The 115,431-nt window shown below is 37.8% G+C and overlaps 12 protein-coding genes and 1 long non-coding RNA gene across 19 annotated transcripts; 6 read left to right on the top strand and 7 right to left on the bottom strand.

Moving 5' to 3' along the window:
• The first annotated feature begins 778 nt into the window (after positions 1 to 778).
• LOC113683005 (uncharacterized) lies at positions 779 to 7,468 on the top strand. The gene is made up of 8 exons (XM_089185294.1): positions 779 to 988; positions 1,094 to 1,311; positions 2,102 to 2,192; positions 2,767 to 2,919; positions 4,257 to 4,347; positions 4,996 to 5,228; positions 5,396 to 5,545; positions 5,677 to 7,468. Exons 1-8 carry the CDS (start codon positions 874 to 876, stop codon positions 6,207 to 6,209), a joined length of 1,584 nt encoding a protein of 527 aa, XP_089041420.1. The 5' UTR covers positions 779 to 873; the 3' UTR covers positions 6,210 to 7,468.
• Positions 7,469 to 12,164: 4,696 nt separating this feature from the next.
• Positions 12,165 to 19,301, top strand: LOC149039313 (uncharacterized). Its single transcript, XM_089185786.1, has 7 exons — positions 12,165 to 12,351; positions 12,458 to 12,675; positions 13,304 to 13,394; positions 13,969 to 14,216; positions 17,610 to 18,012; positions 18,181 to 18,330; positions 18,462 to 19,301. The coding sequence occupies exons 2-7, from the start codon at positions 12,529 to 12,531 to the stop codon at positions 18,992 to 18,994; spliced, it is 1,572 nt and encodes a 523-aa protein (XP_089041912.1). The 5' UTR covers positions 12,165 to 12,351; positions 12,458 to 12,528; the 3' UTR covers positions 18,995 to 19,301.
• Positions 15,902 to 17,416, bottom strand: LOC113664596 (uncharacterized). Its single transcript, XR_016180566.1, has 3 exons — positions 16,846 to 17,416; positions 16,345 to 16,435; positions 15,902 to 16,098 (listed from the first exon to the last, which is right to left on the bottom strand). It is a non-coding gene; the product is annotated as an uncharacterized LOC113664596 (long non-coding RNA).
• An 873-nt stretch (positions 19,302 to 20,174) lies between the features above and the next one.
• Positions 20,175 to 30,774, bottom strand: LOC113683004 (uncharacterized). 5 transcript variants are annotated; one of them, XM_089185276.1, is made up of 6 exons: positions 29,211 to 30,768; positions 27,801 to 28,313; positions 27,266 to 27,424; positions 26,875 to 27,000; positions 26,314 to 26,366; positions 20,175 to 20,488 (listed from the first exon to the last, which is right to left on the bottom strand). In XM_089185276.1, the coding sequence occupies exons 1-5, from the start codon at positions 30,466 to 30,468 to the stop codon at positions 26,359 to 26,361; spliced, it is 2,064 nt and encodes a 687-aa protein (XP_089041402.1). In that variant the 5' UTR covers positions 30,469 to 30,768; the 3' UTR covers positions 20,175 to 20,488; positions 26,314 to 26,358. The 5 variants fall into 5 exon arrangements, with proteins under 5 accessions (XP_089041402.1, XP_089041405.1, XP_089041406.1 ...); XM_089185279.1 differs by lacking the exon at positions 20,175 to 20,488 and adding an exon at positions 23,792 to 23,805; XM_089185280.1 differs by lacking the exon at positions 20,175 to 20,488 and adding an exon at positions 25,261 to 26,165 and having other exon boundaries at positions 29,211 to 30,774.
• An 8,997-nt stretch (positions 30,775 to 39,771) lies between these two features.
• On the bottom strand, positions 39,772 to 50,829 carry LOC113684587 (uncharacterized). The gene is made up of 7 exons (XM_089185785.1): positions 50,610 to 50,829; positions 49,831 to 49,880; positions 48,363 to 49,518; positions 45,018 to 45,140; positions 43,967 to 44,050; positions 43,526 to 43,614; positions 39,772 to 42,828 (listed from the first exon to the last, which is right to left on the bottom strand). Exons 2-7 carry the CDS (start codon positions 49,846 to 49,848, stop codon positions 39,772 to 39,774), a joined length of 4,527 nt encoding a protein of 1,508 aa, XP_089041911.1. The 5' UTR covers positions 49,849 to 49,880; positions 50,610 to 50,829.
• Positions 50,830 to 53,285: 2,456 nt separating this feature from the next.
• Positions 53,286 to 59,939, bottom strand: LOC113683003 (uncharacterized). Of its 2 annotated transcripts, XM_089185273.1 has the most exons (5): positions 58,283 to 59,939; positions 56,882 to 57,394; positions 56,344 to 56,502; positions 55,958 to 56,077; positions 53,286 to 55,210 (listed from the first exon to the last, which is right to left on the bottom strand). In XM_089185273.1, the coding sequence occupies exons 1-5, from the start codon at positions 59,526 to 59,528 to the stop codon at positions 54,270 to 54,272; spliced, it is 2,979 nt and encodes a 992-aa protein (XP_089041399.1). In that variant the 5' UTR covers positions 59,529 to 59,939; the 3' UTR covers positions 53,286 to 54,269. The 2 variants fall into 2 exon arrangements, with proteins under 2 accessions (XP_089041399.1, XP_089041398.1); XM_089185272.1 differs by lacking the exons at positions 55,958 to 56,077; positions 56,344 to 56,502.
• LOC113683007 (GATOR1 complex protein NPRL3) lies at positions 59,847 to 71,362 on the top strand. Its single transcript, XM_089185288.1, has 17 exons — positions 59,847 to 60,083; positions 60,342 to 60,396; positions 61,091 to 61,126; positions 61,369 to 61,507; positions 62,193 to 62,261; positions 62,623 to 62,705; positions 63,461 to 63,531; positions 64,170 to 64,245; positions 64,712 to 64,820; positions 66,077 to 66,111; positions 66,764 to 66,877; positions 67,364 to 67,406; positions 67,491 to 67,597; positions 67,740 to 67,869; positions 68,271 to 68,324; positions 69,259 to 69,539; positions 70,278 to 71,362. The coding sequence occupies exons 1-17, from the start codon at positions 59,969 to 59,971 to the stop codon at positions 70,435 to 70,437; spliced, it is 1,677 nt and encodes a 558-aa protein (XP_089041414.1). The 5' UTR covers positions 59,847 to 59,968; the 3' UTR covers positions 70,438 to 71,362.
• A 503-nt stretch (positions 71,363 to 71,865) lies between these two features.
• On the bottom strand, positions 71,866 to 78,359 carry LOC113683865 (BUB3-interacting and GLEBS motif-containing protein ZNF207). The gene is made up of 8 exons (XM_027201149.2): positions 78,204 to 78,359; positions 77,420 to 77,685; positions 76,314 to 76,478; positions 75,948 to 76,011; positions 75,580 to 75,724; positions 74,606 to 74,723; positions 74,314 to 74,426; positions 71,866 to 74,126 (listed from the first exon to the last, which is right to left on the bottom strand). The coding sequence occupies exons 1-8, from the start codon at positions 78,242 to 78,244 to the stop codon at positions 73,593 to 73,595; spliced, it is 1,446 nt and encodes a 481-aa protein (XP_027056950.1). The 5' UTR covers positions 78,245 to 78,359; the 3' UTR covers positions 71,866 to 73,592.
• Positions 78,360 to 78,381: 22 nt separating this feature from the next.
• LOC113683866 (centromere protein X) lies at positions 78,382 to 82,927 on the top strand. 2 transcript variants are annotated; one of them, XM_027201151.2, is made up of 6 exons: positions 78,385 to 78,505; positions 78,857 to 78,911; positions 80,010 to 80,063; positions 80,464 to 80,495; positions 81,027 to 81,083; positions 81,519 to 82,927. In XM_027201151.2, exons 1-6 carry the CDS (start codon positions 78,482 to 78,484, stop codon positions 81,531 to 81,533), a joined length of 237 nt encoding a protein of 78 aa, XP_027056952.2. In that variant the 5' UTR covers positions 78,385 to 78,481; the 3' UTR covers positions 81,534 to 82,927. The 2 variants fall into 2 exon arrangements, with proteins under 2 accessions (XP_027056951.2, XP_027056952.2); XM_027201150.2 differs by lacking the exon at positions 81,519 to 82,927 and having other exon boundaries at positions 78,382 to 78,505; positions 81,027 to 81,295.
• A 3,383-nt stretch (positions 82,928 to 86,310) lies between these two features.
• LOC113683868 (uncharacterized) lies at positions 86,311 to 95,330 on the top strand. Its single transcript, XM_027201155.2, has 9 exons — positions 86,311 to 86,430; positions 87,573 to 87,705; positions 87,995 to 88,037; positions 89,470 to 89,703; positions 90,326 to 91,824; positions 92,112 to 92,243; positions 92,630 to 92,761; positions 93,045 to 93,251; positions 93,847 to 95,330. Exons 2-9 carry the CDS (start codon positions 87,643 to 87,645, stop codon positions 94,204 to 94,206), a joined length of 2,670 nt encoding a protein of 889 aa, XP_027056956.2. The 5' UTR covers positions 86,311 to 86,430; positions 87,573 to 87,642; the 3' UTR covers positions 94,207 to 95,330.
• A 105-nt stretch (positions 95,331 to 95,435) lies between these two features.
• Positions 95,436 to 100,086, bottom strand: LOC113683870 (NADPH-dependent 3-demethoxyubiquinone 3-hydroxylase, mitochondrial). Its single transcript, XM_089185386.1, has 6 exons — positions 99,850 to 100,086; positions 98,889 to 99,003; positions 98,236 to 98,320; positions 97,651 to 97,708; positions 97,252 to 97,320; positions 95,436 to 96,962 (listed from the first exon to the last, which is right to left on the bottom strand). Exons 1-6 carry the CDS (start codon positions 100,039 to 100,041, stop codon positions 96,885 to 96,887), a joined length of 597 nt encoding a protein of 198 aa, XP_089041512.1. The 5' UTR covers positions 100,042 to 100,086; the 3' UTR covers positions 95,436 to 96,884.
• On the top strand, positions 100,067 to 106,205 carry LOC113683869 (gamma-glutamyl hydrolase). Its single transcript, XM_027201156.2, has 8 exons — positions 100,067 to 100,381; positions 100,786 to 100,897; positions 101,844 to 101,894; positions 102,589 to 102,815; positions 103,041 to 103,147; positions 103,899 to 103,992; positions 104,292 to 104,429; positions 104,879 to 106,205. Exons 1-8 carry the CDS (start codon positions 100,249 to 100,251, stop codon positions 104,998 to 105,000), a joined length of 984 nt encoding a protein of 327 aa, XP_027056957.2. The 5' UTR covers positions 100,067 to 100,248; the 3' UTR covers positions 105,001 to 106,205.
• A 6,230-nt stretch (positions 106,206 to 112,435) lies between these two features.
• On the bottom strand, positions 112,436 to 114,252 carry LOC113683871 (uncharacterized). Its single transcript, XM_027201158.2, has one exon. It carries the CDS (start codon positions 113,956 to 113,958, stop codon positions 113,308 to 113,310), a length of 651 nt encoding a protein of 216 aa, XP_027056959.1. The 5' UTR covers positions 113,959 to 114,252; the 3' UTR covers positions 112,436 to 113,307.
• Positions 114,253 to 115,431: the final 1,179 nt, after the last annotated feature.

The following is a 115,431-nucleotide window of genomic DNA, read 5'->3' as shown; positions in this document are numbered from 1 at the left end:
AGTGTTGACAAGAGTGTAAGGGTAACGTCAAATTTCCTTTTAAAAATCGCACATTAAGCGTCTAACAACGATCGATGGCAGAACAGGAAGAAAAGAGTTCACCATGGTCATAAATTATGGATTATCTACATATGTTGTCAAGTTGAATTTCTAACGAGTTATCAACTGAGGGGTCGCTCTAACATTTCCAATTGTACTCGAGTTAAAATCAGGGAGGCAGCTTTCAAATCTTCCCAATTGTCGCAAGTTCGGTCAATCTTGCTGCATTTTTTCATCCGCAAGTCTTTAGCTCTTTGTTTCGTAATTGTTTAACAAAAAAAGTGTACGTTTTCGTGAGCCAAAACTTGGCTGGATTCCATGCCACCGGACAAGAGACATTAAGTTTCGTAATTTTTAACTTTTAATTAAAAACGAACTATAAATTAGAGGATCTCTACTCCAAAAGCCAATTAAAATTGATATTATGGGTGAAGTTCACTTTGTGATTGACAGCTGTTTTCTCGATAGCCAATCAAATACTTTGGACTTTTCCAACCATTAAGGTTGTTTCAAAATGTGAAAATTTCGATAAGTGTGCTAACTCCTTCAAAGCTCACAATTTTATTTTATGGAAAAAAAGCCACCTTTTTTTAAAAAGAGAGAAAATAAGCCCTCAAAAGCAATTAAAGGACTTAAACTAAGATGAAAAACAGCTTTTAATAATAAATAATGTTTATTTTTAATTTAAATTGTCGTCAGATAAGGAGGGGCCCTATTTGTACAGGGAAACAAATTAAGACGAATCAAGGGAGGCTGATTTAAATGCAGAACATGTTTATCAAGTGAAGAAGTTCCGCTTGGATAAGAAGAGCGATAATACAGAAATAAAGTAGAATGACTGTTCTATGGCTGCTCCAGTTTTCCATTGTGACTCTTCAAATCGTCCTCGGAATCCTGTTTGCCCTGGCAAAAGGAGACTTTTGTGGAAGCGTTTTCGAAACTCAACTGGGTGAGTTAAAACTCAAACTGAACGATTACGACCTTCTTGATTATCAGGCGTTGTTTTACATATATTCAGGCGAAAAAGCATTAGTCCTTTTGCTTCGCCTTTCAGACCATGCATTAGCAGGTCATGTTGTGTATACGACTGTTGTTGTGGACGAGTTTGAATGTCAGTTAAAATGTATGGGAAACAACCGTTGCAAGTCGACCAATGTTCACCCCGGTGACAGCATTGGACAACGTATATGTGAGTTGAATAATAAAACGCGGCAGATGAAGCCAGAGGATTTGAGAAAAAGGAAAGGATCTACATACTATAGCTCTGCTCAGGTTGGTTCTAAGTTTTATGGTTACCGTATTTAATTGCCAAAATGCCGAAGATATTCGGTAAATTAATAGTTTTTAGCGTGATTGGAATGACAATTCTAGCCTCCTGAGTGCAAAAAAACATAGCTCTTTATTTCACACAGCCATTGAATTTGGCTGTTGAGGGCGAAACAAAAATGGGTCCCTTCATTTCTTCTTGCGGTTTTGAGCATAAAAACCTTCTCGATTATTTTTTTAGGTTACAAATCAGAGAAATTCAGAACTTTATTGTTTTTTTCATTCTCCTTATCTATCCGAGAGCTGAAAATAACAAGAGAGTATTTGCTTAATTTGTACAGACGTGACGTAGAACATAAGTTGAACATATGTGTTATATACCTATAACCGCTGTGTTTCTGCGAAGATAACTTGTTGAAGTACGAGTTGATGATGTCACCTGTCAATAATAACTTTGAAGCCTGATTCAAATTATTAGGTATCCTTCATCTCTTAGTTTTAGGTTGACAATGTTTTCGGTATGTTCCCGGCATTTGTATTAACGTCCTTACTAGTTCTTTAGTTTGAAAAAATATTTTATTTTGAACGGCTATTCTTCATCAAAAATACTTTCACGTTTATAACGTGACCAGAGCTAAATGGATGTAATCCACTTTGTACTGTATAAAGAGAACACAATTGAAAAAATTCTCCAAGAATGAGATGGATAAGCAAATTTTCTTTTTGTCTCGATGCAATGTCAATGAAGCAACGGGAAACAAATCAACTTTCCTTATTTTTGTATTAATTGTGTCAGGCTTCCTGCATGGATATTTCTCGTGAGCAAAGGCGACCCACTAAGAGCGCTCAGTGTCATCCGGGATACCAAGGAACACGGTGCCAAATGCGTAAGTGGTCAGAAGATTTTGCCTGTTACGTATTCACAGCTTTTTAGACAAATTAAACTGCATAATCATTACTGGTTGCCTCCTTTTGACAGCTCGAGGCTTAGGATAATGTTACTGACTTTGTTATAAATAAGTCATGACGTTAGCGGAACTTGTTGAGAACAAACTTAAACAAAACATAAAGTGGCGAGAGAACACATGCAGAATCTCACAAACGGAGGCGTATGTGAAGCATAAAACTGTTGTGTTGCGGTCCGGCCGGCTGGATGTTTAATTAAAGTATAACACATTTGCGACTCCAAAAGTATCCAAAATTAACTCTGTGACTAAAATATTTCACCTTTAGGCACAACATTTTTTTTCTCGGACATGCCCTTGTATCCGCCTAGATATAGAAATAAATATTATGAATAATACTGGGCGATAAAGTAACATTACAAACATTACTTCTACTCACTGTATGTTGCAGCAGAGTGAAACCAAGACTCCTGTTCTTTATAATAAGTTCATTTATATTTATGGTTGAAAAAAGGAAAATTAGCTTTCATTTTTGTTTCATGATTTTAATAATAAGCTCCCGTGGTGAGAGTATTCATCCGCAGCGAAGGTTGCGACGATCTGGAAATTACAGCAAACACTTGTGGCATTGCTTACATCAAAGTGAATGGAAAAGATTATTCTCCACACATCAGAGGCCATAACGTGGTTGTTATCAACGCTATGACAGGTATTATAATCAAGATCGGAGATAAAGCGCGCTGTCATTTGTTGAAAGAGCGCTCTCTCAGGGTACAAAAGACAGAGTTAAGTCACGCCATCCACTAATTTGTACTATGTTCCACCATTTCCCGTACTTTTCTCTTGCTTTTTTTCGGTAATTGAAGTGAAATTTTGGAACAAACGAGCCGCCAAGTAGCAACAGAGGAGCCAAGCAAAGGTTTGTAAACATGCCATGCCATGCCATGAAAAATTAACCAAATCGGCATATCTGTTACAATTCATACAAATCATGACGGTCTCAGAGCGATTGCGATCATGCTGAGGTCCATCGCAGCTAGCTTATCATGGCGATCTCCGATCATCGCAGTAAAGCAAGCCTCAGAAATTACATCAGCCCCTCTTCGAGTGAACAACTAAGAGCTTGCTCTGATATACTTTCCGATGCATTGAGTGGATGGCCACATCAGTCGCAGCAGCCGAGTTTAACTGCGCTGTCATCTCGAGCAATCTTCATGTTCCTGCGAATCAGTCGGCTGTCGTTCATACATAAAACACACGCCTTGAGCAGTTTGTTTTCTAATTGTCATGACAAGAAACTTGCGGGTTTTTATGAGCCACAATTCGGCCGGATTTCACTGAATATTTCACGTTCAGATTCCGTATTAAAACTGGAAACCTTTGGCGAAAGTGTTAAATTCGACCTGCCGAAATATTTCAGGTTATAAACTATTGCAGATTGTGAACTGAGAGGGTTTGACACTTTTGACGCCTTTAGTCTTGTTCAACCAATCAAATTATTTGAAACATTCTAACAAGAATTCTGATTGGCTTATTGTAGCATGCTTATGAGAGTATAGAGCATGCTGACGACATTGATGTTTGCTTTGAAATCAAGGTTTGTTTTGAAAATTGAAAGTAATGCGTGGGAAACTTAAAGGATTCTTTTGTATAAAACAAATAGCGAAGCCTTGACTGTACTCTATTCTGCTGTAAAGCACTTAGGAAGCAGCTGGAGCACTCCAAAATCATCATGAAGGGTTACTTATCTGGGGCGAAATAAAAGCAGGTAGTAAAACCTTACTTCTGACGACTTTCCTGAAAAAGGCAAACCGGTGTGGGCTTTTGTTTTCCGCGCATACGCCAGAAGGTAACACCGCTGTCTCCCTATCGACTCCATGGTCTTAATTTAATAGAACAATGTGCTTAGTTTAAAATCTGCCGGGTTAGCTCCAGCTCCAATAATCATAATCTCTTTAAGCTACCAGTCATCTGGAAGATGTACGTCTTCATTATAAGCTTGATTGTAGTGGAAGGGAAACGTTTGTTACCATTCTTCATTTGCAGGTACTGTACAAGGAGCCAAAGGATTTGACACTCATGCGAATAGTTCCGCTGGTATTCACCTGAGAGATTACCTTAACGAAATCAAAGGAGAGTATGTGCCATATTGACGTACTTTTATATATGTTCATAGAACAAAACAAAGCGAAAGCTGATATAAAACAAATGTAAAGGAAGGGAATGATCATCCAACCCTCTAAGGAGGAACTGGTCTTTTACGCTGTAATCTCACTACCATAAAATGTAGCATATGATAGTTCAGAGCACAAACATCATGGATCTCACATCATTTTAAGTACATCTGCCCCAGCTTATATATATATATATATATATATATATATATATATATATATATATATATAGGGTCTTTAATAAAGCGTTGAAAACGGAAGCACATTCTCCATTGTGCAAATTATATATATATATATATATATATATATATATATATATATAAAGAATTCATAATCTCTTAAAAGATTTATATTTTTCTCTTTCTAACGACCGTTCGGGATTGTTCCCAATGTCAAACGCATGAAAATTTGTCGCAATAACTCGTATCCGAAACTGAATCAGAAATATACTCACAAAACGAGATTCGGTTAATTCCGTGGGGAACTTATTTCAAAATATTAGCACATTAATGCCTCATAGAGGTTTTCGTTATTGCACTTTTTTCGTAATTTGCAATAAAATGCATTTGTTTGCCATTCTCACGGAAAAATCATGTTTGTTCCAATTGCAGAAAAATCGTTCTGGTCGCCATTCAAGATCAAGGCTCAACATACATATCACCAGCGATTGAGGCTCTAAAAAGAGTTGGCGCCACCGATGACCTACTCAATCTGACAGAGTTCAGAGGATCTTTTGCTTTGGTGGGATTCGCCGGTGTGAATAGACCATCTTGGATTGCACAACAAAATGCCAAGCGAGAAAGGGGACCCAGTGAGATATCTCTGACAATCCCATCACCAGAAGGTATATCTTCGTTCTATTGATACCCTATAGAGGAATTTCAGCTTTTAAATAAGTGAACGGGTCCATCATAACGAGCCAGCCACGCATTGACTAAGCATTTTCAGGCTCTCGTGCACTCATATCGGTGTGTGTTGATTAACAAGACAACAGCACATTTTCTCCTGTAGCTATCAAAGGCATATATTACAATCAGCCTGGCCATTCCTGCAAGGACATCCGGGATTCCGGATATTCCGTTGGAGATGGGGAGTACTGGATCGACCCTGAGAAGAACGGAAACCCTTTAAAGGTCTACTGTGACATGACAACTGACGGAGGTGAGATGCAAATGCTCGATCATCTTAAAAAAAGTAAAGGAACTGAATTGGATTTGAGTTTCTGAAATTCTACTTCATGATGTTTGAAACATTTAGTTCATGTTGGTTGATGTTGGCTTCGTTTTGCACAGGAGGCTGGCTTCTTGTTTCCAACGTTGTGGTAGACGACCCGTCCTCGCGACAGCTTTGGATTGCGTCATCATACCATGAAATCAGCAACTGCCACTGGAACAAAACGTTGTTCATCACAGAAAATGCCATGAAAGAACTGAGAACACACTTGTCTTTCACTCAGCTGAGATTCCACTGCAACAAACAAAAAGGACGAATGATCCACGTGACCACAGCTGCAAACAGCTCTGGTGAAGCTGTAGTTCAGTACTTCAGCGGTCAGAGGGATGGGCGACCTTTGGCGTGTGGCTCGTTTGATAGAATGAAAGATGATAACTCCAATATAACTGGAGTCTGTCACCAATGGAAAGACCAGCAGTGGGGTTACCCACCGTCGGCAAAAGAGACATTGACCGACCACGCCTTTTATGTCCCTAACAAATATCACTGGTTGTTGATTCCTGGAGATCAAAGATGGGAGTGTGACGACTATATTTCTGAAAGATTTTTTGCGTTGTCCTCTGGCGATTTCTGGAAAGTCTTTGTTCGTTAAGGCCTGAAAACACCTACATCCGCTTCCACTTTTTCTGTGAAACTTTTCTCTGCAAAGTAAGACGTTATTATCATCGGATAACTGTAACGAGCTTTCAAACTTTTTTTATTTGTTTTTTATCATTCGAACAATTTGCGAGGTTTTCGTTTTTATATTTCGTATGTTAGTTTGTGGCCTGAACGTCTTGGAGGAGTTGGTATTTCACCTCTTATTCAAATACTACAGAGCCTTAGGGGATAGGTAGATTGTGTTGTAAAATCCTCCGACCGACCTCTACCCCAGCCCCCCTCTCCCTTCTGGAGATAAGAAATGACTGGTACTACGGACAAGTGAGTCTTTACAACACTTGGAAGTACCTTTGCTTTGACGTTGAGTTAAGCCTCCTTAAAATTTCCTGGTACAATCATTCAGGGAGACTATTTCAATTTATCGCTCTGTTTTGATTTGCAGTTGGTTTGCTAGTTTGAGTTTGTTTTTACAACCGTTGCTTTTAGAAAAAATTGGTTGTTCAAGGTAATTTCATAACAATAGCTCACTTAGAAATGCAAATTTCATTAGGAAAACTTGGAATAGAAATGCTGAGACAAATTTGTTAGAAGATGTAGTGACATTATTAAAAAAAAACACATTACAGCAGGGTTGACGTAGCCATTTTACACACGAAATTTTAAAATAATAAATTTCAGTAGATTTTGATGTTTAAAAAGCTCAATGTAAAACTATTTCTAAAGTGATTTTGTAAATATTTGACATGTAGATGATTATGCGCGCAGACACACACAACCTTTTCATTCCCGTTCCGTTCCCAAACTTCATTAGTATGGGTACGGAACGACTTAACTAACTGAGTACGAATGGTCTTAGCTGGGTACGAAACCACTGGCATCCGCCCGTGGTTGTCGGTGAATTTCTTTAGGTTGTTGGCGAACTGGCTTAGCATGGGATGTCGGCAAGCTGGCCCAAGTTGTCAGCGAGGGCCTAAGTAATCGGCAAACTGGCCTTGGTTGTCGACACACTGGCCTAAATCGTCGGCAAACCGGCCTTGGACAAAGATACAAACACAACATCGACGAATATTTCAATAAATCGATAGAGTTTAAGCATATTACATAAGCATAATACATAATACTGTACTCATGATATTCTTTGCAGTGCTTATATTGCATTTTGGTTTTTACATAATCTCATTGTAATGGTTTCTGAAAAAACCATCATTGTACGAAGCCAATAAAGTTATTACTATTATTGTCATTATTATAGATCGAAAGTCTATCTGATTTGATTAACCATATACAACTGACTCGAGGTGACTAAAGAATGAATTATTTAAGTCAGCGCTGACTTTGATTGGTAAAAGTATGAAGACTTTGTAAAATTCAGTTTTGTGTCCGAGACATAATCAGCAAAATTATTCCAGTTAAACATGTTAGAGCTTACAATCAAACTGAACACCTTAGGTTTGATTTGATCAACCACACTGTCTTCAATTTTTCTTGCCTACTTTATCCCAGTGAGTCGCCTGCGGGGATACGCTTTGTGTGCGCCCCGAAGCGTCAGGCGACCGAGCAGTAAAAACGAGTAACAAAGCCGAGGACGATTGTGACGGGAAATAAGAAGCACACCAAAACTGCTGGTTGTCGGCTCTGTCGTGGGTGGGGAATATACGACCACTGCAGCACAAGGTGTACAGAGACCATGTTTGACGAGGGTGCAGCCAAACAATTGGTTGTATGTTATATCTTTAATAAAACAGTACATTGTTTAAACTTATGACTTTCCAATTAGTACATCGCTCAAGGTAAGTGACTTTTTTCCCCTTTGTTATTAAGGATTATAAGAAATCGACCTTACAAAAAAAAATTTTGTAAACATGCCAAGCGCCGTAATTTACTTTGTTATAACGCGAGTAGAGACAAAAGTCCTCAAAGAGAAACGAAATGGACAGTCTGAGTTTAGAAGGTTTTCACACTCAGTTAGATTGCAAGCTTACGTACGGTGATAAAAAACAAGCACAGCTAACACTCCTATACTGTACAAAGTTTTGTGTTCAAAACAAAACAGAACAAACAGGAACGATGAAAAATATAGCCAAACTGGCACAACTGTTATAATTCATACTAATCATGAAGGTGCCAGAGCGACTTCAATCATGCTGAGGTCCAAGAAGCCAACCTCCTGGAAAAAAACGAATGAAATCTGGACATTAGACGCGATGCCTGTTCCAATTTTTATTGCGGTATGTGCCTAACTCAACAACAACTTCATTGATTTCTTTTATTTTCCAAAGTATTTTTAACTCCGTCAGTTGTCATGTCATAGACCTTTAGTGGCTTTCCGTTCTTCTCAGGGTCGATCCAGTACTTCCCGTTTTTGAAAGAAACGTGAGTCTAGGATTTCCTTACAGGAATGACCAGGCTGATTGTAATATAAGCCTCTGGTAGCTGAAAAGGAAACGAGGTTTGATCATGATGGGTTTATTAATCTTCACACACCAAGTAATACGCTGAAAAAAGGGGAGAAGGCCATATGCAAACTTGAACACGACGGTCCACATTTATCTTCAGAAATGCGTTTTAAAAAGGAGTCCCCAATTGAAAATTTCCACCATCCTCATTGCACTTAATAGTTATGTATTTTGTTTGACAACGTCTACAATATAACTTTTCTATAAAAGTCCCATCACTTACGTGTTTCACAATGTTTTCCTTTGTATCCTGGATGACACTGGCAGCTTTTAGTTGTTTGTTTTCGCCCGCGAGAAACACTCATGCAGGAGGCCTGATTAGTAAAACAGAAAGGTGAACTTTTTTCTTCCCGTTCTGCCATCGATTGTTGTTCAGAGTAAACAAAGCTTGTTTTCTCGTTATCAGTATTCAGACGCTTAATGTGCGATTTTTAAAAGAAAATTTGACGTTACCCTTACACTCTTGTCAACACTCAGAACATGCTATACAAGCGGAAATGAAACCTTTTGGTTCGAAGGTTGTTGCAAAACAGGAATTGCAAAGTGATGGAGATAGTTAAGACTCGCTGGAAAAACGTTTGCCCGAGATTTTAAACTGCCTGATGTAAGCCAATAACAAATGGTTCTCTCAGTTTTCATTAGTATGTTGAAAATTGTTCTTCGCAGTAAACAAGACAGGAAAGTTATCAACAAACCTGCTTAACCCACAACCCACCTGAACAGAGCTATAATATTTAGATCCTTTTTTCTTTTGAAGATGACCTGGCTTCATCTGCCGTGTTTTATTATTCAACTCACAGCTGCGTTTTCCTCCAAAACAACCGCAAATTGTCATCAATGGAAAGACATGAAGTGGGGATCAGTAAAGTCGTACAGGAAAGTTTAAACGATTCTACTTTATATTTACCAGGCGCTTATCACTGGTATTTGGCAAATGGGGATCAAAGATGGGAGTGCGACGACTTCAAGAGGAACTCTCATACAGAATTTTTTTCGCTGTCCTCTGATGATTTTTGGAAAGTCTTTTTTCGCTAAGACCTAAAGCGACAGTCAGATACACCTACTTTCACAGCCTTGAAAAGCTCTAACAACACACGCAGAAAAATACGATATTTTTTCAGGTGTGTTTGATATAGCCAATCAGCTGCTGACACGTCAATCGCCTTTCACGTCTGTTGTTGATGAATGAACGGCGAGTCTTCACCATGGCTGCTAAAACACTGAAAAGTCCGTATCGTATCAGTGACATTCAAATTTTCCTAAAAGAGGAAGTAAACCAAAATACCAAAAGAAAAAACCGAAAGTTACGTATTCAGTGCCCTTGGTAATGGCATTTCTCACCACTGAGAACGAAAATCGATTGCTGGAAGACTTGTCAACTTTTGCTGTGTACCTGAAAGATTTCTTCAGTCGGTAAGGACAAGGTCAATAACTGAGAATTTTGTAAATTGAAAATTACACCCAATTTTGCTTTTAGAAAGATTCAACGCATTCTTTCATCTTGAGCTTTAGCGCCAACGCAATTTTCGATTTTTTCGAACTTTCTCGAATTAGGCAGCTAAAACTCTAAAAAATCCATACCGCTGACAGACAGTGAGGTTCAAACTTCCCTAGAAGAGGAAAAAAACCAATATACAAAAATAAAAACAGAAAGCTACGCATTCAGTGGCTTTGGTGTTAGCATTTTTCGCGGCTGACAATGAAAATCGACAACTGGAAGATTTACCACAGGCAGATTTTGGCCGTTAACCTGAAAGACTTCATCTGTCGGTAAGGACAAAGCCAATAAATGAGAATTTTTTTAAATTGAAATGACGACTATTGCAGTTTTTGTAACCATGATTCAACGCATTTTTCCATCTTAAGAGTTAGCGCCAACGCACTTTACAATTTTTATTGGGAGATTGTCAATTCTTTTATTTCCATTCGTTAATAAAGTCAACTTTTCTTGTCAGTAAAAAGCTATTGTGTTTATATGATAAACAAAATAATACATTGTTGCTTGTAGATATTGAATTTCTCTTCTCGTGTTGAACTCGACATCTCACTTGTTCGCCGCGCTTACTTGTGAGCTATCGAGTTGAACACTCGAAGAGAAACTCTACATCTACGCACTTATGTACTATTCGCTATATAACATTCATTTGAATTTTGATCCTCTTTTACTTTCAGTCAGTATGATTGTGTTTTAGGCACAGACTAACTCTATAGCTATAATTCCGGAATACTTATGAATTTGTGCCAGGGAAAATATGCACGTTGTACCTGAAACAGTACCACCAGCTCAGATAGTCTAAGTGGCTTTGAACCTGCACAGGCGGTGGTAAAATAGTTGACGCATTGGATTCCGGGCCGAGGGGTCTGGGCTTAAGAACTAGCCGGGTTATTGTTTTCTTTTCTTTGTGCCTATCTCCATCCAGGAGTAAAACAGGTAACAACGAACTGTCAGGGATGCCTCACCAAGTGAGGAGGGAGAAGGACAGAACAGAAACTGGGATAAGCTCCAGTCTGATTGGCTACATGACTCAAGTACAGACATTACCACTCTTTTTGAAAAAGCATTACAGATCAGAAAAACAGAGAGAAAAAGAAAAAAGTAGCCTTGCGGGAACATATATCTTGATACACTGAATTTGTCATCAGGCATAATTTTAAACACATTCACGTCGAAGCCTCACTGGTCCTGCACAAGATTGTCCTAACATTTTCTACTGCGAAATAATTGTTTTCACGGGAAGCCACATTTATCATTTGTGTTTGAACTTATTACAAAATAGCCAATATGTCATACCTAATGAATTTTATATCATGGTCATAAATTATGGATTATCTACATATGTTGTCAAGTTGAATTTCTAACGAGTTATCAACTGAAGGGTCGCTCTAACATTTCCTATTATACTCGAGTTAAAATCAGGGAGGCAGCTTTCAAATCTTCCCACTTGTCGCAAGTTCGGTCAATCTTGCTGCATTTTTCATCCGCAAGTCTTTAGCTCTTTGTTTCGTGATTGTTTACCAAAAAAGTGCACGAGCCAAAACTTGGCTGGATTCCATGACACCGGTCAAGAGGCATTAAGTTTCTTAATTTTTCACTTTTAAGTAAAAACTAACTATAAATTGGTGGATCTCCACTCCAAAAGCCAATTAAAATTGAAATTATGGATGAATTTCATTTTGTGATTGACAGCTGTTTTCTCGATAGCCAATCAAATACTTTGGACCTTTCCAACCATTAGGGTTGTTTCAAAATGTGAAAATTTCGATGTGTGCTAACTCCTTCAAAGCTCACAATTTTATTTTATGGAAAAAAAGCCACTTTTTTTAAAAAGAGAGAAAATAAGCCCTCAAAAGCAATTAAAGGACTTAAACTAAGATGAAAAACAGCTTTGAATTATAAACAATGTTTATTTCTAATTGAAATTGTCGTCCAATAAGGAGGGGCCCTATTTGTACAGGGAAACAAATTAGGACGAATGAAGGGAGGCTGATTTAAATGCAGATTATGTTTCTCAAGTGAAGAAGTTCGGCTTGGATAAGAAGAGCGATAATACAGAAATAGTAGAATTACTGTTTTATGGCTGCTCCAGTTTTCCATTGTGACTCTTCAAATCGTCCTCGGAATCCTGTTTGCCCTGGCAAAAGGAGACTTTTGTGGAAGCGTTTTCGAAACTCAACTGGGTGAGTTAAAACCTCAAACTGAACGATTAGGATCTTCTTGATTCTTAGGCTTTGTTTTACATATATTCAGGTGAAAAAGCATCAGTCCTTTTGCTTCACCTTTCAGATCATGCATTAGCAGGTCATGTTGTGTATACGACTGTTGCTGTGGACGAGTTTGAATGTCAGTTAAAATGTATGGGAAACAACCGTTGCAAGTCGATCAATGTTCACCCCGGTGACAGTATTGGACAACGTATCTGTGAGTTGAATAATAAAACGCGGCAGATGAAGCCAGAGGATTTGAGAAAAAGGAAAGGATCTACATACTATAGCTCTGCTCAGGTTGGTACTAAGTTTTATAGATACCGTATTTAATTGCCAAAATGCCGAAGATATTCGGTAAATTAATAGTTTTTAGCGTGATTGGCGTGACAATTCTAGCCTCCTGAGTGCAAAAAAACATAGCTCTTTATTTCACACAGCCATTGAATTTGGCTGTTGAGGGCGAAACAAAAATGGGTAGCTTCATTTCTTCGTAGAACATGAGTTGAACATATCTGTTATATACCTACAACCACTGTGTTTCTGCGAAGATAACTTGTTGAAGTACGAGTTGATGATGTCACCTGTCAATAATAACTTTGGAGCCTGATTCAAATTATTAGGTATCCTTCATCTCTTAGTCTTAGGTTGACAATGTTTTCGGTATTAACGTCCTTACTAGTTCTTTAGTTTGAAAAAAATATTTTATTTTCAACGGCTATTCTTCATCAAAAATACTTTCACGTTTATAACGTGACCAGAGCTAAATGGATGTAATCCACTTTGTACTACTGTATAAAGAGAACACAATTGAAAAAATTCTCCAAGAATGAGATGGATAAGCAAATTTTCTTTTTGTCTCGATGCAATGTCAATAAAGCAACGGGAAACAAATCAAATTTACTTATTTTTGTATTAATTGTATCAGGCTTCCTGCATGAATATTTCTCGTGAGCAAAGGCGACCCACTAAGAGCGCTCAGTGTCATCCGGGATACCAAGGAACACGGTGCCAAATGCGTAAGTGGTCAGAAGATTTTGCCTGTTACGTATTCACAGCTTTTTAGACAAATTAAACTGCATAATCATTACTGGTTGCCTCCTTTTGACAGCTCGAGGCTTAGGATAATGTTACTGACTTTGTTATAAATGAGTCATGACGTTAGCGGAACTTGTCGAGAACAAACTTAAACAAAACATAAAGTGGCGAGAGAACACATGCAGAATCTCACAAACGGAGGCGTATGTGAAGCATAAAACTGTTGTGTCCTGGTCCGGCCGGCTGGATGTTTAATTAAAGTATTACACATTTGCGACTCCAAAAGTATCCAAAATTAACTCTGTCACCAAAATATTTCACCTTTAGGCAAAACATTTTTTTTCTCGGACATGCCCTTATATCCACCTAGATATAGAAATAAATATTATGAATAATACTGGGCGATAAAGTAACATTACAAACATTACTTCTGATCACTGTATGTTGTAGCAGAGTGAAACCAAGACTCCTGTTCTTTATAATAAGTTCATTTATATTTATGGTTGAAAAAAGGAAAATTAGCTTTCATTTTTGTTTCATGATTTTAATAATAAGCTCCCGTGGTGAGAGTATTCATCCGCAGCGAAGGTTGCGACGATCTGGGAATTACAGCAAACACTTGTGGCGTTGCTTACATCAAAGTGAATGGAAAAGATTATTCTCCACACATCAAAGGCCATAACGTGGTTGTTATCAACGCTATGACAGGTATTATAATCAAGATCGGAGATAAAGCGCGCTGTCATTTGTTGAAAGAGCGCTCTATCAGGGTACAAAAGACAGAGTTGAGTCACGCCATCCACTAATTTGTACTATGTTCCACCATTTCCCGTACTTTTCTCTTGCTTTTTTTCGGTAATTGAAGTGAAATTTTGGAACAAACGAGCCGGCAAGTAGCAACAGAAGAGCCAAGCAAAGGTTTGTAAACATGCCAGGCGCTACAATTGACGTTATTTTAACGTCAGCAGAGACAAATCGTCAAAGAGAAAACGAAATCGGGACAGCCTGAGTTTTGAAGGTTTTCACGCTCAGTTAGATTATACGTTAGCTTATATATATATATATATTCGTTTTGTTTCTGCAAAGATAACATGTTGAAGCACAAGTTGGTACCGTAACTTGTTTACAAAAAGTTTGCAGCCTGATGCAAATTAGTAGGTTCGCTTTATCTTTAACTCCCAGGTTTATTACGTTTTATGTTCTCGGCATCTGTACCAACGTTCTCAGTAGTTCTTTATTTTAAACAGAGTATATTATTTTGAACGGCTATTAGTGATTATGAAAACTTTCACGCGGTATAAGGTTATCAGAGCTAAACGGATGTAATCCACTTGTTACTTAACTAAGCGAAAAAAAGTTATTCAAAGGATGAAATGGATGAGTTTTTGTCCTCTCGATTTCATGTCAACGAAAACAAAGTGAAAAAATCAATTTTCTTTTACTTTGTATAAATTATGTCATGCATCCTGTGTTGATGTTTCTCGTGAGCAAAGTCGACTCTTTAATTGCAAATTCCTCAAAACAAAAGTCACCCTGTTGATTTGGCGAATCAGATTATCAATGAGAATGATAAAAGTAGAAACAAACTCTTCTATTACTGCGACGAACAAAAGAAATTTTCGTGCAAACTGAAGAGCAATTAAAGCGATGAATAAAAAGGAATCATGAATTATAGATAAGAAATATTTCAATTGTGAGTCAATGACTCTCAGAGGAAGGCAAATATAAGAAAGCTGATATGCAACAAGAAAAACTAAGGAGCTCCACCTGGGAAAGATAAAACGACCAATTTCAGTATGGCTGACCCAGTTTGCCATTGTTAGCCTAAACATCCTTTTGGGAATTCTGTTTGTCCTTGCAAACAAGGACTTTTGTGGAAGCGTTTTTGAAACTCGAGTCGGTGAGTAAATACTTCTAAATAAAAAAAGAAAAGAGGAAAACACCGATTCTTATACTCTCTTTGTATAGCTAGTAGTTACTAGAAAGAACGTTTTTTTTCGTTACAGACCATGCCTTGGTGGGTCATGTTATTCAGACGACTCTTGTTGTGGACGAATTTGAATGCCAGTTAAAATGTATAGCAAATAACAGCTGTAAGTCGATCAATGTTCATCCTGGTGACAGCAATAGCCCAAGGGGCGGGAATCCGTCTTACCGCTGAAATACTGTACAACAGCTTCACCAGAGCTGTTAGCAACGGTAGTCACGTGGATTGTACCGGTCCTTTTTGTTTACTGCAATGAAATCTCAGCTGAGTGAAGGACAAGTGTGTTCTCAGTTATTTCCATGGCATCCTTCGTGATAAACAGCGTTTTATTTTCGTGACCGTCGCTGGTTGCTTCACGGTATGAAGATTTAATCCAAAGCTGTCGCGAGGACGGGTCGTCCACCAAAACGTTGGAAACAAGAAGCCAACCTCCTGGAAAAAACGAATGAAATCTGGACATTAGACGCGATGCCTGTTCCAATTTTTATTGCAGTATGTACCTAACCCAACAACAACTTCATTGATTGTCTTTTATTTTCCAAAGTATTTTTAACTCCGTCAGTTGTCATGTCATAGACCTTTAATGGCTTTCCGTTCTTCTCAGGGTCGATCCAGTACTTCCCGTTTTTGAAAGAAACGTGAGTCTCGGATGTCCTTACAGGAATGACCAGGTTGATTGTAATATGAGCCTCTGGTAGCTGAAAAGGAAATGAGGTTTGATCATGATGGGTTTATTAATCTTCACACACCAGGTAAGACGCTGAAAAAAGGGGAGAAAGCTATACGCAAACTTGAACACGACGGTCCACATTTATCTTCAGAAATGCGTTTTAAAAAGGAGTCCCCAATTGAAAATTTCCACCATCCTCATTGCACTTAATAGTCATGTTTTTTTTTTGACAACGTCTACAATATAACTTTCCTATAACAGTCTCATCACTTACGTGTTTCACAATGTTTTCCTTTGTATCCTGGATGACACTGGCCGTTTTTAGTTGTTTGTTTTTGCCCGCGAGAAACACTCATGCAGGAGGCCTGATTAGTAAAACAGAAAGGTGAACTTTTTTCTTCCCGTTCTGCCATCGATTGTTGTTCAGAGTAAACAAAGCTTGTTTTCTCGTTATCAGTATTCAGACGCTTAATGTGCGATTTTTAAAAGCAAATTTGACGTTACCTTTACACTCTTGTCAACACTCAGAACATGCTATACAAGCGGAAATGAAACCTTTTGGTTCGAAGGTTGTTGCAAAACAGGAATTGCAAAGTGATGGAGATAGACTCGCTGGAAAAACGTTTGCCCGAGATTTTTTAAACTGCCTGATGTAAGCCAATAACAAATGATTCTCTCAGTTTTCATTAGTATATAGCAGTAGTTCCGAAAAATTGTTCTTGGCAGTGAATATGATAGGAAAGTTATCAACAAACCTGCTTAACCCACAATCCACCTGAACAGAGCTATAATATTTAGATCCTTTCTTCTCTTGAAGATGACCTGGCTTCATCTGCCGTGTTTAATTATTCAACTCACAGCTGCGTTTTCCTCCAAAACAACCGCAAGTTGTCATTAATGGAAAGACATGAAGAGGGGATCAGTAAAAGTCGTACAGGAAAGGTTAAACGATTCTACTTTATATTTACCAGGTGCTAATCACTAGTATTTTCCAAATGGGGATCAAAGATGGGAGTGCGACGACTTCAAGAGGAACTCTCATACAGAATTTTTTTCGCTGTTATTTGATGATTTTTGGAAAGTCTTTGTTCGCTAAGACCTAAAAGCGACACTCAAATACACCTACTTTCATAGCCTTGAAAAGCTCTAACAACACACGCAGAAAAATACGATATTTTTTCAGGTGTGTTTGATATAGCCAATCAGCTGCTGACACGTCAATCGCCTTTCACGTCTGTTGTTGATGAATGAACGGCAAAGGAGAGGACAGAACAGAAACTGGGATAAGCTCCAGTCTGATTAGCTATATGACTCAAGTACAGACATTACCACTCTTTTTGAAAAAGATCATGGATGAAAAACATCATGGATCCCGCATCATTTTAAGTACATCTGCCCCAGCTCTTTTTTTTTTATATATAAAGAATTCATAATCTCTTAAAAGATACATATTTTTCTCTTTCTAACGACCGTTCGGGATTGTGTCCAATGTCAAACGCATGAAAATTTATCACAATAACTCCTATCCGAAACTGAATCAGAAATATACTCACAAAACGAGATTCGGTTAATTCCGTGGGAAACTTATTTCAAAATAATAGCACATTAATGCCTCATAGAGGTTTTCGTTCTTGCACTTTTTTCGTAATTCGTAATAAATGCATTTGTTTGCCATTCTCACAGAAAAATCGTGTTTGTTCCAATTGCAGAAAAATCGTTTTGGTCGCCATTCAAGATGAAGGCTCGACATACATATCACCAGCGATTGACGCTCTAAAAAGAGTTGGCGCCACCGATGACCTACTCAATCTGACAGAGTTTAGAGGATCTTTTGCTTTGGTGGGATTCGCCGGTGTGAATAGACCATCTTGGATTGCACAACAAAATGCCAAGCGAGAAAGGGGACCCAGTGAGATATCTCTGACAATCCCATCATCAGAAGGTATATCTTCGTTCTATTGATACCCTTTTAGAGGAATTTCAGCTTTTAAATAAGTGAAAGGGTCCATCATAACGAGCCAGCCACGCATTGACTAAGCATTTTCAGGCTCTCGTGTACTCATATCGGTGTGTGTTGATTAACAAGACAACACCACATTTTCTCCTGTAGCTATCAAAGGCATATATTACAATCAGCCTGGCCATTCCTGCAAGGACATCCGGGACTCCGGATATTCCGTTAGAGATGGGGAGTACTGGATCGACCCTGAGAAGAACGGAAACCCTTTAAAGGTCTACTGTGACATGACAACTGACGGAGGTGAGATGCAAATGCTCGATCATGTTAAAAAAAGTAAAGGAACTGAATTGGATTTGAGTTTCTGAAATTCTACTTCATGATGTTTGAAACATTTAGTTCATGTTGGTTGATGTTGGCTTCGTTTTGCACAGGAGGCTGGCTTCTTGTTTCCAACGTTGTGGTAGACGAGCCGTCCTCGCGACAGCTTTGGATTGCGTCATCATACCGTGAAATCACCAACTGCCACTGGAACAAAACGTTGTTCATCACAGAAAATGCCATGAAAGAACTGAGAACACACTTGTCTTTCACTCAGATGAGATTCCACTGCAACAAACAAAAAGGACGAATGATCCACGTGACTACAGCTGCAAACAGCTCTGGTGAAGCTGTAGTCCAGTACTTCAGCGGTCAGACGGATAGGCGACCTTTGGCGTGTGGCTCGTTTAATAGAATGAAAGATGATAACTCCAATATAACTGGAGTCTGTCACCAATGGCACGGCCAGCAGTGGGGTCACCCACCGTCGGCAAAAGGGACATTGACCAATCACGCCTTTTTTGTCCCTTACAAATATCACTGGTCGTTGGTTCCTGGAAATCAAAGATGGGAGTGTGACGACTATATTTCTGAAAGATTTTTTGCGTTGTCCTCTGGCGATTTCTGGAAAGTCTTTGTTCGTTAAGGCCTGGAAACACCTACATGCGCTTCCACTTTTCCTGTAAAAATTTTCTCTGCAAAGTAAGACGTCATGATCATCGGATAACTGTAACAAGCCTTCAACCTTTTTTTATTTTTTTTTTATCATTCGAACAATTTGCGAGGTTTTCGTTCTCATATTTCGTATGTTAGTTTGTGGCCTGAATGTCATGGAGGAGTCGGTATTTCACTTCTTAAATACCATAGTAGTGACTAACTTATAATTTCTCCATACAGTATCACCCTTGAATTAAATATTGAGTTCAGAGGAATAAAGGAAATGATCTCCAGCCTAGGAAGTCCATAACTGTCAAACAAATTCTCCTTGGCAGCACCATAGGAAATGTATAGAGAACAGAATGGTGAACATCCATACTGATGATAGGGTGTTAAGAGTTAAAACCTTTTCATCTTTCAAAGTAAACCCGACCCAAAAGTTTTGTTCATCTATCTGTTTTTTTTCCTTTACTTTTTTTCGGGAGGTCATTATTTTATTGCCGCGAAGGAGGAGGGGGGAAGGAGAGGGCGGGCGGGCGGGGCTGTTCAGAGGATTTTGGGGGGATCGCGTGGTTCTGGGCCAGACTGTAGACAATCGACTGCCAATGATGGGGGGGGGGGGGGAGAAATCATTCAAATACTACGGAGCCTTGAGGGATTAGGTGGATTGTGTTGTAAAATCCTCCGACCGACCTCTACCCCACCCCCCCCCCCCTTCCTCCTTCTGGAGATAAGAAATGACTGGTCCCTTAGTATGGACAAGTGAGTCTTTACACCACTTGGAAGTACCTTTGCTTTGACGTTGAGTTAAGCCTCCTTAAAATCTCCTACTACAATCATTCAGGGAGGACTTACAGACTATTTCAATTTATTTCTCGGTTTTAGTTTGCGGCTGGTTTGCTAGTTTGAGTTTGTTTTTACAACCGTTGCTTTTAGAAAAAAGTTGTTTAAGATAATTTCATAACAATAGTTCACTTGGAAATGCAAATTTCATTGGGAAGACTTGGAATGGAAATGCTGAGACAAATTTGTTAGAAGAAGTGGTAGCAATGTTAAAAAAGCACATGACAGCAGGGTTGACGTGGCCATTTCATACAATAAATTTTAAAACAATGAATTTCAGTACATTTTGATATTTAAAAAGCTCAATGTAAAAACTATTTCTAAAGTGATTTTAAATCAATTTATTTGTAAATACTTGACATGTAAATGATTATGCACACAGCCTTTTCATTCCCGTTCCGTACCCAAACTTCATTAGTATGGATACGGAACGACTTAACAAACTGAGTACGAATGGTCTTAGCTGGGTACGAAACGACTGGTATCCGCCCGAGGTTGTCGGTGAATTTCTTTGGGTTGTTGGCGAACTGGCCTAGCACGGGATGTCGGCAAGCTGGCCCAAGTTGTCAGCGAGCAGGCCTAAGTAATCGGCAAACTGGCCTAGGTTGTCGGCACTAGCCTAAATCGTCGGCAAACTGGCCTAGGACACAGACACAAACACAACATCGACGTATATTTCAATAAGTCGATAGAGTTTAAGCATATTACATAAGCATAATACATAATACTGTACTCATGATATTCTTTTCAGTGCTTATAATGCATTTTGGTTTTTACATAATCTCATTGTAATGGTTTCTCAAAAAACCATCAGTGTACGAAACCAATAAAGTTATTATTATTATTATTATTATTATTATTATTATTATTATTATTATCAGTATTATAGATCGAAAGTCTATCTGATTTGATTAACCACATACAGCTGATTCGAGGTGACTAAGAAGGAAGGATTTAAGTCAGCGCTGACTTTGGTTAGTAAAAGTAAGTTTCAGTTTTGTGTCCCGAGACTTAATCAGCGAAAATATTCCATTTAAACATGTTAAAGCTCACAATAAAATTGAACACCTTAGGTTTCACTTGATCAACCACATTGTCTTCAATTTTTGTTGCGTACTTTATCCCAGTGAGTCGCCTGCGGGGATGCGCTTTGTGTGCGCCCCGAAGCGTCTGGTGACCGAGCAGTAAAAACGAGTGACAAAGCCGAGGACGATTGTGACGGGAAGTATGACGCGCACTAAAACTGCTGGCTGTCTGCTGCGCCGTGGGTGGGGAATATACGACCACTGCAGCACAAGGTGTACAGAGACAGTGTTTGACGAGGGTGCAGCCAGACGATTGGTTGTATGTCATATCTTTAATAAAACAGTATATTATTCAAACTTATGACTTTCCAATTAATACCTCGCTCAAGGTAAGTGTGATACTTTAAACATGCTAAACATGGAAAACAAACTTCGTTAGTATGAGTATGGAACGACTTAACTGTGTACGAATGGTCTTAGCTGAGTAGGAAACGACTGGTATCCGCCCGAGGTTGTCGGTGAATTTCTTTGGGTTGTTGGCGAACTGGCCCTAGCATGGGATGTCGGCAAGCTGGCCCAAGTTGTCAGCGAGCGGGCCTAAGTAATCGGCAAACTGGCCTAGATTGTCGGCACACTGGCCTAAATTGTCTGCAAACTGGCCTAGGTTGTTGGGATAATGTATGTGAGTCTTCCAACCAAAACGTGATGTGGCAGCAATGGAAATGTACATTTCTAGCTGTTGCTGACAAACATGCCCCACTGAAAACGATGCGTGTTCGTTCTCGGAGTTCTCCATGGATTACCTCTGAATTGAAAGACTCTATGCATAATAGAGACATATTAAAAATCAAAGCTAGCAAGACAAATGATCCTAACGATTGGGCATTATTTAAGAAACAAAGAAATATAACCAATAAGCAAATACGCTCAGCTAAGCTAGTTTATTACCAAAATAGTTTTGATAAGCACACCAGCGACTCCCGAAAGACCTAGCAGACTATAAACGAGCTAATCTCTCGAAAATCTGGGAAAACGTCAGTGGCGTCACTAAAAGTGAACGGATTAACGATAACTAATCCGTTGGAGCTATCAAACGAATTCAATAACCACTTTGCTAATATTGGTCCAAAACTTGCCAGTGAGATAAATTGCGATAGTGGTGGCTATCAAAGATATCTTACCGCTACAGATAAACGGTTTAAGCTCCAACCCACCAATCCAAATAAAGTATTTTCACTTTTAAATAAACTAGACAAGTCAAAGGCAACGGGCCTTGACAAAATATCTGCTAAGTTGGTCAGGGAATGTGCTGATCTTATTTGAGTACCGATATGTGATATTTGCAATCAATCTATTAACCAAGGGACGTTCCCAGATGCTGGAAATATGCAAGGGTTTCCCCTCTTTATAAACAGGGTGACCGCGGTGATGTAAACAATTACCGCCCAATATCGGTGATTCCAATAGTGGCGAAGGCGTTTGAAAGGATAGTTTATGAACAGTTATATGCCTATTTGAAAGAGCACGATATTCTATGTCAAAATCAGTCAGGTTTTCGTGCTAATCATTCAACTGTAACAGCTTTGTTGGAAGCGACAGATTCTTGGGCATATGATATTGATAACGGGAAAATCAATGGAGTCATTTTTCTGGATTTGAAGAAGCTTTTGACACTGTTGATCATCAGATTCTTCTATCGAAACTAAACTCTTATGGTATACATGGAAAATCTTTCAAATGGTTTCAGTCATATCTAGAAAACCGCACACAAAAATGCTCTGTGAACGGGTCGCTTTCCAATAGCTACTCACTGTCATGCGGCGTCCCTCAAGGGACCATCCTCGGTCCATTATTGTTCTTATTATATATTAACGATCTTCCAAATTGCTTATCAACTTGTAAACCAAGAATGTACGCTGACGACACGCACCTTGCATATGCGGGCAGCAATCTAGAGAATGTTCAGTTTTGTCTAAATGAGGACCTAGCAAAGGTTTTCAACTGGCTACAAGCAAACAAACTTACATTGAACATGACCAAAACCGAATTCATGCTAATAGGGTCAAGGCAGAGACCGAATACTCTCACAGCTTCACCAACAATTACAATGAACAATACTCAAGTGAGCCAGGTTACAGCTACGAAATCGCTTGGTGTAATAATAGACGATAAACTCGATTGGCATAGTCACATCGAAAAATTAACCAAAAAGATCGCCTCTGGTATCGGGGCCCTAAAGCGAATTAGGCACCTGATCTCAGCGTCAACCTTACATCTCGTTTACCAAGCCTTAGTAAAAACTCACTTTGATTACTGTGACATTGTTTGGGGTAACTGTAGGAAAACGCCACGAGACAAACTGCAGAAATTACAGAATAGAGCAGCCCGTGTGTTGACATTCTCTAACTATGATGCTGATGCAACTGAGCTACTCGAGTTTTTAAGGTGAAAAAATCTTACACGCCAGCAGGAAATTCACAAAGCCACCATGATGTTTAGATGTCTGCACGGGCTAGCTTCAGAGTATCTGTGTTCAAAGTTTACGTGGCGTGACTCTGCTTATGACCTCAGGGACTCTGAAAATAAGCTCAATGTTCCATTAACGCGCACTAATTATTACCGAAAAAGCTTTAGCTACAATGGCGCCACATTTTGGAACAGTCTACCATGCGATATAAGGAACACAGAGTCTCTGGGGGTATTTAAACGTAAGATCAATGACATTCTTTACGTTTAACGCACGGCACTCACGGAAAACAGCTTTTAGTGTTATAGCATATAGTTTGAGTTTTAAATATTCTAGCGTATGTGATATGTATTTTTTAGGCTGATGAATTGACCGTGTTTAAATAAAAATAAAATGAAATGAAATGGTTGTCGGCAAACTGGCCAAGGTTGTTGGCAAACTGACCAAGGTTGTCGGCAAACTGGCCTAGCTTGTCGACGAACTGGCCAAGGTTGTCGACAAACAGTCCTAAGTTTTCGGCAAACATCCCTAAGTTGTCGGCGAACTGGCCTAATTTGACGACGAACAGGCCTAAGTTGTCGGCAAGCTGGCCTAAGTTGTCAGCGAGCGGGCCTAAGTTAAACGTCAACTGGCCTGGATTGTTAGTGAACTGGCTTGGGTTGTTAGTGAACTGGCTTGGATTGTTAGTGAACTGGCTTGGATTGTTGGCGATCTGGCTTGGATTGTTAGTGAAATGGCTTGGATTGTTGGTGATCTGGCTTGGATTGTTAGTGAACTGGCTTGGGTTGTTAGTGAACTGGCTTGGATTGTTAGTGAACTGGCTTGGATTGTTAGTGAACTGGCTTGAGTTGTTAGAGAACTGGCTTGGATTATTAGTGAACTGGCTTAGGTTGTGGGCAACTGGCCAAGGTTGTCTGCAAACAGGCTTAAGTTGTAAGCAAACTGGCCTGGGTTGTGGGCAAACTGGCTTAGGTTGTCGGCAAACTTGCCTAAGTTGTCAGCAAACTGGCTTATAATTGGGAAGAAATGGTCAAGAAATGGTCTATTGTTCCGGCTCAATTCTTACATTAAGTATTAAACATTAGTCCTTTTGTTATTTGTAGCGCTGAGGGACTTTGGCCGAAGCGACGCGAAAGAGTTCATGACTAATCGGAAAAATTATCGGTGTATTTAAACCTCTCTCTGCGTACTTTTTTCTTTATCAGACAGTTTGTTATCATGCTCGTGATAAACAAATCGGACTTCCGCTGCGCGGTCGTCCGATATTGTTATCACTCGTATGATTACAGACCGAATTGGACTCCACTTAGTCCTGTTACCATTACTTATTATGCACACAAAGAATTAAGTCTAACTTGCGTAGCGCACGCGAGATTTGAACTGCTCTCAAACTGTGAAAGATAAGTCTGAGTGCGGCGAAGTCGTGATTCGATAGTCCGTCGAGCGAGAAAGTGAAAGTTTCCCCCTCCAATTTTCTCCCCTCAAATGTTCTTTTTGCTGTCCTTCCTTCAGCCCTTCTGAGCGTTTAAATTTCCCGCTCGTATGCTAATAGGAAACTTCGAAATCCCTCATGTGTTTTGAAGCTGTTGCGCCATTGTTCAAAAATGGCCTTCTATGGTCATTATAACAAAGCCTATTGTTATCAATGTTGAGCGAGTTTCCTTGATACGTTAAAGGCCAACACGCTTGGATTGTTGGTGAACTGGCCTTGGTTGACAGCCTACTGGCTGAGATTGTAGCTGACCTTGCCCAAGTTGCCAGGGAACTTATCGAGGTCGTTGGCGATCTAGCATTAGTTGTAAGCGAACTCATCTAAAGCTGAAAAACCAATTTCAACGGGGCTTATCCCTTCGTGACAACTCTTTCTACTGCTTTACAAAACTTTTTTCTCTTGGCATATTCATCAGAAGCTGGGACCAGAATCATAAAATAAATTCTTTTGCTACTTTACTGATAGCTTATTGATAATGATTTTTTATCTTTACACAGTTTTTTTTTGGTGATAAAATAAATAGTAGTTTAGTGTGGTTCCTCGTTGACTCTATACGATATTTTCCTTTGTTCAGTTTGGTTGTTGTAATTACTTTGGTGTTGTTATTACGACACTTCATCGCAATGCGCTCTATTTCCATATTGCAAAAAATGGATTGTATCTGATTAAATGAACAATTAATGGTTTTTCTGATGGTCTAAATTCACTAATGATCGTAATCTCCGGCGCAGCCGTTCTTTGGGATGAGGAGAGCCTTGAAAGACGTCCTGAAGAATGGCTACGAAGGAGACTGTAACAATTGCTGTTCGCGACGTTTTGACTGCCACGAGGCCAGTCAATAAAACCTTTCCTTTCGATAACCAAAGTCAAAATAGTAAGACAAACAATTGGATGATCCCGTACCTATACCACTCTGATGAGAATTAAGAACATCTCAGTCTCCTGCAAGTAAAACATCGTATAATACAAGCGAAATGCGACTGGGCTGAGTTCTAAGCAGATTCCTCACTTTGTAGTTCAACGGAAAAGCTTAAGGCCTTCCATTTTCCAATCACTGCCAGTCTAGGCATGACACAAATACTTCATTCCTTGAACAGTTATACTTGAATTGCTTCTATGGTCTAAAATGCCTAGTTTGCAGTTGGTATCAGTCAGAGCATGACATAAGTAATTTATTTCTTTATCGTCAGCACGATTATTAACTCGCAGTTACCGCTAGTTAGGGCTTCACAAACGTGCGTGATTGCCACTGACATTAGGTCTGGTTAATTTCTTGCAATTTCTATACGTTATTGTCTTGGACAAGAGCTTGATTCCTTGTTTCGATAAACTACTGAAAGAGAAACTAAAACTACGTGAAACTAAATTTGATTTGAGAAAAATCTCAAAACTTTGGGGATTTTCCCAAATCAAATTCAATAAATTGAACTAAGAAAAATTTTCTTTTTCTAACATTAAAACATTACTCTTTAGAAACTTACCACCTTTCTCATCGTTGAGATCAGTGGTGGAAAATACCATAGAGGTTAGGTACCTAAGAGGAAAAGCACACAGACACATTAGCTGTAATCACCTTATTGTGAAAAAAAAAAAACACCTTTCCAAAACGTTACTGACATGTGCGCTTAACAACCTTCCACTTTCACACGCCTCACGGATCATCTCACAAAAAATGACTGGCAATAAGGCCTTACAAAATAAATCACCGTCTTGTGAATGCAGAGAGTCTCTTTTGTCCAGTACATCATCCATGAAAACAGGTACATGTAATGAAATTATTGCTGTTTAATCCGTTAATGATATTGGCAAATGAAGACTCCCTTCAAGAAGAATAAAATGAGGAAAAAACTGTGTAGAACACTCTGTGATGTTGTTTTCTCCAACAAATTACTGGAAAAAAATCGTTGAATACAGCTGCACTGAAAAGCTGAATCAACACTCCTTTATGAGGGATAGCAGGACAAAAAAAAAACTACACTGGAATTCCTCAGCAAAATAACACCTGACATAAGATCTGAAAGCACTTTCAGTTTTAAGTTTACCTTCTTCCCAAAGAAGTAAAATCTGATATTCTCCATATACTCTTTCTTCTTGCTGTTTCATTGATTTAAAAAGTTCTTGTTTTCTTTTAAAACCAGAGGTGGACAATGCAGCAGGGTACAGAGTATCTTAGGGCAAAAATGCACATAGAAAATTTAGCATTTAGTGCCCTAATTCAATAAGGCTTTTTAAAAGTAGTATCAACAAGTTGTATCATCAAGATCATTAAAATATTAGTGAACTGCCACAGTTTATTCTTGATACCTGGTAGAAATACAATAACTTTTCAAAGCAACTTTTCACTACAAGTAAACAGTTTCCAAGTAAACCAAAAAAAATTTTTTTTTGGTTTGCTTTCTCAATGATCAAGTTCTTTAAAGATTTGGTGTTCACCTTTAGATTTCTCTGGCTGCACAGTCTCTATCTCCTGCTCCCATCTCTTAAGCTCTTCTTGTTTTTGCCAACCTCCAGTGGTGGACCTTATCAAGTGGGGCTGAGAGACTGCAGCTTCCTCTCCAGGATTAGTGGTGGAAAATAAAGAGGAAGGAACAGCTACAAACAGATATATTAAGCATCATGCCTTGTTATAAATTTGACATTAACAACAGGGATGCTACCATGACACCTTTGACATCTATGTATTTATTGTGTCTGGAGGGCTCATCTCCCAGACAGGGACAGCAATCATTAGCTCCATCAAATATGAATATTTTTTTTCATACTTTGAATCAAATAAATATCATAGCACTAGGATGATTCTTCAAATGTTCATTGCATAAGTAGTTATTACTGCAACATGTAGTTTTATCTAAACTGGAGCCTTCAGTACATGATCTCTCTCTGCAAACCTGGTGGTGTTGTATGTTGGAGAGGAAACACTTTTTGCAAAAAATAAATGAAAGGACCAGGTTACTCTCTTATTACTAACCTCTGGGTGCATCCTTTTTAAAAAGTGCTCTGCATGCATTGTACTCTTCCTCATCTATTGTTGTTTTCAGCTTCAGCTCAGTTAGGTTCAGTTCCTTCAAGATCTTCTCAGTGACAAAACAATCCTGAACCATCTTGTCCAAACGGTTGCATAGGTAATCTTCCCACAATTTCTCCAAGCTCTGAGGAGAATGACACTCCACTCTTATCACCAAGCTTCCCATAGAAGCACCTGTGATGACAAACCCCATTTCTTTCAAGTATTCTTTAAATTCATTACGCTCATCTCTTGACTGTGGTGGTGTAGTCTGAAGGTAGTTTATAGCAATTAAACACAAGGCTTTCTCTTTAAGCGCTGGGAGATCATCTATTTCTGTATCAGATCTTCTTTTCCTACATGTGCCTGACTCTGTGGTTGCCCTCTGATGTAAAGCAGGCTCTGAAACTGTGCTGTGCATGTCTGGATCTGAAGTTTTCAGGTTTTTCACATCAACATTGATATTTAATTTTGCATCTGTTGATTTGGAACAAAAAGTTTAAGTTAAAGTTGTACTTCAAATTCACTTGTAACACACATTCAGCGCAAAGGATAGTTGATATTCAATATTGACCAAGGGTGAGGTCAAGATATCTGGACCCTCTTGGTCCATAAAAATGTAAAAAGAAGATGAGGTTAATAACCAGCCATCTTGACCAAACAAGCTTGGTCAATAAAAGACTTATCATACAGCAAAAAGATTGCACTTTGAGAAGAATATCAGAATCAAGAAGGACTAATTTATTTTTGAGTGCTAGGAAAGAAAGCCAATTGTGAAGGTACCTGATAGTTTTTCATCTGACAAATCAAAAATAAGGTAATTTGACAGTTTTACAATTACCAATATTAAACATTCTAATTTTCATAAAAATAACAAATGGTGGAAGTTTGTTACCCCAAATTTTTTATTTGCATGGGATCAAAGCTGACAATCCCTTCTTGCTTGCTTGTGTAGTCAATCAGAACACAAGATTCACCTTATCTTGCCAACGGGCACTGCCAGCTTTACAATAAGATAAGGTTTAACTTCAAACATATCAGCTGGCTGCGAATGGACAATCATAGATGTAATTTTTCTGGGTCAACAATTTTGTTTCCTAACAAATGAAGTTCAAAAGAGTTTTAAAAGTGAAAAAAAAAAACATTCTCAATGCAGGTAACATTTTGATTAAAATCATTAGCGAAATTTGATTCCAGTAACAACCAGACTTCCTTGTACTATCATCTACATGCATACACTTGTCCTCAACTTTGGCTCAAAGAACAGATTGCAGATGCTAGATCTTAACACCTTCTTGTGCACTACATAAAATGAAAAGCACAGTATTTACATCACATGAGCAAATTAAAGTAAAACCAAACAACATACAATACCATTTGAAGTTTTGACTATGTTCTTGATCATTTCTTTAAATCTATCACATTCTCCACTCCAAGAGTAAACCTTGCTGTAGTTCTCTCGAAGCTTCATTGCATTGGTTAGTCGCTCTTCTGGACTTTGATTGGACAACTCTTGAATCCTTTGTGCCCATTGAGCTGCATCATCATCTGATTCAATAACCACAGACTGTCCACCCTCTACTTTATACAAAGCCTCAGCTATTCCTGATTCGCCAGACATGAGAACAGGAACACCAGCAGAAATGGCCTCCAGGGCCACCAACCCAAAGCCCTCAGTACGGGAAGGCAGGGAAACCAAATCTGACTGATAGAACATCATCTTAAGTTCCTCTTGTTGGCTGCAGTAACTACGAATGGTTAGTTGGTTGCGCTTTATGCTGGTTTTTTCAAGAAACCACTGTTCCACTTTTTGGTGCTCACCAGGAGATGAACCGACAAAAGTCAGTTTGAACTTCCTACCAAGAGAACCAATGGCATTTGCAATTATATCGTAGCCTTTCAGGGAAAGATCCTCAAAGGTTGCTCGGCCAAACATAAACACATTGAAGTTCTTGACTACTGTTCTGTCTACAGCCAACTGTGATTTATTTGAAAACTTTTCAAAGATCCCAGGAGTAATAAGCTCCACTTTAACATTAACAAGACTTCTACTGTACAACTGTTGCAGACGTGAGCCAACAGCTACAACTGCATCCGCTGCTTTACACAACTCAATTTCCATCTTGTGCTTCCTCTCGTTCTCTTCGATTGTATCTTCTGCAGCCGTGGAAGATTCTTTATATTTCCCAAGGTTCTCACAGTAGACGTGTACAAATTGGATCCATTTACACTTTGTATTCTGAACAAGAGAATACGCTGGAATACCCAGCTTTCTTCCATGGCCTATCACCAGATGTGGGTTTGGGAGCTCTGAGGGTGAAAACTTCAAGCACTCGAGGGGATCGGCTGAACCAGGAACATTTCGAGCTGTGATTAAATTAACACCATGTTGTTTAGCTTCTTCTCTGTCCCGATCATCGCTATTAGAAACATAGCAGTGGATTTTCATGCTACCAGTCGTCGCTTGTGCCAAATTGATAGCAAATTCTCGGTTGAAAGTTGATAATCCACCTTTCGAAGATTTCCATTCGTCACAGAGAAACATGACATCAATAAGCTTTTGTTCTTTCTGCTTCTCTTCGCTACTTGTCGCAGTCCCAACTTCAGAGTGCGCCATTGTGTGTTTTTTCATCCGTGCTGTTAATGATCAATTTGTTTTATTCTGCTACTACAATAGCCATGAGGAAGCACTCTTGAAGCTATACCGCTGACAAGGAGCTAAACTGATAGTAAATGAGCGTGAGTAACCTCGCACGTTCTCATATGATGGCGCTTTGCCCAAAAATGAGGTACCCTAGCAGCTCCCTTATGCCTCTGAACTCTTTACGGTTTAATGTTCCACAAATATAATTTAAGTTCGTTTCTCATGGGATGAAAAGTTTAAAAGCAACCGATGTGGATAATTTAGATAGATGGAGCTAAGGTTCGATCGTGATCTGAGAACGAGTTGAGAGGTTCCATAGCTGTGGGCACTTAAACGTGTGGGAGACTGGGTCGATAGAATCAAACATGGCGGCAGACTAGACGCACAAGTAAAGGATTTTTTTTAAGGATTCAGGCAAATTTGAGGTTTTCTGCACACTAGAAATCATCGTCGAATGGATCTGTGAGATTCCTTTGGCATTATATTAGCGACAGCCAGTAGTAGAGGACAGAGTCTATTATTTCATTATCCATATTTACCGCCTTCCCGGACTGAAGGGAGAGAAAAAGGTGAGGTGCACAGTATAGAATGGCCATGTTGCAGACGCATCACAGCAGGCCTGGAGGAAATCTAGCGTGTATAGAGCCATTTCAATTTTTCGTGGAAAGAGCATGTGCACTTGTCTCATTCTCCAGCTTCAGACTGGTTCACTATTGTAAGTTCTTAAAATTCTTGCACTGTGCGTGCGAAACTTAACTTCAGTGCATCAGTTGCCTTGCAGAAATCCCCAAGAATCGTTTCGCCTTGGGTAAAGTTGTCTCTTTTATTTGCTTATTATTATATGGGGGATTGAACACAGGGTTCATATGGGTCCTGGAAAACCTGGAAAGTCCTGGAATTCTGCTTTGACATTTTCCAAGTCTGGAAAGTCCTGGAAAAAGACTACAGGTCCCAGAAAATCCTGGAAATCTGCTTAACTCAAGTTTTCAGTTTGTACATTTCAGAATGTACATTAAAAGAAATGATTGTAAGACTCTAGGGAGAATTGATTTTGAAATTGTGGGAGTGAGAGGGTGTAAGGTGAAATTTGGAGTCCTGGAAAATCCATCTGAGTCTTAAAAAAGTCCTGAAAAAGTGCGTAAAATTTCTTAAAAAGGGTATGAACCCTGTGAAAGCCATGCAGAAGGGTGGATAAGATTTAAATATCATGCTCTTAACTTTTTGTTTCCTTCATAATGGTAAATTTTCAAAGTCCTTTTAATTTTAAGCCTATGAAATTGGCATGGCTATGCAAAATCCCCCAATAAGTAGCATATGTTAAATTATCATTACCACATCTGACTGTGCTAAGATGGTTCTAAGGTTTGGTAAACTGCCAAAAAGCTGCTTAGGAATTTTGTATCTATAATTTGGAATTCTATCATCGTATGCATTACCTACATTTCAGAAATTTTTCTGGAATCAAAGATGGTTATCTCATTGGGTGAGTTCAATATGATTTAAAATAATTTGAGATCATTGAGATAAAACTGATTTTAGTTACCATTACAAGTACAGAAAGGGATACAGGTGTAATGGTCTAATTTTGCACCCTTCGGTATTTTTCTTATGGCTAATTTAGAGGACATTTACCAGTTGAATAAATTTTCTGAAGTTTGCAAGTCAACTGTTTCACAGTATTGTGGATAACCTAGTCATTATCATTGTCACATTTACCCCCATTGTCCACTGAGCTTAACATGAAAAGATGATAACCTCCTTATGTATTAAATGAAGAATGGAAATCCTGTCTTCTAATTACTCAAAGGCTCTTAACTCCCAACCAACATTTACATGATTAATGGCTAGTCCCTTTCATACAAAGTGTTCATGTTAGTTGTCGTGGCTATGAAATCATTTTTTGTTTCCCAAGGAATCATTCTTGTACTTACTGCACAGGCCATGGTGTAATGTGTAATGTAAAGAAGCGGAACTTCATCTGATTTTGGAGTATAAATCAAAATTAATGGCAATAAAAGTCTACTTTATAACATGCTCCTGTGTGCCACTAGTTTCTTGCTCGAATTATCCTTGATGGAACGTGACCAGAGGTCAATGTATATAATGTACACTGACAAGATGACCAAAAAGAAACTTAAACCTCTCATTTTACTTCTATAATCTGCATATATGTTTCAGTTTTACTTTCTCCAAGGTAAAATGAGCTGTAAATTACTGCAAACTCACGAGTGCATGGATATAGGAGTGCCAAAACTAAATGAACTTTGGGATAGCTGTGTAGAATTTCTTTAAGTGTGACACAAATTAAGTTGTTACATCTCGGTACATGTTATTCCTTGAAGTTAGGAAAAAGTGATTCTTATAGTATTCTTTTTGACAAAATGAAGGTTCCAAATGCAATATCCTATCAAATCCACCTCTCCTCCCTTATTCATGGACAAGTACAAAGTCACAACAATCGGCACATATTACCGTTGGTGAACTTAAATAATGCTCACATCTAACCTTGCAAATTTACACTGCAGCTGTTTCCCCCCTCCCTCGCCCACCTTGATTAAGGGTCTCCCTGTAATAAATATCCTCTGCTATATCCTGAATTGAAAATGATGTTCCTTGGACACCAATTGGAGGATTTACTGTTAATGGAAAAACCAGGCCAAAAAAGGGGATTCGACTTGTAATAGTTGACTCTATTAAATTTCACTTTGAATTTGATCCTTCTTCTGTTATCAATAGATACATGTAGACTGAATTATTGTGCATGTTCTAAATGATCTATGAAAGGAAGCAATTATAGGAAAATGTCAAGTATCCAATTCTAGATGATCTTCACAGTAAAAAGTGTGTGATTTATTTCTTATTTTCTGCCTTCCATTAATTTGTGGTTCTGCATTATAAGGAATGCAAGTGTCCGAAGGAAAATATTGAACAGTTAAACAAAGTTCTATCTGAACAAATTGTGTATGATAAGATAGCTATGCTCAACACAAGACTGCAGACAGATTGACAGGTAAGAAACAAAGATCTTCCTGAAAGATATTATACTGTACACTGACAAAAGAAGTCAAGGGACTGGTGTTGTTCTTTTCAATGCAATTTAATGTAGGTAATAATTATTCTAAAGAGGGTAAATAGTTCTGTACAAAATGCACAAATTTCAGTGTAATTTCAGAGTGTGGAGCACAACTGACTCGTTTGGATGGGGACATGATCAGAAACTTGTATATGTATGTATTTCTTTAATGTTTACTTTTCTCAGGGCTTGTTAAATGCGTAACAAGAGAAAGGAATTAATGCCTCAGCTGGTATCCAGCCATAGTAAGGAATGGTTGACTTAGATTTATACATCTTATGAGCTCATATGCACTGTAGCCTTGACTGGGACAATGTATAAGGAGCTATAATGGTACAATTTGCCCATGGTAAGGTACTACATATAATTTGTCAGCAGCTGTTGAAAGTTACTTCGTAGTTTTCATACTGTTGAAAATGCTGTTAAGCTTTTGGCTCAGATATCTTCATGGAAGTTTCTGAAAAAATTTCATCACAGGCTCTCAAGGGCTGTGCCTTTTGAAACTATTTTTACATTTTCTACTTGTGCTCCCAAAGTGTATTTTACACAAAGTTACATTATCCAATTTTATGGGGCTTGAGAGAGACCTGTTGTGATTGTTGGGGTAAACTGATTTCTCCATGGACTTGTCAAATTTTTTCTACTCATTTTTTAATGCTTAGAAGCCACTGACATTTCAATCCTGTTCTCAAGGATTAGCCAGGTTTCAGAATTTTCCATGCCTTTTTTTTTAAAGCAACGGCTTTTCTTTTCACATAGCATTACACAATTCATATTTAGGGTGCAGAGATGAAGAGAAGGCATTTAATGGCAACCATAGGACAATTACAATCAGCATACCAAAAGCTACATATTAGGTATGTTTTGTTTGCACCTGCTATCAATGGTAGCTGATTTGTTCAGCTTCACTTTTGATATGAGGATAATGGTAGGATCATCTACACAAGTTTAATTGTGTAATTCTGCTCCTCTCCTTTGTTGGCATTGGGAAAACTTGTTTATGAAAACAGAGTCATTTTAATTCCAAGTAGATTGTTTCGTGAAAGTGCAAGTTTGAAAAGCTTGAAATTGATAAAAATTGTTTCCATGATCAACTTGTGCATTGAACTTAGTATTTAAAATAAAGTGAATTTTTAATGCACCAAAATTTAGGAAAAATTGTTTGTAAGTTTTCCCCTTTCATGCATAAAGAGTTTATTCCCAGATTAGGTGTCTCACAAAATAAAGAAATGGTGTTTTTTTAATAGTTTTTTACAGAGTTCAGGCAAGTGTTGCAAGCACACTGATCTTCTTGAATAAACTTCCCCGTAAACTGAACCCTATAATTAGGCTCATCATGGACTCTATCAAGGAAGAAGAGCAAACCATTATGCAGGTCTGTGCGTACTTTCCCTTTATATGTTTATTTCATATGTCGAGTAAAAGTTAATGCTATAAGTCATGGATCTCCCTGACAATTGTACACTCTGAAACCTAAATATGAACATGATAAAGCAAACTCAATGCATTGTGCAATATGATATTCAATGTAATCACTCAAACCACTGTGGAAATAAGTTGTTTTCACTTGCAGGTGTACTCTCTTTTTTTGCCTTTCTTATGCCTGTCTTGATTTAACAATTTAAACTATTAGGAAAAGTGATGCCTGTAGGAGCCCGCGGCTATGATTATTGTCCAATTCTTATTTGAAGTCTATTAGAAGTTGTTCCCCTTTTTATCGGCCACGGAAAGTGAAACAGGTTCCACAGGAGAGTTACTGAAGGGTACGGGTAATTGAAAATACACATTGTTAAGGCACAGCAGTTATTTCAAAGAAATGTCTCGTTTGTTTCGTCCGAACAGATCAGTGCACTGGAAGTACTGTGTCCTTGACGAGGGCCATATTATAAAGAATGGAAAAAGGTAGGTTACGTTTTGGTTTTTTCCTGTAGAAAGCAAACGTTGAGGAGACCGATGATAATTCCCTGACAGAAAAAAAAACCGGTGGAGACGAAGATATTGTGTATTTGGTATTTTCCATGTGTTATCTCTCTCACAGGATTAAACAGGTTCTCCTTTTTATCATTGAAGTTTCATTGATGCTTGTTGCTTGAGAATAAATTTCGAATCGTCCGAAATGGAACAGTAGCTATGTAGTCCAGTATTCAAATTAAAGGCGGACGGTAAGAAGCTCCTGCGAGTATCGGCCCCTTTAAGTAGTTAGGACGGAATCGTAAACAGGCTCTTTGTAATGCATCGTCATTGATGTCGACACGACATAGTGGCGGCTTAAGCTCCACTTTTTTCAATTTGATTTTTTTTCTTTCCTTCTAGCTTGCTAAAGCCATTAAGCAGCTACGAGCCAGTCATCGACTTATACTCTCGGGAACACAAATCCAGGTACGAATGGAGGGGCTTTTATTAAGCAAATGAAGCTATGCGATTTAAATATGGGAAGATGACGAGTCACTGTTCTCACAGCTATTCCACATGTAGATCTTAAAATCTTCTTCATCTACCTACGAAGAGGAGGATTAATATTTTCCTCTGCCTTGTATAATGTGAGGAAATGTCAACAGGAGCTTCTGTCGAACAGCAAAATGTTGTTCATGTTTCTAAAGTATTCTACGTCACAAGATTAAATATTCAGACAATTGAGACATTGCTCGTTCTAATGTGTCGTTCATTTTTGTTTCATTCTCACCATACTCCTTTGTTATGAGTTATCTTTCCGTACGGTAGCGTAATTTTGTAGTTTTTTGTATTGCTTTACTTCTTTTAGTCTTGCAAAGATTTGATACAGTGCTTTACGTTCATGACATGCTCATGTTTTATTTTCAGAGTAATGTCCTTGAGCTGTGGTCATTGTTTGATTTCTTAATGCCTGGTTTTCTCGGAAGTGAAAAGCAGTTTCAGTCTCGGTTTGGTAAACCAATTCTACAGAGTAGAGACGCAAAATCATCCTCTAAGGAACAATAGGCTGGTGAGTGTCCATGGATTGAGTACTAAGTAGCTAACACACAACCTGCGTAGCTTTTGGTCCTTGATGAAAAATAAAGCAGTCTAGACAGTAAAATGAACGTCAGAGCTCCAATCCTCTTTCCGTCACTCAAGAGTTCCACAAAGCCGCTAGATACACGTGTTAGTCACCTCAGCACTCTGACATCTGGCTTAGCGTTTGTTGAACAAATAAGACAATAGATGTTGTGCTTCACCAGTAAAAAAGAAAGAAACCGGCCTCTGCAAGACGCTCACACTTTTCAGCTATCATAGGGTTAATACTTCGTGTATTTGACTGAAATGTTAGATGGTTTTACCCTGAATTTCCCGCCAGTCTCACCCTTTTCATTCCAAAGACCACGCCCTAAAGAAAGTGAGTTGTCCCTCTTCGATGATGATTTTGTTGAAAAAGTAGAAAATGAAGATCCTCTAGCAGAAGACTGTTTGCCTGTCAGTAAGATTTCATAGCATTGTGGGTCATACATGAGGTGATACCGTGGTCTGTATTTACATATGTGTCCCATTCTTAGGGGCCTTGGCCATGAAGGCCCTTCATCGTCAGGTTTTACCATTCCTATTGGGCGCCTGAAAGAAGATGCGCTGCAAGATCTTCCACCTAAGATCATTCAAGATTACTACTGTGAACTAAGTCCGTTACAGGTCAGTCTGTTGCTATGGCCAACAGTCAATGTGCGCCACTGGGTCGATGTATAATAGTTTTCGACAATATTTGATATTTCTGGACAGGAGATGAATATTCAAGCAGTTGTGCGAAAATTTCAAGGATTTTTGTATTTAGTGGTATTTTTTATCATTTTTTATTGTTTATTTCGACTTATTTTGAATTATTCCACGAGCGCGCGTTGGATATGAAATGACGGGCCTCGTTGGCGATAATCATCTCATATCCAACAAGGGCGAGTAGATTGACCCTTTTATCAAATATGCCCCAAACTATAAATAAATCTTCCTAACTTTATTTTGTAAGAAAAACGGAATGTTACAATGCATAAAAACACTTCCGATTTCACTCGTCTTCATGCGCGCGCGTGATGACTCATAACTCATGATGGCTAAGCCAATGAAAACTCTTGAAATGCATCATCCAATGATCCAGTTTTTAATAACAACTTGTAGTTAGCTTTCCAATTTCCCCAAGGTGGATAGAACAGTCAACGCCTCTTTCGCGTCTTCCTTTGTTCTCAAACCTATGAAAGACATTTTCATTGTCCGCTCGTTTCTAAACCCAATTGTTAAGTGAAAACATACTATACAATTAGATATTTTATAAATTGAGTCTTCAAGTCGGACTTTTTTTTTTCTGTTAGACTCCAGAAGTTTAAACTGAACATCGCCAACACAGTGATCTCGCAAGACAACTAAAGCCTATTGACCATGGATACTGGACAACTCCTGGATCTCTTTTCAGTCGACAAGGCAAAGAAGAGAGAAAAACCAAGCGCACAACAGTCGAATGCAACTGGGAAGACTTCGCTCAAAACTATGATTGAAAATTTGGGAGAGCTATGGGACGAGGAACAGTTTGAAACAGAATACAATTTAGACAACTTCATTGGTTCGCTGAAGTGAAAAATAGTATGCGTCATTTTGGGATAGATGATCGTCAGGTTGAAAACCTGGCCCTATGTCTGTGTTGGTAGAAGCGAAGTTGTTCTGGTCATTGAAGTTTACCTTGGAGCAGCCATAACGATCCTAAAAGGAGAACCGAGGTTAATCGAAAGGTTAAACACCTTGGGTCGTTGACCCGCATTTTGCGAAAGGAAGTTGGAAATTAAACCATTGCTTAGGAAGTTTCTTCAACAGTTTATGAAGTGACAAAGAAAACAAGTAAGGAAACAGACAAACAAAACAAATATTGATTTGATATTCTCAAATTAAAAATGCCTCAAAAAATTGACGATGATGTAAACATTTTGGAGGTAATAGACTGAATTTCATAAAGTTAGCTCGCTTTGCATATTAGTAAAATAATAAGAACACATTCAGAGTAATTTGAACGTAGCTAGCATATATTTGGGCATAGGACGTCGCGCTCTAGGAAAGACACTTTCCTTTGTTTGATTCAGATCAAATTCCCACTTACGAAACGAAACATCTTTGGTGATGGCAATTAGGCATGTGGTGAAATAAAGGTTTTCACTCTGTTATAGTTGTATTGTTTTGTTCCTTTTTTCCGTTTTGTTAAAGCTAGGATAGGAAGAGGACTATTGGTGGGTTTTATTAATAGACTGGTCATCACAGTTCTCCTGTACTTTCAACAAAATTGTGATTAGTACCCGTAGTATCCGTTTGAATCTTCAGTAAGAATAGCTATAATCTAAGCATTTGGATGTCAAGTTCAAAAAGTTCTACTCGATTAGGTGTAAAAGACTTAATGAATCCCAGTTTAACGATGACTAGACCTGGGTAGGGTGGGGAACTGTTTAGTCGCAGGGATGCACAAAAGGTTAACGGAGGATTTTGGAATGTTTCCCAATTAACGAACACGCTCAGAAATCGATAATCGACGGTGGTAAGGTTGAAGAAAACTGACTCGGCTTTACGCACTCTCAGTGATGCAAATAGGTTTGAACTCTTTTAAAATTGTAAATAAAGGGTTAAATTACTGTCGTGATCACATAAGTTTGGAAAGAAGACAAAAAGATGGATATCATCAAGGTTATTTCCCTCACTTCGTCCCTTCCTCCTCCCCCCCCCCCCCCCCCCATTTGTCTGGCCCTTAGCCGGTCATGATAGGCAATATTCGCGATCTCACAAAATGCTTACTTAGGCTGTCTAATACTGAGACATGTGAAACCCTAACTACTCCGGCAACAGCACAAAGGAAAGCGACCGAGCCAGTAAGATATGACACGAAATAAACTCCACTAAGAGGAAAACATAGTTTAGCATGTACATTATTAACAGATAATCACGTTTTTCCTCGTACAATTTGCTTAGGGCTAGGGTTAGGGTTAGGGCTAGTGCTAGGGTTAGGGTTAGGGTTAGGGTTGGTGTTGGGGTTAAGGTTAGTTAAATCAACACCCGTATATTTTTAAGGAACTAAAAATTTTACACGCCTTACGGGCTCGTGCAATTTGGGTAGCCTTTGCACAGTTCACTTGTGCTAATTTTTCCCAAGTTGTACTTAAAATCTTGTGATTTTCTTATGAAAATCTATAAGTCATAGAAATATTAAGTAATAAACGCATTTTAAGAACAACAAAAAGATAAAGCGTTTACAGTGTTAAAGCGTTCGCTATTGACATATTCATTGTGTACCCTAAAATATTCTTTAGACGGTCCATAGCGGCATTGGTGATATGATTCTTCTCCATATTAAGTTTTTTAACTTTACAAGTTGGTGCCTGTAATGCTTGACATAGACTGGCAACACCGGCATCGGTGATGTGATTATAACCCAGATCAAGTTCGGTGACTTTACATGTTGGTGCCTGTAAAGCTTGACATAGACTGGCAACACCGGCATCGGTGATCTGATTTAAAACCAGATCAAGTTTTGTAACTTTACACGTTGGTGCCTGTAATGCTTGACATAGACTGGCAACACCGGCATCGGCGATGTGATTATAATCCAGATCAAGTTCGGTGACTTTACATGTTAGTGCCTGTAATGCTTGACATAGACTGGCAACACCGGCATCGGTGATGTGATGTAAATCCAGATCAAGTTCGGTGACTTTACATGTTGGTGCCTGTAATGCTTGACATAGACTGGAAACACCGGCATCGGTGATCTGATTACCACCCAGAGAAAGTTTGATGACTTTACATGTTGGTGTCTGTAATGCTTGACATAGACTGGCAACACCGGCATCGGTGATCTGTTTACCACCCAGTCGAAGTTCGGTTACTTTACATGTTGGTGTCTGTAATGCTTGACATAGACTGGCAACACCGGCATCGGTGATCAGATTACCACGCAGATCAAGTTCGGTGACTTTACATGTTGGTGTCTGTAATGCTTGACATAGACTGGCAACACCGGCATCGGTGATCTGATTAGCACCCAGATGAAGTTCGGTGAGTTTACATGTTGGTGTCTGTAATGCTTGACATAGACTGGCAACACCGGCATCGGTGATCTGATTACCACTCACATAAAGTTCGGTGACTTTACATGTTGGTGTCTGTAATGCTTGACACAGACTGGCAACACCGGCATCGATGATCTGATTACCACTCAGATAAAGTTCGGTGACTTTACATGTTGGTGTCTGTAACGCTTGACATAGACTGGCAACACCGGCATCGGTAATCTGATTAAAACCCAGATAAAGTTTGATGACTTTACATGTTGGTGTCTGTAATGCTTGACACAGTCTGGCAACACCGGCATCGGTGATCTGATTAGCACCCAGATAAAGTTCGGTGACTTTACATGTTGGTGTCTGTAATGCTTGACACAGACTGGCAACACCGGCATCGGTGATCTGATTATCACCCAGATCAAGTTCGGTGACTTTACATGTTGGTGTCTGTAATGCTTGACATAGACTGGCAACATCGGCATCGGTGACCGTGCAAGAAGCCAGTTTAAGTGTGGTGATTGTATTCCATTCAGATTCCTTCTCTTCACTGAGTGCACCTAAAACATTTAATGCAAAAGACACAGCAGGACAGTCCACATCCTCCATCCTAGAAAGATCAATAGATCCATTTCTTATGTCGAATACGTCGTGAAATCTCTTAACTATTCCCTTGGCAAACTCAATGTCTTCGTATCTTAGGAGACATTTAGAAATTAAATGCCCCCTTTTGGCTTCTTTTTCTAATAAGTCGTCGCTGAGAAATGTGTGGATAATCATCTTCTCCTCAAATTCGTTGTCTTTTTGCTTGGACAAAATACCAGACATAAGTAGAACTACTTCTGTAGACACATGTTTGGGGGGGATAGTTCTTGTCTCTACAAACCAACGAGCCGCCAAGTACTCTTGAAAAGTCAAATGTGTAAAACAAAAATGTTTAGTCGTCTCAGAAAAAGATTTTCTGAAAGGAGGACCGCAATGAAGAAGACCGCTTCCACACAGAATCAGTTCAACCTCATGTAAGTTCAAAGTTTTCAAATCCTCTTTAAAGAAAAGAAACTTTCTCTCCAGAAGAAGTTGAGCTGCCAGCTTTGATAATTCATCCAGAGTCTTCTTGAGAGAGGCTCTTTTCTTTCTATCGTGTCTTCGCACGAACATGTTGACCACTCCATCATAAAGGTCACTTGTTTTCACCGGGAGAGGATTATTCTTCTTTGGTTGCTGTAGAGTATATTCGAAGTAGAAGCACATAAGAAAACAGAGCACAGGAATGTGGGCAAAGCTGACAAGATTGACATTCTTTGTAATGTGGTCCATTACAATGTTTTTCATTCGGTCGTTGTTTTTGAAATACTTTCCAATGTATTCTTTTACCTGTGGCTCGGAAAATCCTGTAATTTCAACGTATCTGTCAAAATAGATGTTTTTGGCTTTCATTTCGTCAGATTCGTCGGGTCTTGACGTGATCATGACAACCGAACCTCTCAGTATTTTTCCTTTGATAAGCTTGGCACACAGTGCTGCTACTGGCATCTTCTCTTTGGCGTTATTTGGGTACTTTTCATCCGAATCACTAGCGATGTACTCTCGTTGTGAACACTCGTCATACCCGTCGATGATAATTAAAACTTCTTCGGAATGATGAAGAACGTACTCAAATATAGAGTCGTCGATATTTGAGTGGTCATCTAGCACTGAAGATCGGTTTAAGATATCCTTTAAGGTAACAGGGTCGTCCCCAAGTAGGTTAAGCTGCCGGAACGTGAGCAAGTATGCGAACTTAAAATCAGGTACTTCTGCATTTGCTCTGGATCGAAACAATTTGTTGTCAGCCCAATCTCTGATCAGCTTTTGACAAAACAGTGTTTTACCGATGCCTGCCTTTCCAGTGACAAGAACAGATTTTGGATGTTTCCCATCGGTTGGGATGAAAATTTCTTGAGAGCTTTTAATTTTCTTTCCACTTTTTTGACCGTACTGGCGAAGGCGTTTTTTTCGTTTCCCATCGGTTGGGGTGATAATTTCTTGAGAGCTGTTTATTTGCTTTCCACTTATTTGACCGTACCGGCGAAGGCGTTCTTTTCTTTTCACATGAGGATCTTCGACTGGTTTTCTTCCATGTTGCATGAGAATGTTGGTGAATATGTCATCTGTTCTTACTCTGGACGTGATCGGTGAGGCCTGAACGAGGTACTCGGTGTGGCTTTTTATTGATTCTTTCAACGCATCGGAGTATTCCGCTACAACGGAAAGGAAAACCGTTACCTTTATTTATTTTGATAAACTATTCATTTAGTAACTTTTCCGATGCTCGACGAAGAATCATTGATCTGCCTGACTTGTAACGGGATTGGTTATCACGCTAGCAGAGTTTTGCTTTAATTAGGCTTTCTGAAAAGTGCAAGTTAATCTTGAATCCGTTCGCAATTAATTGACACCAAATGCCAAATTTAGATTAATCTTTAGCTGACTCTCACCCTGTGAACACCTCGCTATTACAGACACCATGCCACAGAGGACAAGAGCCAACCCCTGAGGAAACGCGTAAAGAAATGACTAAAATAAATTCCCTTTGAAACGGACTCTTGCTGTTGCTATAAAGTTTTACTTATTTTATCTCTTGCTATAGCAGACACTTCAATACTACATCCAAAATCCCGACTCACATAATATAAAGCAACTTTATGATAAAGGAAAACAAAGAAACCATTCTTCAGTTGGGTGCAAACATTTGAATTTCTATCGTACCCTTTTATTACGGACTCTCGCTATTGCAGACACTATATCACCCCACCCCCCATGGTGTCTGCAGTAACAGCAGTTGACTGTGCTTGGAAAAGTAACAACTGACATAACTGTTAAAAGAATTTAAGAACATTCTAATTATCACCTAAGAATTTTAATTTTGACTAATCCTTAGCTTCAGGGTCTCTTTTCACTCACCTTTCTTTTCCTGAAGTTTCACAGTGCTGTGTCTTACTTCCTGTTTTCTTTTGTGACCAGAAGTGGACAGTAAGGTGGAGGGTGAATTACCTGAGAGGAAAAGTACAAAGAGCAATTCATGGTGTTACTTTTAATAGCGACATGAAAACAGGTCAAATCAACATGCAATTAACTGACATACCGTGTCACGACGTCACCGTTGGTTGTTTGAGTCATAATTTAAGATCAATATTGAAAACACCCAGTTTATCATTATATACTGTTTCACCAACCCCAGCCTCTACCATCTCAATATTCCCTTATAGCAAAACACAGAGAGAGGGAAAACTAAATTGGGTATAACTGCCTTAAAAAAACATTTTTAATGAGAACTAAATGTATTTAAAAGTATTCTTAGATCAGTTTTACCATGAAATTTAATTTAACAGCATCATTTATTCACCTTCCATTCTTTGGAGTTTCATACGTGGCTCTTCTAGTTCTTCTTCAGGACCAAAGGTGGAAGATCCAGGAAGAGGCAACATGCCTAAAAATTAAGTTATACAGAGAGATATTAGCATTTCTACTAATAAATAGTTAGAAACAAACAATTACCAACTTGTAGTTAAAGATAGATTTAAAAAAGGTGCTCAAAACATCTATTTGATATTCACATATATATCTCATGTATATTATCTTAACCCTTTACATCCTAACATCAGTCTGCATATTCTCCACACTGCTCCTTATAAATTTCCTAGTGCTGAAAAGGAGAATTTGTTTGCCAATCAAAAGTTTCCTTCTCTTTTGACCATGTCCTTTATTCTCATCACCATCATGAGCAATTTAAGAGTGATATTGTAGGGAGAAATTTGATGCTGGTCACTCTTAGGGTTTAAAGGGTTTATTCCACAAACCAACTCAAATTCCTTTCACATAAGAGAATCAGGCACAATCATATCTGGAATAATTTACATTATTTTACATTATTTACAGCAATACATATATTCATGGGGTTACTTTTCTTTGAGAAATAATAATTAACACAGCAAACCAACATGTGACCATCTGTATATAAGTGCAAGAGATTTATCCAAAATACACCACCAATGTCAGTTTTTCAATACATAATTTATGATTAAGGTTGGGAAAAACCTTCATTATACTATTATTATACTATTATTATGATTATGATTATAATTATTATTATTATCATTTTATTATTATTAAAACTGTTTTACCATCTACTGCCACTCATCTAAACATAAATAAATAAATTGGCTTTTAATTCCTCTCAAATTAATCTTTTTAATGAAGAACTGAAAGTATTTTAAATAATTGTCAGTTTAGTTTTACCCTACAGACCCTAGCAACCTTAAATGTTTAATCCCAAAAGCACACTTCTGAATACCTGACATCATAGCTGAACACACTGAACATATTCACTTAAGAAATTAATTCAAACTGAGCTTCATCTTCACCTTTCCTTGGCTTCAAGGTCTCTTTTCACGCACCTTTCTTTTTCTGAAGTTTTACAGTGCTCTGCCTTACTTCCAGTTTTCTTTTGTGATCAGAAGTGGACAGTAAGGTGGAGGGTGAAGTACCCGAGAGGAAAAATACAAAGAGCAATTCATGGTGTTACTTTTAATGGCAACATGAAAACAGATCAAATTAACATGTGCTGGAAAGGAGAATTTGTTTGCCAATCAAAAGTTTCCTTCTCTGTTGACCATGTCCTTTATTCTCATCACCTTAATGTGTGATTCAGGAGTGATATTGTAGGGAGAAATTAGATGCTGGTCACTCTTAGGGTTTATTCCACAAACCAACTCAAATACCTTTCACATAAGTAGAGAACCAGGCACAATCATACCTGGAATAATTTTCATTATTTTACATTATTTACCGCAATACATGTATTCATGGGGTTACTTTTCTTTGAGAAATAATAATTAACACAGCAAACCAAAATGTGACCATCTGTATATATATAACGTGCATGAAATTTATCCAAAATACATCACCAAAGTCAGTTTTTCAATACACAATTTATAATTAAGGTTGGAAAAAACCCTCATTATACTATCATTATACTATTATTATTATTATTATGATTATAATTGTTGTGTGACGAGACCAACTGACAGTTGCAAAAGAGACCATGCTTACTGCCGTTCCTCTAACAGAGAAAAAATTAAACTTATTCATCAACAGTTAGTGACTCCAAAAATATAATTTCACCAAATTTTACGGCGAAAAGCAAACAGAAACTCTGTTGTATCTCCAATAAAACCTAACCAAAGATATATTGCAATCTCAAATAAGTGAAGATACAACGACCAAGAGACAAGGATAATATTTCAAAGAGGGCTCCTTGATTGGTTGTTACCTATCTGGACTTTGCCCTCTGTGTGTGAAATACGTGATAAAATGCAGGTTGTTTACAAGAAGAATTGTGTGGAAAGTTCACAATCAGATGCATTTAGTTCCATGTGAATTTTTTTCAGTGGGGCTGGACAATGCAGGTGGAATAAGTGATGAAATGAAGTTAAAATTGTACTTCAAACCCACTGGAACCATTAATATCACATTAAGCTTCAAACACATTGGATGACAATCTTCTTGCAGGTCCTCATTTTCAAAGGGCTTCTACACCAGTGTTCCTTCATAGCAAATCGCACAGCAATCTTCTAATTGAATAGTACCCATGCAGTATACAAACTGTTATTACTGTTAACTCTTTAACTCCCATGAGTGACCAAAACAGAATTTCTCCTTACAATATCAACTGAAGAGTGAAACTTTTGTAGACATTACAAAAAAATCAACCTGCAATTCAATGTGTTCACTTGACACTTATTTTCCTGTGAATTGACTATTCAGACAAAAATCAGTTAATATTAGTAAGAACAAAGCTGCTTTGTAGCTCTTTAAAATCAATTCCCTTATTCTGTAGTATATTTTCAGCTTGTGGTAAAAAAATTACACAATTTTTGTTCTCAACATTATACTGGGAAACTTTTTTTTACACTGGTAAGAATAAGGGAATGTTTTTTTATTTTTATGAACTTCTGATAATTTATTTTGTCAGAACTGATAAATGTATTCTTAATCAGGCTCAATTACAGGTCAATTCTCTTTTCTGGTTGTGCTGATAACCATAACATTAATACTACAGTTTGTGTGTACATGTGACTGTGGTCTGTGGATTATCCCATATAGAGCATGCTCCTTACAATTCAGTTTTATTGGGCAAGCTCTGACTAGTGTTTCTGCTGTCTTTTGGTTCTTGCTTTCTGAGATACAGTGCAGATTAGATTTCTAGCATGGGACTAAGTTTTACATTGGAAGAGCCCTCAGTGTTACTGATAACGAGGTTGAAATATTGATATTGTCCAAAAGAGAAGTCTTCTATGGCTCCACAGAGCTAAAAGGCACTGGACCTTTCAGTGTTCCAATTCTTTCATATATTGAGAGGCTGTTTAAATATTTTCAAAAAGAAAAAGTTTTGAAATAACTAGTCAAACTAACTGCAGATTGCAGTAGTTAAAACATTGCGTTAATTTTTGAACTAACAGATTTTACTAAACCCCTTGTCAGAGTACTATTCTTAATAAGCCACTTGACACTATTTTGGAAAGTTACACTGCACTCAACTGCCTGAATTGACAATTTTCTCTGTAGTAATTTAAGGACAGTCATTATCAGTGAAATGGCCTTTGAAAGTTGAAGTACTGCAGCTTGTTTTAAGCTACATTTCTGAAACATCTTTTAATTTGTTATCTTCAGATATTTTAAAAGAAGGTACTGACTATTAACATATGTCTTTCAGTAAACTTGTTTCACAAAAACTTTTTGAAAATTTATACTCCTCATGTCACCATGGTGTTGCAACTGTTAGTGTACAGTTGTTGTTATGGTTACAGTTGTTAGTGTTAAGTTAAAAGGGCAATGTAAACTTGGATGTGATAAATTTGAACAAACTGGTCTTCAAGAAAAATTTATTTCTTCCAAAAGAATAACTAAAATAAAAGTCATTCAGTCATAATGTCAATAATGTCATTTCCCTAACATTGTGTCCATAATGTAATGTCAATAACATAATGTCTGCAACATAAAGTAGCCTTTATTTTTTCTGGTGTTTTTTTTTTCCAGGACTTTGATAATTTACAGCACTTAAGTTTGGGCCCCTAAAAACAAAAGAAGGAGCCAAGCTTACAAAAAGACTGGTTTTTGTTGTCAGAGAAAACAAAATAAATTGGCTTTTTGGTGTGGCCATTACATAATGTCTGTAATAGAATTATTACTTGGTCTCTTTAAAGAAGTACATCCATTTTGAAAAAAATCTTATTAGCAAGTTCACCTTTGTATAGAGTTCAAATAGTTTTATTCCCCTGGTGATGATATTTTGGGAATAAACATGTCTCACTAAAATCATTTTAAATCTTACAGAATGCCACCTATTTTCACACCCTTTTCATTGGACAAAAATAAACAGCCTCTCTTTGCCATTTCCCGCAAAATCAACTTTCAGATTATTCTTTTTTAAACAATTTAGGGTCTCCTCACTCTAAAAATCCATCATTGGGCTAGATACAAAATATTTATTTTAAATTTCACCATTCGAGTGGTTCTAAAATGGAATGACCCTTAATGGGTCATTACCATCAACTTATAACCTCGGATAACCAGTTTTCCTAAATGTAAACTTGTAACATTCCATAAGACTACTGCCCTATTGCATTTAGAAACAAATGCTAACCTGTAAATTGAATATTTAACTCAAACATGTGAGCTTTGTCATTATTTCAAACTGGATTAAAACTTCTGCAATCCTGATGCAAGATGAGAAAACTTACCAAATGCAAGATGGAACATCTGTTTAACAAGGACATCACAAGACTCCTCCCAGCTGAACCGCTGCAAATAGTGTTCACGAAGAATCTTAGCCTCTGCAAGTCGTACATTCCTTTTTTTGTCACACACAGCCTTTATTGCTCTGGCCCAGTCTGTAGGATCCTCTGAATCCACGATACGGTATGACCCATTGGGCACCTCCCTTAAGGCTTCTGCAATTCCTGAGTTACCACTGACAAGTACTGGAAGACCAGCAGATATGGCTTTAAGAGCGCTCAACCCGAATCCCTCAGTTTTTGAGGGCAATATAGCAATATCCACCATAGAGAATAAGTTGGCTGACGTTTTCCTGTTTTCATCAAAGCTGCAGATAATTAGCTGATTAGGATCAATACCACACTGAAGTAACTTTTGTTTTAATTCATCTTCCTTTCCTCTCTGTTTGGAGGCAAACTTGAGTTGGTAAGGTTCACCCTTCAGGTTAGCAATAGCTTTTGCTGCTATGCCATATCCTTTGACATCAAAATCTTCACTATCACCACTCTCAGTTACCAAGACACAAAATTTTCTTCTTTCATAGCTACCTTGCTGCACATCTGAAAATTCAGTGAAAATACTTGGCATCAGGTTAAAAACATCTTGCTTTCTGAGTTGGTGTTTATATGCATCAGTTAGCTTGGGGCCAATTGTTACAACTTGATCAGCCATTTCACATAGTTCTATTACTGTTTGCTGCATTTGTTGACCTTCAGAAATGCTTTTGTACATGCCAATTTCTTCAGGAGCAGTATGGACAACTTGAATCCATTTGCAATGCTTGTAATTTGGATTATTCTTTATGAGAGGAATTTGCCTACCAAGAGCTACTCCATGCCCTACAACACAATCCATAGCATGGCCATCAGGTAAAGAGGCTAGCCAATCAACTGGTTCAAAACCAGGCAGTTTAACAGCGTCAATGAGTTTAACTTTGTAACTATCAGCATCTCTCTTGTCTTCTTCACTAGACTGAGGTAAGAAGACACTGACTTCCACATTGGAATGTTTAGCCATCTGTATTGCTAGCTCTCTGTTAATGGTTGTCAAGTCCCCATTGCTTGAAGCTTTCCATTCAGCACTCAGAAGGGTTACTCTCAGTTTTCTTTCCCCAGTGTTGTTCTGTAAACACAAGATTTTTGTGATTTAGGAAATTCAATTAAAATTATAGAAAAATAAAAACTCATTTTATGGATTATTTTACTCCCCTATAATTTTTTTTCCATATCAATCTCCTACTTGGTAAATACCAGTATTATGTAATCATAAAGTTTTATATCTGCAGGCATGTAATTTGTTCCTGAAGTGAGAGAGTTGGCAGGGAAGCACTGATAAAAGTGAAGTTTCCTTAAAATGAAATAACACCAAAGCACAAGTAAAAAAAACAACTTGGTCACAGCTGTGATTTTCAAAAGCAGTTGTTTGATATGCTACCTTTAATTGTCTTGACATCACAGAAACCTTAAATGTTGAACAGGAAGTTGCTAAAATAAAAATGAAAAAACAGGAATTACTTTCACTACTTATTAACTTAAAATGTCTTAAATTACTAACTGTCAAATATGGTATTGAATGACAAGTTGAAATTACTGTTGCTGGAATATCATGGTACAGCTGAGTAATCGTATTGCCTTTTTGATCAAGTGAAATTTAATTGACGAAATATATCTATGAAAAAAATTATTCCTTCTAATTAGCAAAGAGAACTGAACTTTTCAGTTAACAATGCAGAGGAGACGAACGTGTACTTCAATGCTAAAAAGAGGTTATTGTAAAAGTGCTCAAAAATTTGACGAATTGTTTTGCGACTTCATGCAGGGTTTGAACAAATAATTGTACATGCGATTCCAGTAAATTATTATTTAAAGCTATCATATGGTTCTGTCACTATTACTATTTATCAATATGTAATCACCAGAGTTTTGTCATGAAATCTGGAATAAATAGGCACTCCTAAATTTGGTCAGACTACAGAGTGCATTTGCCTTACTACAACATTTTTGGCGAGGGACATCTGTGAAGACCCTAGCAAACCCTTACAGATCAAGGCGATGTTACACGATTTGTATTTATGATTCAGTCTACTGTTAATTCGTCTTAGAAAAGGCGTTTGAAATTGAGGCGATGAGCTGCTCTGAGGTATTTACCAAAATGGTTCATTTCAGCAAGAATCCTAGGCATCATGTATCAGAAGTTAACAAGAATTGGCTTACCAAGACTTCGTTGGTATGTTACTGTAAGTGAAGGTCCTGTATCTGTTCCCTTCAGTGACACTCTGGAGCTACAGTTCGCTGATGATCTGAAATCACTTCATAGGAGCTGAAACTATTACTTATGTAAAAATAAACTGGTGAAACACCTCGCCAAACATTAATATTAGTGGTATTTCACGTCCATTTCCGCATTCGTCTATCACTTTCGGTTTGATAAATTATTTCAATTGGTCCATTTACTATCATGTGACAGCATTGGAAGGAAGAAGAACCCCCATCAGGTTATAAAATATGACTATTACACCACACATCTAGTTTTGTAGCCTGTAGCCAAAGTACGTCGCAGCTGGCTGAATGCAGGCTCGTTTGTCAGAGCGGGAACGAAAATCGTTAGGAAGGAAATCTGTGAATGGATGTTGGTATGTTCCAAGGAAGAAAAATTCTTGTGACGGGAGGAAGAGGATATGTTGGCCACAAGCTGAGGAATGAGCTGAAGAATATGGGAGCAGTGGTTGTATTGTTTGACATCGTCTTATAACAGAATAACAGCGATGGTAAAACGAGCAAAAACGGCAGAAATCGCCAGAAACTACTTTGTCATTGAGCTGAATGCATAATGTAGAATGGGGCTGTGCGGAAATCTTACCAACTTCTATTGATTTTACGTGTAGAATGTTCATATTTCAAAATATGAAGGAACATTTCGCTCCCCATACTACTATTCCTAATAACGTGTTTAAATTCTCAACGGTTTCTCCATAACTAACACTGAGTCACGCAACGCGTGACACTTTTTCTCGAAACGTGAGCTTGGGCCGCCGGTGGTTCAATAACCTTTACTTTTGAACTTGAATAAAAGTTATTCAGATCTAAAAATTGTTATTGTTAGAGAAGCTAAGACCTGAAAAAAATTCAGGCCCGTACAAGATTTGAACCCATGACCTCTGCGATACCGATGCAGCGCTCTACCAACTGAGCTAACAAGCCAACTGGGAGCTGGTTAATGTGTTGGGTCCAAATAAAACATCCAAGTGATTTTAGATATATGGAATTCTTGGATGGTCTTATTTTCAACTACTCGTTTCAGTACTGTTCTTAGCTGCGAGGATCTCTTAATTTCATCTCTTCACCGCAATGCAAATATATGAATTTCATATATCGAAAATCATCATTCATCACTTGGATGTTTTATTTGGACCCAACACATTGACCAGCTCCCAGTTGGCTTGTTAGCTCAATTGGTCGAGCGCTGCACCGGTATCGCAGAGTTCATGGGTTCAATTCTCGTACGGGCCTAAATTTTTTTCAGGTCCCATTTTCAACTACTAGTTCAGTAGTGTTCTTAGCTGCGAGGATCTCTTAATTTCATCTCTTCACCGCAATGCAAATATATGAATTTCATATATCTAAAATCATCATTCATCACTTGGATGGTTTATTTGGACCCAACATATTGACCAGCTCCCAGTTGGCTTGTTAGCTCAATTGGTAGAGTGCTGCACCAGTATCGCAGAGGTCATGGGTTTAAATCCCGTACGGGCCTGAATTTTTTCAGGTCTTATTTTCAATATGCTCTTCGGGCAGGTAGCTCCCTTGTTTTTGCCTCGAGTACTCATTGGGTCCTCTTTGCGATAGTTTCTTTGATTCTGATTGGTAGTTCTCCTTGCTTTGGTTTTGCTTAGGGATGAAATGGAAAGGTCTCAAATCAAGTTGCGGATTACTATTCAGACATAAAAACAAATTTCGAGGAATCGGAGTATCGGAATCATAAACAAGCTCTGTGTAATGCATTGTCATTGATGTCGACACTGGTCATAATGAGCGGCTTTCACTCCAATTCTTTGAATTTGAATTTTTTTCCATCTAGCTTGCGAAAGTCATTAAGCAGCTAAGAGCCAGTCATCGACTTATACTCTCGGGAACACCAATCTTAGTACGAATCGAGGGGCTTTTATTAAGCAAATAAAGCTATGCGATTTAAATATAAGAAGATGATGAGTCATTGCTTCAACAGTTATTCCAAATGTAGATCCTAAAATCTTTTTCGTTTACGCACAAAGAGGATAAAATGTTTTCCTCTGCCTTCTATAATGTGAGGACAGCGAAATGTTGTTCACGTTTCTGAAATATTCTACGTCACAAATTCCCCACGTTCCCAAATTCCCCCCCAAATTCCCCACGGAATCAACGAGCGCTTTTCATTCAACTAATTTATTCCTGTTTTCTCGTCACCATATTCCCACCAATGACGTAGCTCCAATTTCTACATATAAATCCAAACGCAACCCACAATTCCTCGAATCGCTCTGACGAAGGGCTAACGCTCGAAACGTCAGCTTTTTTATCCTTTACGATGGCTAATTTACGTTTTCAACCCAGTTGTTAACACTAAATTACCTGCTAAATATTGAGACAATTGAGACGTTATTGGTTCTAATGCGTCGTTCATTTTCGTTTCTCTCCTACCATACTCCTTTGTTGAGTTTTCTTTCCAATTAAACATGTTAAAGCTTACGACCAAACTGAACACCTTAGGTTTGAGTTCATCAACCTCATTGTCTTCAATTTTGATTGCATACTTTAGCCCAGTGAGTCGCTTGCGGAGATGCACTTCGTGTGTGCTCCGAAGCGTTAGGCGACCGAGCAGTTAAAACGAGTGACAAAGCCGAGGACGACTGTGAACACCATACACATATATTTTTATCTTTTTTCAGTACAGTTGGTTAGAGTACATTGTTTGGAAATTTTTCCTTTCAGAAGACAACAATATTCTTACCCAACTTGGCTCCTTTAAGATTAGAATTCCCATAGGAAATCTTCTTATCATTGGGATCTAATTCTAAGAAATTTCCGAGATAATTTTTAAATAACAAACTAACAGCCTATAATTTTGTACACTTTTGTTACAAATGAGGATTGAAAAGCACGCGTTTAATATAAAGTGGAGGAAAGCACTGTTGGAAATTCCCTGACGGGGATCAGGATCTGTGGTTCAAAATATTCCCTTCACGCTATTGTATTCATAAAGGAATACTCAACTGAGTATCGAAAACAATCCAGGGTTACCTCGTTTTTTAAAGTTCTCTGCGCGATTGTTTCAGAAAACTCATATAAATTTATCAACCAGTCAGATTCAAAACTAAAGCCAATCGTCTCTTCGCCACTCGCGTTTTCCCGCGCTTCAGTAACAGTAATTTGCCTAACTGTTTTATGCTTTGACTTCATCGATATTTTCCTTTGTTCAGTTTGGTTGTTGTAATTACTTTGGTGTTGTTATTACGACACTTAATCGTAATGTGCTCTATTTCCATCTAGCAAAAAATGGACTGTATCTGATTAAATGGACAATTAATGGTTTTTCTGATGGTCTAAATTCACTAACGATCGTAATCTCCGGTGCAGCCGTTCTTTGGGATGAGAGGAACCTTACAAAACATCCCGACGAATGGCTACGAAGGAGACTAACAATTGCTGTTCGCTACGTTTTGACTGCCACGAAGCCAGTCGATAAAACCATTCCTTTCGATAAACAAAGTCAAAATAGTAAGACAAACAATTGAGAACTAAGCGTTCTAATGAGAACTAAGAACATCTCTCCTGAGAGTAAAACATCTTACAAGACAAGCGAAATGCAACTGGGCTCAGTTCTAAGCAGATTCCTCACTTTGTAGATGAACGGAAAAGCTTAAGGCCTTCCATTTTCCAGTCACTGCCGGTCAAAGCATGACACAGATGCTTCCTTCCTTGAACAGTTATACTTGAATTGCCTCTAAGGTCTAAAATGCCTAGTTTGCAGTTGGTATCAGTCAGTGCATTACACAAGTGACTTGTTCCTTTATCGTCAACACGATTATGTCTGACGTTTAAGCCAGACAACTTGGATGCACTGCTGGTGAGTGCTTTACACAAGTGCTTCATCCCTTCGTTTCCTATGTTATTACCACTAACATCTAACAACGTTAATTTGCAATTACCCGAGGTTATTGCTTCAGACAAGAGTTTCATCCCTTCATTTCCAAGAGAATTGACACACAAATCCAGCCTGGTTAACTCGCAGTTAATGCTGGTTAGCGTTTCACAAATGTGCGTGATTCCCTTATCCCCAAAGTGATTGCCACTGACATTTAAACTGGTTAATTTCTTGCAATTTCTATACGCTATCGCCTTGGACAAGTGCTTGATTCCTTGTTGCGATAAACTACTGAAAGAGAGGGTCAAGCTGTTTAGATCACTGCGACTGAGAGCTACGGATAAGTTCTCCACACCTTCATCTGTTATCGGACTCTCGGAGAGGATTAATTTTGTTATTTTCAAGGGAGGAGAGGACTGAGAGATTGCCTTACAGAGTATGACCAAATCACGGTCTTCGTCAGTTGGCCACCAAGTCAATATGCCTGACTGCGAACTGTAACACAATGGAAGGCCAATTCCCTCATCATCTTGTGCACCAGCTACGCTGCTAAAAGGATTTTCAAAACGAGGAAGCCCATCCAAGTACTCCAAAACCACTCGCCATTTTCCTTTTCTGATGTGCGAAGTGAGTAATGTATCAAGACCTTCTTCTTCCTCAGCTTTTCTGTCTCCTTTGACTCTTAATGGGACTGTCGAATAATACAAATATATGAAATATTAAACCTTTACTTTTAAGATTTGAGCTTTGAGTTTGAGACGAAAAAAGAACCATTAAATAAAATTCATGACAAAGTTTGGCTTCAACATTTGATTTGACAAAAATTCCCAGTAATAAGATTTTTTCTTTTCAACAATATAGAATTACTCTTTAGAATCCTACCACCTTCGTTCTCATCGTTGAGATCAGTGGTGGAAAATACAGTAAAAGGTGAGGTACCCAAGAAAAAAAGCACACAGACACATTAGTTGTCATTATCCTAATGTAAAAAAAACCCTTTCCAAAACGTTACTGACATGTACGCTTAACAACGTTCCATTTTCACATGTCTCAGGGATCATCTCACAACACATGACTGGCACTAAAGCCTAATTAAATAATAATCGTCTTGTGAATGCAAAGAGTCTCATTTGTCCAATACAGCATCCATGAAACAGGTGGATGTAATGAAGTTAGAATTGTTTAATCCACCAATGATATTGCCAACTCAAGACTATCTTTATGAAGAATAGAACGAGGAAAAATTGTATAGAATACTGTGTGATATTGTTTTCTCCATTAAATTACCAGAAAAAAATGCTGAGTACAGCTCTACTGAAAAGCTGAATCAACGCTCCTTTATGCAGGATAGTGGGAGAAAAAAACTACACTGGAATTAATTCCTTAGCAAAATAACACCTGACATAAGATCTGAAAGAACTCTAAGTTTTAAATTTACTTTCTTCCCAAGCAGGCAAAATCTGATATTCTCTTTCTTCTTGCAGTTTCATTGATTCATAAAGGTCTTCTGGTTTCCTTTCAGGACCAGAGGTGTACAATGCAGCAGAGTGCGGAGTACCTTAGAGCAAAAGTGCACATGGAAAATTTAGCGTTTAATGCCCCAGTTCAATAAGGCTCTTTATAAGTTGTATCAGCAAGTTGTATCATCAAGATCATTAAAATATTAGTGAACTGCGACAGCTTATTCTTGATACCTGACAGAAATACAATCACTGTTCAAAGCAACTTTTCACTAAAAGTAAACAGTTTCCATGGAAACCAGAAATATATTTTTTTTTTCTGGTTTGCTTTCTCAACAAACAAGTTTATAGGTTTGGTGTTCACCTTTAGATTTCTCTGGCTGCACAGCCTCTATCTCCTGCTCCCATCTCTTAAGCTGTTCTTGTTTCTGCCAACCTCCAGTGATGGATCTTGTCAATTGGGGCTGAAGGGTTACAGCTTCTTCTCCAGGATTAGCAGCGGAAAATGTAGATGAAGAAACGGCTACAAACAGAGATATAAAGCATTTGACAAATTTGACATTAACAACAAGGATGGTACCATGACACTAGGCTTGACATCTATTTATGTGTCCAGGGAGCTCATCTCCCATACAGGGACAGCAATCATTTGCTCCATCTAACATAAATATATTTTTTCATACTTTGTACCAAATAAATATCATAACACTGTGATGATTCTTTAAATGTTCATTACATAGGTAGTTATTACTGCAACAAGTGGTTTTATCTGAACTGGGGCCTTTGGTTTATGATCTCTCTCTGCGAACCTGGTGGTGTTGTATGTTGGAGAGGAAACACTTTACTTCACAATCTAGCAAAAAAGATTTACAAAAGGACCAGGTTACTCTCTTGTTACTAACTTCTGTGTGCATCCTTTTTAAAAAGTGCTCTGCATGCATTGTACTCTCCCTCATCCATTGTTGTTTTCAGCTTCAGCTCAGTCAGGTTCAGTTCCTTCAAGATCTTCTCAGTGACAAAACAATCCTGAACCACCTTTTCCAAACGGCCATTTGAATAATCTTTCCACAATTTCTCCAAGCTCTGGGGAGAATGACACTCCACTTTTATCACCAAGCTTCCCACAGAAGCACCTGTGAAGACAATCTCCATTTCTTTCAAGTATTCTTTAAATTCATTATGCCCATCTCTAGACTGCGGTGGTGTAGTCTGAAGATAGTTTATAGCAATTAAACATAAGGCTTTTGCTTTAAGTGCTGGGAGATCATCTATTTCTGTATCAGATCTTCTTTTCCTGCATGTGCCTGATGTTGTTGTTGCCTTCTGACATAGAGCAGGCTCTGAAGCTGTGCTGTGCATGTCTGGATCTGTAGTTTTCAGGTCTTCCACATCAACTTTGATATTTAATTTTGCATCTGTTGATTTGCAACAAATAGTCTAAGTTAAAGTTGTACTTCAAATTCACTTACACCCATTCAGTGCAAAGGACAGTGGATATTCATTATTGACCAAGGGTAAAGTCAGGATAACTGGAACATCTTGGTCCATAGAAAATGCAAAAAGAAGATGAGGTAAATTAAACCAGCCATCTTGACCAAACAAGCTTGGTCAATAAAAGACTCAACATATAGCCAAAAGATTGCACTTGAAGAAGAATATCAGACTCAAGTTCAGGACTTGTTCACTTTTGAGTGCTGGGAAAGAAAGCCAACTGTGAAAGTCAGTGATAGTTTTTCATTTGACAAATTAAAAGTAAGGTCATTTGATAGGTTTACAATGACCAAGATTGAGCATTCTAATTTTAATAAAAATAACAAATTGTGCAAGTTTGCTGCACCAAATTTTTTACTTGCTTGGGATCAACACTGGCAATCCCATCTTGCCCACTCTGGTAGTCAATCAAAACACAAGACTTGTTTTATATTGCCAAGGGCACTGCCTGCTTAACAATAAGTTAAATTTTTACTTCAAACATATCAGCTGACTGTGAATGTACAATCATTGGTGAAATTTTTCTGGTCAACAACAATGTTTCCCAACTAAAGAAGAATTTTGAAAGTGAAAAAGAAAAACATCGCAATGCAGTTGGTAGGTTTATTAGAATTATTAGCTACATTTGATTCCAGTAACAACCAGACTTCCTTGCACTATCTACATGCATACACTTGTCCTCAACTTTGGCTCAATTGAACAGATCACAGATGCTAGATCTTAACTGCTTCTTACCCACCACATAAAAAGAAAAACATGGCATTTACCAGTACATCATATAAGCAAAAGTAAAACCAAATAACATACTGTACCATTTGAAGTTTTGACTATGTTCTTGATCATTTCTTTAAATCTTTCACATTCTCCACTCCAAGAGAAAACCTTGCTGTAGTTCTCTCGAAGCTTCATTGCATTGGTTTGTCGCTCCTCTGGACTTTGATTGGACAATTCTTTAATCCTTTGCACCCATTGTGTTGCATCATCATCATCTGATTCAATAACTACAGACTGTCCACCCTCTACTTTATGCAAAGCCTCTGCTATTCCTGATTCGGCAGAAACAAGGACAGGAACACCAGCAGAAATGGCCTCCAGGGCCACCAACCCAAAGCCCTCAGTACGGGAAGGCAGAGAAACCAAATCCGACTGATAGAACATCATCTTAAGTTCCTCTTGTTGGCTGCAATAACCACGGATGGTTAGTTGGTTGCGATTGATGCTTGTGTTGTCAAGAAACCACTGTTCCACTTTTTGGTGTTCACCAGGAGATGAACCAACAAAAGTCAGTTTGAACTTCTTACCAAGAGAACCGATGGCATTTGCAACTATATCGTAGCCTTTCAGGGAAAGATCCTCAAAGGTTGCTCGGCCAAACATAAACACATTAAAGTTCTTAACTGCTGTTCTGTCCACCACCAACTGGGATTTATTGGAAAAATTTTCAAAGATCCCAGGAGTAATAAGCTCCACTTTTACATTAACAAGACTTCTATTGTACAACTGTTGCAGGCGTGAGCCAACAGCGACAACTGCATCCGCTGCTTTACACAACTCAATTTCCATCTTGTGCTTCTTCTCGTTCTCTTCTATTGTATCTGTTGCAGCCATAGTTGTTTTCTTGTATTTTCCAAGGTCTTCGCAGTAGACATGGACATATTGTACCCATTTACATTTTGTAGCCTGTGCTAGGAAATACGCAGGACTACCCAGCTTTCTTCCATGGCCTATCACCAGATGTGGTTTTGGGAGCTCTGAGGGTGGAAACTTCAAGCACTCGAGGGGATCAGCTGAACCAGGAACATTTCGAGCTGTGATTAAATTAACACCATGTTGTTTAGCATCTTTTCTGTCCCGATCATCGCTATTGGAGACATAGCAATGGATTTTCATGCTACCAGTCGTCGCTTGTGCCAAATAAATGGCAAATTCTCGATTGAAAGTTGATAATCCACCCTTAGAAGATTTCCATTCGTCGCAGAGAAACATGACATCAATAAGCTTTTGTTCTTCCTGCTCCTCTTCGCTATTTGTCGCAGTCCCAACTTCAGAGCACGCCATTGTGAGTTTTTTCACCCCTATTTTCAATGATCAATTCACTTCATTCTGCTACATATATTTACGACTGACTCCATTCTGCTTCCGCATTAGGCAACTGAGCAGGTGCATAGGTAACTTTACATGTTCCTGTTGAGGTACCCCCTTGGAGCTACCGACTGTTTCTGAACTTCTTATGGCTCATAATTTTGTAAAAAAATAATGTAAGACCCTCTCTATCAGAGTCAAAAGTATTCACAACAACCGATTTTGCCAATGTAAATAGTCGCAGCTTTAGTTCGATTCGATAATTCTCAAAAGGTTCCTCAGCTGTGGGCACCTAGACGTGTGGGAGACTGGGTCGATAGAATCAAACAAGGCGGAAGACTAGGCGAACAGGTTAAGGATTTTTTGAAGGATTTAGACAAATTTGATGTTTTCTGTACACTAGAAATCATCGTCGAATGGATCTGTGTGATCCTGTTAGCATTATATTAGTGACAGCCGGTAGTAGAGGACAGAGTCTATTATTTCGTTATCCATATTTACTGCCTTCCCGGACTGAGAGGAGAGAAAAAGGTCAGCTTAATTCTAGTAGCTTAGACTATCTGCACAGTATGAAATGGCCATGTTGCAGGCGCATAAAAGCAGGCCTGAACAAAATTTAGCGTGTACAGAGCCATTTAAATTTTACAAGGAAAGAGCTTTTAAGGAAAAAAAATCGAGTACGTGCATTTGTCTCATTCTCCAGCTTTAGACTGTGTCACCATTGTAAGTTCTCAAAGTTCTTGGACTGTGCGCGCGAAACTAACCTTCAGTGCATCAATTGCCTTGCAGAAATCCCTAAGAATCGTTTCGCCTTGGGTAAAGTCGAAGAGAGTACGGATATAAGGTACGCATTGCCTATTTAAGCAGAAGTCAAAGTAAATTAACCCACCTCCATTCTTGGGATGGACTTGGGAGACTGGGGTTTACATTGTCTGGTGCAATAAGCACTTTAATATTCTTTGGCCTGGAAATAAAGACGAGGATTCTAGTTGTCACTTCTAGTTGCTCTTAATTACATGGGGAATTGAACACAGAGTCCTGGGAATCCTGGAAAGTCCTGGAAATCTGCCTAACTCAAGCAATAAAGTTTTCAGAATGTATATTAAATGAAATGATTGTACGACAGTGGGTAGAATTGATTTTGAAATCTTGGGAGTGAAAGGGTGTAAGGTGAAATTTGGAGTCCTGGAAAACCAATCTGAGTCTTAGAAAAGTCCTGAAAAATTATATGAAATTTCTTTCTTAAAAAGGGTACGAACCCTGTGAACACCATTTAAGAGGGTGGATAAGATTTAAATAGCATGCTCTTAATTTTTTGTTTTCTTCATAATGGTAAATTTTCAAAGTTCTTTTGATTTTATGGCTATGAAATTGGCATGGGTATGCAAGATCCCCAATAAGTAGAGCAAATGTTAAATTATCATTACCACACCTGATTGTGTTAAGATGTTTCTAAGGTTTGACAAACTACCAAAAAACTGCCTAGGAATTTTTTGTCTCTTGGAATTTTATCATCTTATGCATTGCCTACATTTCAGAAATTTTTCCGGAATCAAAGATGGTTATCTCATTGGGTGAGTTCAATCAATAATCTAACTGGCAGGAGCTCTTCTTGTAGGTTTGGCTAAATGTCTATGTTATAGTGCCCCATTTCTAAAGTGGTTGGATTTTTTTCTCTGACTCATCACTCCTGTGCAGTGTGACAGACTCAACTCAATCTTGTTAGTCTTTCAAAACAGAAATTTATGTTTTGAAGAAACTTACCATATTTTGATCTTTAACTTTAAAATTTTTGCTTGGCATTGTTTCTTTGCAGATTTTCTGACAGCACACTAGCAAATATTTTGTCACCAAAATCTAATGCATGTGGCAAGAAATTTGAGCTGAAGATTGATGAAGTGTTATTTGTGGGCCATCCAACACTGGCTTATGAAAGACAAGACAGAGAATTCAAGGTATCTGCCTATTACATTATTAATATCAATAACTAATAAGAACTAGTGGTTCAAAGCCAGAGTCTGATTTGTCTATCAAAATTAGGCTAACAGACCAAACTCAAAGTAAAGTCAAAATTCTTTCACTAAATCAAGCTGACAAAATCAAAGAGACAAACACCCATTCATAAAATGCATACATAAATTACAATAAAACAGTTGCAAAAGGGGTTATCAAAAAGATTTTGAGTTATGGGAATGTGATACATGCTTCCCTGCTGAAAATTGAGCCTCAAGCTTTCCAAATAGCTCAGGTCCCCCTTTCTTAGAGTAGACAGTGAAATGTGCTGGTTTCCAGCTTATTTTGACAACCATGCAGCTGCTGTTCTTTCATGTGAAAGTGAACACAAAAAAAAGTCACTTATGTAACAATGTCTACACTGTCCTAAAAGTGTTCAAAGTGAGTGGTTGATAACCAATCATGTTTAGGAATGTCCTAATTGTATTTAGAACAAACACAAGCATTTTTATTCAGGGACAAGGTAATTGAAATTTAGCCATTTTGGGTTAATTGAAAGTCATTTTGTGTAGCCCTGAAAAGTGGAAACACATGTGAAAGCTGTTATCAGCAACAAATCACTTCTGATCAGTGGATCTAAGTATTTATTGTTAATCTTTAAGTTTTTTTGTCTATTTTATTTTATAGAGAAGTGATACCTCATCTAGGAAGGATGATGTCATGATGAAACTGTTCAATGTTGTCTTTGTACTCCAGGTGCAGATTATTTTATTAACATTTACATGTTTTTTACTACTTGCTATTATGAGTTATATAGAATTTCTTTCAAACAAAGCATCAGAAATAATAATCACTCCCAACTCCTATTGAAAGCACTAGGAGTTTCTTGTTTCTGAGTTAACAGGCTTAAAACATGTCTTCATAGTTTTTATCAGCATGCAAAATAAACTATCCTAAAGATTGTTTATAGTGTGACCTCAGCTTACTTAAAAGTTGTGAGTGGAACTACAGCATCTCTAAGTGGCACCATCTCTATTATTTTTCCATTACTCTCCCTGAATGGTTATTAAAGAAAACAGCATTAACTGTGTATCATTTCTCTTATCAATTTTTTTAGGCAAGTGTAGAACCTTCTGTTGTTCACTGTTACCATGACTTATCCAAGAGAATAGCAATTGCCCTAAGGCATGAAGAGATAAGGTAAATTGAAGTCACAAACTAAGACAGATATAGGACATAAATTATGTGTGATGCCAGATTTGGTGAAACTGCTTTAATTTGTTTGAACAAAGACGTGAATCATGGATTATGTGTTAGATGTCATTTCGTTGCCTTGTGAATTAATGAATGAGTGGTACTGCATGACATACTGAACAGTTGATTGTATAGGTTAGCAGTGCTCCCAATCAAGAGGATAAAGAACTTTGTTTCTTTTTTGTTTGGAATAAAAATGGGAATATAAATGGGTACTAGGTAACACAGGGTTACCTGAAAAAGGCATTAAGCAAAACTTCTTCTTGATTCATGCAATGAAAACCAGTCCAGCCATGAGAGTAACATGAGATCTACATCTCCTACAGTTATCAGTCTTAATAATATATATTGAAAAAGTTATGGGTGTCTGATTGGCTAAAAAATAGTGCATTTTTCATGTAACATGAGAGCTAAGTTGTAACACAAGTGCAAATTACAAATAGTCTACACCCTGAAAACATTTTGTTGCTCTTGACCTTCTGTGATGCATTTTTTGTGTGAATTATTGACAATTAACAATATGATTTCTCATGCAATTTGGTGTAAATAAGCACTTGTAAATTTTTCAAAGAAAACAAAACTTCACAATCCAGTAAGGCAAGTGCAATTTAGTTGTTGTATTAACACCAAATTGCATTCATAATCTTGTTGTTACCCAATCTTATGATATACAAAAATTTGTTTCTTGCTCTTGTTTGTAGATGTAGATATCTGAGCTCTGAAAGGGAAATTATACTTTCTGTTCATGACGAAATGTCAGCCATGCCTGAAGGTATGACTTAGAGAAATTCAGTTTTCTAGTTTGGATATGCATGTGTTTTCTTTGAAAAGGGTCTGTGTTTTAATGGGCTCCCCTTTTCCCTCCCTATTCACCCTGTTGTATCCCTGGGTATGGACATTTGTAACCTGCAGGATAAGTGTAATTTTTTTTGGCTTCATTTTGAGAGGAAGGGAAGTAGGGGTGAGGCAAGTGCAAAGGGTAAGTCACACGTGAGATGAGTCAGGCTCCATTCCTTCCCTCGTCACTTGTGCTAAAGAATACCTAAAGTTATCTACAGGCTTTGACTTTTGCTAGTGTATCACTGTAACATCCCAGAGTATGTTGACAAATATAACTAGATAACAACTCTGAAGAACATTGTGCTAAATTAAAATATAATTATCAGCCAGACGTACACAATAAACAGAGGATTAAACCAATTTTTCAGTTCTTATTACAAGACCATTTTCAAATGGAACTTACACCTTCCTAGCCAACTCTCCTTAAATAAAACAAATGTAGCTTAATGCTCTCCCACACTTTATCTCTGTTACATGCACATATAAAGGCTTTGTCAGGTTCATTCAATGTGTGTTAGGGACTCAACAACTATTATTTAAACCCAGCTAAACTTACCTCTAAAAAAACAGACTGCGCAGAATCACCATTTAAACACATCCTTCCCAAGAGCAAGCTGGCAAGGGACTTAAAAGATGTTTTTAAGAGGTTTGTCTACTTGCCATGTTTTTGTATGACAGATTAATTGCAATAAATGATTTCTTTAGGGTGTACCTCTTAACAATGATCTGCCATAGAAAGAGATCAAAGCCATTTTTTGAAAAGTCATAAGTTGCCCTGTTGGGCTTGTTCTTTTGTATTCATTTTGGTTATTAACCTTCTTAGTTCTTATTATCCCTTAAACCCCTAAGAGTGACTGGCATCTAATTTCTCCACACCATATCACCCCTGAATCAAACTTTAAGGTCAGGAGAATAAAGGAACTGAATCATTAACTAAAGAAGCTCATGATTGTTTGACAAATTCTCCTTGTCAACATCTTAAAAAATGTTTAGAGAACAGTATGGAGAATATGCATACTGATGTTTGGGTGTAAAGAGTTGAGTAAGAGGACATAGTAATTACACTGTTTTTGTATTCTTTACGCCCTACTTTTCTTGTCTTTTGACTTCAGTTTATGTGCATCTGGAATTGTAAGGCTGAAGATCAATGGCTGGGTGAATGTTAGCTTTTGCCTTCCTCACAAAGTCCACTATTTGAACCAGGGAACCATTCACATCAAGGTATGGAACACCTTCAGAAGTTAATGGGTTTGGTAATGGGATTTTTAATGGTTATGTAATTTGGAGCAATGTTGACTTTGCTTGTAATGGTATCGTTGTTTGGTATGTTTGCTTGTTTGATCAAGTTAGAATTGTCTAATGAAATGCTTCTCTGGGCCAGCAAAGTCTAAGTAATAAGTAAAGACCAAAGTTCAGGTATTGCATGGGTCCTCAAACATCCTCTGCTGACCATTGTAGCAAAGATAAATGAGACAGCCTTAAGATGGGTAATTGTGAAGAAGAGCTCCCCAAAAAACCTGTCGGCCGACAGTCGACCGACTGTCGGCCGACAGGTTTTGCCTGAAATATAGGCTACCTGTCGGCCGACAGTCGGCCGACAGTCGGCCGACAGTTGGCCGACTGTTGGTAATGTGTCGGTAACCTGTCGGTAGCTTGTCGGTAGCTTGTCCGTGAAACGTTAACACAAACCTTAATATTTTCTCTCGGTTTTCGCTTGATACAACATCCAACATGTGTAATATGTTGACAATTGACTTTCAAAATTTGGTGGCTCCTAAAGGAGCCGTTTTGTGAGTGGTGAAATATACAAGATACTTCACTCGTAGAATCGTGATTTTAGCGGCGCGCGCCTAAATCAATTATCATAACGAGTAAAAAGATTCACAGTTGTATCGTTTATTAAACTTGAAATTGGAAATAGCAATTCATCCCAAACCTGCAAGATAGATTACGATGCTAGCAACAAATACATACATACATACATACTTAACATACCATAAGAGGCCGCGTTGCATTGTTGGGCGATTTGAACGAAAGTGTTTGTATTGATACGTAGCTTATGGTTTTCAGAGTTTTTGGCCGAGTTTTCGATTAAATTATCTTCCCATGCGATTCTTAGATTGTCTGGTGTGTTGTAAATTACGCAAGTGATATATCCTATACGCATCTGATAACATTTTGGAAGAAACGTTTCTTTACATACTACCAACTTTGCCGTCGATCGGTAAGTAGGTGAAGTCTGTCGAGTCATACATCACCATTACGGATTGTTATGTCACGTTAACTGTTCGTTTTTAACACAATTTTTTCTTTTTTCTTAACCTGTCGGTAGACTGTCGGCCGACTGTCGGTCGACTGTCGGCCGACAGTCGGCCGACAGACGGCCGACAGGTTTTTTGGGGAGCTCTTCTTCACAATTACCTTAAGATGTTAACGTTCTCATACAACCCTCTATTTGTCCTTTTTTTTTTTTTCAGCCTGAAGCTATACACAAATCCCTTGCAGTCATCAGGTGTGATAAACATTTTTCACGATAAATAACAGGATTGAAAGTTTTGTTTTGTATGTTTGTTTGCTTATTTGTTTGGTTTTTTAGGAGATGTGAGGCGTGAGTAGTCCAGTGGTCAGTGTGCTGGACTCTGGGTCCGACAATCCAGGTTCAAGTCCTGGCTGGGCATGACGTTGTGTCCTTAAGCAAGACGCTTCACTCACATTGCTTCGTCTTCTCGGATAGGACGTAAAACCGTAGGCCCCGTCTCCTGCAGGGTTGGGGTAGGAGACGTTAATTTCCCACGCACGAGATTACTGTGTGGTATCCCCTGGGGTGGGATGGGTGAAAGAGACACACGGCACATTTGCATTTATTTACGAGCTATTCGCTCATATGCGATATGTGGTTAAATAAAGTTACTTACTTACTTACTTAGAGACCTTTACTCGGATTTCAGGACTATTACAACTACCTCTAGGTTTCATTTTTTTGTAAATTACAAGAAAATCGTTGTCATTCAGAATGTTGTCGACAATCCATTATATGCTTCTTCTATGACTGTGGGAGTGGTAAAGACATGTTATGGAAATGACGGTATCTTGGTAGACGAGAACGTAGAACTAGATCTACTTTCCAATGATTCATGTCGGTTTTTTTTCCTTCTTTTATATAGGCCATATCACACGCTGCTTTTTCTTGTGGACGAGAGGTATCTATTGGCCTCCCTCGCAGGTGACTGTTCCCCAGCCATCACACGACTGGTGAAAATGGCCAGTCCACTGAAAAGGTACAGCCTGGGATACCACATGTTATTTAATAACATTGACTTAGCCTCCTCACTTTGAAGTAAGTGTTACATGTATCTTGGAAGCAAACATAATTAAAAAAGTCTATTTTTGCAACTTCCATGGTATAAGCAGCTTCATCCCCTCCCCCCTGCTCCACCAAGTTGCTTATCCCTCTCCTACCCCTCCCCCTCGGTCGCGCTTTTGTTTTTGTCCTTTTTCCCTTCCCTTCTCTCCCCTTTCTCCCCTCTGCTCTTTATTTCTGGTCTTCGTTTTCCTTGCAACCCCTCATTAGCGATAAGATTTATTTTCGATCCTAATTTCATCAACTGAACTCACCGCAGTAGTACGCTGTCTCCCCACATACTTTTACTACGTGCGGCTGTACAAGATTGGAATTGAATGAAATTGGAAAGCCTGAAGATCACTGCCGAGTGACTTCTGACTGTAAAGTAAACGAGTAACTCTGGTAATTATTGCTTCCGCAGCTTCCAAACGTTATCACAAGACACCGATATTCCATTATCTCAGGTCGGTATTCTGATCGCTTCAGTTGATACTTAAGTTTTCATCTTGATACCAGCGTAATGTTTATTTTCTTTTCCATATTACTAGGTGTTCGCTATAGCAGCTCATCTGGTTTACTGGGGAATGGCAACTATCATCTACCCGCTCTGTGAGAGTAACGTGTATGTCGTTGCACCAAATTCCTCTACAAGCGTGTAAGTGAACTGTTTGGCTCCGTATTTCGTTACTGCGGTCGATCAGCCAACCGCTGACGCTGACGATGCGTTTGTTCGCTCACTTGCAGTTACGTCCTTGTCTCTTTCTTGAACATCACCGGTTAAGCATTTTTTTCTCCAGATCGTCGCCGCTTGTGGAAGAATTCACCTCACGTTTTCCAGGGATGTCTTTTCACAATGTGCTTTCGGAGTTTTCTTTACCCGCTCCTCTGAGCCAACACAATAATCCACTAGGCCTGCCACAGCAAAAGGTACAGCTACCAGAATATTTGTTGTATCGGTGAGGCGTGGCGGTGAGCACCGCTAAATCTCAAAACTTGCCACTGCATGTAGCCCTCAATGAACTTTTTGTAGTTCTATTGTAATTTTTGTCGTGGAAAATTGTCTTGATATCAGCTCGCACTGGAGTCTCGTTCTCCGTCAAGCTTGCACAGTGGTGGTGGAAAACTTGAGGATCAACAGTTTTTTTCGTAACTGCTTTCCCTTTGTCATTTCCTCTCCAGCGTTTGATATCGTAATTATGCTCGATGAAAGGCTCGTTAGGTCAAGTCTCCCTGGAATTTGATTTCTTATCCTGCCTTACATATTAAACACGGGGCAGGGTTTATCATGTCAGGCTGAGGTAGTTTTTATTCCTTGCTAAATATTTCAGGCAGAACCTGCCCAAATGGTTGTGTGGATGTTACAACGAAGGCTCTTAATACAGGTATTAATTTCGTGGCTAATATAAAATTAAATAACACAGGCAGGGCTATCCAAGTATTTTGGAGCCATTTTGATTTGAGCGTTGAAAACGGTTTGCGATCACATTGGTTTTGTTTTACTGCGCACAGTAATTGGTGCCGAAAAGTCGCGCTAACCTGCTTCTCAACCAATCAGATGTGTTTTCCCGCGCTTGAGGTCCCTCTGCCTGCTTCTTCTGATTGGCCAATAAGACTGATTACTTTGGTTTTCACTTTACGATGTCCAGCCCAAAAGTGCTCTAGTTTTCATGATAAAATCATCTAACCCTGACAGTATTAAAGTTTCACATTTTTTGCATTACTTGAAAATGCCTCAAGATGTAAAAAATACATTTTCGTCGAGTTCTCGAGCCCGTTCCATCGTAACAAAGCCTACGAGTTTTCCCATAGTTTGTTAAGAAAAAAATAAAGGCGAAGTCGGTTTGCATTAGCGGTTTTACGCGTCTCTTCCTAATTTTAAACAATGCAAGATGAATAGTCGAGGCCAATGCGATTCAACATACATAACAGTGGCAAATCCACAAGTTTCGGTTCACTGAATTACCGTAACGCAGGAAGTCGAAGCTGGTTAAAGGCATTTTACCTATCAATTTTATTTTTTGTACGATGGTTGCGTATTGTGGTAGTTATTAGGAAATCATACAGATGTTGGAACTCTGACATTTCTTAATTTGGAGGAACAACTTGCGATCACTTCACAACTTCATTGGTCCATAGTATGTAAACACTTGTCTAGATGTATAAATTTAAGAGTACTCTTCTCATGAACTCTTGCAAATGGTGAACAAATTTTGCGTCTCATAAAATCGTTCTATTGAGAGCTTTAGGACCAAATACGATTTTTATTTTGAATATGAACCCAGTTTCAGAGAAGATCTTCATCTTTATTTTTTACAGTTGCACGCCTATGTGTTCCTAGTTCCGAACGTCCAATCTGAGAAGAGGTCTAGCGGCCAAAGTGGAGGCCTGGGTCTAGGGGGACGAAGGGTTCATCGGATATTTGGAAACAATATCCCACATGGTCCATCGTCTTTTGACGCTGACCAGCAGGAGCCCGCCGAAAATGAAGGGCATTCAGAGTTAGGAGGTGAACTGAAGGGTCTGTCGCGCTCAGAGAGGAAAAGCGTGCTTCAAGTTGCTGCGGCACGTGACCCGGATGACTTAAAGCTATTTACCAGGTGAGTCTTGAATAATGTTCAACGCTCTGCATAAGGCGCAGTCAGCGCAAACTGCGCTAACCATGGAAAAGGATTTATTTTTAAGGCGAGGAACTAAGGAGAGGCCACAGAATGACGTTTAAGATAGGGTCTCTCGCGCTTTGAAGAAAGGAAGATTTCAGCGCGATTCTTCAGCGTTTAATGTCAAGGGCGGAAATTGATTCTCATCGCCCCCGGGTAAGGAGTGAAATCTGACCAATCAGTAAAAGAATAAGTAAGCTGTTTGTGAGGAGGGTATAAGTTTCTAAAGAAATAGTGGTACTGCGTCGTGGGAAGTATAACGTGTTAATTTGGTTTTACCGGCCGAGTTGATCATGTAATTTGGCTGCCGTAAAGAGTTTTTAAAGCTGACGTTTCGAGCGATAGCCCTTCGTCAGAGCGATGAGCTAATGCTGACGAAGGGCTAATGCTCCAAACGTCAGCTTTAGAGATAACACCAAATTATCCTATTTGGGAGAAGAACAAGTGGTAATTTCATCAACTATCGCCCTGCAGACATTTACTTTACATGGCAGCCATAATACTACTTGATGACAGAGCGTTACATCAGAAATGATCGTGTTGAATGGCACCCACCATTGCTAATTTCTGCTCCTACTAAAAACCCATGGGGTGTCCGTCAAGAATGTCAAGCAATTTTACAAAAAGTGTGAAACGTTCACTGACGTTTTGCTTCTATCCTTTTATCTTTTAAAACAGACTGATTCCTTACTTTCGGGGAAACCATCACCTGGAAGAAGTAATGTATTACGAGAATTTGACAAGATCTCAGCTATTAACACTGATCGATAAGTTCAGAGATGTCTTGTTTTTGTGTCAGCATGAAGACTCAGTGACCCTTTACTTCTACAATAGATAACACGTCACACTGAAACAACCCTTGAACTCCCAGGATCTGATTATTAATTCTCCCCTCTGCTCTACACATTTCTTTGTAAATAAGTCACAGGAATTTGGTGTTAGATCAGGACCACCGTCCTCTACCTGATAAGTTTGAATATTCTCAATACATGTTGGCTGAATAATGTATGGATAACGTAGAGAGAAGTTGCATGTTAATCACTGCTGGGAGTTAAAGGATCAACCAGTGAGAAAATATTGTCAGGTTTTGCTATCCCTAGCGAACCCCTTGCAATGACTGACAGATACAGTTCTCCGCTCAACTGACCGGCGAAATTAGAGTTTATCAGGTATTTTTTCGCTTGCGAAAAGGCTCTAACTAGCGACAAGGTTTGAGTGGCGAAGCAGACTTACCCCACGCATGAGACCAGACCCGAGACCCGCGGAATTCCCCGCTAGGGTTAAAGTTAGACCCTAAGCGCTGACATTGGCAGAATGACTGACGGATGAACTGAAAAAGGTGAACAATTGCCCATCTTTTAAAATTTCATTCAAGACAAAGTTCCCGTATTATTTAGACTTTCGAAAAAGCAGCAGTGAAAACGTTGAGGTCTGGGGAGAGAGGAAAAGGTTGAGGCCCTTCCGCCGCTCGCTCGCTTCTTCCATGGCTCCTTTTAGCCATTTAACAAGGCTGAAATTTTTGCTTCGATAGAACAAATATCAGAAGATGCAGATTCCAATAAGCATCAATGTTATCAGCTTTGAAAAGGTTTCCTTTTAGAAATAAAAAACAAAATACTGTATGGAATCAGTAAGTTGGAGAGAATCAGTAAGTTGGAAATAATTTTCTCTCGCAAATGTACGAATGTAATTGAAAATATTTCATGAAATGTAATTAGGTTAAGGTCGAGTAAATTAGGATGAATTAAAATTGTGAGAATTTCTGTAGGACTTCATTCTTAAATAGCAGTCCTGTAATATTCCTTTCTAACCTGTACTCATACCCTCGATCCATTTATGCGTGCCTTCGTTAGCCTATCCGCTTGTCCCCCTTCAGTACAGTTGAAGACTATTGCCTTTCTTATAGTCCAACGAACAGGAGGGAAAACAGAACGTATAATTGTTGTGTGAACGAAAATTTGGCGAGTACATTCTGTCCTTGTACCAGTCACTTATATTTAACATCTCTCCCTTCATTTCATGAAAATAAAGAATTAGAAAACGTCATTTCTGAGAACACAAAGTTGGTTTTAATCAACAGGTGTTGAGTTTAATAACTAAAATCCAGGACAGAATTTAATACACCACCGTTTATGGGGTAGCGCGCCACTCCTCTATCCGTTTTATTATTCCTGCCTGTGAGAGTCGATAGGAAAAAAATGGGGAAAAAACGCAAAAATAACAAATAAACAGGCATAAATACAGAAGTAAACAACAAAACAGCAAGTAAACTTTCCACTCTTTTATTTTAATAATTTAGACAATTCTAATCTAAAATGAAAAACTTCAAGATAGCCAAACCTGAAAAACGTGGTCCTACCTTTCCACCAGTAATTTGAATATGGTTGGAAATTTCCGCCAGAGTAAGCTAAGTGCACATGAATTATTAAATCACCAACCCTACCTTGCAATGTGCACTTCCGTAATAATTCTTAAGTATGTAAGAAATCACTAGGTACTTAGATATGACCTTAGCAGCTAAGATGTGAAGAAATCTAATGTGACCTATTGGAAACTCCAGAAGATTTACTTGATTTGCATCCTAATGTTTTCTAACTGCCGAACAGAGAGACATTTCTTATGAACTAACAAATCAGTGGAATTAGAGTTGAAGGTGGGATGGGGTAGGAGGGGAACTTACAACTTCTGAAGCTTTCAAGAGATCACTGGCACATCCAAATACAAATTATATGATGGACAACACTAAATCAAACAAAAAAGTTTTCAAAATAACTTAATATTTTGTAACTTACAAGTCAAGTTCCGCTCTTAAGAGCAATTGTTTAGTCAAACAGAATCTACAAACCACACCTACCTTACTATCTTCCAAAATTTTGCTATGCTCTTAAGAGTCACTTTTATTTAATTAATGTTTAACATCTACATGAACAGTTATATGTAGAAACATTACATTGGTACAGAAAGTGCAAGAGTCCTCACTTAGATAATTGCTTTAATTTTTCTATAACTCCAAAGACAGTTTGAATCAGACTAAATAAACCAAAGCTGTAGATTTATTTTTTGTTTTTGAAACTTAATGGAGAATCAAATGTTGATTTTTTTCCCTTATAACCACAACTAATATGCATATAAGCATGAGATTTGATTCAGGTACAATTTTAACATTTCTAAACTGGCCTCATAACACAAATATGATTCTACTTAAATCAAATCATGCTGCTAACCTACCCCTAGCCAAGACAAGGAGAAAAAACAAGAAAAGAGATATGAATACTTAAATGATATTTTAAAATCCTTTATTGCACCTACCTTTTTGTACAGAATCTGAGAGCAAAGTTTAATTAACAATGTAAATAAACAAACATTTCATTATATCTACTCTACATTCTGAGGGATAATAATTTGGATCATTACAAAGCATTCTTAGGAGAGAAAATGTTTCATATCAAAAGAGGATACATGGAAAAAATATTTTACTGTGCTCAATAAGAATTTGACAGAAATGCCAGATGAAAAAGGAAACAATAAAAGTGAAGCTCCACTTGTTTAGTTTAACACAGCTCTGTTAGTTTTAGAAACATAAAATCCTTTTCCTTTGTTTCAGATTTTACTGCTATCTCTTTTAATTTCTGAATGTGCATTGATGCTCAATAAACTACTGCAAAGAAATCTGTTAGAATTTACTTACGTAAAAATAGACTCACCTTGTGACCACTCCAGAACAATAGACACCAATTCAAGTGAAATGATTAAATTGGAACACATGCTGATAATTTGATTTGTGTCATACTTGGTAAATCAGAAAAAAATGACTGCAGACAATGCTTTCAACATCTGAGTCTTGATAACGTAAGCATGGGGTCAGAAAATGACTAACTATATGAATGAATAACTATACAAAAACAAGTAGTATGATATGCCATGCAGCTATCCCTCAGATGAAACATTTATCTGGCATTTCTGAAAAATCCTAGTTGAATTAATTTTACAATCTTAAAATCGTCTAGGTGCACCCATAGGTAATCTCATAGGTGGCCTACCGCCAGGGTGTGGCCCAAGAAGTCCTGGTCCTCCTCTTGGGGGAGGTCCACGAGGAGGCCCTCCTGGGCCAGGAGGTGCCCCCATGAGAGATGGTGGTCCTGAGAAGTTGCCAGGTGGACCAAGCCTTGGTGGCATCCCTGGTGGCATTCCTTGTTGATGTGGTGGTGGCCCAGGCATGTGGGGTGGAAATCCAGGTGGCCGCATTCCAGGTGGGCCCATTCCAGGGCCCCTGGGAATGGGTCCTCCTGGCCCTCCATGTATAGGTCCTCCCTGAGAAGGCCCTCCTTGTGGTGGCCCTGTGGGTGCTGATGACATGGAAATAGGGGGTTGCGGCAAGTTGGCCATCAGAGGCATTGGAGCAATACTTGGATGACTTCCAGGTGCCTGCATCTGCATAGGAGGGGCACTAACCATAGTAACAGGGTTAGATGATGGGAGACTAGGTGTCTTTGGTGCATATTTAGGATGTGATGCCCGTCGTTCCTCCTGCAACAGGAATGTTGAAACAGGTTCAGTTTAAACTCCCCTCATTTGCTCACTGCTTCAGTTTTAAAATAAGTGGTGCTGGATATCAACTTTTACAGATGATCTGGACAATCTGGAAACAAACTGGTGAAGTTTACAATAGCTGCAAGCCCCTAATTACAACCCTACTTATTAGTAATTTGCCTACCAGTGAAATATCTTCATCAGGATGAACCAAACGGCTTGTTGCTCCTGGTGCAACTATGGTAGCAGGCTTGGTAACAACAGGAGCAGAAGTAGGAGGTGGTACAACTGGTTTACCTGAAGAGTAAACTTCATCAGCTTTGGTCATTTAAGTCACTTTACTTAAATTTAAAATAACAAATTTCTTTTAATCTAGTCACACTTGACAGCTGTCTAAAGCTAAGTAGATAACTCAAGTTTCCACCAGCCATGAAATACTTCTCAGTAAGAAGAAAAAATGACACTCAAATACTTACCAGTTGATGTGACTGGTGGGCTTTGATAACTTGTAGCTGTGGCCGTTGAAAGAAGTGGTTTGAAGTCAGCACCCACAGGGCCAGATGAAGCACTGGATTTTGCAGCTCCATTTACATTCTTATCAGAGAAAAAAATAAAGAGGATAATGTTTTCAAAAAGATTTAGAGAGAGAGCCATATTAAGTTGTATAGGAATGAGCTGTACCAACAAAAGTACTAGTAGAGAGTAGTTTTGTAAGATACAGGTCATGGAAGAAAAAAGGACAAAGCCATGGTAGAGAGGAACCATTCAGTAGGGGAAAATGAAACAGCTACTGATCAACAAATTAATGAAATAACAAAAAGGTGTAATTCCTTTTCAAAGTATGCATTACGAGAAAACAAAATGTTGGAAATTTAATTCACTCACTCTGACCAGTAGTAAAATAAGTAATCCTTTTCTGCAGTTTGTATGGACCTACTGTTATTGCATGTCCCATGCAACAACAGAATTGCTAAATAATTAGGATTCCATTTTCTTTGTGACATTTCTAAGAATAAGTGGTACATTGTTATACATGACACTACATGTACTCAGATAGATAATTGCTTTTGATTTCTCTCGGACTCTGAAGAATATTTGAAAAACACTAAAAAACAATTTCCTTTTTTTTTACGAAACCAATAGAGAACTTAAAATTGATACTTCTTACTGTAACCACATATAATTTTAGACTCTTGTCACCAATGAGTTAAAGATTTGATTCGGGCACAATTTTTTTAAATTGGTATCTTGACATGAAAATGATTACTGGTATGTTTGAATCATATCTCCTTTGGACATGGGTCTTTATTTCATCCATTAGTGCAAACTTGTGAGAGTTTACTTCTACAAATGCACTAGTAGTACTAAAGACTACAAGTTATGTTCATGTACTTACTGTTAGAGAAGGGAAAGGAGACAATCCCTGTTGGAAGGAAAAAAATTAACTTACCTGTGCAGCAGGGAAGAGGGGTTTGGTATTGGGTACCTGAGGCCCAATAACAGGACCTTTTTGAAGTTGAGGTTGACCAGGGGCAGTAGCTGTGCTGGTTGGTGGGACAGTGTTTGGGGGCACTCCATGTGGTGGGATTGGCATGCTTCAGGAAAGAAAATAAAGGAAAATGCTAAGGCTGCATGCCACAGCTCAATGTTGAACAAACAGTTAAAAAAAATTGATTGAAATGTTTACATTTACTAAATTATAATTTTCAGTTTCTCCCTAGAATTGACTAGTCAGTGTCACTTAGTGTTAGACCATAATGCATAGCTAATACATTGAAAAAAGCTACTTCAAAACCAGAATGACATGTAACAACATACCCAGGAATCTGCATGTGAACAGGAAGCTGACCTGGAAATGCGACAGGTGGCATGTGTGGTGCACCTGCAGTTGAAACAAAAGAACTTCATCAAGGTTATGGTCTCCGACACCCTGTTATACGACCAACCTTTCTTGTGTAAACACTTTTTGTCCTAAATAGAGGCCCAGTAATTTCATTGCCCATCAACTTGAATAACTGGCTTTCTGTGTTATGATTGCAACACTTCACAATTGAATCTTGAACACTAATTATACACTCACATAATTTAATTATAATACTTGAGATTGAATACACATTCTATTATTAAGTGATACTCCTTGATCTAAACATTTCCCAGATGCTAAATCCTCTACAATTTCTTTACCTGGCATTGGCTGAACAAAGGGCATTTGAGGGAAGCCTGGAGGAACTGGCATTCCCGGCACAGGCATCATAGGCATCATTGGTATGGCCCCAGGTACAGCCGCAGGCATTGCTGAAGTTTGTGGCTGATTCTCAGTCTTGGCTTTCTTTTTCTCTGGTTCATCATCTACAACATAACAAAACTAAATTAAGACATCCAATTAACTAGGCACCTATCCAGTTGGAGCAATAAGATCTTTATCACTTTGTAGTGTAAAAACTGGAGTAACCTCGAGCTGGGTAGGTCACTGGTGCCTAACAATGGCTAGACTTTAAATACATTCCTAGTCACATGGAGTAAAGATCCTGTTCAGCACTGACATGGAATAATCAGGGGTTAAAGTCAAAATAAAAAAAAATCTGCTAGTTGCTGAATGTTAATGATGCCATCATAACATTTAGTGAAAACTGTCCAATAGAAGGATCACTGACAGATTACAGTGCCACTGAGAATCTCACTTCACCACACAATTTGAAGAATGAGGAATAACATCCTTGGAACCATTGTAATTGAATGAGAACTAAATGCAAGTGATCCATTATTCTTTGACTTAAATTAAGCACTATATGAAAATACAATTGAGAGTTTTCTTCCCTTCTCTCTAGACAAGTATTCTTTGGTTTCTACAAAGTGTGTACAAATCATTCACAGAGACAGATGTTTTTTGGTTTTATAGCAAGCACAGTATGAAGAAAAAATGTTAAGTTCCCTACACCAGACACTGGAATCTCACCCTTGTTTGTTCTACCAATGAGCCACAAAGACTCTCTTAACCCTTTAACTCCCGTGAGTGACCAAAGCAGAATTTCTCCTTACTATATCGATACAGTATCATGCAGACAAATGATGAGAATAAAGAAAAGTATTGAGTGTGGGATTACTTGTTGATCTGATACCAAATTCTCCAAACTAACACAATGAGAATCATTAGGCAGACAGTAGGAGAATTACAAATGAGATCTTAGGAGTTACAGGGTTTAGTGAGCTTAGCAATCACAGTGTTCATGCAAGCATCCTGCCAACTTCTACCCTTTTCTTTTCCCACCTCTTCTAGAAGTTGCACTTACCATCACCAGCATTTCCCCCCTTCTGTTGACGCTCTTTCAAGTCTTTCTCTGGAATACCCTCCATGCCATATATCTCTATTTCTGGGTCTCCTCTGTTTGGTACAGAGTTGGGAATAGTACTTATAGTTTCTTTGTGAACTTGCATGCAGTGGATTGCCAACCCTGGGCCTGTGTATAACTTCTTGTGACAAATAGGACATTTGAAATGTTTGGCCTTCTGATGCTGGATTAATATTTTTTCTTCATCAAAGTCACGATTACAATACCTTTAGTGTAGTCAAGGTGTTCACAAAAATTTTGAAAATAACACAAGGTGCATCCACCCACAACATGACAGCATAAAAATACTTCTATGGTAACAACTGAATGTGGCAGTACAGTTTCCGTAAATCTATCACGTCATGCTGCTTTTAACTTCCGAGTAGAAACGCTTCAGTTTACCTTATTATATACCTTTCAAACACAAGAAAAATAATTTAAAATTATGCAGACTCTTATGAATGTTAAAAAATTGACTGATCAAATTGTTCCTTCTTGAAGAAGAATAACAGCTACCTAGCTAAAATTTCAGCAGTTACATAGCTAGGGAGAAAATCTCGAATTCGATTCGCTTTTCACGGGATTTAAGCTTTATTCCTCGGAAAAAATGTGAGGAACGACGTAATTGAACTTCAAAACTGCCAGCCAGCCGGCTGGATATTTTAAGTTGAAGTCTGAACAATTTGCTTTGTCACCCTAACAATTTTTACAATCACATGAAAATAAGTAAAGTGTTAAAGGATACCAGCACCAGGGCTTTGTAGCCTTCTTCTTTTTACGTCCCATGACAGAAGTGACTTCGACGACGGCGAATAATTTAACCACAATTTAACAAAACGCTGTCCAACGTGGTGTGTTCCTCTGTCCAGCAATGGCTCTCGGTAACATTGAAGTCCCGGATGACGGGTATAGAGGAATTCTGGGATAACATTGGTCGTTGGCGGCAAAAATAAACAAAGCGAGGTCTGTTGAATAATCTGCCACAAGTTTAGTGCCATTTTTTGGCCAAAAAGAAACTTAAGAATGGACGATCCACCATTTAAATTGGTACGTTGAATAACAGAGAAATGATTTCTTTCCATAAAAGAATTGTAAAAGAGAATTCTGAGGAAATACGTCAAGACTGCTTGTGAAATACATGAAATAATCTGGGTAAAATTTCCGCTGAGCCCCATACTTCATTATGCATTCAGTTCTTGGATAGAGAAAACAGTGACAAAAACAATACATTGCCATTGGGAAAACAGATTTGCTTTAGAATAGTATGGGGCTGTGCAGAAATTTTACCATAACCTGTTCTAATTTGTTAGAGTATCTTGTGTGAATTAAGATCTCCTTTTTCTCCAGCTCATGCATCTGTTTTTATTTAAGACTTTACGAGTTTTTCTTTTATTACAGGAAACAGTGAACAAGCTATTGCAGCAGTTTTTTCGCGACAAACAGAAGACAAAATGTAAGTTTTAAATTCGAGATACTACACGCACACGAAGACTGGGTCGAGGAGTCGTGGGTAGTGAATAAGGAAGAGGGATGAATCAGTATTGCATTACCAAACAATTAATATTTACTGAGCTAAAACAAGAGTGAAACAAATGGCAAGCAAAGTTTCAGCTAGCTCCAGCTCTGTTCCTTAAGCCAGAGTTGCATTTGAAATCACACCATACCCCTCTCCACTGATGCAGACTCCATATCAGACCTACCAGTTTCTAAATGTCTCATACAAAGCATCTATCAAAAGGCTAAAACAAGTAGTCAAGAAATATTGATATTTGCTGATGATTAAAATTAGTCCTGGGAAGTTTTCATAAAAAAGTCTTGAAAATCTCTTACAAAACCCTTCATACCTTTATCCCCAGTCAAGAGGTACTAAAAACCTGAGAGAAATAAAATTTCAACAGAGTTTTTTTATACTTACAATTCTTCATTAACAGCCACTTTCTCACAATAGGTAATTTAGTGTTAACAACTGGGTTGAAAACGTAAATTAGCCACCGTAAAGAGTAAAAAAGCTGACATTTCGAGCGTTAGCCCTTTGTCAGAGTACTTGGGGCTTTCTCACACTGTGTGCTCTACAACAGTTAAGATGGCTGGTATACAGAAGTTTGCCTGCAAACTGTTACTTTGACAAACTGTCATAAGTAACATGAGAAGGAATTACTGTCAGCTAGTAAAACAAATAGGGTTGCATGTATAACTGCCTTGTGAGTGCCAGACCATTACAATATAGTGATATTAAGCGAAGGGAAGAGTTAATTCCTTACGCAGCTGAGATTTTATACATAGTGAGTTGACCCTGCATAGTAATTTGACTGGTGTTCTTTATTCCAGTAACCAGTTTAAACTCCTGGCTGATACTTTGAAATGAGAGTGGCACTATTAGAAATAACTGTCAGACACAAGAACATCTAACACTGGTCTAGCTAAAGACCTGAACTCTGACCTTTAACTCATGAGAGCAGTTGGTTAACTATTAGACCACCTCATTTCCAATATGGTTGATAGCTGCATACTGCACTGATACTTGAATTAAAACATAATTTGTAATTCACAGGTAATGGAGATGCCCTAAAGCTAATGGCAGAATTGTTAAGGATCTTTGTTGCAGGTAAAAATGCTTTACATAAAGGCGTCACTTAAAAAGTGTGTTTTGGCATTGTACATCTAGTTAAATATTAAATTAAAATCACGATCATATTTAGACTAGTTATTTACATTTCTTTGGAATGGTTTTGGTGATTACTCAAGTATTTTCATGTTGAAGTTTGCAAGAACTCCTTATGAAGTAGAGGCCCTCTTATTTTGAACTTTGTGAGCAAAATTTCCAGTATCCTGGAAAGTCCAGTTTGTGTTTAAAACATCACCAAGAAACTACAGCTGGGCCGCATTTGCTACTTCTCTGTTCTTAATACAAGATAAGGTTATCTGTGATATATTACAGAACAGACAAAGTAACTAAAAATTGATTTGTCAGATATATTATAAATGTAGTATTATTTTTTCCACAGAGGGAGCAGCCAGGGCTGGAAAACAAGCAGAGGTATTTTTTGGGTATTTTGTATTATCAACTGAGTTGATAACATAAATTAGCCTCCTTGAAGAGTTTAAAACCTGACATTTCAAGCATTAGCACTTCCTCAGAGCAATTGGAAGATTAAAATTGCTCTCACTGATGAAGGGCTAATGTTCCAAATGTCAGTTTTTAAACTCTTTATGGTGGCCAATATACATTATCAACTCAGTTGATAATACTAAATTACCCTGTTATACTCTCCCACCGACACAGCACCACAGTTTCTTTACAAATTTACTCCCTTTATTCAAAGGTATTTTTATATGAAAACTTAACAGGGTTATTCCTATAATTAGGAGTTAGCAAGAACATTTTACAAATGGACAAAAAGAGAATGATGGAAATACTTTCATATTAAGAATGAAGTGTAAGGAGGACTTCACCAAAACATTTAAAGTATATTTTGAAACTCCGCTCCATGTCAACCTTTTGCAATAAAAATCTTGTCTTCTAATTATCCCCAGAAAGCATTCGCTTTAACTATTTGGCACTTTATAGGTTGAATCCTCGCCAACAGTTGAAACAGAACATTTGGAAAAGATTCTGCCCCAGCTGGTAAGAAACCATATTAGAAGTAACAGAAGTATCACAAATTCAAATAAAATTAGAAAAAAATAGACTCAGAGATTTAACAAGAAAAATTAATCAAACCAGAATCTTAACCCTTTACACCTTAACATCAGTATGCACATTCTCCCTTTTGTTATCTATACATTTCCTAAGGTGCTGACAAGGAGAATTTGTTTAACAATCAAGAGCTTCTTTGGTTGGTGATCATTTCCTTCATTTGCATGATCTCAAATGAATGATTCAGCAGTATATTGTCAGGAGAAACTTGATGCTGTTCACTCCTAGGGTCTAAAGGGTCTTTGATGATGAAGAGAAGTCCAAAAAGCTTGAACTTTCTCTAACGTCTTAACCATGAAACAATCATGGAATGAAAACTTTCTCATGAGTGGGATCATTTATTGTGTTCTCTATATTTTACAGCTTCTCGACTTCTAATTTTCAATGACAGCTGCTTCCTCAAAGTGAAACACAGAACATGGCTGTTTGCACCATATTTACAATATGTCTATATTTAAAAAGCCTAGGAGTGACTGAATTAATAATGGTGACATTTTCTTAAAGGACTGAAACACTATAATTTTCTCAGCAGAGATTTAATCAAGTAGGTATACAGTATATGTATATTTATATAATAAGCTCAGTCATGCATGCATTCTGATTGGTTCTCCCTTATGATCTATTGAAGGACAGATGTATAGATGACATCATTAAAACTTTTTTTCCATATATTTTAATTCTTTATTATATAAAACAAATAGATTCCAAGTTGCTGTGCATCTGTTCAGTAATAGATCACAGAGGATGTCAAAATGTGGTAAGAACATCAGTGACACACTCGGCTGCGCCTTGTGTGCCACTTTTTGTTCTTACCACATTTTGACGTCATCTGTGATCTATTACTGTACAGACACACAGCAACTTGGAATCTATTTGTTAAATATATTTATACTGTATACCTACTTGATTAAATCTCTTCGCATTAGTGAATATTTGGTCTTTAAGTTTAGCAAAGTATAATGTCTGTAATTTCTGGTACAGTTTATATGACTATAAGATAAGTTGCTAGGAAGAATTATGTCATGCGCTGAATTGCACACACATTTTGACAAGTTCTTCCTTATTGATCTATGGAGCACAGATGCATACATGTAGATGATTTCATCATGAACAGCAATATTACAACTCTTATTCCCCAAACACATCTGTTGTAATTGGTTGGGTTGGAGAAGAGGTAAGGATTCACCTCTAAGGTGAAAAGAAAGAAGTCACTTCTTAAGGGATGGAACAAAGTATATAGTATTTATATAGGTTAAGTTCAAGATTAACCCTTTACCCCCTAATATCAGTATCCATATTCTCCATACCATTCACTATACATTTTCCAAGGTGCTGACAAAGAGAATTTGCTTAATAATCAAGAGCTGCTTAAGTTGGTGATCATTCCCTCAATTCTCATGACCTTGATGTTTGATTCACTGGTGGTATTGTAAGGAGAAATTGGATGCTAGACATTCAAAGGGGTTGAAGGGTTAAAAGCAATGATAGAGGTTGAGAGGGGAATTCTATTAGGGATGTGGGATGGATGCATGGGGATAAAAAAAAAAAAAAAGCAGCTTTAAACACCAGTTGTGCTCTGAGAAGCCTGTGACAAATTGAAACTAAGGAACAGAACAAAAACTGTGTGTAACTCACAACTGGAGGATATACAAATTTAGAATTTGTTTTGGTTTTAATTCCTTTTGTTATCCTACGCAACTTCACAACCTTAAAGGAGGAGAAGATAAATAAAATGTGATGTGAGATAAATAAACTATAAGAAGCAGGGGAAATTGGTTCGTGGATACATGATTGATCATAACACGATAAAAAGTATTGATATACTTCAGAATTATAAGTTTCTACAAACACTGTAAAAGACCTTCGAATTCTTGAAATGTGTCACTGTTCTTTTCATCTCAAGACCTCAGATTGATTACCGCGTCTGCTCGTCTTTACCACTTGACTTTTTCCATTAATGACTGTTTTCGAACGGCTGCGGTAAGGGAAATTGGACAACATCCAGTGATCTTGCCGAAGTGACAGAACTGATTCTTGCCCAATATACATGGAAGGCGAAAGGCCAATCTGAGATTGTTGTTGAACAACGGAATTTAAGTAATGCTCTTCCTCGTGGTTTAAATACTAAGATATTGGTTTTCCCATCCTCGATTATTAAATGCTCAAATCTGCTGCGTGAAAACTGACAGGCCCTAATGGAAGGACCGCGCCATTTTGGCCAAGACTACAGCTCTATAAATTCTAAGAATTGACATGTTCCATTGCGGACGAGCCAGTGTCGCGGCAATGTTGTGTGCGTTTGAAAGCGTTGTGAGGTGTTGCAGCTAGAGGCCGAAATCCCCGCAGCCTGCCAGCTATTTAAAGAGCGTCTCTCTCGATGTCGTGACATTCTTGGCACTTTCTGAGCAACTTCGTCAGTCCAAATATGGTCATGAAAGATAACAGGAAGTCGAAGTCCTCAGTATCAATTTTAACAAGAACCTTGACCTTTCCTTACCCATCACCTCTTATTCGATTAGTACTTTTATATTTATTAGTGCTATATTTTACAAGCAAAATTGATATCAAAGGGCTGATTGGTTTACATGTGTTTGAATTTTCCGTGGGTTTTGCATGGGACCTACTAAGCTACGAGAAGGAAAATCAAACCAACTTGTATCTTTCGTTTTCGCAATCCTCTTTCTACCAGTCCCTTTTACATGAACCGACACGTTAAAACGGCTCAGAAGGCTTTGAGTGAGACACATCTTTGCTTACAAGAATTTTGCGCAGAATTTTTTTTTTCGCTTAAAGTACTCGAGTATTTGGAAGTTCAGTGCCATGATCACGCCACCGGATGTATTTGAGTCCTATCAGCAGTCAACGCACTTCGGAATCTATTAATCACTCGTTTGTTTGCTTGTTTGAAGATCTCGTTTTCTTTGTTTGGCAAAAGTTTGTTTTTATTCATTGGTGATAATAGGAATGTTTGCCATCCAAGAAAGAGAAAGTCTGTCGTGTATTCCAGTTACAGATAGTTCTTCTTAGAAGCTTGCGATTCCATGTAAGTCACGCGATTGGTTATTCCTGGTTGTAGATCTCTGATGTGGAAATTATTAAGCTGATATCTTTCGCGGAAATCTGGTTTCCTTTGCTTGAGCTTATGTGTACCGGAGCCCTTTCGATCGTAAAACTAACATTCCACCTTTTATGTTGCCCTTTTTGAAACGTTATCTTGGAATGTTCAAATAAGTGGGCTAAATTACGTCCAAGCGTCGGTCACCTTTCGTTTTACTTCAGACGTTTTCAGTTATTTAGGTGATGTTATCACGGGCCGTCAGAAAACCCCAGCATTAATGGCAACGCCGTTGGTAACGTGTAAAAGAAAAACAAAAGATAAAATGAGTAGAGAAACAGTTCTGCAAGTGCGTTTTCAAATTTGAATATTTTCTAACCGCCCTCATTAAAACTGCCCCGTAAACTCATCAACTGTCACCTACTGTGAAAACGGAATACCCTCCGGTAAAGTTTCTGCGCCCGTCACCTTCACGACGTTTGGCTTCATCAGTGGAATATTACACTAAACTACCCGCGAAATTCTTAGAGAACTAAAAATTCATTAAGCTGTACGAGGATACTGTAGAACGCTACCATTTGATTTATTCTATATTTATCTTAAGCTGGGAGAAGTCAGGAAATTTTAACAGCGGATGTCTGTAGTCAACAATGGATTAAGAATGTTACAAAGAGTACGGAATTCGATCGAAGTTAAGTGAAGGGTCAAACGGTCAGAATCACGTGTTGGGCAAATATGTCATTCAGGCTATTTTAGGACAAACACGTACAGGAAATTATATGGGGAAACGAATTCTTTTTATTTTAACAAAGAATATCTCTATTTTGAAGAAAGGATACGTATTTAAAAAATTTATGATCACTAACGATGGTTTTCTTTATCATTATAATTTATTATGTAAATTGACGACGACTTAACGTTTCAGTCGTGCGTATATAACCTAGAGATACTTTTCGGTTTCGACTGGAAAAGGAAAGTTTTTGAAGGAAATTTCAGCACTGACTTACTAGTTTGAGAAGCAATAGAAAGCGTTGAATATTTGTCAAAGAAGAAAGGCGAAAAGAAAATCTGATCGTACTATATAAAAGGGGAGTTATCCTCTTTTTGATTTCGTTTCAAATGCCATACCAAAAGTGCCATGTAAAACGCCTCCTTGCGGAAATCTTATTCAGGTGTTGAATTAAATTGTATCGCTCTGTATATCTACAAGTGTGTACGTGACCGAGGTTAAATCAGTAAAAGACAGTCAATATGGCCTTTTGATGGGCTGAAAATTAAATAGGATTACGACCGAGCCCCTCAAAATAAGGTCTTTTCATGACCAATGAAAATAGATCGAGAACAAATTCATATAAGAACATCCTAAAAGTTTTAAAGCTTTGTCTTTAGTTCGTGAAGTTTACGTTTACTTCGGCTCAGGGTTAGACCCTTCACCAATTAAATCATGATCAGATTGTCTCTCAAAATTGCACATATCCTCTAACAGTTAGTTCTATTAAAGACTATAATTCGTTTCTAACTCAAGTGAAAAGCTAGTTTTGTCCATTATGATCTAGTCTTAAAGTGACTGTTGCCCGATGGTGTATGTTTTTTTTGCTCTCAAAAGGAGGAGTTGGTTGGAAACACATTGTGCTTGTTTTGTTCTGTTGTCTACCTTTGGTCCATTGAGATAAGAGGGGTGCTTTTAGATCGTCTAGGTACAGAGTAAACCGCAAAAAATTGGTAAAGCACTGAATTTAACAGCGACCGATCTTCCGCGTATGTGACCTTGTATCTATCTTAATAGGCACGGCTATTTAAATCACGCATCGATTGGGAGCGATCTGACCGGATGCCGTTCATATCTCTACAGAATTCGCAGTTGCTTAAGGCGCAGCTTAGGGAAAGTTTTGTTTTTTCAGTGCATCCAATATACTTTATGAATACATTTGAAAAATGTTCGCATTAATTTGAGTAAATACGCGCCTTTTCCGTTACATTTTCGGCTTTGCCCTTTCTTGTTAGTTAAGAGGTCAGTGCTAAGGGAAAAACTCGGATGGTTTTTTATGTTTCCTTTCAATGTTACACGTGCATGTTGCGAAAACTGTCGGAAAGTGAATAACAACAGGAACTCGCAGCTAAAAGCGGCGGGAACTTCATCTTATCCTGCCCTTGTATGCCCTCGAGCGTGTTCAGTGTTACCTATTCAGAGACTCAATAGGTACTAGATGGGAACAGCAGGTATGTGTGTGTTAAAGGTGTTAACACCCACCGTGAAAAATAAGCAGTAAAGTAAAATCGGAAGGGATTCTTTTGTTCCGTTTAACACAAGGAAGTTTTTCATTCCTCACTCGTTCCGGAAAAACTGTGATTGAGTTTTCACACGGTCCCTAACGATGAACTTCAAATAACCGAGAAATGATTGTCTATACACACCTGGGGCGCACACCTTATGAATAAATATTAATTTTATTACATTTATCAAAAGAAGCTTTAGATAAAACTCCTTAATTGAATAGCTTGATTTGTCACGCAGTCTTTGATTGTCAAGCATGATTTGTAACTAGTGGAGAATGCCAGAAATTAATTGACAGAGATCTGAGGGCTACAGTTTATTGATTTCTGCCGTGTTTTTCAGCGTTTTAGAAATAACAGCCAATTGACTGACAGTCTCGCGTTACCAAATGATAGAAATTAAGTGTCTTTTCGAATCACGACATTGTATCTGTCATTTAAGCATGAGAAACTATCCGCAGTCAAAAATATTTTACCCTGCAGAATGCGAGTCGACCTTGAACTTGCCCAATCGTCACCGTTTAGACTGAGGCTGTGTTTCGCTTGGGTTCTGCCCTTTGACATGCATAAGTTTCTTCTCTGCCCAGCTTCCACTGATACACTACTTACAATCGTTATTTACGATTATCGCTTGTCGTAATTATGTTGAACATATCAATAGCTCATGGTGCTTAGTTTCTGTTCAATTCATTTGGGTATTCTTAGAATAGTTTCAGTGTCTTTAGGAGTATTTATTTTAGGACCGTCACGTGTGAGCGACTTTCAGTCATTTAATACTTCGTAGAATCTTCAAATTTCATGGCTATTGCACTTAAGAGATTATAGAACACACCTCAGCCATGTGCGTTCAGGGACTGATGCTCGCCGCTTTTTCTATTTCCTCTTTCAAAGAGGATATTTTTTAATGCTACTCCCTTAGGCAGTTTTATACGAAAAGCACCATATATAAATTACCTCCATATGATTACAAGATTTCGTAATATTTTCATTTCTGCACTGGTTGTGGTTGTATTCACCGGGACTCCCCCGCCCAATACGTAAGCGTGACGTATCAATGACGTCAATTGCTCTACTTCCTTCTAAATTAGGATTTTAAAAACCTTCGCTCCGCGCTATTTTGGCGCTCAGTTTATCAGTCTTCGGTGCCAACTCGCCATCATGTCAACTTCAAACGAGCCTCCTGTTAAAGTACAAGTTCTGTACCTTGTGAGAAGAAAAAAGGTAAGCCGTTTACTGACGATGTTTCACTTGCATTTTGCGCTTCTTTGGCTCTCGAAATTGGTATCACTAGCAACCCGTCCCTTCTCACACAACTCTTATCTGGAGAAGTTTACGGTGAACTTAAACTGAATGATGTATAGAAAGATGCATTTAACCCAAGGTTTTAATCTCAAGAAGATCAACGAGCTTTCATCTGACTACCGTTAATTATCGTTGGTCAGCCGCGTTTGCCGATTGTTTATCTTTGTACTAATTCTAGACGACGTTTGCTTTTTCTCGTTATGAACAGTGGGAAACAAAAGACGTTAGCGTGAGTGGATTCGACGGAAAATGTAAGTGTTCCCTTCTTCCTTATATTTATCTCCATATGGAGTACATATGCTTCATGGACACGGTTTCAATTCAACGCCACAACCAAATTAGTACGCCTTGGTTCGATGAGTGGTAATTGTTTTTGGGATCGCCCACTCTCTTATCAACGGCAATGACAACAAGTTATTTATAAACATCTCACAGTTGGAAATAAGAGCGAAAGAAATTTTTGACTACAAGTTGCCTTTTGAAATCGGCGATTCGCGTTTAGATTAAGTACGATCTTTGAAGTGCGAAGCATTTCATTTTGATTTTGTCAATCAAGTTAATTCTAGCGATCGAAATGACACCTGCAAGAACTTGCTCAATGGTTTTGCGATTGAGAAACTATACACAGTTCAGAAAGTGGTGGGATTGCTTGTTATGATGTTGTCTGTGCCCCACTCACCCCCGGCCCACAGACTGTTTCACCTGGCTGTTTGTAGCTTCTTTTCTCACAAGTAACCAAGTAAAATGAACAGAAAGTCAGACAAAGAGTACCTTAGAAGTGAAGATGGTTCATTTTGAGCCTCATTTTAAGATGGAATTTCTTGCAAGAGGCAGAATGATATACCCATGAGATAAATCTTAAGTTTTCCAAAGTGGTGCTAAATGTCATGATCCTCTAACTATTTTGAACTACCTTAAAGCTACATGAGGTAAGTGACATAAATAACCAAAATGCTGCAACACGCATGGCATTAAGATACTGTAACAGGTCTTGATCTGCTACAAACTGCTCTGTGTGCTTCACTTCCTAGTCAAGTTACTGTAAGATATTTCATTACTGTGATGAAAGCACAAATTGATAGAAATTTGACTTGTCATGGATTCAAAATTCTGAATGCCATAATCTGTCACCCACTAAAAAATATTCCATTTTTAGTCATAGTCTTAAGTCATAGTCAAAACTCCTTCTTCATTTTTTGATCATTGCATTCAGACTTGATTTGGTTCCAACAAAATTCATCTGTAGTTTGTATTGATACTTATAATTTGTTCAACAATCAAGAGCCACTCTTTTGGATGATAATATCCCTATTCTCTTAGTATTAATGTTTGTTTTAGCAATGATACTTCAAGAGAGGATATGATGCCAATCATTGTTGGCGATTAAAGGATTAAGATTATGCCTAGATAGCGGGGAGGAAAATTTGAGGAAATAGTTGTGATCAGGAGGGTATTGATCTGATCTAATTCCAAATTCTCTGAACTTACCTACAAAGAAGTGTATAGAAACTTTCACAGAGAGTGTCCACCATGATCTTAGGAATGAGGAGGACAGAAAGAAGCCCCTACAGGGGCTTATTTGAAATACAGAAATCAATAACAGCCACATTTGTTTTTTAATCTTGCTTAGGATTAGTGTGATTAACAATAATTTGAATATTTAACATGCCTTTTGCTCATCAGGTCAAATAAAAGTTGAATCAACAGCAAGGAAAATCTTGCGACAGAAAACGATGGAAATTGAAGTGTCAGGGAACAACTTCTGTGTGGTAGAGATGGGTACAGCAGGTTGTCATAGCAATGTGATTGGACTTTTATGTATGAAACGGGACTCCAAAATACAAGGGCATTTCTTTAAGTCCCAACACAAGGAAATACTCAACAACTTGATGACCATACTCAGAGAGTGCTGTAGAGGTGAGAGAAGTGTTTTGTTCATGATTTAAGTTGCCAATTGCTATTGAAAGAATTAACAACATTGATGTGAGACATCACTTGCTTGAAACACTTTCAGCAGCTATTTATTGTGACCAGTTTTGAGAGATAAATTTTTCTTTTTGCCATTTTCAAAAGTAATAACTTTCCTAAATGTTGATTGATTTTAACTCAAATAATAAAACAAGTGGGAAGATATCTGACATGGCCTATGAATAAGAAAACAAAAATGGTGAGAAACTTTTTTTACATCCATATCTCATTTTGAATTTAAATTTCTGCAATTTATTGAGTATCATTATTTGTGCAAACAAAGAGCCTTGGATAATCCTGACATATTTACTTATAATCTAGATAGAATTTGTGGATCACCAGAGCCAATAACTGACATTTTTAGAGTCAGGCAAGGATAGTATTGCTTTAGCATATTCAGTCACTTCCCACCTTAACTAAGGAGACAGTTAAACAATCAAACACCTGTTGTGATAAGGTTATTATTCAAACTTGTGCCTAATTGAATACTTAATGGTGGTACTTGATAGTTGCACCTGTCTTGTGAAGCTTTGAGACTTTGTCATTAATTTGTTTGTGTGTTAATTTGTAGTTGATTCATTTGATGTGAACTTGGATGAAGACCTGAACTGTTTCCCTTCTCAGTCAACCAAAGCCCAACTTCATGTCTTCCATGACAAGATCTGTTTGTCATCAAACTCTGGTTATGATTTCAAAATCTTGTGTGAATATCCATTGAATTCCCTTTCAAACTGGCAACAAGACCCAACAAACGTGACACTGACCATAGTGCACAAAGGCAAAGAAGAAAAGCTGCTTTTAAAGACTGACAAAGGAAGGGGTATTTGTGCAAAGTTATCCTCATCTGTTCAAGAAGGATATCAAGGAGTACAACAATGTGATGGCAATTCCAATATTATCACAATACCTTCAAGGATAAGCAAAAGTTGTGAAATTTTGGATCACCTGCATCGTCGTACCAGACCAAAAGCAAATTCAATGTTATCCTCAAAGAGAAAACCAAAACCAAAGTCCCAACTTACCCTTGAACTGAGCATGGACACCAAAGATTTTAAACAGAACTACCCTGATCCATGTTTTGCTGGCACTGGACCTTTTGAAAGTAATGTGACTGTAGAAAGCAAGGTGAAACTTACAGCTCTCGAGATTTGTGATGAAACAAATGGTCAGAACAGCTGTTCATCACCCAGTGACGTACACGACAGTGTGACTCTACAACCTTCTCCCCCTCCAATTCCACAAAGACAAGCCAAACAAAATTCAGCAAGAGCGTACACATTACCACCCAGCTTTCGGATTGTGTCCCAACTGGATGTTGGGGAAAGGCAGCGCCTTAAAAGTGAGATATCATCTAAGGGAATAAAAACTGTTGAAATTAAGGAGCTCGTTCAACCAATACGTGTAGATCCTCTTTATAGAAATTTTGGAAACCATTGTGATTCATACACAGGCTTAAAGATAAATGTGGAAACAAATAAAACATCTGAATCATGTGGTGTGTGTTCACCTGAAGGAGAGGAACAGGATATTTTCAGCATGGCAGGAAGTGAGGGAGGCTCAGAACCTTGTGTGGAGGAGCCTACAGTTATGCAAAACAGGGCATCACCACAACCTTTCATGATGTCAGATTCTGTTCCAAACTCCCATGCAGATAGGAAAATTCAGGATGAAGATAAAGAACAAAGTTCAGATAGCACCTGTCACTATGTGAACTTGCCTGAAGGGTCAAGACCAAGCTGTTATCTTTACATGAATCTTCCTAATTTGAAGACAGCACCCAAAGAGGCAGCTGTTTATGTTAATCATGTGTTTATGAGTCACAGTATGCAAGGGATTTATGAAAATGTCCAACAGTTTTACAATGAGAAGTTAGAAGAGTGTGGAGCTCCACCTGTTCCTCCACCAGTGCTTAAACCTCGCCAGCCTCCCCCGAGATTACCAAAAAGGGCATGTGGAGGTGGGCAAAGAGTACAGCCAACGCCCCCCAGGAGTCCGCCACATATGGGGGCTCCTCATTCACCACCTCCACCCCGTCCACCCAAAAAACATGGGGGCGTTTCAAAGATACTGGTATGTTTATGTATATTTATTCATCCATTTTGTTAAATATTTAGCCACTGTGGGCATAAGGTTCTCTGTTTCTCCATGAGGTGAGAGAATCTAGCTGTGGAAATTGGAAGGTGTGAAGAAGGAGTTAACTTTTTTCTCACCTTACTGAGGAAAAATGATTCTCATCTTTCTTAATTTTACTGGCAAGATGGGTTAAGTTAGATGGGGCAAGTTAGCATCTGTCCTCCTCCTTTATGTGGTAGATATTTTGTTTCAGTGATGTAAAAAAGCATTTTTGTTGGATTTAGGAAAGAGGCATTCAGCGGCAACAAGACATCCAAGTTACAATTGCAGTTTTTGCATCAAAAGCAGTAGCTGGTAGGGAGTGGTTTCTGCGCATTGTTGTGATGCAACATGACCCTGATGATTCCACATTCAAGGTAAGTTATGATATCTGCTATAAATGATGTGTCAAAGTTCCACCTGGCTTTTCTCAATTCTGAGTTTTAGGTTTCCTTGCAATTTTTGCTAATGCTAGAGGGGATCATCTTTAAGATGTTGATTTTTCTTAATACGCAACCTTCCATAGTACCATTTTCTAGACCTAGAAATACATCAGAAGTCATGAAAAATGACTAAATGTTATATGTTTGAAATTCTAAAGAAAAAATATCCTAGTTACCACATCATTCTGATTTTTCATAATCAACTCCCCAATTTTTGGTCTTGGGAAACATTCAAAAGGTCCAAAGACACTGTGGTTGCTAAACATTCTAAATGGCAATGCTTATTTAACATACATTTTCAATCTGCTTGTTCCTTAAAGATGGTGATGGATCGTGAACTTGCAAGTAACTACCGCCTCATGCAGACCCACCCATTCAGTATCTCCTCAGACATAGTCATATCACTGAAACACCAGTGCAAACAATTTAAACTTACCAGTGAAAATGCTCAAGTAAGTTTTATGATTATTACTAATGATTTACCGTATATTTCCTGTTGCTGATTTTCATTCAGTTAAACCTAGTTTTAGCTAAGCATGTTTTGCTGGTGTGAAAATAAAATAACAATTACTACTAGTCATCAAGTATTGGTTATGGAAAACTGAAAAAAAATTTTTTGGCGGAGTTACATGTGACCTGCATTTCATTTAGGAAATAGTCCTAAAAGTTAGAACAGAATAATATTTTTATTATTTACAATATTTATTTCCATTTACTCTAAATTCCTACTTGCAGGAGGTTGGCTATAACATCATTAAGGACCTTTTGCATGGTTTTTGGTTTGTGATCGAGTTTCACCTCGAACACTTGAGCAGTGATGGGGAACACTTTGTGGGAAATGTCTGCGTAGAACCCAAAGATCTTCTTCCTGGTGAAAAGTGTCCTGTAAACAAAAGGGTTAATCTTGGAATTAATGAAGACTTTGAATTGAAGGTTCATCCGGTAAGTTATGATTGCATTTGTTCATTGACACTTGCTTTTGAAATGTTTGAAAACCCACTGTTCTAGCTAAGTTTTGCTTGTTATATTTATGTAAGCCTGCAGAGTACCTACATCTACTAGTCACTTGTAAAAAAATTGTGGTTTTGTGCTCCATTGTAAAGTAATTGTTATCCTTAAGTTTTAGCCTTTTAACTCCTTACACCTTACCATTAGATTCTCTCTACGCTGATTCTTACATTTCCTGTGGTAATGACCAGCAGAATTTGTTTGACAATCAGGAGCCTCTTTAATTGGTGGTCTTTTCCATTATTCTAATGTGACCTTTACATTTGATTCAAGGGTAATTCTGCAAGGCAAAATTAGAAGCCATTCACTCCTAGGGGTGAAAAGCTTAAGCTTGCTAATTCTTAAGTTTCATAGGGGCAAGTTACATTTTTACCCCACGGTAAAGCATTATTGTGACAGTTCCACAGCAAGTTGTTTACTGAAAAGAGTAACAGATCATTTGTGCACAGAAACTGAAACCTTTTGAAGGCAAACAAGTTTTACAAAAGATGATCAAATATTTACCAAACATTTTGATTTTGAATTTCAGCAACGCGTTAATTGTAAACAACATGGAATTCTTCGGGGACAGGAAAACCAGACAAGCAAACATGTGATTTCTGATTATGCAAAACGGAAAAAAATGTGTGGATTGCTTGATATTTCCTCATACAAACAAAACTGGAGAGATGTTGCTGGAAAGTTGAGGTTTAGCTGGGAGGAAATAAAGGGCATCGAGGACAAAGCACATAGATGCCCCACCTTTTCACCAATGGAAGATGTTCTTACGACATGGGAACAGAGGGATCCTGAAAGCAGCTTGGAAAGACTTATCAGGGTATTAAGAGACATTGAACGATTTGATGTCATAAGTGATCTCGGTTTTCCAGTAGGCTCTGAAATTTTATGATCCATGCCACGCTGTTGCTGATTTATGAAGAATGATGATGAGTGTTATGGGCTGGTGTACCTGAAATTTGAAACCAAGTTCACCCTTCGGTAATTAAAAGCAAAGTGAGGTCCAAGACAAATATATACTTTGTTTGTTTTTAAGTGAGAAAGAAATCACTGTTTCAATTTAATTTTATGACAGTGAAATTAACTGACTACTAAATTGAAATTGGTCTACTGCAGCCCAGTCCCAAGTAGTTCTCAAGTGTAAGGAAAGGTAGAAAAACGTAACTGAAATGACATTCTCATGCTTACATCACTGGTAAGTGCTGGGCTTAAGGACTGCTTAATTTATAGGGTATCATTAGTCGTATTTCTGGTGTGAAATTGAAATTAATTTTTCTAAAATGTCTCTTCATTTTTTTGATCAGTTTATGCTCCTTGATGAGTTTCCCATTTTGAATGGATTACAAAATTTTCATCTTGAAAAGTCATTTTACTTAAATTGTACTGTATCATTCAATTTTTTGTTAAAAAAAAAAAAAAGACAACAAAAAAAGGCCAGAATTCTTGGTTCTTAAAAATCAGTGCCAATATAAAACTCTTATCTCAGGGTCAGAGAAAATGGTTGAAAAACAGCCTGTTTACTGCGAACAAGTTTTAGCTCTTGGAGATGGAGGGGGCTGGGGTGGGGAGTTTTGAGACGACAGGTTTTACAGATACTTGGGTGTAGCTTTGGTATCTACCCTAATTTGGTTTTTTGGATTAGGAACTAACATGTCAAAAGGTAGAATAAACCTGCTAGGGTTTGTAATGGTCACAAAAATGCTTGTATTTGTTTACAGTTTTTATACATTTCTGTCTTTTTTTCCTAATTTTTTAAACAAATCTTCTTTGTACAAGGCATTTTCATAACTTTAATGGCAACTTGCTCTACCATTGCAGTAGGTTCCTTTAACATACAGTTTCAGTGTAATACTTTTTTGGTGTATATTTTGATGAGGTGATTGACAAAGGTAACCTACATGTAGGTTACAACATGTGCATGGCACCAAAACTAAATGTTTGTTTCTTCCTATGGGAGTTGTTATAAAGTAAAAGTTTCACTTTAAGTTTACTGAAATAAATGCATTTTTACAAAAATGTGCCTCCCCTTATAAATCTACCAAGTAAGTTCCCTAAAAACTTGTCTTTGGTTTTATGCAAAACCAACAAAATCACCAAAGATACTACGCAAGACAACCTGTGTTGTTTTATGAATAAAAATCAATTTTATTAGTATGTTTGATGGTTATAAGTGATATCAACACTGAAGCTTTAAGTGCTCAAGTTTAGGGAAAGATTTTACATGGGTTTTGAATTTATGACTTTCTCTATCCACTGCAGTAATAAATTTCTAGCAGGAACAGTTACACTGAAACAACCTTTTACCTTTAAACCCTTTTACATGTAATATTGACTAAGATCTAACTTCTCCTTTCACTGCTACTGCTGAATCACACCTTGAGGTCATGAGAATAAAGGAAATGATCATCAGCTTAAGTAAGACGCTCATGATTTTGAAACAAATTGTCCTTGTCAGTACCATAGGAAATGTATAGTCCTAGAGAATAGTTAGGAGAATATATATACAGATCATAGGGTAAGAGAGGTGAAGCAATTATTTCAGAAAGGAATTGTGACTATTTCCTTCTGGAATGAGAAAACCCATTTTTTAACATTTTTCCACAATCACAAGAAATTTTATTAACTATTAAATAAAGATTCTTTACATCTTAGCATAGTGTAACTACTTCAAGGCTTCAACTCTGACTAACATGTGATTAAACACACTGTGACTCAGTAAGACACAGAGAATAATTAGATGTTCATTTTCAACCCCAAAAAAATATTCTTTGCTAAATTATCTTTCTTTGCACAAATAACAAAGAAGAGTGAAAGATTAAATTGACTCCAGTCTTGCTAATTTTCTTTATTAACAACATCATCAGTCTTGTAAGGGACAAGTACAACAAGTACAACAGTCAACAGTCAACAAACATTAACCATTTAACTCCCATGAGTGACCAAGACAGAATTTCTCCCTACAATATCAATACAATATCAACCAGATAAGTGATGAGAATAAAGAAAAATATCAATTTGGAGATAATTAGTTGATCTAATACTAAATTCTTTGAACTAACATTGTAAGAATTGTATGGCTGGCAGTAAGGAGAATAACAAATTGGATATGGGTGTAAAAGGGTTAAATAACTCAGTCTGGAAACCCTCAGAAGAATGTCAGCACAGATGGAAAATGACTACTGGATTACAAGTATGATCAAATATGATGCTTAACCTTATAGTGTTTTTTTTTACACACATTTACATTTAGCAACCTGCCTACTATATTTAAAGCAAATCTTGACTTTTCCTAGTATTTCCTTTGAATGCAATTCTCTTGGACTTTAAACATGTACACATCACTTTCAATTTACTTGAAGCTGCATGCTAGTGTAAGCTTCTGTAGAAAATTTCACATCCCTTGATACCAGCCTTCATGGTCACTTGTCTTTTCAAAGAAGCGGTGTCTATAAGGAAAGCATGATGGCCAGTATCCAAGTGAATAACTTACAAAGAGAGAAGCTTAACCATTTCTCAGAGATAAAAAAACTGAGAAGAAGTATGAACTGTGATAAGTAGTTCTTTATGATGTTATATCCTCTCTGATAACCATATAGCTGCTTTACAACCTGTCTGTATGGCTGTGGATAATGCTTGGTACATCGGTGCCTGAAGAAAATTTAACAAGCATAAAACAGAAAAGCATAATTAACCTATGACATAAAAGATTGGGTTTCAATAGCTGCCTTTAGTTTTACTCTCCTAAACTCTACGTATGGTAACAATTTTAAAATTCTAAGTAAGGCCAAGTAACACTAAATCCTGCTGCCTTTTTTATCACAGTACTGTGGCTTTGACACTAATTCCCCACATTGATTTTTTAAACAATATGGATACCAACAAAGAAACAAACAAATAAATCCTGCAAACTCTGGTACACCATATATTAGCAGCTTACCTTTTCAGCATCATGTTCCTCCCCAATGTGGAGATGTTCTAACTCTTCATCACGAAACTTTTGTATTGTCTAAAATTCACAAAGGTTTATATCATGAAATAACTTTATTTAATTCAGTTTTCCAAAAATATTAATGAGCTTCTCCAGGCTAGAAGCAAACCAGAAATACATACCATGTTTATTTTGGCAGAAACCACTTTCTTTTTCTAGATCATTAGTGTCATTGATATTGAGAAAAATTGTTTTGTGGCACTGCTTTCTTAACATCTCACTACTGTTCAGAAAATTATTTAACTCAAAAGAATTGAACTCAAAAATTATGTTTTTTTTAATGGGGAAAGAAAAAAATTGCTACCTGGTAATAGATAGAAGTTCAGCAAACAAGGAATTCCAACTTACATCTAATAAATCTTTATTTTCATCTGTCACCCCTTCTACTAGCAGCTCTCTCAGTTGACTGAAATTGAAGCAAACTATTTTTCAGAGATAAAAATTACATGTGCCTATTCAATTTTTCATTTTAACCAGTTATAGTTATTTTATTGTCGAATGCTGTAATATGCACATTAGAGTATGTGTTGTGAATTTCAAGGCACTAATTAAATAAAACTTCAGAGGTCAGCCATTAAATTTTTCTTAAATGAAATTCAGTGTATTTCTTCAAGATATAGAAATGCAAAGCTTTTTTTAAGATTGAATTTTACTCCAACAAAAACACATTTCAGGACAGTAGTAACATTCCCATCCACATAAGAGTCCTAGAGTGTGCAAACTACACAAGAATGACTTTTGGTTTACGACACCAAATTCTCTATGCACCCATAAACAACTCAGCCAAAAACAAAATCTGTGGCAGCTACAGGAAATGACTATTTATGACTAAATATTGGGAGTTAAACAGGTCTAGCAACCAAAACTAAAACCCAAATATTTTAAGAAGGGAGTAATTAGCTGCCATTACTGACAGAATATAATGCAGCTCACTTGTCGTAATGTTCACTGATCACTTCTTCCACAGCTACAGTACAAGCCATGGCAGCTTCCTTCCCAAGTAGAGCAGTTCCTGCTCCTACATACAAAGTATAAAATTAACCAAGGATGAGCCAACGAAAATAAGAATCTGAAGGTGCTAGCTACCCATACTTAAGTTTATGAATCAGTTTTGCACCTCACAAAACAGTTAAGGTACAAGTCTCACAGGCAATTGAGTCTGGTTCAAATGAAGCACAATTTTTTCTGCCTTGAGCAGCAATTTGTTTTGAAAACCTCTCCACCTCCCTGCCAATATTAGTTAGAAGAGACCACTTCTTTTTCCCTTTGTAGGAAAATTATCTGAGCCAGCATGAAACACACAGATTTAGTTTAACATTAGGCCTGAATATTCAGCCTGAATAACCACTTACATTTTGGCAAAAAAATAAACCCAACTTTCGCATATAAATAGTTCCTTCCTTTTGGAGAGAAACAGGGCTCAAATTAAGAGAACAAAGAGAATGAAGCTGATAATTGTACTTAAAAAGAGAAAACACATAATTGATATTATTACTCTTTATATATTTAAATAATCATGAAAGGTTTGTGACTAATTTGTAGGTTTCTGGACAGTTAAATATTTCTAACACTTACATCAACTATACCTAAAACATATCCTGCTATATTCCACAGAGGTATCAGAGCTGTGGGCCTGACTCTTCTCTCAGCCACAATCTGCTCAAACTTTTTAAGGTGTTCCTTTTCCTGATCCCACATATGCTACCAATTTTTTAAGAGAATAATTAAAGTTATTATTTTTCAACATGCTGGTCAGTATGTGTACTAAGACTAATAATTATTGTGTATCAGTTGATATGATACAATCAGCAACTATTATTACCTTACTACAAACAAAATAACATTAGATAAAAACAAATACTTCCACCTGTTTATGCGCACAAAACAATCGTATTATAATTACATAATCTACTGCATTCTACATATTTTTTTTGAAGGGGATTTTACCCAGTATGATCCATTAACAGAGGAATCCATGCCCTTGTTGGCATGTACATTCCACTCTATAGATAGGCCAATATTTTCCTACGTTGTGTCAAAAAAACTCAATTTCTGTATCGAGGATGTCTCGTGGAATATCATCATAGGCTTAAAAGACAACCTGGCCTAAATAAGGATCACACAGAAATGTCAAAACGTGGTAGTTGGACGGATGGTCTGTACAGTAGCCCTTTGATAAGTGGGGAGGGATTTTCCGTAGGAGAGATGACCGAAAGCCGTCTAGACATAGAAATCCCATACGGCTTAGGGTAAAATTTCCGCACAGCCCCATACTATTGTAAAACAAATCTGTTTTCCCAATGGCAATGTACTGTTTTTGTCATTGTTTTCTCTATCCAAGAACTGAATGCACAATGTAGTATGGGGCTGTGCAGAAATTTTACCCGGCTTTGAAATAACACTTATTTTGAAGAACCTGTTTCAAATCTTTTGTAATAAAAAGAAGTAAACAAAGGTGCAAAAGTTTCCGATCATACCCGCCCCGTAAGCTTTTGAGAACATCGACAGAAAATCAGAAAAATTAAGCCCAAGAAGTCTGAGATCTACCTGGATGGTTGGTCCTACGCTAGTTTTTCCGAGAACTGCCATCTGCCCAGCATATATTCGATCAGCTCCCAGTTCTCCTGCATGGTCTACGCGAATTATTCTGTCAATATGCGATCTTGGTCTTGTTACACGCGTTCTTGTGGCCTGAGAGCAAAGACATCTTCTGGAAACTCTCAGCACCGGTGCCGCCATCTTCAATCTCGCTCGAAGCGCGGAGATTGGTAACCAAGGTTGGACCTAGTCAATCACTGTTGCCTAAGTCACGAAGGAAGCATGTGATGCGTTCTAACAGTTATTTGAGTATTTATCCTGGGGCGATTTTGGCTGTACTTGCACTTATTGGTTTTGCTTAGCAGATCATTGGAAGTTCGTCGGTGTCGATTGGGAAGCGTGTAGAAGATGCAGCTTATTACCACAGTTGTGTTCGCTATTAGCTTGCTAAGTGTCCCAGGTGAGACTCGACCTTGGGTCCACAGCTTGTTGCAAGAAAATCCATTATCTTCCGACATAAAAACAGATCGGCCCATCATAGGTGAGTCATGCATATGATCGTGTTGTGAGATTTAATTTTTCTTTAAGAGGAGATCCGAGGTAACCAAAGCCCCAAAAATCACGTAGTTACCTTCAGTGTTATTGTTTTACCTTAAGTTTGCAACGAGGGATCTGCTGAATTTATTCAGAATAATTATATCTAACGAAAATACAATTACTTTGGTGTTTATCCTTCTCAGTAGGAGAAAGTCAAAGAGCTGTATTGAATTTTTTTCAAAGTGGTCTTTGAAAAAATTAACAAGTTAGAGAAGTGATTTTACTCCATTCTTTTTCCTGCTGAGGCTAATTGATATGTCACTTGAAATTATTAAATATTTTTCTGCATATGACATCAGAATCCAGTCTTGCATTTATTTTTATTGTGTTTTGTTTTACTGTTGAAAGGAATTCTGGCCCAAAACACAGATGGCTATGTCCAGACTTTTGGGCCAACATACATTGTTGCCTCTTACATCAAGTACATAGAGTCTGCTGGAGGAAGAGTTGTACCAATTCGGTATCCTTTAACACAAGTGTAATATTCTGCAATTTATTTTTAGCTTGCAAAGGGATTGAATAGATTGAATATGCACTTTTTGGATTAAAATTGACAGCTGTAGACCAAGTTCAATCTGCTAAAACCTTAGCAGAGAGTAGGTAGGTAGGTGAGAAGGTACTTTATTTCTTCCACATTATACTCATGAGTTTAAGACTGATTTAAATGTCAACATGCTATAGGGTAGGCCTGAAAAGGGCTTTTGTCGGTTGGAGACAGTGGATATTTCAGCACATCAAAATGAGGTCATTCTGAGAGTCAAAGGGTATTGTTTTTAAAGATTTTAGATATATGAAAATTCACATATTTGCACTGCGGTGGAAAGATGAAATTAAGGGATCCTTGCAGCTAAGAACACTACTGAAACGAGTAGTCGTAAATAGGACCTGAAAAAAATTCAGGCCCGTTCGGGATTTGAACCCATGACCTCTGCGATACCGGTGTAGCGCTCTACTGTATTGTTTTTGTCGGTTAATTGTCTTATTGGTAGTCTGGTCTGTGAAACAGTTAATTAATAAGTAATGTTTGTCAATTGTATTTGATCAGTTTCCTTTTGGTTATTAATAAGCAGAGCTTGGTTTTTGAATGCCTTTTCCAACCATCTTTTTCCCTCCACTTTCTCCTTACTTTACACATGTTGTAGAATTTTGCATATTTGTCATACCACAATGCATAATTCATTCTTGATTAATTGAGGGGAAATTAATATGGTTTTATGAACAATCCCAAGATCAAAATATCCTTGGTATTTATGAAATTTGTGCTAATTTCATTTGAATTATTCAGCTTCTGAGAAGTCGTGATTGTTAAATGGGACATGTCATGGAGTATTAGAGGCTGTTAAATTATCAATAAGTGTCATTATAATTTATATTGTGAGAAGGCTGTTTTTATTAACCAATGGCAGAAACAACTTGACTGAGGATCAGTTAGAAGATTTGTTTAAGTCAATCAATGGGTAAGATGACTAAAAGAAGTCTTAATTTTCACATAGTGTGTACTCATCTGGTAGCCACAAATTATTGTTGAACAATTTTAAATTAATTGAGATTGTTGGATGAAAGCAGTGTGAAGTTAACCCATGAACTGGAAGACATTTTTGGAACAATCTCATATTTTTTAAAACATATTGAGCCACATCCGAGCAACTATTGCATGAAATAAATTTACCTGAGGATGTAAATTTAAGATATCCATACTTATGTGACAATAACAAACGCTTGGCTAGGTTAGGCACATCTTGTGGCTCAAAGCCTAGTTTGATCTAAAATTCTCCCATCAATTTCAGTTTGTTTCAGATCATGATAATTATCAATACAAGCCAAAGAAAAACTAAAATCAAAGTAGTTTTAAAAATTTTAAATCAAATGAATATGTGAACAACAGCAAATTTGATAAATATTTATGACTAATTTTCTCTTAATCCTTTAATACCCATAAGTGGCCAAGACAGAATTTTGTGTTACAATATCAATACAATGTCAACCAGATAAGTGATGAGAATAAAGAAAATTGTCAATTAGGGGATAATTAGTTGATCCAATACTAAATTCTCTGAACTAACATTATAAGGATTATATGGTTGACACTAAGAAGAATTACAAATTTGATCTGGGAGTTAAAGGGTTAATGTGTTTTCTTTTTGGATATAGCGTCTTATTTCCAGGTGGTGGAGCAAATATATATGACTCGCCATACTCAAGAACAGGCAATATAATCTTTAATCTGGCAAAGAAGGCCAATGATGCTGGAGATGTCTTTCCACTCTGGGGAACTTGCTTGGGATTTCAGTTTCTCAGTGTTCAAGGAGCTGGTGGAAGAAAAATTACTTCAGATGTGGATGGTGAAGATTTTAGTGTTCCTTTGAATCTCAGTGAAGGTGAGAATTTAAACAACATTTTATTATTATTATTATTATTATCATTATTATTATTATTATTATTATCATTATTATTATTATTATTATTATCATTATTATTATTATTATTATTATTATTATTATTATCATTATTATTATTATTATTATCATTATTATTATTATTATTATTAAAAGAAATTCAAGTGGTGTTTTCAGTATTAGATCTTTCCTCTCTTATATTTCTAGGTTACAAATCTAGTCGCCTTTTAGGATCTGCACCTGAAAACATAATAACTTACCTGAAAACAGACAATGTTACTTATAACCATCACAGGGAGTGTATATCTACAGAGGCAAGTATATATTTTAGGTTGGATTGTTCGTAGATTAGAGGTCTAATCACATACAAAGGCTACATATGGGTGATTAAAACACCAATGGTTATGTATCCCTCTTGCTCTAAAACTGGTAAATTTTTTACCATTTGGGTTCGGTTTGGGTCTTGATTTTGACATTTTTTTTTAATTTAAAATTTTTTCTTTAATGAGTAACTAGTTTGACTCTGAAAAAAAAAAAACAGGGAGAAATCAGTTGCTTTGGTCCAAAACAGGATAAGGGTTCCTGGAAGCATGCTAAGTATTTTCAACACTGATTTTCTCCTTACAAATTTGAATAAATTGTTGATTAAATAAGTGAAAAATTAAATTATTTTATGAAAATCATCAATTACTAATTCTCATACTAATACATTAGCAATATATTTTTAGTCTGGCTATATGTAAAGGGGTTAATAGCACATCCAAGATGATTTTGGATTATGCATGATGTTTCCCATTCAAGCTCTCTGCTACACTTGTTTTCTTACCTTCCCAAGGTCAGCTCTGAATGGATAACCAACTGTGTGCCCCCTTACTTGCAATATTTCTGTCACCTTATCTTTTCAACCTCTTTATGTTATTCTTTCCCTGTCTGCTTTTTTGTACTTGACCTGAAAAGCCCACCTGAGATATCAGTCTACTGCCTGATGTTATCATGATTATGTGTGACAGTAGGACAAAGAGTTTTCTTTTGAAAGATAGTGATGTCACAATATTATCATTTTAGACATATTCACAAGACGAGCAGTTAAAGAAGTTCTACAATTGTCTATCAACCAACAGAGGCAAGAAAGGAAAGGAGTTTGTATCAACAATTGAAGGTAGGGCTTTCCCGACAGGTTGACAGTATCCATTTATACTCCTGCATGGAGAGAGGCACTGTGGTAGACAATTGTCTAGCTCAAAATACAGAACACAATGACTGGCTAGGCCTCCAAACACGGATGTCTCTAGCATGGTCTAGCATGCTTACTGTGAGGCTGTAGATGCTCCCATGCTAAAAATTAAACCATCCCATTTCTGTGGCCACTCAATAAAAATTTGACTGTACATCCTCCATGTGTGGATATTTTCATGGGCTACCATATGGTCTCCTATCAGTATTTCTCATCTTCCATAGCATATGACTATCCATTTTATGGTACACAATGGCATCCTGAAAAGAACTCTTTTGAATGGACCCTTCATGAGGCCATAAATCATTCTGAAGAAGCTGTAGCAGTTACACAGTATGTGGCAGATTTTTTTGTCAACCAAGGTAAGTGCCCTAGTCACATAATCTGATTGGCATTATCCATTCCCCATTTCTATGTGTAATCACTTCTTCCTTGCATCACCTAACCCCACATTTATGCAGTCTTGGACAATGGAGTGAATCATTCCTCTAGAGTTCCCCTTAGAAAGCCAAATTTTCAGCAAAGAAAGGTGTGTGAGATTTGCCATGTGTCTGAGGTCTGGAACAACAAAAAAAGTAATTGACTCTCTTGTGAGGATTCAAGCTCGAGCTAATTAAGATTTCTTCCCAAAGTGAAATTACTGTATGTATAATCATCCCTATTTTGCCACTGGGGAAAAGACAACCTTGGAGGCAGGGTTATCTCAACTACATGCCACCACATGAAACCAGTTGGAAATATTTCAAGGCTCTCTGTACCTAAAGGGTGATAGACATTTGGCTTAGATATTAAATCATGATTCCGTTCTCAGCTCGTCTAAGTGGACACAGATTTCCAAGCAAGGAGGAGGAAGATGCTGCATTGATTTACCACGATAATCCAATCTACTGTAAACCGGAATTAACACACTTTGAGCAGTGCTACATTTTCTAGAGGCGCCTAATGGCTTGTGGCTTGTGCATCATCAAACCAAGGAGGTTTCGAATGTGTGTCCAACACGAGCTAAAGTAATTACTGTGGAATCTTTTTAGTGTTGGTTTCTTTAATTAATCAGATGCAAGACCATAAAAACTAGTAAATCTTGAATGGGTCATATATGTTAAAGGGCGCCTTTCGATCGAGTGGCGATGCACTAAACTATAAGTAATTGCATGGGCCAATAATAAAGAAGAGAAATATGATAGAAGCCAGCGAGAATTCAAAGCGACTACATAAAATGTATGTAAGGCACAAGAAAAAGTGACAGAGTCGAGATGGTTTATATTTACTTTTGCTTTTGATTGAGAGGGTGTCCCGAGATTTGTCTATACGCAAAAAATGTTTATTTTATGATATGTCCATTGTTTCTATGGTCACCGTGGTAGGACCATTTGGAATTTAATTCGGCCAGTAATCATTAAGTGATCACAGAAAATTAGATAACCGCGAAATAAGGGTCCGGTTTGTTGATTCTGAGTTTGATAACTCACCGAATTGGACGGCACAAAGTCCTGTTTTTATCTCATAAAAACTATGACAACAAATAGAAGGGAAATACTGGTTGGCTAAACTTATTCATTAAAAATAATTTCCAGAATTTATCCTATTTTCCATGTTTAAAATGAAGTTTATGATGCGTAGACTGTCTCATTGTTAGTTTGATGCGCATACTGTGCTATTTCTCTTATTACACCTTCAATATCCAATAAAATTCGAGAATTTTTGTTAGTTTTGATTACCATGAAGGTAAACCATTGTGGCGAGCTCCGGCTACAAGTAAGAAATGACATTTTCTTTTAAGTGGACATTAATGAGGCTTTAATTGGGAAGATCGCTTTTTAATTGAGTGTCATAGAACTAGACCCCAGGTGATTGCATAGTTTTGATTATGGGTAGGGGTTGGGTTTTATAAAGTTATTTAACGTGACATATTATGGCTGAGTTAGGTTAAACAGAGTAACCTACAAAGTGCCATACCAAAATTGTAGTGAAATCATATGCATTTACCGGCGAAATAGAATAATATTTTGTACGCTGTTGGGCGTGTTTTATATGAAGAGAATCGGAAGCTTAAGCCATTAACGCGGATCGCAACCCTTTAGCTGGGTTGCGGTTGAATGTAATTTGTATGTTGTTTGCAAATAAATATGAATAATTTTCTTTCCTTTTTATTGTGAAAGGCGGAAAATATCACGAGGGAGTATTACACCAATTTTATGGATTCTAAAATTTACGCGTAAAACCCCTTCGAATTGACGACGAGCATGTGCCACCTTACGTTATTACGATATATGATGTGTTGTTTCGACTAATAATCACGTGTCCCTCAGCCCAAGAGCAGGTTCTGCGTCACAAGCGTTAGGTCGCGAAGCCTGCGGGAGGTCCTCGAGCTGTCTGGCTCTCACTTCTCGAGCCAGACCCCCCAGCGGGAGGGCGCGATTTTTCTCGTGGACTTCGCTAGAAGCTCGCGTGATGTTGGTGCAGCAGGGTGTATGCTCACATGAAAAATTAGGAACCTATTTTGTAAAAACTGCCCTGAAATGTTAACCCTGACTTTAAAACTTTTGCCTCCATCATGCGCAATTTCCATGATTGTAATTTTGGTCAGCCTCGAAAGAGGTGGAACTTACAATCGATTTTTTTACACCTCCACTTGCTTGTAAATTACAGGGATGAATCCATCAGAGTCAGAAAAATGGAGCTCGATGGAGCCCTACGTTTTGAACTGATTTACTCTGTAGAGTGGCCTCAATCACCAGTCACTACGTCCACAATCTCCGCGCTTTACTATGAATCTGAATTCGCAATAGGGGTTTTCGCTTTCCTTTCCCTTTTTTGCTTTCGCATGACACACAACATAAAAGTTCGTCTGTTTTGATAACGAAACATCGAAAATGCCTCTGATTAATGCGGTGGTGCTTGTTTTGAGTACTTGTATGCTGAATGTTGTAATTGATACTCGGCCTCAGTTTCTCAGTTCACTCAAGGGAAGGCACTCTCTCCTAAAGAAAAAACAGATCGGCCCATTATAGATAAGTCAAGATTTTATTATTTTAATTTTTCTCAATTCTAAATTGTCTATCACTCAAGAATGTTGCAAATTGATTAAAATTACAAAAATTTAACTAGACCCAGATGAAAAAACACTTCTGTTGATAAGCAAGCGGTTTTAACAGGTTTATTTACTTCAATCAACAAAAGCTTTACATCTCTCGTTTGAAAAGTGTTCTGACAAACATGGAAGTATCTTTCGTGGTCTCCGCAAATTAATTTTCTTCTATCACGTTTAACGCTTCCTTGGAAAGATTGACAAAACGCCAAGCAGCCATTTCGAAATTTAGCGTTCCTGCTTAATCACCTCGCGCGAGGAAAAACGTGTCACTATTTGGTTCCATTCTTTCCTGTGGAAAAAAGACACCATGACTTAGTTCAAACTATACACTAGTGAATTGTGCTTTGGAGCCACTAATAGCAAATGTATTAAACCGAAACATATTCTCTGTCTGTTGAGACAGTTTTGCAGCGTTCAGTGCCCAGATGAACACATGTCGTGGTTTTCTCATGCTGGATGTTAGTTTAAAAGTACCTGCTCGCTGTTGTGTAGTTGGACTGATTTCAACACGTTCCTTCAAATAGAACCAAGTGTGTGGTTTCAAATAATTCTGCAAAAACATCTGTTCACCTCTTGCATTAAACATCACCTTTGGTACCCATAAGACAAACCTGGTGACAAGGTATCTCCCAGGAACTCCACCAGCTACGAAAAGGTATTTATCTATATGACTATGGATGCAGTTTTGAGAAGTTTAACGAAACAAAATTACCAGATGAAGATGACTTTTAAAGAACGTTAAATGATGAGCATATATCTGATGAGCGATATGAACATGTAAAAAAGGTATGGAAGATGTCTAATATCAAATCAATCGGAGAATATCATGATCTATATCTTGAATGAGATGTTCTTCGATTATCGGAAGTGTTTGAAAACTTTAGAAACACATGTTTGCAAAATTACAAGCCAGATCCACGCCATTACTTTACACCTCCTGGACTGTCATGGAATGCTGTGTTGAAGATGACCGACATCAAACTGGAATTAATGACAGAAATTGATATGTTTTTATTTATTGAAAAAGGTATATGGGGTGGAATCAGTTATATTACTAACAGACATGGAAAAACTAATAATAAACATATGAAAACCATTACAAAGAGGAACCATCAAAGTATATTATGTATGTAGATACCAATAACTTGTACGGATATGCCATGAAAGGTGGTCAAAGAAGAGCCACAGGTCCAATCTGGTCTGTGAAGGTCTTAAATATCGAAAAATCACTTGTGAATAAAGGTGAGCCTATTCTCTACTATCTTAAAGATGGACTAAAGTGTGGTTTCGTCAGAGAAGAGCTTGAGATTGTTCCTCCTCGAAATGAGTTACCTCCTAAAGGAATTCGCTGATTTGAGAAAAAAACTATTGAAAATGCATCAAGACCCCCGTCGTTCAAGAGAATAATATTCACATTCTCTTCGGAACTCGCGAGTGAGACATTGTTTTATCTGTGTAAAAATTCAAGCTGCCTTGAAATCAAGGTTGTTTTGAAAATGCGTCAGAAGTGTTTTTTTGAAATCACGGTTGAAATCAACCTTGATTTCGAGATTTAAAAATTCATGAGTTGCCTTGAAATCAAGGTTGTTTAAAAATGCACCATGACCCGCTTTGTATATCTACTGGCATTAATAATTGTGTTTTTGTTTATTTCGCCATTTTAATCGGTCTTATCTTGTAACCTCTATACTATTCTACAGACCTTGATCCTTGCCCACTCTTCCCCAGTGGTCTTGATGCTTGCCCACTCCTCCCCAGTCTGCAAGTTTTGTGGTGGTACATTGTCCATCTACATTTACACAATCCTTGTCAATAGCCTGATAATTCTCAAGGCAAACCTCATATCCAGATGAGCTGATTATGGTCTGGGAATTTCCACAGGTTTTTATGTATACATATATATATTTTTTGGAAACTGTTGAGCAGTTTTTTTCTTTTTCTTTTATCCTGACTTCTGATGAAAGCACAAAGTTCTCATAAAATAATTGTTGTTGAGTCAGTGATTTAACAATTTTTTTTGCTGCAATGTGTCTCATTCTTTCAGAGCAATCCTTGCCAAAACACGGAATGCAACATGAAGACTTTCGGGCGAACTTACTTTAGCGCCGGTTACATCAAGTACATAGAATCTGCAGGAGGAAGAGTTGTACCAATTCGGTATCCTTTGAACTGATTCCAAGAAAATAATAAAAAGTATATATGGTTCTTCCTTGAGAGATCATCAAACTTAATAGCAGTAATTGACAGAAAAGCTCCTCTGGGAAAATTGTAGGTGTCCTAGGATTCTTCGCTTAGGTAATTGACAGGCGCCCGTAAGCGAACCCAAATCAACATCTAACCCCCAAATTAACCAACACATTTCCTTTTCAGAGAAGAGTACAAAACATTAAGTTCTTTGATCACAAAATTTCTAGTTTCTTGTTGTTTCGCTTGCTTCCGTTCTTTTTTTTTTTTTTTTTTTTTTTTTTTTTTTTTTTTTTGAGACCTCGTTGATGGCTTTTTCCTTCCCGGCCGCGTTTTTCTTTTGCGGTGTTCAAAACAGTCTAGTTTTCCTAATAGTCTCCAAACAACTGGTTGCGCTAAAAAACCGAACCAGTATTATACATCACAATCGGCCGAAACAGCTCGCTTGTTCAACTCCCTGCTCTAAGTAATGAAATAAATAGAGCTGTTGGTCGATAATGGGTTTCCAAGAATTTACAAGAAAATGTACTCAATTAATAGAACTATAGCCACTAATTTTGTCGATATAGCGCCACTCACCTTTTAAAATTTTTTGGCAGCTACTGACGCAAATAAAGGGCAGACGTTTTCACTTTTTAACGAAAATGTAATGTATGTCAAGAACTACAGCCGCTTGAACCATTTTGTCTATCATTTTTAGTTTTTTATTCGTTTATGTCGTTCATGTAATTCATTGACTTCTGAAATATGTATTAAGTAGAAATGATAAATATAGCCAAGATTGAAGAATAATATATAGATTTAGCCAAGCCTAAAAGCGGAGCTTGGATTTTTTTTCCCCGCACGTCTAGTCCTGGCCAGTGCACTGACCACTGGACTACTGGACAAAGCTGTGGCGTTGGCGTGCCCGCGGTACAGTTGACCACGCATGTTAAAAGTGGCACCTTGTACGGTCATACAACCAAATTTTTTCGGCTTGATGGGTTGCTACTATTTTGTATAATTATGGGGCTACGCTCTGCGAGCTCCGCTATTATTTGTTTAATACAGTTTTTAGAAAAATACTTAATATATGAAGTACAAAAGGAAAAAAGGGCAAAATGTTGACAAGTAACGTTGAGATTTAATTGCCACATGAAATTCCCATTTTTTCAAGAAATATTCAGCTATTTTCAGATTTGTTATTTGCGTAATACAGAGTAACCACTTTGTTACGTTATTATTTTTATTTCAGTTTTGGTAATAATATTTTTTAATATCTTACCTGACTTCTCTGCAAACATTTTTTCCCACTCTATCACGTTTGCAAACAATTTATTTTGTCTTTTCAGACTCTGTAAACAATTTTTTAAAATATTTCTCATATCCCCTTCCAGAAAAATAACGGTCCGTCCCTTAATTTTTTTGGTAGTGAGACAAAAAAATATATCACCGTTTTCAATTTCACATAGTGGGTAGTTGCCCGTGTACAATCCATACACAACTGTAAACGAACGTCCCAGTAAAAAATCATACAAAAGTCCTCGTATGAAAAACGAGCTCTTGTTCTCGCGCCAAGCATGATTGCATCAGGGAGATTTGACTGTATCTCTTCTTATTTCTAGCATTCGATTATCCGATCTTCGTTGTGCAATGGCATCCTGAAAGAAATGCCTTTGAATGGCCTACAAAGGCGGCCATAAATCACTCTATAGAGGCGATATTGATTACTCAATTAATATATGGCGGATTTTTTTGTCAACCAAAGTAACGACTTTTTTTGTGCTCAATGCAGCGCCCTTTGCAGCCTTTTCAACCCCTCCTATTAAAGATGCGCTTGTAGTGTTGTTCCACGACACTGTGTCCTGCTATGTGGAATAGAAAGCCTCCATCCTTAATCCATCCCACAACTCTCCGCGAAATTGATATCCTTGTATTCGAACAACGTAAGGCTTTCGAAGCAAGCACATCGGTTTCGTTAGTTGTGCTAATTATTCTTGATAATTTTGGGTCATCAAGCCTTTTTCTTTCTTCTTTTTCAAAGATTACTCACGCAGTAAGAATTTCAAAGAACGAAGAAGATTGAGGTAGATTAAACAAAAACTTAAGTGTTCGTCTTTTAGCTGTCACTTTATTGCGGCGAGACATGACTTCTGGCCCAAAATGTTAAAAGTTATTTTGAAATATCAGAAATAGTTAATTGAATACATAGAGGGTGGTGTACCTGTGGTTTAGGGATTGAAGTATATGGTTCCTTTTTCAGCTCGTCTGAATGGGCACAGATTTCCAAGCAAGGAAGAAGTTGCCGCCTTGATTAACCAGCATACTCCAGTCTACTGTGAACCGGACAGAACACACTTTGGGCAAAGTTATATTCTCTAGAGGCGGCTTTTGACTCGCAGATCATCGAGTGCTAAAGCGCTTGTGACATGGGTCAAGGCAAATGATCGAAAAAAATTTAAAGTTAAGAGCAATTTTGAACAGAGTTTGGTAAAATAAAATGGTCACACTCTGGTTTTGCCGTTCCAGAAAACTCGCGCCACGCTTTCACAACCCCACCAACGCATTGCCACATTTTTCTTTAAATAGCTATGTCATACTCTGTTAATGCACTGGTCACAACTGAAACCCAAATGGCAAGTTTCAGTCTCTAACAGCTCACTAATATTATGTTAGTGAAAAATATGTGCGTTATCGAACAATTGTAAGGTCAATGTAGATAGATATTGACTACAAGTGTTCATTCGACTTCTTTCCGGTCCATGGAATCCATCATAGAGGACATGGGCTGATAATTCAGCCTTGCTGACCGAAAAAGCTTGTTCAGTAGAGGACTTATCACATAGACAACTATTAATATTTCGCTTTCGCATGCACAGAACAGGGAAGATAGTCCTCTCTTGCCCACTCATTAGTTAATCAGAAAACAGGAATCCGTCTACTCTTGTGATTATTCTGTTGAGACAACTGGAATTGCTTTTTCGTGACAAAAGCCACAAGCTAGTCAGCGTGAACAAAACCGTTCCTCTTCCACTCCTTGCCAATTTTGCCCCATTTTCTTTCTTTCCATTTGGGTGTATACCACTACTCAGGGTGCATCACGCATGCACCAACTGATTACAATAATAACCTTTATTTTCTTTTCTAGAGAAAAAAACAATCGTATACATACGACAACTTCAATGAAAAATGTTATTCATTTGTGTCATAAATAATTTATAGTCTTAACAGTCAAAATAAATACACTTTGGCAGAGTGCAAGGCTGAAATAATTATTGTTAGCAAAGCAGCAATTCGAACACGATACATAATATTAAAAAAAACCGTTCTCGATAAAATAAACGCCATTTTGTAAAGCGAACCGACGAAAAGGGTGCTGCTTAACAAGTAATTTTTTGACTTAGTGTCTGAGTTTACCGGCACGCTGATATAATTATCAGAAGTATTCCAAACAAACAATAAATTGCATTAAGTTAACTCGTTTCGTTAAAAGATGGTATTCGTTAATAAATAGCCTTTCATTTCTTGATATAATCAATTTCGCCACCGAGGAAAAGCCTTGGTAAAGAGTTCACGGCAACAAAGTCACGGGATTTCAAAACGATAACTATTATCACAAACGTAAACATTAGAATATCCACAACGTAAGTGTTGAAGTTTCCTCAAAAGTCAAAACTTGGCAGATGCGATAACTTGGCGATAAGTTACCTTAATATCAGTTTCCTTCAACTGATGAAAATGAACGGTTAGTGAAAAGTTAAAGAGTCGAATCGTTTGGCTAAATCATGTTCGCATCGTGGTGAATGTAAAGTACACTTCCAGCGAACCAATTAATTGGAAACTTTCGTAGATCGCAAATTAATCCGCATGACAATAAATAAACGGTACTTCGATGACAGTACAAGATTTAACGAATAAATTTCTTGTTGAGTCAAAGTACTTTTAAAAAAGGCCATTCTAAACAATAACTAGTTTGCGCCGAACATCTATGCCAAAATATTGTTGGCCGAGTTACTTCTCGAAGCCGCCAATTTTCTTTGTCGCTGGCCGCTCTTTAAGTTTTTAATGTCAGATTTCCACTGTGCTATCAAGTCCGATAAAACACGCAGACCCTCTAAAATGCCATCTCCACATTCAGCTGAGGTCGGTTGCAGATGCCACAAATGATTAGAACTAAGATTATGAAGCGATAATTTAGTTAAAATCTCCATTGGGGCTGACGCGTTCGGTAAATCTTGTTTGTTCGCGAATATCAAAATCGGTGCTCCGTTTATTTGAGCGGAGTTAACAAGATTGAATAGTTCTTCCTTCGCCTCCTCTATTCTATCCTCATTTGCACTATCAACAACGAAAATAATTGCGTCCGTTTTCCGCACGTATGCCTTCCAAAGCGGACGTAGATGTTCTTTTCCGCTCACATCCCAAATTTTAAACCTTAAGTCTTTAGACGGTCGAACAGTTTCTACATTAAACCCTGGAGTCGGAACAATTCTCTCCTTCCAGTCTTTCCACTTACTTCGATACAAAATGGCAGTTTTTCCACTCTTGTCGAGTCCCAACATGACCACATGAAATGGTCTCCGAAACTTTATTCTTGGTCGAAAGCGACGGACGGAAACTATTACCGCATTTCCCATTATCCGTTCCGTACTCCTCAATCGTGTTAAAATATCGCGATATTCAAAATAGAGGTCACACTAGTTGCTCCGTACGAACTCTGAGAAGTAATTCGCCGCCTTTTCTCTGTTTCAATGGAAAGTCACCTGGCAATAATGCCAAATTAGGCGAAAGAAATGTTTGAAACCGAAATACGTGCGTTAGTTTCGCATCAGCACGGGAGTGTACAACAAGTTCTCGACAATTTCCACATCTGTGCGTGCTTAGTATAAACGAACTTGCCGTAATATGCAAATTTCCCTAACCTTGTGTATTTGTCAAATGAGCGTCTGATTGGTTCGTGGATAAAGGCAAAATTTGTTCAATATGCGTGGACAAGGCCTGAACAAGAAAGCTCTCAAGGGTCGCAAGGCAATAAACAATTAATTTACGCAATATTTCGCGGGAATTTCTGCACTCTGTTTACTATTTCCGTATGGCATGTCACGCCACAACAAATGTACGCATGACATTTACTTCATAATGAAGTAAACCTGTCTGATGCGAATTGATTCGTTTAAGTACACGACCGAGGGCATTGCAATTATCTTAATTAGTCACTCAGAGATTCCTTCTCATCATCGGAGAACAATGAACATGGAAACCGAAACAAAATTAGGTTGTTCCACCTAAATTGCCCCAAACTAAAAATATAAGTGTGACGCTGGGGAATATTTGGTACCCTCTGCTTCTGGAAGCTTTCTGCAATCGCATATAATAAAACCTCCATTTTAAGTTTATCTTCTACTGTTTAAATGGTTATACCTTATCAGCTATTCCATCCGGCTTAAAAAAATTATTGCATCAAAAAACTTGCAATAGGGGGTGAAACTAAGTCTAAAAATACACATCTATTTGTTTTCCACTATTAAAACGTACCGCCTGAAATCATGTAGCGATGCATCACAATAATCTCTCCATGAGCTATAGTGTTAAAAGGGAGATTTTAGGAATTGTGTGTTGGTAGTTAATGAATCAAAGAAGAGAAAATGAATGTTCAAACCAAAGACAACAGGTGGTGGTCTGTGATAGCTAAAATATGTATATTTCGATGGTTTGCGATGATATTTAAGCAAAACAACTCATGCAAACCGAACTTGTAGTGCATAAAAGTATTTCTGAATACTCACGATGTAGAGTATATCTTTCGTACTGCAATTTGTGCAAACTGTGCTAAAAAAAAATTATTTTAAGAGATGCCGAGAGTCTCATAGTGAAAGCACCAGACATAATAAAACTACATCGATTTGCGGCTCAGGGTTGCGGCTTTCCTGGAGACTGAAAACACCTGTTGTACTCTATTAGTTACTAACATTGGTGGAAAACGCCATACATATATCACTTGATATTTAAGAGCCGTCAATGAGCCGGCTCCTTTCAAAATATCAAAATTCAGCTTAATAGTAGGGCTTACAGGTTCAAAAGATGGACAAAGCTGTCCGAGATCTGCCATA

The sequence above is a fragment of the Pocillopora damicornis genome, chromosome 10, assembly GCF_964200805.1.
Source record: "Pocillopora damicornis chromosome 10, jaPocDami1.2, whole genome shotgun sequence".
Taxonomy (NCBI): Eukaryota; Metazoa; Cnidaria; class Anthozoa; order Scleractinia; family Pocilloporidae; genus Pocillopora; species Pocillopora damicornis.
Note: the sequence above shows the minus strand (reverse complement) of the source record. Positions and strands in the feature narration are given on the sequence as shown.

Coding starts and splice junctions, on each gene's coding strand:
- LOC113683007 (XM_089185288.1), top strand. CDS start 59,969: ATGGATCTGTGTGATCCTGTTAGCATTATATTAGTGACAGCCGGTAGT. Junction 60,397..61,090: donor GAAGAGAGTACGGATATAAG/GTACGCATTGCC, acceptor CCTACATTTCAG/AAATTTTTCCGGAATCAAAG. Junction 68,325..69,258: donor AACGAAGGCTCTTAATACAG/GTATTAATTTCG, acceptor TATTTTTTACAG/TTGCACGCCTATGTGTTCCT.
- LOC113683003 (XM_089185273.1), bottom strand. CDS start 59,528: ATGGCGTGCTCTGAAGTTGGGACTGCGACAAATAGCGAAGAGGAGCAG. Junction 56,503..56,881: donor TAAAAAGGATGCACACAGAA/GTTAGTAACAAG, acceptor CTCTGTTTGTAG/CCGTTTCTTCATCTACATTT. Junction 55,211..55,957: donor TTTGCCTGCTTGGGAAGAAA/GTAAATTTAAAA, acceptor ATTATTCGACAG/TCCCATTAAGAGTCAAAGGA.
- LOC113683005 (XM_089185294.1), top strand. CDS start 874: ATGACTGTTCTATGGCTGCTCCAGTTTTCCATTGTGACTCTTCAAATC. Junction 4,348..4,995: donor CTTAACGAAATCAAAGGAGA/GTATGTGCCATA, acceptor TTCCAATTGCAG/AAAAATCGTTCTGGTCGCCA. Junction 5,229..5,395: donor GACAATCCCATCACCAGAAG/GTATATCTTCGT, acceptor TTTCTCCTGTAG/CTATCAAAGGCATATATTAC.
- LOC149039313 (XM_089185786.1), top strand. CDS start 12,529: ATGGGAAACAACCGTTGCAAGTCGATCAATGTTCACCCCGGTGACAGT. Junction 12,676..13,303: donor CATACTATAGCTCTGCTCAG/GTTGGTACTAAG, acceptor TAATTGTATCAG/GCTTCCTGCATGAATATTTC. Junction 13,395..13,968: donor AGGAACACGGTGCCAAATGC/GTAAGTGGTCAG, acceptor TTTAATAATAAG/CTCCCGTGGTGAGAGTATTC.
- LOC113683868 (XM_027201155.2), top strand. CDS start 87,643: ATGTCAACTTCAAACGAGCCTCCTGTTAAAGTACAAGTTCTGTACCTT. Junction 88,038..89,469: donor GAGTGGATTCGACGGAAAAT/GTAAGTGTTCCC, acceptor TTTGCTCATCAG/GTCAAATAAAAGTTGAATCA. Junction 91,825..92,111: donor GGGGCGTTTCAAAGATACTG/GTATGTTTATGT, acceptor TGTTGGATTTAG/GAAAGAGGCATTCAGCGGCA.
- LOC113683869 (XM_027201156.2), top strand. CDS start 100,249: ATGCAGCTTATTACCACAGTTGTGTTCGCTATTAGCTTGCTAAGTGTC. Junction 100,382..100,785: donor AACAGATCGGCCCATCATAG/GTGAGTCATGCA, acceptor TACTGTTGAAAG/GAATTCTGGCCCAAAACACA. Junction 101,895..102,588: donor TTGTTTAAGTCAATCAATGG/GTAAGATGACTA, acceptor TTTTGGATATAG/CGTCTTATTTCCAGGTGGTG.
- LOC113683865 (XM_027201149.2), bottom strand. CDS start 78,244: ATGGGACGTAAAAAGAAGAAGGCTACAAAGCCCTGGTGCTG. Junction 76,479..77,419: donor GGGGGGAAATGCTGGTGATG/GTAAGTGCAACT, acceptor GTTATGTTGTAG/ATGATGAACCAGAGAAAAAG. Junction 74,427..74,605: donor CCCACCAGTCACATCAACTG/GTAAGTATTTGA, acceptor TTTACTCTTCAG/GTAAACCAGTTGTACCACCT.
- LOC113683870 (XM_089185386.1), bottom strand. CDS start 100,041: ATGGCGGCACCGGTGCTGAGAGTTTCCAGAAGATGTCTTTGCTCTCAG. Junction 98,321..98,888: donor TATAGCAGGATATGTTTTAG/GTATAGTTGATG, acceptor CTTTGTATGTAG/GAGCAGGAACTGCTCTACTT. Junction 97,709..98,235: donor ATCAGTGAACATTACGACAA/GTGAGCTGCATT, acceptor CTTCAATTTCAG/TCAACTGAGAGAGCTGCTAG.
- LOC113683866 (XM_027201150.2), top strand. CDS start 78,482: ATGGACGATCCACCATTTAAATTG. Junction 78,912..80,009: donor CGACAAACAGAAGACAAAAT/GTAAGTTTTAAA, acceptor TGTAATTCACAG/GTAATGGAGATGCCCTAAAG. Junction 80,496..81,026: donor GGGCTGGAAAACAAGCAGAG/GTATTTTTTGGG, acceptor GGCACTTTATAG/GTTGAATCCTCGCCAACAGT.
- LOC113683004 (XM_089185280.1), bottom strand. CDS start 30,468: ATGAAAAAACACACAATGGCGCACTCTGAAGTTGGGACTGCGACAAGT. Junction 28,314..29,210: donor CATAGTCAAAACTTCAAATG/GTATTGTATGTT, acceptor CCAAATCAACAG/ATGCAAAATTAAATATCAAT. Junction 27,425..27,800: donor TAAAAAGGATGCACCCAGAG/GTTAGTAATAAG, acceptor ATCTGTTTGTAG/CTGTTCCTTCCTCTTTATTT.
- LOC113684587 (XM_089185785.1), bottom strand. Junction 45,141..48,362: donor GATGTTCCATCTTGCATTTG/GTAAGTTTTCTC, acceptor ATTAAAAGTAAC/ACCATGAATTGCTCTTTGTA. Junction 43,615..43,966: donor GAAACTCCAAAGAATGGAAG/GTGAATAAATGA, acceptor TTTTCCTCTCAG/GTAATTCACCCTCCACCTTA.
- LOC113683871 (XM_027201158.2), bottom strand. CDS start 113,958: ATGGGAAATGCGGTAATAGTTTCCGTCCGTCGCTTTCGACCAAGAATA.